Source organism: Lepidochelys kempii, chromosome 14 (genome assembly GCF_965140285.1).
Source record: "Lepidochelys kempii isolate rLepKem1 chromosome 14, rLepKem1.hap1, whole genome shotgun sequence".
NCBI classification, from domain to species: Eukaryota; Metazoa; Chordata; order Testudines; family Cheloniidae; genus Lepidochelys; species Lepidochelys kempii.
In genome coordinates, this window is record NC_136393.1 from 46,971,438 (window position 1) to 47,098,024 (window position 126,587).

Genomic DNA, 126,587 nt, shown 5'->3' on the forward strand with positions numbered 1-126,587 from the left:
CGTCTTGGCCTACGTGCTGAGCAGGTGCAAAGGCAGCGCCCCCGAGGGCTGGCAGCGCTCCTGCCAACGCAGCGTGAAGGTGGCGAAGGAATATCAGCAGCAGGCAAACGTCTCTCTGCAGAGCGGTTCCCTGGTGATCCAGCATGTGCAGCCCATGGACACCGGGACGTACCGGATAACAGTGCAAGGCCTGGATGTGTTTGTCAAGGCAGAGGTGAACCTGACAGTGACTGAAGGTAACAGACATGTAGAGGAACATGGGCAGCAGGGGAACCCCCCCCTTAGTGGAGACTAGCCCCCACCCCCACGGCCAGAGGAGCCCCAGCCCTCCTGTCCCAATCCACCAGCCAGCCCTTCCCAGCTGGCCCAAGCCCCAAACTCCAGGCTGCTGGCTGGAGCAGAGCCCCAGCCGGCTTCAGCGGAGAGGGGTGCAAGGGCGGGGCCTTGGGGTGGAGCACAGGCGGGCCTATGATAGGCCTCCCCTGGCCTATGATACCCACTGCCCCTGGAAAGGAGTCTCCATGTGGTGTGAGCACATCTAGATTGGGGGAGGGGGCATGGGGCGGGGGAAAGGCACAGATGGAAGAGATCAGCCAAAGGAGAGAAGAATGGTTTGTTCCAGGGATTTCTCCTGATCCAGAGCATCCACCCGGCTCCTTTGCACTTTCCATGGAATCTAGGACACGCAAACCGTGGTCGGGAGCCGGGGAGCCTGGATTTCAAAGATTCCGGTTCAGAATCCTAGACACAGCTCCCGGCGCTCGCTCTCTCTAGCCCAGGGGTGGGCAAACTTTTTGGCCTGAGGGCCACATCTGGGTATGGAAATTGTATGGCGGGCCATGATTGCTCATGAAATTGGGGGTGGGGTTGGGGTGCAGAAGGGTGCTCCGGGCTGGAACCAAGGGGTTCGGAGGGAGGGAGGGAGGGGGATCAGGGCTGGGACAGGGGGTTGGGGCACTGGAGGGGGTCAGGGGTGCAGGCTCCAGGTGGCGCTTACCTCAAATGGCTCCCAGAAGCAGCGGCATGTCCCCCCTCCGGCTCCTACACGGAGGCACAGCTAGGCAGCTCCGTGCGCTGCCCTGTCTGCCCGCGCCACCCCTGTAGCTCCCATTGGCTGTGGTTCCCAGCCAATGGGAGCTGCAGGGGCGGCGCTTGAGGTAGGGGCAGCGTGCAGAGTCCCCTGGCTTCCCCTATGCCTAGCAGCCAGAGGGGGGAATGCTACTGTCTCCAGGAGCTGTGTGGAGCGGGGCAAGTCCCCAACCCCACTCCCCACCTGGAACACCAGCCTGGACCCCGTTTCCTGGCAGGAGCTCGAGCGCTGGATTAAAACGTCTGGAGGGCCGGATGCAGCCCCTGGGCCGTAGTTTGCCCACCCCTGCTCTAGCCTATAGGTATTTCAGGGAATATGTCAGATTCCTAGATTCCATGGCCAGAAGGGACCATTGTGATCATCCAGTCTGACCTCCCATATCACACCCGCCAGAGAACATCCCTGAATTAATCACTGCTTCAAGCCCACTAGCTGCGGTTGAGCAAGAGCAGATCTTTTAGCAAAACATCCAATCATCATTCAAAAAGATCCAGTGATGGAGAATCCACCATGACCCTTGGTCAGTTGTTCCAATCGTTAATTACCTTCAGTATTAAAAATGTTTACTTTGTTTGCCAGAAGCTGGGAATGGGCAACAGGGGATGGATCACTTGATGTTTCCCTGTTCTGTTTATTCCCTCTGGGGCACCTGGCACTGGCCACTGTCAGAAAATAAGATACCAGGCTAGATGGACCTTTGGTGTGACCCAGTATGGCCATTTTTATGTTCTTATTTCTAGTCTGCATTTGTCTAGCTTCACTTTCCAGCCATTGGATCATGTTGTACCTTTGTCTGCTAGATTGAAGAGCCGTCTGTTGTCAGATCTTAGTTCCCAATGTAGTTACTCATCGTAGACGGTGATCAAATCACCCTTAACCTTCTCCTCAATAAACTAAAGAGACTGAGCATCTTGAGTTTCTCACTATAAGACGTTTTCTAATCCTTGAATCATTTCATTTCCCGGGCGCTACATGAGCTGTTTTAGTATGCTGAGACCAAGCTGCACACTACAGCCGGTCAAAAAATAAAAAACACAACAAATTCCAAAATGTCAGAGTTGTTTTTATTTTGACATGTTTGAAACTGACCATTTTTAAAAGTCATAATTTTTTTCAGTCTATTTATTTTTATTTTTTTCTTGCAAACATCGACCTGGCTAGAGACATTTTTCACTTCCCCAAAACACAGTTGGTTTGTTTGTTTAATGAGAAAGTTGAGAAGCTAGAGCACAGGAAGGCAGCAGAAGAAGGGTGCGTGTTTGCTATCCCACCACATCCCCTCTAGCTTGAGCCCTGGTTTATCACAATACAAGCCCTGATCTAAAACCCAGTGAAAGTGTTTCCACTGACATTAAGGCATGTGAGGATCCCCGATATTACAGCAATGGGGACCACGTGAGTATGACGGAGGCAGCCAGACATCAGTGGGCTTTGGATCAGGCCTACAGAGAAGTCAGTCTCTCAGATGCCCCTCTGTCTCTCTCAGCAGCTGCACCAACAAACTCGGGAAGAGTGAATGGAGCCAGAGGCAGCCTGGTGCCCAACGCCGTCCACCTTGGCTTAGCCGGCCTGGTTCTTTGTGTCTTGGGGATGATCGTGGGAGAGGTGAGTGATTCCCACAGTCGTGGCTGCCTCTGGAGGGCATGGGGAAAGGATTCCCCATCTACAAGCCACGCCAGCTCTGTGTATTGCCCGTTAGGGGGCTTGGACCAGATCCTCCAGTGGAGTAAACTGGTGTCGGGTTAAATCCGGCTTTGCAAGGCCTGGAATGCAAATAGTTAGTGAAACTCCATTTTTGCTCAAACTCTGCAACCTGATCTAGGACCTAGGGGTTACAGTGAATGAGAAGCTGAATATGAGTCAACAGTGTGCCCTTGTTGCCAAGAAGGCCAATGGCATTTTGGGATGTATGAGTAGGGGCATTGCCAGCAGATCCAGGGACGTGATCGTTCCCCCTCTATTCGACATTGATGAGGCCTCATCTGGAGTACTGTGTCCAGTTTTGGGTCCCACACTATAAGAAGGATGCGGAAAAATTGGAAAGAGTCCAGCGGAGGGCAACAAAAATTATTAGGGGACTGGAACACATGACTTATGAGGAGAGGCTGAGGGAACTGGGATTGTTTAGTCTGCGGAAGAGAAGAATGAGGGGGGATTTGATAGCTGCTTTCAACTACCTGAAAGGGGGTTCCAAAGAGGATGGATCTAGACTGTTCTCAGTGGCAGCAGGTGACAAAACAAGGAGCAATGGTCTCAAGTTGCAGTGGGGGAGGTTTAGGTTGGATATTAGGAAAAACTTTTTCACTAGGAGAGTGGTGAAGCACTGGAATGCGTTACCGAGGGAGGGGGTGGAATCTCCTTCCCTAGAAGTTTTTAAGGTCAGGGTCGACAAAGCCCTGGCTGGGATGATTTAGTTGGGGATCGGTCCTGCTTTGAGCAGGGGGTTGGACTAGATGACCTCCTGAGGTCCCTTCCAACCCTGAGATTCTGTGATTCTATGATCAGTGCATCCTTGGTCTTGGCTTTCTCCATAACTGCTGTTTGGTGATTGCCGATAGATCCTGAGGGGATATGCACTTTGGAAATTAGATAGACAGGAGGGTGAGTGTGTGAAGGAAGAGAGAGCTAGATGTGAGGCTCTGCCCTGGCTGTGACGGGGGGCGGGGGGACGGGACAGTGTTTATTTTTTAAACACAAACATTTTTCACAATTTCCTACAAAAAATAAGTGTCATTTTTCACCCAGCTCCCCCCATGACTCCCTCGGCTGGTGTGGGATGAAGCGGATCCGCCCGCCCCGTGCAGCACACACAGGGGAGTCACCTGTACCTAATCACTTTCTCCTCCCCCCCCCCCAGGCAGTTTACAAGCCAGCCAGCTGCTCCCCGCACCGCCTGGAGGGAAGCCAAGCGCCAAGCTGGAGCCGCTGGACTGAGCTTCCACATACCTGGATCTGCAGCGCTGAAAATCCCCCAGCCGTCTAGTCCTGTATCCCAACGCAGGATGCTTCTGAAGAAAGCAAAAGACCCCCACCCTGCCACACCCTGGGCACTGGTACTTGGTAGGGGCTGCACTAGAGCGCGGTCTTTCACCCCCCACACGGCAGAACGACCACTGGGCCCCGTTAAGAGTTTTCTTTCAGCAGCAATGTGGCCCAGTGGCTAGAGCACTAGACGGGCCCTGCCCTGAGGTGAGCTAGGTTCCGTTCTGCTGCCAGCCTGCTGGTGACTGTAGCCAAGTCCCGTCACCACCCAGTGCCTCAGTTTCCCCATTGGTTACAATGATGCCAACCTGCTTTGTGAAGCGCTTTGAGATGTGCTGATGAAGAGAACCAGATTATTATTATTATTTTAGCTATTTCCCACTCGGTCAGATATGACCCCAGCTCTGGAGGGGCTCCCCCTATTGACAGAAGAACTCCAGGCCAGGTTTACAAGGGCCCAGCACTCAACATTAGGGCTGGAGTTTTCAGTTCCCAATTAGGCACTTACATAAGTGGGCCAAGTTTTTCAAAAGGTCTCAGTGCCCATCATGGCACTCAAGGTCCTGAGCTCTTTAGATGCTCTTGCCCCGACGGTGGGAGCCGAGCCCTTCTGACAATTCCAGTCCCCTATGTACAGGTGACAACTGCTTAAATGGGTCAGGTTCTACCTACTGGTGAAAGAGAACTCTTTACCTCTGCCCACTGCACAAATATTGTCAACGGTCCTAAAGATCCAGCTTAGGGTCGCCAATTTTGTATAGATATGTTCCTGGAGATTTCATCACCTGACGTAATCTTTAATTAAAGATGGATCTTTAATTTCCTGGAGACTCAAGGACAATCCTGCAGGGTGGGCAACCCTAATCCACCTGCTCTGACTCCTGCAGCGGGGAGTTTCACAGGTTGTCCATACATTGCCCAAAGTAGTTCCTTGTGTAGGTTCCAAATTAATGGCCCATTCTTTTCATCTGCTTATCATCACTGGAGGCAAGAGTCTTTCCAGGCGGTAATCCAGTAGTTCTCAACCTTTCCAGACCACTGTACCCCTTTCAGGAGGCTGATTTGTCTTGTGTACCCCAAGTTTAATCTCACTTAAAAATGACTTGCTTACAAAATCAGACATAAAAATACAAAAGTGTCACAGCCACTATTACTGAAAAAATGCTGACTTTCTCATTTACCACCTAATTATAAAATAAATCAATGGGAATATAAATACTGTACTTACATTTCAATGTAGAGTATATAGAGCAATATAAACAAGTCATTGTCTGTATGAAATTTTAGTTTGTACTGACTTCACTAGTGCTTTTTATGTAGCTTGTTGTAATATCTAGATGAGTCGATGTACCCCCTGGAAGAGCTCTGCGTACCCCAGGGGGACGCATACCCCCAGTTGAGAATCACTGCTGTAATCATACCAAGATTCTACCATCTGCCCCACCACTAAGGGGCAGTGTCTCTCCATTCTGTACACCTTAACTGGCACCCAACATAAGAACAACAGACATGGTTCTCCATAGCCCGGCTGCTGGTGCAGTCATTTACACCGAGGTGCGCGTGTAACTGAGCTAGCTGGGCCTTTAAGAGCAAGGTGCCACCAGCCTGTCCACTATGGGTCCTGGCCCCTTTAAGGCCGGGGACTCTGGAGTTGTGGTCCCTGAGCGCAAGACCTCACAGAGCATGTGATTAACAGAAGGGGTATAAAAAGAGGCAGCCCTGAGCTTGGGTGTCTCCTCATAGTGGCCTAAGGAAGAGGTGCTTTGGCAGGAAGTTAGCCCTCTGGTGAGAAACAAGAGTCTATGCCACCCCAAAGCATCTAAATCTACTTGACCAGTGGGGGGAAACTGAGTCACACTGCACCTGGCTCTCCTCCAGTGGGTGAAATGCTACTGCTGATGTAGCTGAGTGGAGCGTTCACTGTTCACTCCCGGTACAGATGCAAATGACTACACCAGGCATAAGGCAGTGGAGAATCCCACCCCGGAATCGGTACTGTACGCGTCAGTAACATGCAGGATGGATTGTCCAGGACTCCTAAGGGAGTTAAAGCCTAGAAGCCAGTGGGTGCTGCCTTAAGCTCCCCTTGACAATTCCACCCATAACGATCGGCCTTAAATGTGCAGCGGCAGCCAGAAAAGCGAACAGAATGTTGGGAATCTCTAGGGGGAGGAAATGAGGGGAGAGGGGGGTCTGTGCTCAGCAGGGCGTGGGAGGCTGGGGGCTGTGCTTGGCCAGAGCTGGGGAGGGTGGGAGGCCCCAATCTGGGGCACGGGCTGTGCCCAGGTTGGGGAGGGTGGGAGGCCCTGCTCGGCGGGATGGGTTGGAAAGCTGATGGCCACCCTTGTGGCGGCTGGGGGCTCCAAGGGGAGTGGGGGGCCTCGGCCAAGAAGCGTCCTCCCTCGTCAGTGCAGCTTCACTCGCACCCAGTGCCTGGCCGGGCAACGCAGGGGCGTGAGGGGCGCGGGAGGCCCCGGATGCCGGCGGCGGTCCTGGGGCGGGCCGGGGAGGCCACTCAGCAGCGCGCACCCGCGGGTGCGGCAGCAGCTTGGAGCGGAGCGGCGGGGGTCGCCGCGCCCGCACTGCCCGCAGCGGAGGGGGTGCTCCCCGGCGCGGGAGCGCTGGTGCGGAGCAGGGCCGAGCGGCGGCGGAAGCGGCGCCCGCAGCGGGGGGCAGGCGTGAGGTTTCCCGCCTGTGTGCCGCCGGCGGTGCTCCGCCAGGCTGGCCCGCTGGGCAAAGCGCCGCCCGCCCTCGCCGCGTTGAAAGGGCCACCGGAGGGTGGGGGGTCTCCGTGCCGCGCCGGCGCCGCCGCCTCCTGGCCCCGCTTCCTCTGCCCCCGCGGCAGGGTCTTTGTGGCAGGCTCCGCATCAGCGCGGGTGCCGCCCCTTCCCGGTGCAGCCTCCTCTGCCCCGGCCACGCCCGCCGGCCGCTCCCCTGCAGGAGCGACCGGGCATGAGCCGTCCCCACAGGACGACAGGGCCCCAACTACGGCCCGAGGCACTGCCCACGTGGCCCTGCCCTGCCCTGGAGCCGGTTTTGAAGGGGGCGCTCACACCTCTTGCAGCGCCGACTCAGCACCGCCCAGCTCAGGTTCACAGGCCTCTCTTTGCCTCCGTGTGGGCTGGAAATATTGTTTGCTGTTTCAGTGAGAGCCAAGACACGGCTCTCGTATGGTTCTGGGGGCCCCGGGCACAGGTGGTGGGATGGGTGCCCTGGTGCACACAGATCAGGGAGAGGGTGGTGACAACCTCGGAGAGGAGCTGGGCTTGCAGGGGTGGCTGTGGGGGGGGGGGTCCCAGCTGCCCCCACCCCTCTCAGCTGGGCTTATTTATCCCTCACCTGTTTGGGGGCCCGGCCAGCTCTCACTGTCCTGGCGTTTGCTGAGAACTGGGACTTGCAGCTCCTCCCCTCGCTCCATCCAGTATCGGGACTGGGGCCCTGCTGGGAGAGAACAGAGCAGGTGGGATCCAGGTAAATACCCGCCCAGCTCGGCGTTCATCCACCGCTCTGGGCTGGCACGGACGGGACAGCCAGGAAACGCCCGTGGAAACACAGGAGGGCCACATCGGACACAAACAATCAGAGTGGAGGGGAGACGACCCCCCCCCGGGCTCCCCCAGCCATGGTGCCAGTGTGGCCCCGCAGCCGCTCGCTAACACAGGGGTATAAAAGCCTCTTGAACCGAACTGGCTCCGTGCAGCGCCAGGACTGAGCCTCTGAACGGGGCGGGTGGGAAACAGCTGGCCTGGCTAGTGCCACCCTGTGTGGTGAACACCAGCTCCGTGCAAAGGAGCAAGCCAGGGAAGCGCCAGTGACCTCGCCCCACATCCCGCGAGCCAGCAGCCGCACCGGGGACCCCACGGCATGGGGCAGAACCCCTGATCCCCTCGGTCACAAGGGGGTGGCAGAGACTCCTGCGCTTTCCAGAGCAGACCGCGTACTCAGGCCCCACAGGGGCCTTCCCGAAAGAGCCCCCCACCAGCCTGGCCCCCTCAGCGCACACGGCCTGGCCACCAGAGCTCTACAGGGAACAGCTCTGTGGTCTTCTGAGCCACAGAGACCTGAGCATGCTCCTGCTGGAGACATTTGACAGCATCACCCCACTGGACTTGACCTAGGGAGGACACGCCTCCCACTAATGAGGAACCCCCCCTCACTCCACAGCACACCCAGGGACCCCTGCACTGCCAGCCTTGCCCCTGGGACAGCGCCCCAACTCCTTGGCCCAAGGAGCATTTTCGTTCTGTCCTTGTGCAGGGCCCGGCGCCATAAGGCCTGATCTCCAAACGGCTCTTAGTGCTACCGCTGGCCAAAGAGCAATCGCCCGCTGGTGCTGCCATCGCAAATCAGCACCTCTCCCAATTCCCCCTCATCATAGGATTGGAAGGGACCTTGAGAGGCCATCTAGCCCAGTCCCCTGCACTCATGGCAGGACTAAGCATTATCTCTGACAGGTGTTTGTCTAACCTGCTCCTAGAAATCTCCAGTGATGGAGATTCCCCAGCCTCCCTAGGCAATTTATTCCAGTGCTTAACCACCCTGACAGGAAGCTTTTCCTAATGTCCAACCTAAACTGCGCTTGCTGCAATTTAAGCCCATGGCTTCTTTATCCTCAGAGGTTAAAGAGAACAATTTACCTCCCTCCTCCTGCTAACAATCTTTTATGTACTCGAAAACTGTTAGCATGTCCCCCCCGGTCTTCTCTTCTCCAGAGTAAACAAACCCAGTTTTTTCAATCTTCCCTCGTAGGTCATGTTTTTTAGACCTTTAATCATTTTTGCTGCTCTTCTCTGGATTTTCTCCAATTTGTCCACATCTCTCCTGAAATGCGGTGCCCAGAACTGGACACAATACTCCAGCTGAGGCCTAATCAGCGCGGAGTAGAGCAGAAGGATTACTTCTCGTGTCTTGCTTATAACACTCCTGCTAATAAATCGCAGCATGAGGTTCGCTTTTTTTGAAGCAGTGTTACACTGTTGACTCATAGTTAGTTTGTGCTCTACTCTGATCCCCAGATCCCTTTCCGCAGTACTCCTTCCTAGGTAGTCATTTCCCATTGCGTATGTGTGCAACTGATTGTTCCTTCCTAAGTGGAGTACTTTGCATTTGTCCCTATTGAATTTCATCCTGATTACTTTAGACCATTTCTCCAGTTTGTCCAGATCATTTTGAATTTTAATCCTATCCTCCAAAGCATTTACAACCCCTCCCAGCTTGGTATCATCCGCAAACTTTATAAGTGTACTCTCTATGCCATTATCTGACTCATTGAAGATATTCAACAGAACCCTAACCCAGAAATGATCCCTGTGGGACCCCACTCATTATGCCCTTCCAGCATGACTGTGAACCACTGATAACTACTCTCTGGGAACGGTTTTCCAACCAGTTCCGCACCCACCTTATAGTAGCTCAGGGTAGATAAAAATCAATGAATTTTTTAAAAAAATTTGGATTTTTTTGATAAAATGCTTTTTGAGGAAAAAACCTATCTAAAAATAGTTTTAATTAAGATACATTATAGCTCAAAAATCTCTCATCATGGAATAGGGATTATAAATTCTATAGTATGAGACAATATATTCATGTAACGTGTAAGAAAAGTTTTGTAAATGAGTTCCAATAATTCATGGATTAGGGACCCAATCTTATGGGGTTCCACAGACTTCCGTATAGATTATTTAGGTGAATCTTTCTAGCTACCCAATGGGACTCAGTGGTCAGTCTAGAAGATACCATCAGAGACGGTTAGTGCTGCACTTCTCAAACTGTGGATTTGTGTCTTCAGAGGTAACATGCTTGTTAACAGCAAAAATATTTTAAAATAAATAATATACAGAGGTGAGAAATAACAGACCTCAACTCTATTGTCCCTCTGCAAATTTGTGTACACAGAGTCAATCCCTTACCTCTCTCTAAAAGTGCAAAGTTTTAAAAAGTTCAATGAATAGAAGATTGTTGAGGGCGGAATAGATCTGGACAAGGAGAAAACATCTGGAGATAAATGTGAGAAGGGAGAGACAGGCAGTAGAAACAAAAGTGAAATTGTTTGAGCAGCATATTCCAGAAGTCTTGAGGTCTTTCCGAGTGTAGCCTTCATTGATTTGAGATCTACCATACCATTCTCTCACTAGAAGGGAAAACCTATAATGGCAGCAGGCCATAGAAGAGACCCAGTTTGGGAATATTTTAATGAAGTTACTCTACCTGTGAGTAAGACAGACATGCGTGCAAAATGCAAAAGAAATGCAAGGCCTGGTCGCCTGAATGAAACAACATCATGAGAAGCATTCCTTCTCAAGAGGAAGCTGCCTTGAAGATGATGAAAGGAACACGTCTGAACATGCAAGACCTTCAGGTTGGTAAACTTCATACTTCTTTCTTAAGGACTGCCTGTCTTTCCTCTGAACTATTATTGAATTCTCATGTTTGAGCAAAAAATACAGTTGTTACTCTGTGGTACTATCATTTTAGATGCAGTTGTGATAAAAAAGAAAGAGCTGAAATAAGCAGATCTTCCTTTTACAATTTCACCTTTAAAGTGGTACTGAGTGTCAGTGAATGCAATGAGCAATACTAAATGATGAGCAATACGGTAATAATAGTTAAATAACTGCATTGACTTATTTTGTTCAGGAGAATCCATCCTCAACAAACAAAGGGTTCTGAAGACTGTCCACCTTCAAGATCACCATCATTTTCTATAGTTTCAGAGTTATCTGCCAAGGACAGTGTTTCAGTCACATCATATATGTCACATACCCACAGTGTATCTGTCACCTGTAGCAAAAAGAAAAAAAAATTCTCCATCATCTAGAAACAACCATAGATAACAGGTTTCAGAGTAACAGCCGTGTTAGTCTGTATTCGCAAAAAGAAAAGGAGTACTTGTGGCACCTTAGAGACTAACCAATTTATTTGAGCATGAGCTTTCGTGAGCTACAGCTCACTTCATCGGATGCATACTGTGGAAACTGCAGAAGACATTATATGCACAGAGACCATAAAACAATACCTCCTCCCACCCCACTCTCCTGCTGGTAATAGCTTATCTAAAGTGATCATCAAGGTGGGCCATTTCCAGCATAAATCCAGGTTTTCTCACCTCCCACCCCCCTCCAAAAACCACACACACAAACTCGCACTCCTGCTGGTAATAGCTTATCCAAAGTGACCACTCTCCTCACAATGTGTATGAAAATCAAGGTGGGCCATTTCCAGCACAAATACAGGTTTTCTCACCCCCCCCCCCCCGACCCCCATACACACACAAACTCACTCTGCTGCTGGCAATAGCTCATCCAAACTGACCCCTCTCCTTACAATGTGCATGATAATCAAGGTGGGCCATTTCCAGCAGAAATCCAAGATTAACCAGAACGTCGGGGGCGGGGGGGGGGGTAGAAAAAAACAAGGGGAAATAGGCTACCTTGCATAGAGACTGGGAGTGGCTATGTCATTGTGCAAGGTAGCCTATTTCCCCTTGTTTTTTTCTACCCCCCCCCCCGACCTTCTGGTTAAACTTGGATTTATGCTGGAAATGGCCCGCCTTGATTATCATGCACATTGTAAGGAGAGTGGACAGTTTGGATGAGCTATTGCCAGCAGGAGAGTGAGTTTGGGGGGGGGGGGGGAGTGAGAAAACCTGGATTTGAGCTGGAAATGGCCCACCTTGATTATCATGCACATTGTAGGGAGAGTGGTCACTTTGGATGAGCTATTACCAGCAGGAGAGTGAGTTTGTATGTGTATGGGGGTGGGGGGGGGGGTGAGAAAACCTGTATTTGTGCTGGAAATGGCCCACCTTGATTTTCATACACATTGTGAGGAGAGTGGTCACTTTGGATAAGCTATTACCAGCAGGAGAGCGAGTTTGTGTGTGTGGTTTTTGGAGGGGGGGGGTGAGAAAACCTGGATTTGTGCTGGAAATGGCCCACCTTGATTATCATACACATTTTAAAGAGAGTGGTCACTTTGGATGGGCTATTACCAGCAGGAGAGTGAATTTGTGGGGGTGGGGGGGCGGAGGGTGAGAAAACCTGGATTTGTGCTGGAAATGGCCCAACTTGATGATCACTTTAGATAAGCTATTACTAGCAGGAGAGTGGGGTGGGAGGAGGTATTGTTTTATGGTCTCTGTGCATATAATGTCTTCTGCAGTTTCCACAGTCTGCATCCGATGAAGTGAGCTGTAGCTCACGAAAGCTCATGCTCAAATAAATTGGTTAGTCTCTAAGGTGCCACAAGTCCTCCTTTTCTTTTAACCATAGATAAGTTTGTGATAAGAAACTAGCAGATTGCAAAGAGAGGTAATTGATGAAAATATTTTCTGGTTTGTTTCTGCAACAAACTCTCCTTTCCGTATGACTGAGAACCCGCACTTCATTAACATGGTTCAGTCATTGAGACCAGGATACTGTCCACCCAACAGAGCAGATGTCGCAGGCGAATTGCTGGATAAAGTGTATGAAAGAGAAATTGAGCAGTGTGCAAAAGGTCGAGAGGGTAAAATTGTTAACCTGAGTCTTGATGGGTGGAGCAATGTCCACAATGATCCTGTTGTATGTGCTTGTGTGACAAAAGAAGAAGGGAACGTCTTCCTTACAGAAACAATTGATACATCAGGAAATGCCCACACAGCAGAATACTTACAAGAAGTAACAGTAAAAGCTATAACAAACTGTGGGGAAAAAATTCAAATATCTAGTACGCAGCTTGGTCATAGACAATGCTGCAAATGTATCCAAGGTGAGAAGAAATTATTTAGAAGAGAGTCCCAAGCTAACAACATACGGTTGCAGTGCTCATTTGATGCACCTCCTAGCCAAAGACTTCAGTTTTCCAAAAATAAAGGCTAATGTTGATGAAATTGCAAAATACTTCCCTAACAAGCACTTGGAAGCAGCTGCTCTGAAAAAAGTGGGAGGAACCAAGCTAACTCTCCCACAAGATGTGCGATGGAACTCAGTCGTGGACTGTTTTGAGCATTAGATCAAGAACTGGCCTAATCTGACGACAGTTTGTGAACAAATAGATGGCACTGTCACAGCCAAAGTTTAGAAGGAACTGAGGGAGATCTTAAAAAGAGAAATATGCAATGACAGAGTTAAATTACAAGCATTAAAAAAACGAATGGGACAAGCACTATCTCCGGCTCATTTTCTTGCAAATATTCTCAATACTCGGTAGCAGGGTCAAACCTTAATTGCTGAAGAAGAGGAGTTGGCGAGGACATGGACATCCAGCAATCATCCCTCCATAATGCCAACTATAATAAACTTCAGAGCTATGGGTGAACTATTCAAGAAATATACGTTTGCTGATGATGTTTTAAAGAAAGTCACACCAGTGAACTGGTAGAAGTCACTTAAGCACTTGGATTCAGAGACTGTTGAAGGGATAATCTCATTTTTAACAGCAGTAGCTTCTTCTGTCGGTGTAGAAAGAATATTTTCTTCCTTTGGACTAATTCATTCCAAATTGAGAAATTGTTTGGGACCTGACAAAGCAGGAAAGCTTGTTTTTCTTTTCCAGATTATGAACCAACAGGAAAAAGAAGGTGAAGACGACTGAGTTAGCTGCAGAAGGCAATATTTTAAGTTTCTCATGTTGATCTGGCTGACAGAGTCGATTTAACTTTTGGTTTTTTTAAAAAATATTTCATTTCACTATTTTAGTTAAAAACAATTTTAACAAAAACAAACCTGATTTTAAAAAAAGTGACTGTTTAACTAAACTCAAAAAATCGTGCTTGTTTTGTTAAATATTATGTTTGCTGTTGAAGAAAAAAATCCAGAATACATAATGTTGTTTTAGTTAAATAAAACAATTTAAATGTCTGTCTGGTGATGTTCTCCTCCTAATTCAGCCTGGCAAGAAAAAACGCCAAATATTAATGATTAACCTAAAAAGAAAAGGAGGACTTGTGGCAGCTTAGAGGCTAACAAATTCATTTGAACATAAGCTTTCATGAGCTACAGCTCACTTCATCGAATGCATCCGATGAAGTGAGCTGTAGCTCACGAAAGCTCATGCTCAAATAAATTGGTTAGTCTCTAAGGTGCCACAAGTCCTCCTTTTCTTTTTGCGAATACAGACTGACACGGCTGCTACTCTGAAACCAATGATTAATTAACCTGTTGAACTGGCGATAGTTCACCTCCCAATGACTTCATAACTATCGGCTTCAGTTACCTTTGGTAAATGAAATAACCAAACAATCATTCACTGCCTGATAGTAAAACTAATCTGAAAAGTTTCCAAAATAAATCACTTTAAAAATGTACAGTGTGTACCTTCTAAAAATGAAACCTACATCGATCTCTGAGTTATGAAGAATATGTATTAAGGTTATAAAAAACCAACAAGAATGCACTTTTAGGCATGGGGTTGGGGGTTGGACTAGATGACCTTCTGGGGTCCCTTCCAACCCTGATATTCTATGATTCTATGATTCATGCATCCGATGAAGTGAGCTGTAGCTGACGAAAGCTCATGCTCAAATAAATTGGTTAGTCTCTAAGGCGCCACAAGTACACTTTTAGGTAGAAATCCATGATTAAATCGAGCCTTCCTGACTAGTGATTTAAATCATGAATTAGAACAGGATATAAATCAAATCCACCCTGTCACACACCCAGAGCCCTGCACAGGAAGCAGCTAATCCCCCCCCCCATATACTCCCCCGCACAGATACGGATCACCCCTCCCCCACCAGCTCCCCATACCCCTCTCCCGGAGCTGGCTGGGGGCCGGGCAGATCCCGCGGGCTGCAGCTATGCACCCCCGCTGCAGTGGCCCGGCTGATGGGGGGGCAGCTGCTGCCCGCACCCGCCCCGCTGAGCCCGCTGGAGGGGGGCCGACCGGGCCGGCTGCAGCGAGCCCAGAGCCGCGCACCCCGCCTCGCCCCCGGACCCGCTGCGGCGCCCGGCCCTCGACCCGGCTTTACCGAGCTCCGTCTGCAGCCCGCGCTCTCCACCCGGCTCGGCTGCAGCCCGGCCCCGGCTGTTGACCAGGGGCCTCGCCCGCCCCGGGCGCTGTGCAGCGCGGGGACGCCAGGCGGCCGCACGAGTCACGGCAGGGCAGGGCTCCTGCCTCTCACCGCGGGGCTGGCCGCGCTCACGCAGACCCTGCCCTGCTCCTGACAACCCCCCCCCGGCCGTCCAGCCTGGCACCCGCAGGAGCCAGGCCAGCTGTAGCTCACGAAAGCTCATGCTCAAATAAATTGGTTAGTCTCTAAGGTGCCATAAGTACTCCTTTTCTTTTTACGAAGACAGACTAACACGGCTATTACTCTGAAACCTCCTATGGACCATCACCGCCAGTTCCAGATCGCTCAGGGCAAGAGCCCATGTTCAGACAGGTCACCAGTGTCCTTGGGCCAGCCCGGGGTGCAAAGCCAAGGGCTTCATGAATGGCCTGTTATTGCCAATACTCCCCTACAGAGCAGCGTGTGCCCGATGGGACGTGACAAGCGGCCACCCCATGTAGAATCATAGACAATTAGGGTTGGACAAGACCTCAGGAGGTCATCATCCAGCCCTTGGTCTCACCGCCCTCCTGCCTTTTGTATTTGGGATACCAGGTGAGCCCGAGCCCTTTGCAGAGGCACCCAAGGGAATTAAATTATTTGGGCAAGATCACTGGCTCAGGGACCTTTGAAAAGCCCGGCTTCGAAGACTTCCGGGATTGTGAAAACCCCCTGTATAGTTAGGTTGTCAATCAGGGACCCCATGTTCAAATCACTCCACGTTTCCCAGGAAAATTCCAGTCCAGATTCAGCCTTAAGCTGATCTGACCATTTTTGTTTCCATGATTCTCAGTAGCTTCATATTGTTTTTCCAGTAATATGATGATAAAACAGCTGTATGGTGTGCTAGCATGAGATGCCTGTCTGTGGGCTGTTGAACTAATGGCTTCATACCATATAAAGTCCTTTTTCCTAGGAGCAGGAATGTTAGCCTTGTTCTCCTGGCTAGCTCCAAGATCCAGCTCCAAGGTCCTGTCTCACTCATTCAACATTGAGTGAAAGTATCTGCGGGACACAGGCCTTTCTGGCTTTTCCAAAGCTGCTGACTCATGTTGCTGGCATAGCTGCTGTTACGTTCCACTCCGCTTGAGTGGTCTGTGACTACATCTCTGCACAACACAGTGAGCTAGGTCTTTCGTTTGTTTCTAAGGTGCTTGGGATCTTTAGGGAGAGTAAGGGTGCTAATTAAATGCAAAAAGAAAAGGAGTTCTTTTTGCGAATACAGACTAACACGGCTGCTACTCTGAAACCTGTAATTAAATGCAAGATCATTAATTTTACTGATAGCCAGTCTGGATGTGTGCATTGGTAAGGAGAGCAATGAATGAAAAGAGGAATCCCCAGGTTTAGCACAGCCTCAATACACTGAGATGAGCTGCACAGCCTTCACCCCACCCCAGCTCTGACCCAAGGAAGACAGAGACTGTGGTGGAGGGAAGAATGCAAGGGAAAAAAAAAAAGAAAGAAAGAAACCCAGAAACTAGAGGAGAGAGAAAACCAGACAAAACCAAACAGATGAGAGCATAATGGTTTTTTAAAAAATGTTTTTTTAAAAATACATCTGATGAAGTGGGTTCCAGCCCACAAAAGCTTCTGCCCAAATAAATGTGTTAGTCTCTAAGGTGCCACAAGGACGCCTCGTTGTTTTTGCTGATGCAGACGAACACGGCCACCCCTCCAAAACCTGTCAACATTTTTCTGTAAGAGGAAAAATATGCATCAAAATTATACAGAAATAAAAGCCAATTTCAAAGAACCTTGCAGATGGACTTTGGATCCACACACACTGGTTTCATTGGAACTTACGACCTGTGCCTAACCATCATCATGCTCGCTTTGTATCTCGTCCCTACCTGTTTCATCGGCTTGGGTTGTAAGTTCCTCAGGCCAAGGACAGCGCCTGCCATAGGTAGGGCCCTACCAAAGTCACGGCCATGAAAAATGTGTCACGGACCATGAAATCTGGTCTCCCCCTGTAAAATATGCTCTTTTGTGTGCTTTTACCCTATATTATACAGATTTCACAGGGGAGACCAGCGCTTCTCAAATTGGGGTTTGCAGGGGGGTTGCAAGGTTATTTGGGGGGGGGGGGTCGCGGTATTGCCACCCTTACTTCTGCGCTGCTGCCTTCAGAGCTGGGTGGTCGGAGAGCGGCGGCTGCTGACTGAGGACCCAGCTCTGCGGGCAGCAGCATAGAAGTAAGGGTAGCGGTACTGCAACCCCCCCTACAATAACCTTGCAACCCCTCCCCCCCCCACACAGCTCCTTTAAATAGCTGAAATCATAACATTTAAAATTTTTAAAATCCTATGCTGTGAAATTGACCAAAATGGACCGTGAATTTGGTAGGGCCCTACTCATAGTGTGGCACTGTCAAATATAATGATTGTACCCTCTGAAGGACAAACAGCAGCGACTTCTCTTTCGTCACATTGATGGATTTTAAGTGCAGAGTGCCAGCAGCTGGATCACAGGCACCGACTTTTGTTTTTTTTCCAGTGGGGGCTTCGCCCCTGCTCCACCTTTGCTCCACCTCTTCCCACCCCCTGCCCTGAGGTCCCACCTGCCACTCGCTCCTCTCCGCCCCTCCCCTGAGTGCCTCCCGCTCGCTGATCCACAGCCAGCCCCACGGGTTCCAGAACAGCTGATCCGCAGCCAGCCAGGGAGCCGGCCAGCCACTGTGGGTGGCGGGTGCTGAGTGTCCCCTGTTTTTTTCCCCCGTGGATGCTTCAGCCCCAGAGCACCCACGGAGTTGGTGCCTATGAGCTGGACCTAGGTACAGAGAATCCCCAATACAACTGTTTTCCCTCTGACAGACGGCAAGGATATGGAGTTGAGCGTCTCCCTGGTGCTTCAGAATTTGCCAAAATCTTGGTATCACTGAGGAACAAGCAGATGCCGAGAGGATCTGGCCCACCTTCACTTGCATAGAAACAAGATACAGCAGGTCGCTAGCGCCCCCACCCCTCTGCTGCCTTAAAAACATAAGGTGCATTTTAAAAAAATGTATCGAGTTCGATCTAAATTGATACAATTAGGTTGAGTAGAAAAGTCGGGGCGGGTGTGCGGGCGTCCCTGTGCATACAGTAGCACTTCAGCTGAGCTCTGACGTCTCCAATTGCCCTTGCGCTCCATTCTGCCCTCTCGGCATAAGTCCCACAGGCTTGCTGCAGATCCAGTATCGCACCGTGTCGCACCAGGAAGAGGTGACGGCTTCATCATTCAGATACGCACACTCGCCGTGCGCTCTGACTGCGAACCTGCATTGCAAGCAGCACAGAATTAAAGTCAAGGCTTTGTATTCTGTGCAGCGCAGCAGACAGAAAGCAAGCGGCAAGGGCCTCTAAATTATGTAGCACTGTCCCCTTTCACTTTTGTACAGTCCAGTTCGTCTAATAGCCCTTGTTATGGTTCACATTAAACGCTGCTCTCCGATTTTTAATTTCACTGTGATGCAAAATTTTGGTGCAAAGTTCCAAACACAATTGCATCACAGAAGTTGTCAAGGAGAACTGGGAAGTTTAAGCAGCTAGGTTAGGAAGAGCTGGGGCTTTTCTTATCTAGGAAAATACTGAGTTTGGGGACCCAAGCAGTTGAAATGTTGGTCACTGGGAAGGGGATGCATCACTTTTGTCTCTCCCCATTTTGGGGACATGAAGGAGAAGACTAAATTTGAGGGAGGGGGTTGAATTTTTCTTTCACAACGCCAGCAATCCGTGATAGCAACTATCTGCCCCAGGATCTGGGACTTCATCCAGTGGCGATGCGGAAAGTATGCTGGCTTGATGCTTCTGTTAAAATGGTCAGCAACAAAACAGTTGTGTGTGGACGTTGAAAACAGCCTTAGTAGGGTTGGGTTAAGTCCAGCTGTAATCAGCTGAGCTATTAAGACTTGTCTCAGAAGTATCCTTTCAAGTTACAACAGCAGTTCTGTCCATTTCCTCAGGGATATGTTTTACTACTCAAAACAGTTCAACATAAAGCAAAGAACTAAACCGGGCTCTGCTTCCAGCAAGCACCTACCTGCTCCCTGCAGCTCTCAGCGGAGCAGCTTGCTGACCTTTGATCTAAGCTTGCAAGTCACCTGATCCTCTCTTGGGATCCCTGGCCTCAGCCCTATCAGCTGGGAGGCAGCTAACTCGTCACATCTGTAGCTAAGCCAACTTCCCTGATAGGGCCCCCCATTGACAAGAAAGACAACTCACCAGTGATTGAATTCGGTGCCATTGGTCCATTTCCAGGGCTGACCCGGTTCCCTCCGGAGGCCGATCCAGTGCTCAGAGAGGTCTTTATGGCGCTTAATGAAAGCCTTTCCAAAAGAGGAAGATATTCATCATAAAATATCAGAGTCGGAAGGGCCTCAGGAGGTCATCTAGTCCAACCCCCTGCTCAAAGCAGGACCAATCCCCCAATTTTTGCCCCAGATCCCTAAATGGTCCCCGCAAGGATTGAACTCACAACCCTGGGTTTAGCAGGCCGATGCTCAAACCACTGAACTATCCCTCCCATCCTGTCACAATCTGCATTTGAGTCTCTCTGTGCTGCCGATGGGGCCTAGTGCAGTCTGCAGAGCTGTTCTAGCTGCCAGCGACAGCAAAGTCGCCCTTGTTAAGGTTACGGCTAGGGCCTTACCAAATTCACGGCCGTGAAAAACGCGTCATGGACCATGAAATCAGACCTCCTCCTTGAAATCTACCTATGCGGGGGGTGTGGGGGGGTGAAGTGCAGGGCTGGGGGCATCCTAGCTAGGGGCTCCTACTGTGCCCCCGACTCCAGTTGCTAGTCCCTGGGATGGGGTGGGACAGGACTTACACTTCCCTTGCACAGCTGCTCTCAGGGGAGATCAGACCCACCTCCGGGTACCTCCCCCAGCTGCAGGAAGCTCCAGGGCTGGGCAGCAGCTCCGGAGGTACCCAGAGGTCGGTCAGATCTCCCCCAAACTCCCGCCCGCAAGCAGCTGTGCCGGGGAAGAGCAAGTCCTGTCCCTCCCGAGCCCAGCCCGGACTAGCAGCTTGGAGCCTCGGGCTGGGGGGCTCCCAGCAGCATGGGGGCGATTAGATCCACCTCCAGGAACCTCCACCTCTGGGGGAGGAATGATGGGGGGGCACAACCCTCAAAAGCTTGGGGACCACTGCTCTAAAGTCTGAAAGGGTCTCTCTCTCACCATTTCCTGCTGGGTGTCAATCGCAGCCAAGGAGGCACTGGAGGAGGAGCAGTTCCTCTGGCTGTTGTTCCAGTTCCCTTCGGCCTCAGAGAAATAATAGCATTTCCCTCCGAACCCGACCCAGCCGTCCAGGCAGCAGCGAGCAGCAGCCGGAGGATCAGGACCAGCGGACGGTGGGTTAGATACTACCACTGAAAATGAGAAAGTCAAACAGGGTCAGAGATTCTCTCCCTCTCTGTATAGGAGGGGGGTAAGGGGCAATAAATGTTCTCAGAACTAGAGCCCTTCATTAAACCAACCGGAGGATCTGAGGGACAAAAAGGGGCATGAGAAATGACCCCAAATCACAGTCAAACTCTCAGCATGGAATAGGAAATCTTGGGCCTCAGGAGGAGAGGGGATACGTAGTCTGGGAGACACCATCATCCCCCTAGTCTCCAGGCAGGGGTCACGGTCCCCTAGCTGTAGATGCAGAGGAGCTGCTCTGGGAGTGCTGTGGGAGTCAGGGCTGGTACCTCTGCCCTAGCCCCAGGCACCCCACACCAGCAAAGCCCCAGGGAATGGCCCAGCCTCTGCCAGGGGAGGCTGGTGACATGGGCAGTGGGGAGGTGCCACTCAGAGCCAGTTCCCAGCCGGGACGGACGTCCCTCTTCTGTCACAGACTCCGAGGCAATGCTGAGAGGGCAACTTTGGCCCTCCCCCTCCCTTGATTCTCCCATGATCCCCCCCCCGCGCTGTGGAGTCGGCTGGGAACAGACACGAATGTGCAGAGGGGGCGATGAGCCCATCCCCAGGGCTGCAGATCACAGGAGCGATTTAGGCAGTAGGGGGCTGGGGACTCATATTTTGAGGAGTCTGTTTCGGTTCTTTGCATTACTTCCTAGGAGGGCAGGTGAATGAGTTACACTCGCATTTCCCTGAAAGGACGGAACATCTCCAATTCCTGCATCCTACTGCACAGGTGACACGCTCCCCCAAGACGCGGGCCATCAAGGCAATATCGCTCTCGGTTTAAAACGCAGCAAGAACAGCAGAAAAGCTTCCAGCCCCAGGTTTGAACCCAGCTCAGTGCACCACAGGTGCTGGAACTAGGGGGGCTGCTGCACCCCCTGGCTTGAAGTGGTTTCCATCATCATATCCAGGGTCTACAGATTGGTTCAATGGCTCTCAGCGCCCCCAGTAGAAAAGTTGTTCCAGCACATTCTACCTCCACATGAGACAGAGGCCTTGTCTACACTAGAAAGTTGGATTGCTTTAGTGATCCTGATAGAAATTAAGCCATCTCACCCCCTAGTGTGGATGTGGTTATGCCAGTATAAAAGTGCCCACAGCAGCATAGCTATTCCTGTATGGGAAAGGGGAATACGCTATATTGGTGTAAGGCACCTTTCTCACACTATAACTGTGTCCACACGAGAGGTAATACCGACGTAATCGTGTCAGGAATAAATCACACCCCTGACACTGTTATACTGGTACTATTTCCAAGTATAAATCAGGCCTGAGAGTCACATGTTACAGAGTGAAAAAGGAAGAGTTTGAAAAAGGCTGTGATGATCAGTCATGCTTTGATACAGTGGCACGGCATTAAAACCTACTGTCCCTGGTGTGTGGCTGACGCATAATGCCCCCTCTTGTCCAAGGATAGTGCAGCTGCCGCTCCGGGCCTCAGTTTCCCTCTCCAAGGTTGGTCTCCTCAGCTTCCCAGCCACTGCTTTGTGCTGCAGATGTGGCTTCATCCTCCATTCAAGTCCACAACAAACATATCCCCTTCCAGGTTACCAAGGGTCCAAATTAAGAAGTCCCAAACAAACAAAGATGTCCCCCTGAACTTCCCATCAGCTCACCCTCTACACCCAGTTCCTAGCCCTTTTCCTTACAGACCCTTGCTCAAGACCTTCCAAGGGAGCCTGCCTGTTCCCTGTGGGTCTAGCTCTCAGTCCCTTTATAAGACCCAGGTGATTAAGCTCTCACTTGACCCTCCTTAGTCCCCCTCCCTCAGGCTAGGAAGCAACTAATTAACTAGCGCAGGGGTGGGGCTGGCCCCATCTCCCCTTAAAGGGACCAGTTCCCCTGTGACACCTAGATGCCATTTCATGTTACTGATTGTCACAGCGATTCCAGACACTGTCTATGGCAAATCTCTGGCCCCCTCTACCATAGGTGCTGACTTCCTGCATTCCCGGGGGTGCTCGAAATGCAATCCTTTCATTGCAGTAGAGGCACAGGGATGGTCACCCCTGGGTGACAGGAGAGAGCTGATTTAAAGGGCCAGTGATGAAGTAGTCAGAGGGCCAAGGAGTGGAAGTTGGAGGCTGAGGAGGTGTGAATGTGTGACTGTGATCCCTCCAAGGCGAAACAGGAAGTGCAGAGACTGAGGGCTAGGAACTCACCAGCCAGAACAATGATGATAACGATCAAAACTAAGAGGACTCCAGCTACGAGAGCACGTTTCTTGAACTTGCGGTTACATGAATATCCTAAAATAGGGAGAGAAAAACAATTAGTGCACTTTGGGGAAGCAGTGTTATCTAAATAATAACAGAAATTATTTGATTTCCAGTGAGACAAGATGTGTGAGGTAATAGCTTTTATTGGACCCATTTCTGTTGGTGAAAGAGACAGCATTCAAGCTACACAGATCTCTTCTTTAATTCTGTGTAAACTCAAAAGCGTGTCTCTCTCAGCAACAGAAGGTGGTCCAATAAAATACATCACCTCCCCTGCCTTGTCTCTGTAATGTCCTGGGACCCACACGGCTGCAAGTACACTGCAGTGGTTGATTTCCAGTAACATCTACAGACTCCAGCTGAGATCAGGGCCCCATTGAGCCAAGCCCTGCACAGACACACAGGGAGAGACAGTCCCTGCCCTAAAGGGCTTACAATCTAAATAGACAAGACACATAAAGGAAGGTTTACTTTCCCCATTCTACAGTTGAGGAACTGAGTCATAGAAAGATTAAGTGACTTGCCCAAGGTCACAAAGGAAGTCAGAGCGAGGAATTGAACCCAATTCTCCTTAGTTTTAATCCAGTGCCTTAACCACAAGTCCCCACAGTTTCTCTAGGGAAGCACATTCCCTACTCTCAACCCACAGCACCGGAGCAAGGCCCTAGATTTCTGAAGAGTTGACTCCCAGGTCTCTGTGTCTAAACCACAGAAAATACTTCAGGTCCATGCTGGGCAATGGCCAATACCAGAACAAGGCACAGCCTTCCAGCAGGGGTCCTGATCTCAGCAGGACCTCTAGGTGCTGTGGTAATATAAACAATAATGTAGGGATCCGTTCTATTATCAGAGATCCAGGATAAGGTACAGAACACTGATTCTCTTGGGAACTAAGGCATTAACTGCACAAAAATTTGTATTCCTTTAATGACGCCAGTACAGCCCCCCCCTAGTGTGAACACATTTATATAGGTATCAAGGTACCATAAGCTTTTTCTACAGGTGATAACCCCATCTTTGCCAACCACACCAGGAATCGAACACACACTGACCAGACAAGTGGTTCTTGAGCTGTGGCCCAGCCAGCACAGAGCTGCGGCCCACGTGACATCCTCAGGGCCACACAGGTCGTATGGGATGCGGCCCACAATGGTAATAGGTTGAGAACCACTGGACTAGAGAATTGCACATGCACAGACCAGAATAAGAGAGTCCACATGGGGGTTGTACTGGGGTAGGTATATCCGTTTAAAGTCACATCTTAGCTTATATGGGGATAATTTTCCCATGTGGCCAAGCCCTTAGTCTCTGTCTCTCCCGCTAAGCATTTCCTAGAGAGTGAGGGTTAAGGGCGCTTGTCTCCATGGGAGAATTTACTGGTACAGGCCATGCCAATAATATTAAACCACTACGGTTATACCGGGGTAGCTCCCCATGGAGATACATTTATTCCAGAATAGGAGTGTCCACACAGGGAGTTATACTGGTATAACTACAATGGTATAATTATACTGGTAAATTTCTCTGTGCAGACAAGCCCTAAGTTACCTGGTTTGTCTCCTCCGTCCAGGTGTCCATGACAATTAAGAGGCTCCATCAGCTGCTGGTGCTGCTGAATAGAATTCTCTCCTCCTCCCTCTGCATTTTCATTGCCATTAAGACGCTCTTCCATTTGGAGTTTCCCCGCAGAACGATCTCCGTGTCCGTCCTCTCTCTGCAAGGCACACGAGCTATGGACACTGCTGCATGTGCCGGGCTCTCTCTCTCTCGCTATAACCGTGTCTGAGCTGGAGGTAGCAGAGTCCAGAGAGCTGTAGAGATTCCAGCCTCCGATCTCCTCACCTCCAAAGCTTGCTCATGGTTCTGAAATCACAGATAGAGGACACTGGAAGGATTAGTGACATTTGTCATTCGGTGCTTTGCTGATCAAAACAAACACCCAAAACTTTTAGCAGTAGAATAAATCTTACACTTAAATAGCATCCTTAATCCAAGGGTACTTTAGGACAGAAGTGTCAAACATCCGGCCTCTCTGATGTATTTATGTGCCTTGCAGTATTCAGATAGCCCAGGTAAAGGAGTCTTTGTGGCACCTCAGAGACTAACAAATTTATTTGGGCATAAGCTTTCATGGGCTATAACCCACTTCATCAGGTGCATGGAGTGAAAAATACAGTAGGCAGGTGTAAATGTACAGCACATGAAAAGATGGGAATTGCCTTACCAAGCAGGGGGTGAGTGCTAACGAGGCTAATTCAATCAGGGTGGATGTGGCCCATTCCCAACAGTTGACAAGAAGGGGTGAATAGCCCAGAACCTCATCTTTCATTAAGAAAAAAGTAAAATGTCTAGGCCTTATGGTTGGGACGAAAACCTTCCAACGGTGACACAAGGGTAAATCAGTTCACTGTTATCTGCCTGAACGTCAGCAAAGAGCCTCAAACTATGACTTGAGGAGGACTTGTGAGCTCCCCATATCCCATTTAATCTCATTGGCGTGTCAGCTCTAAAGCCCAATACTGACATTGAAGTGTCAACATTAACTATGTAATCACTGATCATTTTAGCAGAGGACGGTGGGGAAGAGGGTGGAAATTGTTGCAGGGAAGGAAACACAGAGAGAAGAAGGGAGGAGAGACAGAGGGAAGAGAGAGAGAAAGGGCTTTTCTATAGGTGCAAGTTGCATCAGTACAACCAGAGGGGCGAATTTAAACCCATTTAGTTAACCTGTGCAAACTCCTGAGTGGATGCTCTTAGGTTTAGACTTTAAAAAGGGCAGAAGTAGCAGTGGGCCTAAAGGTGAGGATATTTTCTCACTGAAGGATACTGAATGAGGCAATGAGTAGGGTGACCATACGTCCTGTTGTGGCCAGGATAGTCCTCGTTTGAAGCCCTGTCCTGGCCAACCCGACTTTTTTGACAAAAACGGGCATTTGTGCTGTTTGCTGTTCCCAACTGATCAGTTGGCAAGCGCAAACGAACAAATGCCCAGTTTACCAGAAAAGATGGGTGTGCCCCCCTAGGGGGGGCATGGAGAAACGGGGGGAGGCGAGGTGCTGGGCAGTGGGAGGTCAGCCACAGCCACGGTTGGCATGGAGCTCGGGGGGGTCAGTCACAGGTGGCACGGGGCACGAAGCTCAGGGGTGGGATCAGCCCCAGCCCTGAGCAATGCAGATCTCACGGGGGAGGGGTCAGCCCCAGCCGTGGACAGCATGGGACGTGGGTGCTCAGTCCCAGCTGCAGGCGGCACGGGGCTTGGGCGGCATGGGGATCGGGCAGCATGGGGCACAGAGCTCGGGGGACAGGGAGGAGTAGCCTCAGCCCTGGGCAGCACAGAATTCTGGCGGGGGGGGGGAGGTGTCAGACCCAGCCGTGGGCAGCATGGGGCACGGAGCTTGGGGTGGGATAGGGAGTCAGCCCCAGCCCCAGGTGGCGGGGGTGGCTCTGGCTAGCCTTGTGGGGGGCGGAGGGGGTTTGCGGGGCAGCTCAGGCGAGCCCCAGGCCGTTCCATTTTTACTTCAGGAAATATGGTCACTCTAACAGTAAAGCATGCAACAAATACTAAAAGTTCAGTCCCCATCATTTACCGTTTGTATTACAGTGGCACACAGAGGTAGGGCCCCTTGTGCCAGGTACAATACAAACCTATAACACAGAGACAGTCCCTGCCTGAAGGAGGGCACAATCGAAGGGTCTGCCCATGCTGCAATCAGGAGTTGAGATTGTAGATGTATCTGAATCATCTTTGATGCAGCTAGATCAAAGCGAGCTGGAGTAACAACAGCTGCACGTCACCACGGGAGCACGGACAGAGGCACGAGTTAGCAACATGAGTTAGCAACATACGCAGGAGACCGACAGCTTGTTCAGCCCACGCCGCCATGGCTGTGTCCGTGGCTATTGTTACTGGAGCGAGCTCTGGTATTCTAGCTCGGTACGTCTACCCACTCTGCAATCACACCTCCCAGCTGCAGTGTAGACGTACCCTAAATCCAGGGCAAGGGGCAACAGGGGAAGCACAAGGTACCAATGAGATAGTTATGAACAGTGGGCTAGGCAGCGGTCACAGCTTTCCCGCTGCCTGACCATGGCCATGTGTTCTGTCAGCAGCAGGGCAGGAATCTGGGTGTTTTCCTTCGTGCCCCAGCTACTGGCATGTGGGGGTTATCTCAGCTTTCATGAAAAAACAAACAAACCGAAAAACACCCTCAGAGCGTCTAGCCCTCGCCCTCGGTGAGAAAAACTCGAGGCCGTGATGCGAGTGCAGCTACCAGCTAGAAAAAGGACCCGCATGGATTACTTTTCAAAAAGTCATTCATTATTTTTATGCCAGTCTCATGATGACGCGGGATTTTTGGACGCTTGAGGTTGGTGAGACTGTCTCTCCCCAGGGTTGTGAGTTCAATCCTTGAGGGGGGCATTTAGGGATCTGGGGCAAAAATTGGGGATTGGTCCTGCTTTGAGCAGGGGGTTGGACTAGATGATCTCCTGAGGTCCCTTCCATCTCTGATATTCTATGATTCCTCCATGTCACCCAGCCACCCCATGCAGCCCAGCCCCCCTATGCCACCCAGCCCCTCTCCATGCTCCCAGCCCCCCTCCATGCAGCCGAGCCCCGCCCTTCTGCCCGGCCTGCTCCCGCCACTCCCATCTCCCCCCTCCACACGGCCCCGCCCCCCCTCATTGAACTCAGTGCGCAGCCGCAGGGCCGGGCGGCGCGCTCAGGCGCCGCTTCGGCTTCTGTATTCTGTCCCCTTCGCCTCCCCGTAGGACGTTCGCCGCAGCCGCCGCCATTTTGGTATTGGCGTCGGCCGGGCCTGGGAATCTTCCTTCGGGTCTGTGATGGTTCACGCAGAACACCCCCCCCCGCGGCCAAGGTGGAGCCGCCCCCAGGGCAGGAGCGGGGGGAACCCAGGCGTCCTGCCCGGAACACGAGCGCCTCATAGCCCCCTCCCCTCCCCCCCTTTTCATCTGCGGGGCCCTCGCCCCCCCCCGGCCTTCGCTCCGAGAGCGGGGCTGAAACCCCCAGGCCGCCCCTCATCAGTGTGGGGGGGATCGAGGGTTCCCCCCCTAGCCCCCCCCGAAATAGAGGTGCGCCCTCCCCAGACCCCCCCCCAGGATTAGTGCAGGAAGAGGGGAGGATTAGGGCTGTCCCAGCACAGCTGCCCCTATAAAAGGGGGGAGGTGCACCCCCCAGGATTAGTGCAGGAAGAGGGGAGGATTAGGGGTGCCCCAGCACAGCTGCCCCTATAAAAGGGGGGAGGTGCACCCCCCCCAGAACCGCCCCAGGATTAGTGCAGGAAGAGGGGAGGATTAGGGGTGCCCCAGCACAGCTGCCCCTATAAAAGGGGGGAGGTGCACCCCCCCAGAACCCCCCCAGGATTAGTGCAGGAGGAGGAAGGGGGGTCTCTAAGCCCCCCCAATTCCTCTTCTCCCACGACCAGACACGGGCAGCTCCACTTCCAGGTAGTGAGGCAGTTACCACCTTTGTATCCGCTCCTGCTGCGGCGCCCCTGGCCCAGCAAATCTCATCTGGATCCCGCCTGCAACTCCCCGGCTCGGTAATACTCTGCTTCCTAAACCTCGGTTCTTCTCTTATCTAAACTCTGCAGGTGCATCCTTGCCCCGGTCTTTGTAATACACCCCCATAAAGGGATTAACCTTAAAAACCATCAGAGAAAGTACTGAGTGAGAGTCACAGTGAGCTGTCGTAACTCACTTCAGGCGAGAAGCCAAAATGAGTCAGTTCATTTCATAACCAGTTGTGATACAGTCTCAGTTTGAAAAAGTGCAAAGCAATGTGGGACAGTGCAAAATATGGGCTGTGAAAGGGTCTCAACCAAGTGTGTGGGGGCTGCCCCTCAGGACACAGGTGTATAAGAGGTTGGGATGGATTTGCTATCCCCCACCAGTGTGAAATGGGGGCTCTGAGGGTAGGGCCAGATTAACTCTCCTGTGGGCCTGGGGCTAATAGATTTTGTGGGGCTGCAGGAGATTTCGAGTGGGCTCAGAACAGGGGCAGGGGATTGGGGTGCAGGAAGGGATGCTGCTCCAGCTGTGGGGTGGGGCCAGGGATGGGACGGGGTTGCGGTGCAGCAGGAGATGGGCTCTGGGAGGGAGCTTGGGTGCGGGAGGGGGCTGTGGGGTAGGGGGTTGGGGTGCGGGAGAGGGTGCGGGGTGTAGGCTCCGGCCAGGAGGCGCTTACCTTGGGCGGCTCCTGGTCAGCGGTGCAGCAGGGCTAAGGCAGGTTTCCTGCCTGCCCTGGCTCCGCACTGCTCTGCTCCCCGAGGTGGCCAGCATGTCCGGCCACTAGGCAGAGGGGCCAGGCTGCTCTGTGCGGTGCACACTGCCCGAGCCCGCAGGTGCCGCCTCCGCAGCTCCCTCTGGCTGTGGTACCCAACCAAGGGGAGCTGCGGAGCCAGCGCTGGGGACAGGGACAGTGTGCAGAGATTCCCCGAATGCCCCTTGCCTGGGGCACATTGGCGAGCCGGCGCTTGCGGCTCCACCCCAGGGTGAGGGGTGGCTCGGGGACTGGTGTCCGGCCTGTGGCACAGAGACTTGCTGTGGGCCGGATGAAAAGACGCAGCAGGCTGCATGTGGCCTGCGGGGCCCCCCTTAGCCCGAGGCTGCAGCCCCTAAAGCCCCTGCATTAATCCGGCCTTGTCTGAGGGGGTCCCAATGGATTTGAGTTTGAAGTGATTTTTACTCCTTGAGGGCATTTGGGGGTGTAAGCAAATGTAGGCAGGGAGTGAGGTCCTTCGTCCTTCTCTGTCAGAGGTAGATTCATCAGGCATCCTCCCCAGATGTAGTGTGTGTTTGGAGTTTGGTTCCCCACTACATCAAGCGTCATCTGAACAAATGTGGGAAAGCATGGAAATGCAGAGTTAAGTTCATCTAAATACCCTGAAATCTGTCCAGTGTCCCCATCACCCAGTCTGTCCTATCCATGACATGGGCCCTTTCCCTTGGAATTTCTGTCCCCCCGGCTTGAATTTTTTGACTTTCCTGGCACACTGCAAAGCTCATATGCACCGAGGATGGGATTTGTGGCTAATGGGAAAGTGCACTGGGGAATTTTAAGGTGCCTTGATCACATCTGATGTTTCAGTGGTGTGTGGGGGAGGAAGTAATGCTGCTTTGGTCACATTTTACTTCATATCTCCTATATCCATGTGTTTTGTACATGTGTGTTCAGCCCAGGTCCTCTTTGGTGTGAAACTTGTTTAAATCTGAAATCTAAATAAAGAAATAGATACATGCTGGTGACAACTGTCAGAACTAGTTGGCATCTTAATCCCTGTTTGCCTTGGCAGTTTGTCATGGTCCCTGGGAACACAAAAAGAAAAGGAGTACTTGTGGCACCTTAGAGACTAACCAATTTATTTGAGCATAAGCTTTCGTGAGCTTCCGATGAAGTGAGCTGTAGCTCACGAAAGCTTATGCGCAAATAAATTGGTTAGTCTCTAAGGTGCCACAAGTACTCCTTTTCTTTTTGCGAATACAGACTAACACGGCTGTTACTCTGAAACCTGGGAACACAAGCACTGTATACTTCAGTGGCTGGCTGTGGACTCTGAAGAAGTCTCCAGTTTTCAGGTGTTGGTCTTATTAGCTATATCCCCCAGAGTTTATGGAGCAGGATATGTGTAATTGAATCACAAGTGTATACAGGATTCAAGGCTTCCAGGATAAAATAAAGTCTAACCTCTTGTATATAATAAAAGGTTAAAATGGCTGTGAAACTCCCCATGGCTGGTGTGAGGGAATTATAAGGGAGAGATGGGGAAGAGGCTGGATACTTTTTGCTGTGTAACTGAAGTGTAAGAGGAGAGAGAGTGGCTTGGTAGATTGGGCCTTCTCTTCAGGAGGAACAAAAAGTGTGTTTAACATGTGTTAGGTGTTAGAACCTTAGTGCAGACAGAGCAATTTGTATTTTAACATGTGTTAGCTGGTCAAGGTAAAACCTATGCTCCCTCCAGTGGTTGACCCCCACCAGCTAACACATTAAAATATAAATCACCCTCTCTATATTAGGGTTGTAACACGTCTGCAACACACCTTTTTTCCTAGTGAAGACCAGGCCTTAGAGGACAGTCTGATCATGTAGGGGGCAGATACAGAAACAAAGTTAAGGCCATTTGTGGGAACCTGAACGCTTCAGTTCAATGCTGTCCAGTTTTTTAAAGTTTCCCCTTAACTGAAAAACTTCCTGTTTCGGTTTTTAGAAATGTCATACATTTTATATTCATAAAAACCGTGCTGTTGACGAAAGCTCAGGGCATGAGTACATAATTTCATAACGCACTGCAGCTGACTCCTACAGGGAGCTCTCTAGCACACCATGCTCTTTAGATGGCTGGTTACGTGCTTTGTGCACAACAAACTCAGGGGCTGGTCCCGTAAGCACTGCAAACACTAGGCTGTACAGGCTCTAACTCTGTGTGGGTTCTCTTTAAATACACCCAGTAAGCAAGGGGAGGAATCTTTAGTACGTCTGGCAGGAAAGAAAAGGTGAAAATACCCTTAGTCATTGTCCCCAGATGCTACAAACATTTAAACACCTGCTTAACTTTATGCACATGAGTAGTCCCACTCAATGGGACTATTCAGACATTAAGTCAAGCACATGTAATGCATAAGTATATGTATAGCTCCACCCTAGACTGTCTCAGGTATGCTTTGGGTGTTCAGTTTATTAATCTCCTGCTTCTGGCATTTCAGGAAATTCCCCAGGCACATAGAGGCAGACTCACTGAGCAATTTTTGATCACATATCTGTCATATCTTAATTCTCCTCACTCAGATTGAAACCTCAATTCAGGCCCTAGTTCTCTATTCAACTGATGTGGATATTTCTCTCTCCGCTGGCTCAACGTCAGCGATGTCTACGCTACCATGGTAAGTCGACCGACGCTCCCTGGAAGGTGGTACCTGTAACTGAGGCTGCAGAAGAGTTTTCTTTATAAATCCAGGTTTTCAGATACTTCACTTCTTGACCTTTTGCAGGTCTCCCAACGTGGAGAAGGGACAAACTAAGGTGTGGTTTAGTTCCAAATATCTGTTGTTGTTTATTATTTATATTGTGGCAGCACCAGGACCTCATGGTGCTGTTTTTAGCATTAATTTAAAAGGGGGTTGCTTAATAGGTGGAGATATAGGTTTGCTATATCCTATCCATAAGTAGGTAGGACCATAATGGGAAACTAGGACTGGTTGAAGCCATGAATACTTCCCTCTAATGAGCGGAGATCAGCAATGAGTCTGTCTGTGGTTGGGTTTGATTTTCTAGAATGCTGTGTTAGTGTGAGATTGATGGAAGGTTTATGCTATCTTAGGCTTTTCTATGGTGCCCATCACCATACTGTCTAAGTTTGTGGTTACTGCTTTGAAGGGTGAGTTTTCTCTTCTTTGTGAAAGCAAAGCATCCTCTGTCATACTGAGATCCCTATTTGTTTTGATTGTTACTGTTTTGAAGTTCTTTTTTCTTCGTGGAAACATTGTCATACTGAGATTCCTATTTGTACTGATGGGTTATTTATATATTGGTGTCTTACAAATCGTTGTTATTATTTGAGGATGCCTCTTCATATTCCCACCAATGGGTAAGAAGTCCTCGGGTGATTGAACCCTTTCAGAATTATGCTCATTTGGAACCTCATGACCCTTATGGCACTGTGGTATGAGATTATATCAGGGATGTGGTCCTTATCACTGCATTTCCTTTCTGTGGGTGTCTCTTTATTCCTGTAGTCTAGTTTGACCAGACTTCAAGCCCCTTTGTACCTTTAATTTTATAATAAGGTATGTCTTCACTGCAGAGTTAACCCAGGTGAGTGGCACTGGAGTCTGACGCACCTGGTTTAGCCTAGACTGGCTGAGATCAGCCACACTGGAAAGCTATACTCAAATCACTGTGTCCTGGTGTGGCACTCACTTGTGTGACTCACTAGGACTTCTGGGGCCATACCCCAGGTTTCTTTGTGCTGCAGGAAGGTGAGCTGCTCTACGATTCTTTGCCAGTGAGTTGTCCCCCCTGCAGGGCATACAGCAGGAATTGTGTGAAGCCATTGGAGGACTATCAGCATTGGAGTGGCTTAGCCTGTATCCTCACTACAAAGTAGGCGGGTTACCAGACTCAGTGAAGTGAACACCTAGGCTTTTGCCTGTAGTCCGAGGGTTTAAAGCACCACCAAACTCAGGTTAGAGTTTTGGGTATGCGTACGGGACAGGGGTTGGGGCAACATGTGAGTAAAAGCCCGAGTTAGCTGTGCAGTGAAAACACACCCTGAATGATAAGATGGCTGAAGTGTGCGGCAGCATCAATCTGACTTGATGGCACTCTAACAGACTATGGTGGGTGCTTTTAAAAAGACAAAAAAAGCTTGTTTAAAGGAGAGTTGTTCTCCAGAGCAATGTGAGGATTGTCAAGGTTTTATCTCCCGCTTTCTCAGGCCCAAAGGCCAGGGATCTCCTTATCTCAAGTGGCTCTTCAGAGCTGGACATTGGAGCACAGCAAATTCTGGCTGTGGTTCCATGAAGGACCACGATAGGCCATCTTTAGCTGCCAAAACCCCATCCTCAGGTAAAGGGAAGCCTCTGGATTCCTTAGTCAAAGCTTTCAATGCTAAAGTTTGGAACCGGTTCTGATCCAGGCTCTACACTAAAGAACATAAGTCATCTGTAAGTGATGGTGCAAAATTACCACCCACACTTTCTCCAGTACCACAAATGAACCGGGAGCTGTTGTGCTGGCAACCCCCTCAGGGCTGAACATTAAGGACTCCAGGAAGCAGTGGGGCCCCAGGACAGGCTCCCCCTCCAGTGCTGAGCAGAGGGCCTGCCAAGATCCCAACTCTAGTTCTTGGCTAAGACAGTGCCAGGCATTGATGAGCCCACCTCTGGTGGGAAGGAGTCGGGAGGATGTTGCATATTTGGTGGCTCTGTTGGGGATGCAAACGTGCAGCCTTGAGCCTCCAAATCCAACAGTTTAGTTGGAATATGTCAAAAGCTCTTGGTTTGCTTTTCTCTGCCCTTAAACTTGAGTGGCAGGGGAAGCATTCTGAGGAGAAAGGCAGGCCCTGGGAAGAAGAGGAACCATTATGCCAGCGGAGGTCATGGATCAGATGTGGATGGATCAGATCATTCACTTCTACAGACCTCAGTTCTGGAGGCCTCAGATACCATCCCGACACCTCAAATCCATTTGAGGTCTAGATTCCATCAGTATTCTGATGCCACTGACTCTCTTTCTCCTTCACTTGGCACTTTCCCATCAGGTAGCTCTGGTGCTGTATAGTGCAGGACTCTTCAGTGCTCAGATGTCAGTTCTAGGGGTTGTCGGGGTTAGCACAGCTGCCTGCTAGCTAGGGTTGCAAACCTTCCAGGATTGGCGTGGAGTCTCCAGGAATTAAAGACTCATCTTTAATTAAAGATTAATGTCATGTGATGAAACCTCCAGGAATACATGCAACCACAATTGGCAACCCTACTGCTAGCTAGAAACTTTTTTTAAATGAAAGTTTAGATCCTGCACAATCTGAGTATGTTAAAAGTCACATAAATACCGCATGTGAGCCAAATCCATTTTACATGCCATATATTCGATGTACACCCTGCTCTAGATTCTCAAATCCACGTTGCGTTAAGATCTTTCTGCTTCTTCCTGCACTGTAAATCTAACATGTGACCTTTCCTTTCCATCCACAGTAGTAAACCTCGTCACCTTACATCTTGACCACTGCAGATCCTCCTTTGTGGCCTTGGAAATTCCCCTCTTGCCTCATTTATTCAAACCAAAACTGCATTTTTCTGGCTCATCACTTCAACCACATCACCCCTCTTTTTGCACCCCTTCCCTTTCTCCACTGCATCAAACAGAGAATTTGTCTTCCCTTTTAAGGCTCTCTACAGCCTGTTCTCATGCTACCTAACACCTCTCATTTGCTGTCAAAATGTTGACTCCCCCCATCTGTTCTGCCACTGATGCCAGCCTTCACTGCCCATTGGTCAAGTTTTCCAGTAAGCACCTTCAGGCATTCTCCCATGCTGCCCCTTATGCTTGGAAGGAGTTTCCCATAAAAATCCACACAGCCACCATGTAGTCCCCTTTCAAATTCTTCTTTGCTGTGCTGCCAAGGTAGCTTGAATCTCTATGGATAGAAATTCCATGCTTGAATAATAAGAGTATAGAAATAGGAATATACTACCAACCACCTGACCAGGATGGTGACTGTGAAATGCTCAGGAAGATTAGAGAAGCTACAAAAATCAGAAAACCCAATAATAATGGGGGATTTCACTTATCTCTGTACTGACTGGGTACATGTCACCTCAAGATGGGATGCAGAGATAAAATTTCTAGACACCATTGATGACTGCTTCTTGAAGCAGCTAGTTTTGTAACCAACATGAGGAGAGGCAATTCTTGATTTCATCCTAAAACAGGATCTGGTCCAAGAGATGAATATAGTGGAACTACTTGGTAATAGCAACCATAATATAATTAAATTTAACATCCGGGGGAGCGGGAAGGGGGAAATACCAAAGAAGCCCATCACAGTAGCATTTAACTTCAAAAAGGGGAACTACACAAAAATGAAGAAGCTAGTTAAATAGAAATTAAAAGGAATAGTCAGAAGGGTGAAATGCCTGCAAGCTGCATGGAAGCTATTTAAAAACACCATAATAGAGGGATTAACTAACATGTATACCCCCATAACATGTATACCCCCAATAAAACCAACAACAGTAAAAGGACCAAAAATTGCCACCATGGCTAAACAGAGTAAAAGAGGTGGTTAGAAACAAAAAGATATCCTTTAAAAATTGGAAGTCAAATCCTACTGAGAAAAATAGAAAGCAGCATAAACTCTGGCAAGTCAAGTGTAAAAGTATAATTACACAGGCCAAAAAAGAAGTTGACGAGTAATTAGCAAAAAACACAAAAACTAACAGTGAATTTTTTTTTAAGTATATCAGAAGCAGGAAGCCTGCCAAACAATTAGTGGGGACCACTGGACAATCGAAGTGCCAAAGGAGCACTCAAGGAAGATAAGGCCGTTACAGAGAAGTTAAATTCTTTGCATCTGTCTTCACTGCAGAGGATGTGAAACCTAAACCTTTGACAGCCAGAAGCTGTGGATGACCTGGATGGATCACTTGATAAATTGCCTTGTTCTGTTCATTCCCTCTGATGCATCTGGCACTGACCACTGTCGGAAGACAGGATACTGGGCTGGATGGACCTTTGGTCTGACCCAGTATGGCTGTTCTTATGTTCTGCTATGGTGCCTAGGCAGCTGGCGTGCTGAGACCACTACTTATTATGCTGATAATTGTCACGTTATTTCCTTTTGCTCCCGTCGTTGCATTTATTTGTTGTATCACCTTATACTTAGCTTGTAAGCTCCTTTGAGCAGGGACTGTCTCTTTGTTATATCTGTACATTGCCCAGCACAGTGGGGCCCTGGCTTCTGGGCAGAATCTCAATACAAATAATAATAATTGGGTCTCATGCTTGTTGGAGATGTCATGTATCTCCTGATCTACTGACATAGTGAATGGAGTGGTGCTTCATCTGGTAGCTTGGGTTATGGAGCTTTAACTGTCACTGGACTCTCTCTTTTGGGGTACAGGACACCCTTTTGCTTTCTAGAAAGCCCTCTACCATGAAGTGTTATGCACAAACCTAAAGGAGATTTTTTGCACGAGCATCTTACGATAACCTGCCTCCTGAATCTGCACCAGTCCCTCTTGTCTTGAACTATTTGCTGCATCTTAAAACATTTGGACTGTCAGTCTCTTTTATAAAGTTCTATTTTTCTGCCATCTCAGTTTATGATTCTGTGGATTGGGGTGAAGCCGTTTAGTCATCTGACCATATCAAGGTTTATTAAAGGGCTGATTAATGCGTAACCGCTGCTCAGAGACCCTATTCTGATGTTGAATTTGAATGTGGTACCAACAAGACTGAGGGAGGCACTTTTTGGTCAGCTTAGGAGAATTCCACCTGTCCCTAAAGTCAGTTTTGTTGATGAACATAACATCTGCAGGACAAATGAGCATGCTGCAGTTCTTAATGGCTGATCCACCCTTGACAGCCTTCCACAAAGTCCAGGTGGTTCTGCAGTCTCAGCCTAAGCTTCTCTCTAAAGGCATCTCTGAAATCCACCTAAATCAGTCTATTATATGGCAAGTGTTTTCCCCTCAGGCCACATAAACAACCTGAAGTGATTAAACTGCACACTTCAGATGTCAAGGGGGTCCTTAATTTCAATTTAAGCAGGGCGAAGCCTTTCAGAAAGTCTCAGACTTCCTGTGGAATAAGATTAATGCCGTCTTCTTTCATATTTGCTAAATACACACGCACTGGTGAAGGTCCTGCTGCCTGTAAATCTTAGAGCTCATTCTGCCAGGGCCAAGGCTGCATCTGTGGATTACCTCCAGGAATGTTTGAGCTTTGCAAAGCAGCTGCAGGGAGTTCTGCATATACATTCGCGCAGTGCTACTTTAGATTTAGCATCCCGCTCTGATGCTAGGCTAGGGAGAATGGGCTTACACAACCCTTATTTAGTTGTCTTTAGTCCACCTTCCACCTGGGTTATACTCTTTTCTGACTCCCATCTCAAAAAAAAAGATAATTTATTTACTAGTTCTTCCAAAGTGTTGTCTCTGCATAATCATACCACCCCTGTCCTTTTCCCTTTCCTTCAGAGTTCGCTGTCCGTGTGAGTTTCAGGTGTAAGGAACTGAGGCAGTTACTTCCAGAAATGTTTATTCCTTTGTTGAATTTGACCCTTTATATAACCTCTGACCTCCTCAGCTGGTCCTCATAGAGCTTAAAATGGACATGGCTTTTAATGAGCTCTGAAGCTCGCAGAGCCATAGGATGCCACGCAGAGTCAGCCCTTCAGCAACAGTTACTGGTGACTAACATCTTTTGATAGAGACCAAATCTGCGGAAGCTGGATGTGGACAATTCTCAGGATGGAAATGGCTTGGATCTAATAATTCTTCTGTGCCAAAGTGTTAATATTTAAATTCTCTCCCTTTGGGTTTTCCCCAGAAATGTTGTTCTTATTAAATGACTTGTATAGTTGCATCACCCTATGAAATGAATGTGCTGGAATCTTTCCTCACCTGGATATTTCTAAAAATATTTTGTGTCTGTGCTATTTCTTGTCGGACTTCACTGAGGAAACATGTTTTTAATTTTGGATAGTAGTATATAAATGTTTCTACCACTTTCTGGTCTGCACTTAAACTTACCAGCCTAGCTATATTGGTCAGGGGTCTGATTCTCTCTCCTCCCACCACCGAACGACCTGTCGACAGAGCTCCCCAGTAGATTGCAGCTAAGCCAGCAGAAAAGCACTTCTGTCGGCTTAGCTTATTTCATTTGGGGAGGTGTTGTTATTACATCAGCTTCTGCTGGTGGGCATGTGTCTACACCAGAGGGCTATGCTGGCACTGTTGTGGCAAGAGAGCTGTGCCAACAAAGCTCCATAAGCCTAGACCTGGTCCCAGTTTGCTATGTCCGTTGATGCTTAAAAATTGTAAAATATTGAGATTTTCTTATGAGAGTCTGCCTGTTTCTCTGGTATAGAATTTTGTTGTATGGGTCTAGTTGTGAATTGGGAGAAACATTGCATTGTAGCTGCCTCCCCGAAATTTGTAATGCCTTGTGTGTCTCAGTCTGACAGGACATTTGCGATCTAAGCCCTGATTCTGCAAGCTTTTAAACTTTATTTGTTAGTTGAGCACATGATTAGCTCTACTGAAATCAATGGGATTACTTATGTCCGTAGTTCTCAAACTTTTGCATTGGTGACCCCTTTCACACAGCAAACCTCTGAGTGCGACTCCCCTTACAAATTAAAAACACATTTTTTATATTTAACGCTATTATAAATGCTAGAGGCAAAGCGGGGTTTGGGGGTGGAGGCTGACAGCTCGTAACCCCCACTTAATAACCTTGCAACCCCCCAAGGGGTCATAACCCACAGTTTGAGAACCCCTGATTTATGTGCTTAAAGTTAATCGTGTAAGAGTTTGCAGGAATGGGGTTCTAATTTGCAAGGTTGGTGATAGTGAGTCTGCTCCTTGGTGTAAGACCTCATTGGTTTAGGGCAGTGGCTGTGTAAAATACATTGTCTTGGGGAGGGGGGGAAATAGCCTCTGAGAATGTGTACTTTGAAGCCATACATTTTACTGCTGGTTTTTGGCTGTTGCTAAAAGTTGTCACTTTTTCATTGGAGGTTTAAGAAATATTTGTTTAGAAGACATGGCTATGGTGAGATATTAAGAACGTTCGTGACTTTTGAAGCTACCTATTCAGATTTAATGTGTTTAATAATCTTCTCTGTAATTAATTCCAATTGTAATCTCTCTCCAACAATTTTGAAAGGGAGAAAACACTTTTTAAAAACGTTACAAGATTTCTTTTCACTCATATATTTTCGTGATGGTTTTGTATCTATTAGGTGTTGCTGCTTATGATTTTCAGTTAGTTGTTGTGCTTTAGCAGTAATATTAAGCAATCTTGGTGAAACCGTGGGCCCACTGAAGTGAATGTGAGTTTTGCCACTGACTTCAATAGTCAGGATTTTATTTTGAGTCTACCTTGCCATGATTTCAGTTCTCTTTTCTGAGAGGGAATCATGAGTGTTGCATAGCAGCTTCTGTGAGCAGGTTATGTTGCAATCTGATTTTTTTCTTTTTATGCTTTGTTTCGAGTACAGATTTTGCAATTCTTTATCTGCATGATCTGTGTCAGATTTTCATTCTGATATGAATGTGTTTAACAGTGCAGAGTATGTATGTCTAAGAATTCTGTGACGCTACCCTTTTTAAGAAAATCTTTTGGAACCCATCGCAGATTATTAGAATAAATTTCTTTGGGTTTGGGGATGATTTTTTGCCTAATATTATTCACTTACGGTAGCCTCTGGGATTTGCTTCCAAACGAATTTTAAACGGGATCTAGAAATGCTGAGTGGGAATGTCATGGAGAGTTTTATAGCTGTGGTTCTTAACAAAAAATTGAAGCATAAAAGTGGATGTTGCCCGGTTGATTTTTGTGGTGTGCTTTGAGCTGGGCTGGAGACCGTGGGTTGTGTCCGCTGCCTGCTCAGGGCAGGGAGGTTGCTGCGGTGTGTTTAATTGGTGGGAGTGTGTTAATTGATTTCCGGAATTAAGGGAGTGGATATGAGGACCAGAGGCAGCTCGAGATCAGCAGATAAAGTAGCAAGGGCGGCCGGCGTTAAAAAAGCAACTCGGGAGGCATCAGAAAAATACCCTCCCCCTCTCCCAAAGGGCTCCCCCGCCCCCGGCTAATGGATTTGGCTCTTCCCAGAAGAGGCAGCTGGAGAGTTTGGCTGCGTTGAACAAGCTGGCCCTGACCTCAGCACGCAGATCTGCAGCAGGGTGTGATCCCGCGGCCGGGGGCGGCATCCAGCCAGCCAAGCTCGGTCTGGCGCCAGTTCCCCCATCTGCCCCCGGACACACGCCCCCCCCCCCCGCGGCCGGCCCCTCTCCAGGCCTCCCCGGGCAGGGGAGCGGCGCAGAGACGCGGGCAGCCCTGGCCGCTCTTCGCTCCTAACGCGCCGGCTCAGCTGTCCCGGGCGCAGCTGGTTAAAGGGCTGCCCCAGCCCGGCGCTCCCGCGCAGCCCCCCACCTACCTTCTCGCCGCTGGGGCTGGAAGATCCCCGGGCACAGCGCTGCTGCCGGGGCCGCTCCACGCGATCGCTTCTGGGGCGAGAGCCAGAGGGGCGGGCCCGCCTGCCGCTGGATGCCGTCGGTGTTTCCTCCCCCCTTGAGGTTTCCACTCTCCTGATCCCAGGCGGGGACTTCACCGCTCCCCCCTTCTCCCTCCCAATTCGCGGTGCGGCCCCCTCTTCCCAGTGGGCTGTTATGGGAGGCGGAGGGGAGTTCCCATTGGAGCGACGGAAGCACTCACCTCACACCCAAAGGGCGCCCCTCCCTTCAGTCCTACATATACTGTGTAACTGCACCCACATACGTAGGACCGAGGAGTTCAAGGGCACTGCTTACGGTCCCGACCCTACTTCTTGTATATGGGTTTGTACAGGTTCCAGGGCCCATAGCAAGGCCCGTGATAAATGATTTCTCCTAAGGGAAAGTCCCCCACCTCACTGGGTAAACAGCAGAGGGGAAGTCCAGAAGTTCTCTGCCTCTGTTGCTAGGGGGACTTCCCCCCCCCTAGCTAACAGCTGTAACAAGAAAACCTGGTTGTAGTTTGAAGATGCCACAATTGGAGAAAAAAATGATCCTTCACTGCCTAGGGGATATGTATCTTGTTACTCACACCACTGTGCATACCTAAGACCATACAGGTGTAAGTCCTTGTAACTTCACTGACATTCACTGGTATTTAAACAAATAAATAAAAACAAAAAGACCTCAAACAAATGCATAATGCAACCATTGAACTGAACGGAAAAAGAACCTTGCCCTATGTGGAGTTTCTGTACCCCAGAAAGGGAAAAGACTCCATTAAGCCCACTAGGGAGTTTTATTCCCATCACTGTTTCCCTGCTGAAGGCGTTGTGATATTACAGGGATAGGCAGCAGTAAAAACCCCGAGATAGAGCAATTCCTTAGGAAAGGTTCAAGGAAATCTTTAGCTGTTACCCCTCAAGAAAGAGATCTTGGAGTCATTGTGGACAGTTCTCTGAAAACATCCACTCAATGTGCAGGGGCAGTCAAAAAAGCAAACAGAATGCTGGGAATAATTAAGAAAGGGATAGATAATAGGACAGAAAATACCATGTTGCCTCTATATAAATCCATGGTACGCCCAGGTCTTGAATACTGCGTGCAGATGTGGTCGCCCCATCTCAAAAAAGATATGTTGGATTTGGAAAAGGTTCAGAAAAGGGCAACAGAAATTATTAGGGGTACAGAACAGCTTCCCTATGAGGAGAGATTAATAAGACTGGGACTTTTCAGCTTGGAAAAGAGACGACTAAGGGGAGATGTGATTGAGGTCTATAAAATCATGACTGGTGTAGAGAAAGTAAATAAGGAAGTGTTGTTTACTACTTCTCATAACACAAGAACTAGGGGGTCACCAAATGAAATGAATAGGCAGCAGGTTTAAGACAAATAAAAGGAAGTATTTCTTCACACAATGCATAATCAACCTGTGGAACTCCTTGCCAGAAGATGTTGTGAAGGCTAAGACCATAACAGGGATCAAAAGAGAACTAGATAAATTCATGGAGGATAGGTCCATCAGTGGCTATTAGCCAGGATGGGCAGGAATGTTGTTCCTAGCTCTGTTTGCCAGAAGCTGGGAATGAGCGACAGGGGATGGATCACTTGATGATTCCCTGTTCTGTTCATTCCCTCTGGGGCACCTGGCACTGGCCACTGTCAGAAGAGAGGATACTGGGCTAGATGGACCTTTGGTCTGACCCGGTAGGGCCATTCTTATGTTCTTTGTTCTTATGAAACCAGACGCAGAAAGGGTCTAAAACTGTGGAACTAGGTAAATAGCCTGTCCTAATGCATTTAACAAGTGTATAACAGAACCACAGGGAACAAATAAAGAGGCCGCTTAGAAGGTTTTCAGAGTTGTGAGTCTGGGAATGTGTATCTTTTTTAGAGGAACTGGGCATGCCCAAATTTTAGTGCAGGCGCTGCCTTCTACTCCCAGTGTGGCCTGACACAACATAAACTTGCCTTACCTCAGTTTTCCAATCTGTAAAATGGGGATGGTGGTAATGACCTAGCCCACTGCTATGTTGTGTCGACTTCTCCATTAGTGTGCCAGATTCGTGAGAGGTATGTGCTAAGTCTGATTATTGCTGAGTTTGTTTAACCCACCACCACATAAAATAGCACTGTCTGGGCCTGTCAGTATTGCCAACTTTCATGATAACATCATAAGTCTTATCATATTTAGTGTTTTTTCTTACAGCTACAGCTCCTGGTGTCAAGTGAAGACAGAATCTCAGCTTTCATTTTAAAAGAAAAAGTAAATATCTAGCCCTCTGTGACTGCATGTGACTGCTAACGGCTCAAAAACCAGACGGCAAAGAAAGAACCCACCATGTATTATTATTAAACTCACGATTTTTGGAGGCCTGCCTCAGCATTTTTAAATCCTTGGGGCTGGCAATGCTGAATAAAAGTGGTATGTTTAAAACTTGACAACTAACACGTCTCAAAATGCCAGTGCAGACAGGGCAAGTTGCATTGTCACATGTGCTAGCTGTGGGTAGCCTGTCGTTTACCTTGACCAGCTAACACATGTTGAAATACAATGCGACCTATCTACACTAGAGTTTTAAGCACGTTAGCTCTCACACTTTTGAACCACCCCTTTTATCCTAGCGTGTGGACAGGCCCTCTGAAATACTGGTTAAAAACCCCCAGTACAGCTGTGTGGCAGGTGGGCTGCTTATTTCCTGAATTGACTGACTTCTTATGAAAAACCTATTGCTGAGTGTGAAGTGAAGAGAGTGTCAGCCGTGGTAACCACAACAGTGGCATAAAAGATTGTTAAAGGAAATAAGGAAAGTCGTGAACTCCTTGCCCTTCCTGCTCTTTCAAGCAAGGACAAAAATAGAGAAGATCTTTGCAGAGTAAGATCACGCTCAGTCATGGATGCCGTTTCAGATTTTGGTAAGGGGGGACAACTTTAACTGTGATAGCAGGGGCTACTTAGGCAACTGAAAACTCTACGTTTTTTTGCAGACAATAACTTAGAAAATTACCTGTCCCTCTCCCTCTCTCTCATATCTCTAATACTCAGCACTAATGCTAACACGTTCTAATATCTTGTGTCATGTCACTTAAAGGACACTGGTTAGGTTTAAAATTTTAAAGTATATTCTTACTCTTGAATACAACAATTGTAGAAAAATCTAGATTGCTTTCTACCATTTAAGCCACTTACTTCTTGAAGTTCACCAAGCTTGGAATAGATCATTTACCTTTTGAAAACATCCTACTAGGGCAAAGCCCCCATGAGTTTATACCTGCACCTGCCTGGGGTGTTACCGTACTAAATAGAATAGACCAGAAATTGACTTTAAACAGGAATGAAACCGACACTTTCAAGTTACTTTCACAGTATTGCCAACCCCAAATGTTTAAAAATCATGAGTCAGGCTCACCAAAAATCGTGAGATTGGCTTAAAAATCATATTTTGTAAAAATAATAGATGTAGTATTCTTTTTATTTGCCTTCTGCTTTTTGAGCCTTTAGGGTGCACTGGGGTCACGTTGTGAAGCTTTCTGCACAGCTACAAGGGCCAGAAACTTACTTGTTCTTTAAGAATGAAGGCTGAAATCCTCACATCTCCACTTGACTCCAGGAGCCGGGGCTTTAAGGAAAACAATAATTATTGTGAGACTCGTGACAAAATCACGAGAGTTGAAAACACTGCTTTCACTTCTGTTTGAGACTAGTTACTTTCCTGAAGGCTCTTAAGAAAAACACTACGGTGATTGAGTTGCAGTTCTCACAGGAGAGTACTTAAAACCAAACACCAGGAAAATCCCACATTTTAAAGCTGAGAGAAAAAAACGGAGTCTTCTGAGATATATCAGGGCCACTGCAGGGAGGAAAGGAAAATAAACAGGCACATGAGCTCAAGAGGAAGAGCTGTCCAGAAAGGAAGTTGGAGGGTCAAATCTTCCAGTGCTTAATCAGGTAAAATTTCTGTTGCCATCAGCGCCTCCACTCATAGATATTAACATGTTCAATAATTATACACTTCAGACTTAAATATCTTGAGCCACCTTATCCAGGGCTACACATTTTATATGCATTGGCTCAGGGACTATATTTTCTGGCATATTCTGAACAGTGCTGAGCATACAGATGGTGTCAGTGAATAAGAACGGCCGTACTGGGTCTGCTAGGCATCTAGTGGGGTTTACAAAGCACCTAGCCTTGTGGGCGCTTTTGAAAATCCCACTAGGCACCCCTGCACTTAGCTAGTTCCTGAAGCCCTTACTCAGTTTTCATCTAGTCTGCTCAGGTCAAACTCCCAACAGGGCCTTGTCTACAACTAGCTTCTCTCGATTAAGCTAAATTCAGCAACAGAATTAAATTAAATTGATATAAGGCAGTTGTAAACCGCTTTAAGAATGACCACCCAGGAGTTTGCATCAGTTTAACTACATTTATTTAAAAAACAATTTTGGTTAAACCAGTGTGTGTAGCCTATGTTTGATTCTGATTGTCTCTTGACTTCAGTGGAGTTTACTCCTTATATATGCCCAGGGTGAGCAAGAGGAGAATCAGGCCCAGGGGCTCCAGTGGGGTTGCTCCCGATTCACACTGAGAGCGAATGAGAAAAGAATTCAGTCCAGTGACTCTGATGAGAGGATAGCCCTGAGGGAGGACTTAGTAAAAAGAGTACTGGGGACTCGAGATTGAGCTCACAGCCTTCAATGATCTCGCTGGGGTGGGACTCTCTGCAGAACTGAGGGGCTGGGAGGGAAAACTTCTGAGCCTGCTGAGGGATGGGGCAGGCACCAGAATTATTCTCTGATCCTTCATTTAAAAAAAAGGAAGAAAGACTGTGCTGTTTTACAGCATGGTCCAGCACTGCCAAAGCCTTTAGAATAAGCTTCAGTGTTTGGGACTAGAACTGTAAAATATAGTAGTGAGATGTTTTCTCACTGAGAGAAGGATGCATCAGGGGGTATGGGAAAAATCTCATCCCTCACAATGGAGTCTCCTGATTTTGTGTCCTTTTCCTTCCTAGTATTATTCCAGATTGTAACTTCTGGTGCCCGTAGTGCATGGGGGTGACTCCTTTGGTGCTCTTTCTCACAGCTTGTCTGAACCATTTTTTATTCCCCACTGTAGCTGGTCTGCCTTTTTTTCTGAAGTCTGATTGCATCCCAAAGAGGAATCACTGAAATATTGGAGCATGAACATCAGGCACCTCAATTCAGGGAGAGTACAAATGGGTTCTGCCCTTACGTTAAAAAAACAAACAAACAAAAAACACAACAAAACTGATCAATAAGACCTCAAAATAATGACTGTAAACACAGAAGTCCTGGTGGTATGTTATGTACTATTAATATTGAGTATTGTTGTACTTCCTTATAAGCATGTTTCCACCAGGACATGTAGAAGTCTGTATTAAATATCAGTTATATTTCATGCCCAGCCTGATAAATTTCCATTGTTGCATTTTGGTGATTTGTGATGGACTGACTGTGGGGCTCTTGTGTTGGACACGTAGAATATCCTGAATTCATATCTAGCCAACCTATGTCACTGGGCACGGAGCTGATTTCTACCCCCACTTTCCCTTCCTTCAAGACATGGAGAAGGAGCCATGCTACTGAAATAGTGCAGCTTTTGTAGACTAAACTGAAAGAATTTCCCTCTGTGCTAACTTTAACCCCATTCTTCACTATTTGGAAATTGGCCCAATAATTGAAATGTAAAAACTTAGCAGAGAATCTGACAAATTACTCCCACAGGTGGGAGTGACCAAATCTATTAGGATGTAAAATCTTTACATGGGAGAGGGGAGAAATGGTCACATAGATAATTTAGGGTTCCGTTGAAATCGATGGGAGAGTTGTCATTGACCTCAGCAGCAGGCCCCCAATGGATTACACATTTAGGATCTGATCCAAACTCCACTGAAATCAGCAGCAGTATTTCCGTTGGCTTCAATGGGCTTTGGATGAGACCCTTCAATGGGCTTTGGATGAGACCAGATTTTAGCGCTTTGGCAACCCTAAAAGAAGAAGGGTTTCCAAAGCGCTAAAACCTGGGCAAGGTTTTCAAAAGTGACTGGTGTCCTTGGGTGTGAGAACTTAAAGAAGCCTGACTTTCAGAGGGTGGGTACTCAGCAGTTTTTGAAAACAAAGCCCCTTTCAGGTGTCTCAAACTGGGACCCCAAAATCACTTGCCAAGATTTTTTTTTTAAAGTGATCACCTCTCATAAACTAGATGCCTGTTCCTGGTCCCATTGGAAGGCCAGTTGACTGAAAGGGAAGCGGGATTGGGCCGTGTAGGTAATAAAGGAAGTATTTCAAGCACCACTGAGATGCAGCCAGCTTTGCAGCTGTATGTGGTGGTGTTTAACAGTGCTTTGCAATGGAGTGCTTTTTGTACTAGCAAAAGAGGCATAAAAAGGAAATGAATTGACCACAAGAATGCACCCAAAGGGAATAACAAATACTCAAATAAGACTTGTTTAGAACAAAGCCCATTTGGGACTCTGAGTAAAGAGGAAGCCTCCTCTCTTGGTGATATTTTGGTAAGATTGTGCATGAATAGAGCAACAGAAAAAAACATTCTGGTGCTAAAAGCTCACTCTGCCTCACCTCATGCAAAATAAAATCTCTAGGGAAACTGAGTCACTGGGGTTTAAAAGCAGGCGGAGTGGCATCTGGGCTAGAAAGCAGAAAATCCAAATAGTGCTAGCAAGGGCTTTTTCTCTAGCTGTGCACACTTTTCTGTCTGTAGCATTTGGTATTTATTTCCCCCCTTTTCATGATGGCGCCCTCACAAAACACAGACTGTGTCATCGTTCTTGACAAACTGATTTGCTCAGAGTTATAGAGCTAGAGAAGGTAGAAGCGAACGTAAAGCTCTTTACTATCTCAAAAGAAGTTCTGTGTTTCATACTGTGGATCCTAAAGTGATGAGACTAGATCAGAAGAGCTTTGGGTTAGAGCTAAGGGTTTAAGGGCTATAGTCCTAAGGAGGGTTTATTTTTTAACATCTGTGGCTAATATTGAGATCCTGGATCTCTAGATCAAGGCCCTAGGGAATTCCCAGTCTCTCCCCAATGCCTCTGAGGCAGGGTGTAGTTGTTAGGTGTGATCCCTTTAGCACAAATACAAGAGCGGATGGTAGGGGGCATACATTAATTTATAACCCTGAGCAAGTGTATTAGCCCAGCATCAGCAGCTGACAAACTAGTTCTTCTGCATTGCGAAGCAGGAAGCCTGGCCTCAGGCAGTGAGCAGGAGTGCCACCCCTCCCCAGCCCCCCAAGCCTCTCTCCACCAGTTAGCATCTGCAGAAGCTGTGCACTTATTCCCAAAACCAGGGACACGGGGTGTAATTACAGGGGCATCCCAACACTGTGAACTTTCACCGTAGGTTTCATAGGCTGGTGTGGGATTCACGCTGAACAAAGCAAAATTGTATCTCAGCCCTGCAGGCTACAGTGTTTCTTACGAATCCAGCTGTACCCTGGCGGTGATCAAGAAACCGGTATCGAGGGTGGGGCAGTGAGGGAAGGGCAGCTCTCACTGCTCCCTGGAGGCTGAGAGCCAGATTCTCATCCTGGTTATCAAGGTAACTCTGAGGTAACTTCAGTGCCCCAGAACTGGTGTAAATGAGAGCGGGATCTGGCTCTATGGGTCTAACTCTGCTACTCTGGGCCTTTGGCACTCAGGAGATTCACCCCTTCTTCATCAGCACTGAGCATACTTCAGGCACCTGAATTATCCTCCACTCCTGAACCCCAGTGGGATTCTTTCCTGTCACCTGCAAAGACCTAAAAAATAGCCCAGTCATTCATCCTAACCCCAGCTGTCTCTGCCTTCACCAGCTCCCTGAAAACACCCCAAGCGGCAAGCTGGAAGCAGGGTTGATATAACCCTATCCACCTGACCTCTTTCTGTCTCAAACAAGCCTCCTCTACAAATACTGAGAAGCCACGTGATCCAGATTCCTTAGCTTTCTGGAGTGCTATTTATGCACCAGTTTCCTTAGTTTTCTTTGGTGCTATTTTTCCCATCTTGTGACTAGTCAAACCTCAGTCACGGAGCCTCACCAGAGCACAGTCCTACAGCGCTCAGAGCGACAGCTCACCCTAGATGTTGTGACATCACACACGGTTCCCTGCCAGTTGTGTGGGGCAGCAGTTGCTGCTGACTTCAAAGTCCTGGGGATGAACCCCTCAGCGTTCCTGAACAGGATTTTGGAACAACCAAAGAGGAGCTGGTCTGGGACAATGCACTGGGCCCAGTGCACTGTGGGACAGGACCTCGGGAATAGCCAGTGCTGAGCGGATAACCGTGCAGACAGGTTTAGTGACACTGCTAGCTAGGTACCTCCTAGCTCTATATCTCCGTACCGAGGGCTTCGATTCAAGGCGACCCCAGTAATCAGGGACAGAAGAACAGCTGAGAACAGGGAGAAGAAGGTATTCGTATTTGTAGTATTTTATGTGTAGAGGCTTGTAGGAGCTTTGTGCTGGGAGAGAAGCTGAGCCCTGATTAGGGGGCAGGGCTTCTCTGACTAGGGGTCCTATAAAGGCAGCAGCACAGAAGCCAGCAAACAGAGCTGTAAACAGGGGAGTTTGAGGGGGAGTTTGTATTGTGGTGCTTTTTTGGGGTTTGTTTTTGCTGTGGGTGGTGGTGTTTTGATGTGGTTTGTGTTTCCCAGATTAACAGGATGTAGGTGGGAAGGCGATGATAGCTACAGAGGCAGCAGTGGGAGTGACCCATGTCATGGAAGACGCAATGAGGATGACTGGATGTGGAAGCTGCGGTACGTACATGATCCTGGAGGGGATACCTGGTAAGAGTTTTATCTGCATGAAATGCCATCTGATAGAGCTGATGGAGGAAAAGATCCGCGGTTTGGAGATGAAGGTGGAAAGTCTGGTTGAGTTTAGGAAGGGGTTTGAGCAGATTATGGAGCAAAGACATGAGGCATCTGAAGGGAAAAGCTCAGACTTGCAGATGGAAGCAGGACTGAGGAATTCTGAGGGGAGACTGGGTAAGGAAAGGTTTCAGAGTAACAGCCGTGTTAGTCTGTATTCGCAAAAAGAAAAGGAGTGCTTGTGGCACCTTAAAGACTAACCAATTTATTTGAGCATAAGCTTTCGTGAGCTACAGCTCACTTCATCGGATGCATACTGTGGGATTATTTTAAATCAAAGCTGCAGAAGCTATCGGAAGCCTGCATCCCAAGAAAGGGGAAAAATGTCATAGGCAGGAGTTGTAGACCAAGCTGGATGAGCAAGCATCTCAGAGAGCTGATTAAGAAAAAGCAGAAAGCATACAGGGAGTGGAAGATGAGAGGGATCAGCAAGGAAAGCTACCTTATTGAGGACAGAACATGTAGGGATAAAGTGAGACAGGCTAAAAGTCAAGTAGAGTTGGACCTTGCAAAGGGAATTAAAACCAATAGTAAAAGGGTCTATAGCCATATAAATAAGAAGAAAACAAAGAAAGAAGAAGTGGGACCGCTAAGCACTGAGGATGGAGTGGAGGTCAAGGATAATCTAGGCATGACCCAATATCTAAACAGATACTTTGCCTCAGTCTTTAATAAGACTAAAGAGGATCTTAGGGGTAATGGTAGCATGACAAATGGGAATGAGGATATGGAGGTAGACATTACCATATTTGAGGTAGAAGCGAAACTCAGACAGCTTAATGGGACTAAATCGGGGGTCCCAGATAATCTTCATCCAAGAATATTAAAGGAATTGGCACCCGAAATTGCAAGCCCATTAGCAAGAATTTTTAATGAATCTGTAAACTCAGGGGTTGTATCATATGATTGAAGAATTGCTAACATAGTTCCTATTTTTAAGAAAGGGAAAAAAATGATCCGGGTAACTACAGGCCTGTTAGTTTGACATCTGTAGTATGCAAGGTCTTGGAAAAAATTTTGAAGGAGAAAGTAGTTAAGGACATTGAAGTCAATGGTAAATGGGACAAAATACAACGTGGTTTTACAAAAGGTAGATCGTGCCAAACCAACCTGATCTCCTTCTTTGAGAAGGTAACAGATTTTTTTAGACAAAGGAAACACAGTGGATCTAATTTACTTAGATTTCAGTAAGGCATTTGATACCGTGCCACATGGGATCAGGGCTGCAGCACGTGAGACACTAAACACACATGAAAAGCTAACTCTAAATAGACCCGACAAAAAGTGTCAGGAAGGGAAACTGAGGCACAGTCCAGTGATGTGCCTAAGGTCACCCAGCAGGTCAGTGGCAGAGCTGGGAATAGCACTCAGGTCTCCTGATGCCCAGCCCTCTATCCACTGGACAGCACTACCTCTGATCTGGTTGCACTTCACACTCACTTTGCACTGGTGTAAATGACTACACAAAGGACAGGCCAAAGGTGAACGTGGCCCAGAGATGCTAGCAATAGGGCAGTTTCTTATCTCAGCAAAGGGTCCCTCTGCCCCCAAAGCCAAAGGGGAGGGGAATCTGATTTAACTGCCAGCGTAGATGGGATAAACCCCCTTTCAGCTCAGTTATAAAGAGCGTTTCATGGGTCCATTTCCTGGTGGCTGATTTAGTCAGGCTCAGGGGCCCTGCAAGGAGGGACGCCAAACGCCTTTTTAAATGTGACCTGGAAAGCTTGTGTGCTTTTTGTTTTGTTATATCTCTTTGGGTTTGTTTTTTTTGCCTTGGGTACTATGAATGATCGTCCTTGATTTTGCTGGGGGGATTGTTAGGGGTCATTGAGGATGTACTCTGAGCTCTCTTGTGTACATATTGTTACTTGACAAACACCCCAAAACATTTATTTAAATTAAAAGTTTATTGATTAAAGAGAAGAAAGATCAAGACATTAAAACAGGCATTTATACTGAAATTGGGTGAGTGATTATGCAAAACAAGCAGTCAAAACTTTTAAAACTTTTTTCTGGAGGCAAAATATTAGTCTCTAATTGCAGAATAGCCTTTCTTTGAAAAGGAAAAGGTTAATTTTACTTTCATCTCTGGTGTATGAAGGGTATTTACGGATCTTGTTTGTAACAACCAGACACACAATTTGGAGAAGAGGAGATAGAAAAGATGGGTGAAATACGGCTTTTGTTCATGTTTTTGGCACGCTGGATCACTGGTTAGTTAGGAGTAGATGGCTTTTGGCTGACAAGTCAACGACAACACCTGCTCTTTGGATTGTGGCTTACCGATTTGGTCAGGAATGCTATTTGCTTGGGGTTTTTTTGTTTGTTTTCTTAGATCAGGAAGGCGTGGATGAACCCAGCATGGTTGACTTCAGGATTCAGTGAAAAGTCTAGAAAATGCGAGAGAGGGTAGAAGGAAAGAAAAGAAGGGGGGCATAAGATAACACAACATGGGAAGGGAAAATGATGCAGGATCTTACATACCTCTGCAGTGTGGGAAGTTGAATACGCCCACTGGTGGGCTGAGGGCTGCGTGGCATGATAATGTGATGACTTTCAGCACTCACAGATGAAAACAAAATTCCTTGAACAAGATTATGGCCAGCCAGCCAGCCTTCCTCTCAGGAAGAAAGTCCTTAGGTGAGTCAAGATGAATGGCGATGCTGCTGGCAGTTCGGGGGATGAGCTGTGTTGCAAGGCAGGATGGGCAGATGAGAGGGAGAATAGAAGTGAACTATCTGAACTGATCATGTCCCGTCCCCCTCCCGCTTCCCCAAGGAAACCCAAGGAGCAGGAAAGTGGGCATCGTAGTTCATCCCTGTCCTTATTTTGTCTGCAATTAGGCTTAATATCGGTCACACTAATTGTGGTTTATTCGCTTCTGGTTCCACATCGGTTTTACCCAGCGTAATTTTAACAGCCCTTGGATTTTATTAATGTGGCCTTTTCGGTTTAGACTAATCCAGCTTTTTTTTTCTGGTTCTCCTATTTTTCATGGTTATTGGAACCTCTCAGGAACGTTCACATCTTTTTTCACAGTGAAGCTCACAATAGGGGTACACTGGGTAGGCCCAGTTGTCACAACAGCTCTCACACCTTAACTGAAGTGTTGCATCTCCTACAGCTACTGCCTTTTCCCAAATGTTCATTCGGCTTTGAAGTAAATAAAAAATTTTTCTTTTACATTTCTGTTCAGTTTGTTATTAACAGCCCCACCATAATCCTTCCCCTCCCCAGTTTTAAGCAGTCTGATATGCCCCTCTTATCGCCCAACTTCCACTCTCTTGGGCTCTAAACTTGCAAATTATTACATGTGAGTAGAGCCCTGTTGATTCCCCACTATGGCCAGTTTTACCCACCAGGGATATTAATTGGCAGCTCCTCCATGGAACTGTGAGCACGAGCATGGACCAGGCGTGGTTCATGAACTCCCCTGAGGCCTGTCCCTTCTGCAGCGAGAGGGAGACCCTGGTGCACATCTATGTAGGGTGCGTCAGGTTGCAGCCCCTCTTCCGGCTCCTCCAGAACCTCTTACTGAGGATCTGGCTGCACTTCTCTGCGTATCTCCTGATCTGTGCAGACCCCATCTGTAGCCCCACAAAGCTGTGAGTCCTCCTCCTCAACCAAGGTGGCCATCCATCACTCTAGGAGGAGGAGGAAGCTGGACAGGGTTTGCTTTGTGATTGTGGGGCCTGTTTCTGGTCCGTTGCACAGCCATGACTCTGGGCAGAGTTCCTCTGGGCAGTGCCCGCTGACTCCTTAGACATCTTTGAGGAGCGGTGGGGGCTGTCGGGGGTTCTCTGCTTGGTGTCCCCCTCCGAATCTCTAATTTTCAACCTTTGATAGCGCTCCCATCCCTGTTTTTTCCTTTGTTGTCCCCAGCATTCAGTTGTGGTCAGGGTCCAGCTGGCTCCTCCCCCTTGGGTGAGGGGGCAGGCCTAGGCCCACCCGCCTGTCACAGTAGCTGCATATAGTGCTATGGGTGGTTCTGCTTAAGCTAGGGGTGGGCAAACTACGGCCCAGGGGCCACATCCGGCCCTTCAGACATTTTAATCTGGCCCTCGAGCTCCCACCAAGGAGCAGGGTTGCATGTGCACATCTTGCAGCCTTCTGTGTGGCTTAAGTTTTCACACTGTAACAGGAAGATGGGAGTGGGTAAAGTGGAGCAGGTCCTCACAGTGTGAGGTGCTAAGAATTCATTTGGAAAACAGGTTTCAGAGTAACAGCCGTGTTAGTCTGTATTCGCAAAAAGAAAAGGAGTACTTGTGGCACCTTAGAGACTAACCAATTTATTTGAGCATGAGCTTTCGTGAGCTACAGCTCACTTCATCGGATGCATACCGTGGAAACTGCAGCAGACTTTATATATACACAGAGAATATGAAACAATACCTCCTCCCACCCCACTGTCCTGCTGGTAATAGCTTATCTAAAGTGATCATCAGGTTAGGCCATTTCCAGCACAAATCCAGGTTTTCTCACCCTCCACCCCCCACACACAAATTCACTCTCCTGCTGGTGATAGCCCATCCAAAGTGACAACTCTTTACACAATAACTTGATTATCATGCACAATCAAGGGGGAGCTGTGTTAGTCTGTTTCAGCAAAACCAGCTAGGAGTCTTGTAGCACCTTAAAGACTAACAAATCGCTTAGAGCAGCGGCCTCCAATAGAAATGTGATGCTAGCCACGCTTGTGGTTTTGAATTTTTCTTATTAGCCACATTATATAAAATAGTCACATGCATAAGCCCCAATTCAATAGCCTATGAGCCACGTGTGGCTAGCGGCGAATGTATTGGACACCGCTGGCTTAGAGCATAAGCTTTCGTGGGCTCCAGCCCACTTCTTCGGATGCAGAGGGGCAAGCTGCAGTTTGGCAGATGAATAAACGTATACCTGCAAAGAGGGGGGTGATGCAATACTATGTGGAGGACCAGTGCTAAGGAGGTAAATTCAGTCAGGGGGGATGTGGCCCATTCCTACAAGTTGATGAGAAGCTGTGAATGCCAAAATAGAGAGAGAACCTTTTGTCGTGAGCCAGTCTTTTCTCAGGCCGAGTGTGCTACAATCCAACTGGCAAATGAATTCCAGCTCAGCAGTTTCGCGCAGAAGTCTGTTTTTGAGGGGTTTTTTGAAGTATGGCAACTTTCAAGTCTGTGACTTTGTGTCCAGGGAGATTAAAATGTTCTCCCACTGGTTTTTGCTGTGTGAGGGTGAATTAGAGCAGCCCCACAGCGGGAGGACACCACATGCCTGCTGTAGGGCCGGCAGACCAGCACCCTCACCCCCTTCCCGGCAGGATCACACAGGCACGTCAGCTGGGACTGGCAGAGAGCCCTGTCTAGCCCCCACAGCCACTGCTCCTTCGCATTAGCGCCAATCCTGCTTGTTCCTAGGGCGCTTGGCAAGGTGAGCAGCCAGCCCCCCGAGGTAGAGAAAGGGCCGCGCATCACACTCACCCTCACAGGAGGAGACGATGCAGGTGTTGCTGTGGGAGGGGAGCGGCTCTGTGCAGGACACCCGGGTGTAGTTTCTGGCGTGCACGCTCGCTCGCTCTCTCTGTACGCCTCGCCTCCTGTCCAGCCCGTGTGGCAGCCCTGATATTAACTTACTCGCTGGGAGAGTAATCTTAAATATTTCCCCTGACACACTGTTTAAATATGACTAAAAGAAAAGGACGACTTGTGGCACCTTAGAGACGAACCAATTTATTTGAGCATAAGCTTTCGTGCTCAAATAAATAATATTTGCTCAAATAAATTGGTTCGTCTCTAAGGTGCCACAAGTCCTCCTTTTCTTTTTGCGAATACAGAGGAACAGGGCTGTTACTCTGAAAAAAGTAATTTTGCCTCTTGCCTGCCACTGTGTCCAGAAAAGATGGGCAGCTGGCCCGCTGATGGGGGGATTTTTTGGACAGTGCCTCGCTGCTCTGTGTGTGTGTTGGGGGGTTTGCAAACCGCTGCCGCAGTGGCGGCGGGGGGGGAGGTTTGGGACATCAGATTCGGGGGCGGGCCCGGAAGTGGCTCTTTAATTAGCTGCCGGCTGCCGGCCTGCGCTCAGATTGGGTTGCAGGCGCCGGGTTGATGTGGCCGGGGTGAGTAGCGGATCTCGTCTTTTCCATGGGGGGTCGCCGCTGAGCCCCGTGTCCTCTTGCGGGGGGCCAGGGCGCCTTGCCCCTGCGGCGGGGCGGGGCTATTGTGCGCTTTGGGTGTGATGCGGGGGGCGCCCCTGGAGTGCAGCGGGACCAGGGCCGCCTCTTATGCTGCCTTGTACAGCGCCCTGCACCGGGGCGGCGGCAGCGCGGGGCCAGGTGATCCGGTCACCTCCAGTGGGACTTGCCTCTCCTGTGTGCCCCCGCAGGCGCGGTCCCGGCTGAGCGCAGAGCCGCGGGGCTGAACCCTGCCGGCCCTTGGAGGGTCCCGCCCAGGTGGTGTCCCGAGGCGGCCCGGGGCAGCAGGAGGTGGGGGTGCAGCAGCGGCTCCGCACGCCTCTTCCACGGGATTGCCCTAGGGCTGAACGGCGCAATTCAGTGATTCTCTGGACAGCCTCCAAGCGGCTCCTGGCAGCACGTGATACTAAAACGGGTGATTTAATGTAACCCATCAGCAGGCTTTGAATCTGGTGGGAACTAATGAAGTCATCTTGCACGGAGCTGTGAACCAAGGCTCCCAGGGGAGCAGCCTTTTCCCCGGGTGCTTCTGGATGTGTGGAGCGAGCAGGGATCTTACTCCCGGGGGAAGCTCGTTGTAAGAGTGTTTGGGGGGGAAAGGGGGTTAAGCCCGTCTACAAGAGGGGGACTCAGGAACGCTGGCGCTAGCCTCACTTCCTCTCCACAGCGTACATGTTGCATCATATGTCGGGGGGAGCTGTGTTAGTCTGTTTCAGCAAAACCAGCTAGGAGTCTTGTGGCACCTTAAAGACTAACAAATCGCTTAGAGCAGCGGCCTCCAATAGAAATGTGATGCTAGCCACGCTTGTGGTTTTGAATTTTTCTTATTAGCCACATTATATAAAATAGTCACATGCATAAGCCCCAATTCAATAGCCTATGAGCCACGTGTGGCTAGCGGCGAATGTATTGGACACCGCTGGCTTAGAGCATAAGCTTTCGTGGGCTCCAGCCCACTTCTTCGGATGCAGAGGGGCAAGCTGCAGTTTGGCAGATGAATAAACGTATACCTGCAAAGATGGGGGTGATGCAATACTATGTGGAGGACCAGTGCTAAGGAGGTAAATTCAGTCAGGGGGGATGTGGCCCATTCCTACGAGTTGATGAGAAGCTGTGAATGCCAAAATAGAGAGAGAACCTTTTGTCGTGAGCCAGTCTTTTCTCAGGCCGAGTGTGCTACAATCCAACTGGCAAATGAATTCCAGCTCAGCAGTTTCGCGCAGAAGTCTGTTTTTGAGGGGTTTTTTGAAGTATGGCAACTTTCAAGTCTGTGACTTTGTGTCCAGGGAGATTAAAATGTTCTCCCACTGGTTTTTGCTGTGTGAGGGTGAATTAAAGCAGCCCCACAGCGGGAGGACACCACATGCCTGCTGTAGGGCCGGCAGACCAGCACCCTCACCCCCTTCCCGGCAGGATCACACAGGCACATCAGCTGGGACTGGCAGAGAGCCCTGTCTAGCCCCCACAGCCACTGCTCCTTCGCATTAGCGCCAATCCTGCTTGTTCCTAGGGCGCTTGGCAAGGTGAGCAGCCAGCCCCCCGAGGTAGAGAAAGGGCCGCGCATCACACTCACCCTCACAGGAGGAGACGATGCAGGTGTTGCTGTGGGAGGGGAGCGGCTCTGTGCAGGACACCCGGGTGTAGTTTCTGGCGTGCACGCTCGCTCGCTCTCTCTGTACGCCTCGCCTCCTGTCCAGCCCGTGTGGCAGCCCTGATATTAACTTACTCGCTGGGAGAGTAATCTTAAATATTTCCCCTGACACACTGTTTAAATATGACTAAAAGAAAAGGACGACTTGTGGCACCTTAGAGACGAACCAATTTATTTGAGCATAAGCTTTCGTGAGCTACGGCTCACTTCATAGATGATCTCCCAGCAGAGGACTGGGGTGGTTGTCTGGATAGAAGAGGACTGACGGAGTCCAGGTGTGGCAGACATGTAATATGTAGGGCGTCAAGGGATGAGATGTCCTGGGATTTTAATGACTGCTTGCACTGCAGTGATCAGTGGATTGAGTGTTGGGATTTAGGTTTTCCCAGGGAAGGGGTACTGTTGGGGCAAGAGGTCCTGTCCAAGAGTCCTTAGGTTATCTGAAAGGAGGAAATGAGGTAGGCCCCCTGATTGTGCCATGGCTTGCCACCAAAGTACACTCTGACAAGCCCCAGAGTGCTAGATGCTGTACAAAGAGCTGCCAGTTAATCACGTAACTAAAATGTTGCCCTGGTACACAGCAGGGAAAGAAACCCGAATGAAAAATCAACTAGTGTAGGTGGGAAACTGGTCTCAACTTCCTCCTTTGCAAGGAAGTTGGACACGCGGGGAAGAACCTCATGTGTGGATTCTTCGTCAAAAACTGCATTAAAATGGCATTCCAGTTGAGAGCACACATCAGTAATTGAAGATAAACAACATTGCTGGGATGTTGTCATTATCTCAAAAGGAATGTATAAATCTAAGGAATTTACCATTATGGTTACACTTGAAAGCAATCTAAATGTGTTAAGGTTTGGGTGTCCAAACTCTGCCTTGTCAGATTCTTTGAACTTCCTGTGTTATTAGATCACTGCCGTCTTGTGTACAGGCTACCTTTGAATATACATGTATTTTTAGGATTAATGCTCATTACCCCCCTCAGTATTTTAATAATAGAAAGATTCTCCTTTCTGAGAGAACTTAACTCTGCTCTTTAGTGCTATAATGAGGATAGAAGAAGTGAAAACATTTTAATGTCTCTAAAAAGGGATGGATAGAAATCAGTTTTTAAAAACAAAATCAAATGTTATTTAAAGTAAATACCGGTTTTCTTTTAAAAAATATAGCTATTTAAAGTTAAATTTGAAATTGACAACCTGAGTTAGAATTAGAACCTAAACATACTATAATTTCTTAATTAAAAAGAATTAAGCAGAGCTTGTCTTCTGCAAGGTCTTAAATAAAGGCAAACCACTGAACTGGTGGAAGGCACTGGCTAAGCACCTGGAACCAGAGGTTGCTGAAATGATAAACCAGCTTTTGACAGCAGTAGCCTCTGGTTCAGAGAGACTATTTTCTTCATTTCAGTTTATTTAAATAGTTTGTTGCCTAGTTCGTTCCTAGTTGGAAAAACAAGCTTTTCTATGTTTTCTTTCTTCCAATCCATGAATAATAACTAGATGTAACAGGATGAGATCTCCTAGTTCTAAAAAACTTGAAGGAAACAGTGACCAGAAACAATCAGCTTAATTCATTAACTCTAGATACCAGCAACGGGTTTAAATGAGGGCGCCGCTACTGGGGGGAGGGGCCAGCAGGGGCTGCCGCCGTGGAGGCAATGGCCCCTGTTGGGGGGGGCCCCCCACATGTCACCCCTGACTTTTGAGAGTACTTTGTTTAATAAATCAGTTTTAAATGCAAAACATTTTGATAACATGTTTCTTACCTACCCAGCACATTTAAGGTAGTTGTATTTAACTAATAAATTAAAAATGTTAGTGAATTTATAATTGAATTTGATTTTCCATCTAAACAGAGCTTGCAACAAATCATTATTGTTGTCTAGTAAGTAAGAAAAACATCACTCATCACTTTCTAACATAGATATCTACACACATTTATCTAAGCAATTATATCGCAACTTGATGGCAACTTCCACCTTCTGTGTGTGTGTGTGTACTATATATATCTTTGTATCTGATGAAGTGGGCTGTAGCCCACGAAAGCTTATGCTGTAATGAATTTGTTAGTCTCTAAGTCCACAAGTACTCCTGTTCTTTTTGCAGATACAGACTAACAGGGCTGCTACTCTGAAACTTTAGCAATGTTACTACAGTAAGGCAGACAGCTAGTGCCTCAGAGAATGAATCCATTAACTCAGGCAGGGCTGCTCTTTGTGCCTCTAGCCTGCCTCTTGCGTAAAGAAGATGCTTCGCTCCCTCCAAGAGTACTCACTCAGGCACACGCATACACCCGGTTCCATGCCCCTGTTTCTGGGGCTGATCCTCCAGACATGCTGGGCTCCCAGGGAAGAGGCTGATTTTTAAAATTAATTTATTTATTTGCATTTTTCTGCGTGGGGGGCACAGAAAAATGCAGGCCAAATGAATTGTGTTACCCCACAGGGACGCAGAATCCCCCCCCAGGAGTAACAGTGGCATGGTGTCACTGAAAACATCGCTTGATTTGCAGTGGCAGTCAAAAAAAGCCAACAGACTGTTAGGAGCCATTAGGAAACGGATGGAGAACAAGACAGAAAATATCCTATTGCCTTTATATAAATTTGTGGTATGCCCAGATCTTGAATACTGTGTGCACGTCTGGTCGCCCCAGCTCAAAAAAGCTATATATTGGAAAAGGTACAGAGAAGGGCAATGGAAATGATATGGGGCATTGAACAGCTTCCATATGAGGCGAGATTAAAAACACTGGGACTTTTCAGCTTGGAAAAGAGACGAGTAAAATGAAGTCTGTAAAATCATGACTGGTGAGCAGGAAGTAAATAAAGTGTTGTTTAGTCCTCATAACACAAGAATTAGGGGTCACCCAATGAAATTAATAGACAGCAGGTTCAAAACAAAAGGAAGTGTGTTTTCACACAATGCCCAGTCGACCTGTGGAACTCCTTGCTAGAGGATGTTGTGAAGGCCAAGACGCTAGCAGGATTCAAAAAAGAACTAGATAAGATCATGGAGGATAGGTCCATCGATGGCTGTTAGCCGGGATGAGCAGGGATGCAACACCGTGCTCTTGAGTATCCGTGGTCTCTGTTTTCCAGAAGCTGGGAATGCCCAGCCGCCCCCTTCTTCACAGCTGTGAAAATTTAAATTGATAAATATAAAACAAATTACAAGTAAACCAGTGTTATCCATTGAAATTATAAAAATTTAATTCTGCTTAGCCTAACAAGCAAAATCTTCCTGTTGACCCTTTACTGGAACAGTGCCAGGCCGATACTTTCAACACAGGAAAACGATGACTACAATAGTAGATTTGTAGAAGGGGATGAGAGTGCTGCTTATCTTCACCAAGAAAAGAGAATGGGTGGGTTGCTTTTTGTTGTTTTTCCAGATCTAGCCCCAATCTCCCAACTATGAATACAAACTTGTATGAAGGAGAATCTGTTTAACTGCTGGATCAAAAATGCCTTATGATGATGAGGTTCAACTGAGTGCACTGAGGTCTCAAAAACGGTGTATATTTTAGTGAGTTTCATGTACAAGATTCTCAGGCAGACACTCACTAACTTCTTGCTCTTTGGTTGCTAGATCTGATAGGAGGCACTGCATGACTGCCCATGCTTGGGGGAATAGCAGTAACCAAGGGTAAATGACTTTCTGTGAATGGAGACTTCCAGGTCTGTTACCTGCTACTGATGTGATTTAGAGGTTCTGGGCCAAAAACAGGAGCCAGTTGAGTCTAGATGCTGGATACAGGGTTTGAAATGTTCTTGCCGAGCAATGTCAGATTAAAAACTCTTGTTATCCTGGTAAGAACTTCACTTGTTAGGAGTAGCAGGGTGAGGGGCTGAATGTTGGTGGATTCCAGGGCATGGGGAGAGACTGCATCAATAAACTGTCATTTTCCTTTAGGCAAAGTCTTGAATTTGGGACCAAAAGCTGGCCTGATCCATGTGCCAAATGTGTGAATGTTTGTGGTGCCATTGAGCTGTTCTGGCAGGGTCTGGGTCCTGCTGGTGGATTAGGATCAGTTCTGCGGGCTCTCAACTTGTGCAGTAGAATTCAGAAGCCAAAAACTAACTGGGTGTTGTGATGCTTATGTTCTTGGACCAAACAGGGAATGACAAGAACTGACCTTGCTGTGCCCTGAACTATTCTGAGTGTTACACCTTCGCTTCTGCGCAGAACTGAAAGCTGCAGGGGGAGAGGAATCGGAGTGACTCTCGCTACAGCCGGGGAGGCGCGGATCAGAGGTGATCAGAGCAACCTGTGTGTGTCAGTGGAGAGATGGGGGAAACAGCAGATTCTACTGAGCAGAGTCCGCAAGGAGAGGTGCACCCCACTTGTAATGGAGACCCTGAGACAGGAGGGGAGATGGAAACTCGAAATAATCCTCAACAAGAACAATTATTAAAGGAGTTGCCAAGTAGGAATGGAGATGTAAGGAGAGAACAAAACCCAGGTAATCACAGCTTCATGATCAGGGAACAGGCTGGGGGACACACATGCAAATTCTCCTTCCACTGAGGGTTCGTCTCCTTGCATTTGTCCAGGTAGCAAGGCCCTGATTGCCCCAGTGGGCTCCTGGAGGCAGTTACCCAGCCTGTACCTGTAACCACCTTTTTCTATGTGCGGTGGGGGGTTGTGGATGAACAGTTCTGGGTGGGCACGTGTCGCTCCTGTTTAGAGAGTGAAAGATACCAAAATGCTTTGAACCAACCCCAGGACGCCGTGGGGTGCCCAATATCCACGTGTACTAACTACACATGGACACACCGGGCCCAGCTACATGCACACTGCTGCACGGGCCGGCTTCTCAAACCTAAAACACAGTGAGCACCACTGGAGGGCTCACCAGCTATTTAAAGGGGCGCTAGCCCTATTCCTACGCATTACAGGGTCTGCATCTAAAACACTTGGCCCCTGTCCTGTGTTCATTCCATCCCTTCTTCCCTCTGCTTACCATAAGAGCCAGACTTTCAAACGGGAGAGCATAGGTCTCCTCGCAGATTCTTGTATTTCTGTTCCAGCACCTAGAGACCAGGCAGCCTAGGGCCTGTTGTGCTGGGTTGGGTTCTGGACGGACGTACACACAATGGCAGTCCCAGAGACCTTACAGTCTGGCCACATCTGTGGCACATCCAGGGCCCCCCACTTGCGCACGGCGAGGAGCCAGGGTATGGGGACAGTGTGAAATTTCTCCCTTCCGTTGAGGAGGCCTGTGGCCACAGCCCATGTTCGAGCATGGTTTCCCCTGGGCCTTCTGAAAACGTGGCTCTAGGCATTTGGGGAAGGCTGGGTGGGGTCATAGAGCTGTTCTTCTTTCACACAGGGGCGGCTGGGGTTTGTTCCCCGTTCCTTCATTTTTCAGAGGGTCTGAAGTCTCGATGCCAAGGCGCTTTCTCCGCTCTCTGGAGGAATCAGAATGAAATGTTCTATGAACAGATAGTAGATTTTCCCCCCACACTCACCGAGGGAGGGGCAGGGGGTCATGTGTTCAATTGCTCTGGGCTCAGAGCTGCCTGGCATAAGGCAGAGGAGCTGAGTGCAGCTGGGCCTGGGGGCTCAGTGCCTGAGAGTCTAAGCCCCCAGGCAGGGGCCTGAACACAGCTTGGGGCCCAGACTGCAGGGAAGGGGAGGGTGAGACCCGTTCCCATCCCTGACAGCAGGGAGCCGTTCACCCTTCCGATGCTCCAGGAGAGTCTGGCCTGGAAGAGGGGGATTAACTAGCCCCATTTATCGTCTAACAGGAGCCGAGATCCCTGTAACTCGGTGGGATCTGGGGAGGCTGGTGTTAGGATTCTGCATGGTTTTAACTAATGTCCATGCGCCCACACATACCAGTGATACAAATAAATTCCTGGTCTATGGCAGCTCCGATGCTGGTGGTTACTAACGCTGGCTCCCCGACCCTCTGCTGTGGAGCAGCTGTGGGAACCTGCCTGGCTTCTCTTTCAGGTTCTCAATCTCCCTTCAGGGACCCATTCGTGTGTAAAGTCCTGATCTGTGTCTCCAGTATGGCAGTGCTTCTGTTCTTTGCCGTCATTGTTTTGGCTGCAACTCTGCCAGGTGAGTTCCCAGCCTGCCTGCCTTCCTCTGCGCTTCCCATTCATCCTGGAGCTGTCCCAGGTGCATGTTCTCCCCTCCCAGCCTGTCTGGCTTCAGCGTTGGGTTCAGGAAGGGTTCCCATGAGACATCTCTGATTCTCTGTCCCAGAGCCCATCGCTCCCTCTGTACAGCTCAGACACACATGGCCCATCTTACACCTGGAGCAATGTACCCATCTTACACCTGGAGCCCAGAGGGAACGAAACTTGAAGCGATTCAGTTATGAAATAATAACACTTTCCAACCGCTCCTAGAATGGCAAGTGTAATGTGTTCGATAATGATTAGAAACATCAAGAGGGTGAGGAAGTCTTTGGGAGCGTTTTCTGACGAGACCAAAGGTTAGGTGGCGAATTTTCAAGCCAGTAAAAATTAATTGTCAGGGAAATCGCTGGTGGGGTTAACGAACAATGAGTCTTCGCATGTCTCCAAACAAGCCAACACTGCGCAGAGACGGAGAACCTGAGAGTCTCAGAAAGAGAGGGGCAGTTTCATTTTCTGCCCCACACGTTCACACTACTGAACTTAAGTCCCACCACAAGATCTCTAGCTCACCTGTCCCGTGTTGCTCTGCGCATGCCGGCCTCCCTGCTTGTTGGCTACTCCCAGGACAGGGCTTGCAGGTACTACAGTGTCTTTGAGACAGGCTTGATTAGTCAGTGGGGTTGTCGGGGAGAAGGGGGCGCTCTTACAGCACAGCTGGGAATTAAACCTGCCCGGTCAAGTTGGAACGAAGATGGGAGGTTTCCCTCTCAGCTATTAACCGCTCTAGTTGGCACACGCTGTTGACACTATTCATGCTGCTAAATGTGAACCTTATTATAGATTCACCACACACAGACCTTCATTTCTGCCGGGGTTAAGGCTGCTGCTACGTTCCCCTGGCTCCTCCTGCTGGGGCCTGGCAAGAACAGCAGTTCAAATAACCCCCTCAACATTAAAACCCAGGCTGCCCTTAGCACTCTGGGCATTCAGGCCACCTTCGCTCTGCCCCCATAGACACTCCTAGAAAATCTAGCTGCCCTCTCCATTCGTGCCAAGCCCAGCCCAGGAAACACGCTGCCACCCTCTCTCTAGCCTGATGTGATGGGGTTCCCGATGGAGCCCTTCAGCTCATGCATGTTTATTATTCAGTATCGTTACCGCCTAGATTGGACACGGTGCTGTGCAAGGGCGATCAGAGCCCTGCTCCTCATGAAGGACCTGTTCTGTTCTGGCACGGAGGGCTTGGCATAGCAGCGGCCCAGCCCCTCACAAATTGAAGCCCTCGGGATCCCTGAGGCAGGTGACTCCCCGTGTCACTAGAGCAGGGGTCTCAAACTGCAATCACCAGGAGGGCCACATGAGGACTCGTACGTTGGCCTGAGGGCCGCATCGCCCCCCGCCCCTGCCTGTGGGGTGCAGCAGGGGGCTCAGGGCAAGGGGTTGGGGTGCAGGAGGGAGTGCAGGGTGCAGCAGGGGCTCAGGGCAGGGAGTTGGGGCGCAGGAGGGAGTGCGGGGTGTGGCAGGGGTTGGGGTGCAGGCAGAGGGCTCAGGGCAGGAGGGGTTCGGGTTCTGGCCTGGCGCCGCTTACCTTGAGCGCCTCCGGGGTGGCAGGGGCATGCTTCCCGGAGCGGCGTGGGTCCCTCAGCACCACAGGGTTGGCAAATCCGTGGGCCGGATCCAAAGCCCTGAGGGGCTGGATCTGGTCCGGGGCTGTAGTTTGCCCACCCCTGCCCTGGAAGCAGGCTGGGGACGCAACGCACTGGGGAGGGGACGGGGTGGGCTGCGGGAAGCTTGGCGGGCCGCAGGGAAGAACCCCGCGGGCCGCGTGTTTGAGACCCCTGTACTAGAGCCAGTTGCAGGTAGTCTAAATATCCAACCTCCCCCTGCCCAGGACGTCCCCCTGGAAAGCAGCACTGTCCCTGAGACCCCTGCTCCTCTGCTTGGCCTCAGAGACAAACATAGGCTTTGCATGTTATGCAGAGTGGGGTTCAGTTCCCTATTCAGCGTGTGACCGGAGCAGGCCAGTGTCACTGCAAGGGGGCAGAGTTAAGGTGATCGCGGGGGAGGTAACCTGAACTCTGCCGTGCTTGGTTCTTAATGTCTCTAATAACCCTGCCATCTTGTTAGGCCCTTGTTGGGCAGGCAGGGAATTAAATAACATGATCGATGTCCTTGGGCTGAGTGCCGTGGCCCTATCCCAGCTCCCACTGAAGTCAATGCAGAGCATCTAGGCATTTCAATAGGGACAGTATAACAGTGCTCTCTTGTGGCCAGACAAGTCCCAGCAGATGTGCGGCTTCCAGCTCCCTCTTGTGTGTCTTGTAAGGAGCTCATTCCCAGGCCAGAGCATCTTAAACTAAGATTCTTACACGTTTGTGCTGCCTCGTTGGGTCTGTTATAGCAAATCAAAGCGCTCTTTCGCCCATCAAGCCTAAGCCTTGTTCCCCTGGATTCAGGGTTCCCCCTGGCCTTCCTGGGCCTGTGCGATACTTTGGGTAGATTCCCCCTCCTCAGGCCAGGAATCGTGCTGCTGCCCTCCCTTGGCTTCTCCGAGCTGGCCCCTTCCAACTCTCCTTGCCCGCAGGCAATCAGCCCTCCTCTCCCTCGGAGGCTCCCTGCTGCCTCTCCGGGAGCTTCTCACTGACTTTGAACCCCATGCCCTGTCATGGGGCCCCTTTACCTTCCCCGCCCGGGGAGGAGGGTGGAGTGAGGGACAGGTAGGGCTGGGCCCGTTATTGTTTGAGGCCAGTCACACAGTGACAGGCAGGAACGTCCCCAATGTAACTTCTGCTACTCAACCCATTCAAAGTACTGCCCAGACCCCTTCCAAGCCCTCCCTGGTGCTGTTCATGGGGATTAAGGAGGCAGAGTCCTCATTCTGTGCGACAGCCAGGTGTGGGTCAGGCCTGTGGTTAAAACGTTGGCACGGAAGTTGGGACTTCTGGGTGCTGTTGCTATTGGGTGACTGGACAGAATGCTCCCCCGCTCCGTGCCTCAGTTTCCCCCTTAGTGAAAAGGGTATAATGTCACTTCCCTGCCTCACCGGGCGGGGGGGAAACGTGAGGCTAAAATCGATCTGTGCTTGTGGGAAACTCAGGTGCGGCTATGGTGGGTGGGTGGGTGTGCGCATGCTGAAAGGCCTATAAATAGGAAGGGTGGGCCAGGTGATCGTGCCTCTGTCTAGGTATCTATGCTACACCCACCACGGGGGTGCCTGAGCTTGGCCTATACAAGTGAATGGCAGCACCTGTGTGTGTCCGGTCCCAGCCATCTGGGGCAAATCACTGCAGAGCCAGAGCCAGACCCAGCATAACTGCTGGATTTGTGTGCCAGCCATCCCTGGAGATAGTGCCCCAGCCCCATCACTGCCCTGGCCCGATACGTTTTTCCAGTGGGTCTAACAACTCGCAGCACAGAAGCAGCTTCCCATGGCTGACGTGCTCAAGTTCCCACCTCTCAGAACCCAGTTAGTGCCACGGGCTGAGCGCGCCCCTGAAATTCGTCTTACAAAAGCGCTGTAACTGACACTTGTGTGAGCCCCACCCTGAACTCAGGAGGGGTGTGGTGTGAGCGAAGGACTGGCTGCCAGGGCTCCTGGGTCTGAATCGCAGCTCGGCCACTGACTCCCTGTGACCTGGAGCCGGCCCCTCCCCTTCTGTATCGCCAGCCCCCCACCCCCCGGGATAAAGTGAGAGGGTGATACTGACCCAAGTGAATTTCCCTTTGCTCAGTGAAACTTGCCATTGAACTCTCCGAGCGCTGTCCAGCCATCACCCCTCTCAGCCCCGGGGGCAGCAGGGCGACTGTCCCCTTCTACAGAGGGGCCACATGGGGATGGTACTGCAGGGTGGAGGGATCAGAACCCAGAAGTCCTGCCTCGCAGTCCGTACGGAGGGTCAGCACGTGTCCCCGCTAATCAGGAAGAGGGGCGGGATCTGTCTCGGGCCCAGAGTCACTTGCTCTGATATGGGGTCCCTGCTCTCTACTCAGACGGGGGTGGGGTGTCTGTGCCTGAGGGGCTGCTCCCCTGGGGTGCAGGGCGGGGAAGGGGACAGGGACAGACTCACCCTGTTCTCTCTCCTTTCCAGGGGTACCATCAAGGGCACCTGTGGCCTGCCCCAATGGCTCGGTCACGTTCCAAGGGAAATGCTACTATTTCTCAGAGACCAAAGGGAACTGGACCTACAGCCGGAGCCGCTGCTCTGCACTGGGTGCCTCCCTGGCTGGGATCGACACCCAGCAGGACATGGTGAGTCCCTTGGGCAGCAAGAGGCCAGGCGTGGGCTGGTGCTGGAATGGTGCCAGGGCTCGGACCCTGCTGGGGTGGGATTGGGAGCCGGCGGGATGAGAGGTCAGGCTCCCCATCCACTGAGATCTCTTCTCCATCCATCCCTTTGGCCTGAGGAGTCGCAGCTCCCTGCCCTCCTGATTCCCTGAGCCCCAGCCCTGCTGCTTTCCCCTGGGCCTCAGTTTGTCCCTGGAGCGGCCGGCGTCCTGTGGCTCTTAGGCTACATCCAGGTGTTTCTGACGTGACTAGGGATGTGGGAGCCCAAGTGAGACACCCCCCAAGTAGGGCTGATTATCGCAAAGGACTGAGCCCCTGCCCTCTGACAGCTGGGGCTCTGGGAAGGGTCAGGGGTCCCCAGATCATGTCACTTTAGAATAATCTCTTCCAAGCCATGTGTTGGCTGCAGCCGGGGGCAGATGCTGCACAGGACATGTTTGCTGGATGGGGCGCGGGGCTGCCCCGTCTGTCGTCCCGTAGACTCAAACCCAGCTCGCTGGGAGCTCCGTCAGGCGTGTCATGTCGGTTTTCTTCTGCTCCGGTTGAAGGACTTCATGCTCCACTACAGAGGCCTCAGGGACCACTGGCTTGGCCTCCGGAAGGAGACGGACCAGCTCTGGACATGGATGAACGGCACCAAATTCAACAGCTGGTGAGTTCTCCCCGAGTGTTGGGTCACGGACATCTGGCGTGCCAGACTCGGACCGAGCTGGGACTCGTCGCTGACCAGGGAGACCTGAGTCTTGTATGACCTCAACGTGCTCCCCATGTCTGCGACCTGCCCCACTCCGCACTACTCTCTGTGGGAAGCAATGGGGGATCCGAGCTCTCAGATCCCAGTCCTGTGCGGTGCCGATTCCTCTCTGCCTTCAGAGATCTCAACCCCCTGCCCCTGGGGGCTTCATGGGGCTGGGAGGGGTTGGTTCCCTATGCACCAGTCTTCTGCCATGGGTCTTAGCTGCTTTTGCAGGGGGGCGGACCCCTCCTCCCCAGCCTGAGGGGGGCAAATTTCCAGCTGCTCTGCATCTGTGCTGAGATCTAACCTAGCTGCTCTCACTGTCTGTCTCCTCCTTCCCTGCCCCCGTCCCAAACAACACCATAGTCAGCAGCTCCCCATGTGCTGGGGTGACCTCTCTGCCCTAGGCTCTGCTTTTCCTGTCACCTGCTGCTTTCTTCTCTCTCTGGTCCCCCCCATGACAGTGGCGGCCAGCTCTGAGCTACGCTCTTTGGTGCTGGGGGAGCTGGTGCTGACTTGACTCTGCCAGGGGTGGGAGGAAAGCTAGCGGCTGTGTCTGGCTGATCCCTACTGGAGGAACTGCTGCTGGCTCTGTCCGACCACTTCCATCTGCACGTCCATCTGTTGCAACAGGGAGACTCTGGAGCTGCACCAAACACTCACGTAGGTGTTGGTGGTGGGGTGGCTAAACCTGAGTTACGGGTGTCCTGATTCCACCCGCCGGGGAGCACGAAGGGGTTAAACGTGTCGCTCCCCAGCAACCACCAGGTCCGGGGCGGGAGGGAGAGGGCTGCTCTGATTTTGCCCCCAACCAAAGTACAGATGAATATTCACCCTGCAGTTGAAGGAGCCTCCCCTTAAGAGCCAGCGTGGGCCAGCGGCTAGAGCAAGGGATGGGGAATCGGGAGACCTGGGTTCTGATCCCAGCTTTGTCACGAGCTGCTGTGAAGGGACCCGCCCCAGGCAGCACCTCTGCGCCTCCACTTCCCCATTTATGCTACGGGGGTAATCCCGGTTACCTCCCTTGGCACGCGGTGCAACTGTCTGTCTGTGTGTGTTTGTGCTGTGACCCTGCTGTGTGACTGGGAACCCTCTGCCCAGCAGCCCCTGCTCCCCGTTGCTGACGGTCCCTTTGCTCCTTCCCGGCAGGTTTAAAATCGGAGGGGGAGGGGAGTGCGCGTATCTGAAGGAAGCAAAAGCCATCAGCTCCTCGCGATGCTCTATGGAGAGACACTGGATCTGCAGCAAACCCCACATGTGTGTAAAGGTTTAGCACAGCACTGGGCAGGGGGCTGAAGGCTCAACCCTGAAGAGATGGGCCATCATTGATGCTGACGGGCTCGGATGTTTCTCTGGCTAATGAGAGCGTTTGCAGTCATGCTAGTGAGGACTAAACCAAAAAGCATCTGAGATGGGCCAGACACTTCTGCTTCAGAGCATAAGATCCCTATCCTTGGGAGTAAACTTTCCGTAATGGATGAGTGATCTCTTAACAGTCCATTAGCTGACCTGCCCTTTCCTCTGGATCAGCTGGTACTGGCCACTCAGACAGGAGACTGGACTGGATGAACTGGGGATTCCTGAACCAGCCGGTTCTCACCTGAGGCCCCTTCCTCTGGTATGTCTGGGCACCAAGACAGGCAAATAAGGACCAAATTCTGAGCCACCTTTCAGGGAGCAGTTTTGATCTCATCTTCCCATTGAGCCGCCTCAATGCCGCGGAATCGCTTCCACAACCAGCCCTTCCAGCTGTAATGAGCCTCCTGCTTACCTGAGCTTCCAGTCGTAGGCCTGGTCCACGCTACAGAGAGAGGGCGACGTAAGGCAGCTTATGTCGACCTAATTATGTCAGTGTCCACACTACAGCCTTGCTCCCACCAGTGTAAGTGCCCTACTGCACTGACATCATAACTCCACTGGCACGGCAGGCGTAAGGCTTCTGTCTGTGTAGTTAGAGCGGCACAGTGTCCCTGTAGACACCGAGTTATGTCATTCTTGTCAATTTCACAGCTGCCTGCTGGAGCCAAGAAATTGACAAGATAGGCTGGTAGGCCCCCTGCTGTGAACCTCATACCTGGCCCTTAGCTAGGGCTGTCACAACCAGGTGGGTGGGGGGCTCCCCACTCCTAAGCAGGCTGTTGCCTGGTCTACCCTCTCCTAGCCGGGCTGCTTAGAACCCGGTAGGAACCCCTGCGGGGAGCCAGGCTCTCAGCAAATCCGCAAATCCAATGCTCTGGCTCGCGCTGTGTGCTCTGATTGACAGGGGATGTACCCTGTTCCTCCTCCGGTGGGTAATAGGTCGACTTAAGTTTGTAGCTTCGACATGACCTTAGTCTCTCTGATCTGGGGACCTAGGAATGTTTTGGAGGGCAGCAATCTCTGATCAAGAATGACCCAAGACGATACCATGCCTCATAGTAGCTTCTCCACTGTTGTGAGGGGCAGGGGCGGGGATCAATTGGAATTCAGCTTATCATAAGTTACTGGGCTCAATGCAGGAATCGCTGGGTGAGCTTCTCTGCTTTGTTAGGCAGAAGGTCAGGCTAGATGGTCATAATGGTCTTTTGTGACCTTGAAACCTGAGCTGTTTGGTTTTGGGAAGAATGGGAAGCTGAGAGGTGGCTCTGGATAACCATGCAACTGTTCTGATTTCCTACCTCTGCGCTTTACTAGCTGCTGCAGAAAGCAGGTCTTGTCTCGTGCAGCTGATAATCTGAGATCAACCCGAAGTGCACTGCATCTTAACGCTGAGCCATGGACTCCTCTTATGTTTATTTTTAAGTCTTTGTAAACTGTGATTTACTTAATTATGCTATTTATCACTAAGCTATATATTTTTTGACAGCCCTTTTTTGCACAGTATTTATAATAGGCTGTCATGCTGTAAATGAAGCATTATCGTTAGATGTGGTTTTGTATTGCAAGGTAACTTAATTGCAGTGTTAAGATTAATGATGCCTGACTAGTATTGTGCTGATGGCTGTACAAACCTCACTGAGACTAATGGGTGTGAATGGACCTTTCGATTAACATAACTGTCAGTATAAGGTCATTGCAAGCCCTTTCCCCAGACACACAGTGTATGTGACCCTGTCTGAGACTTCTGTACTAAATGGGTGGCAGGGTTTTGCCAGTTTCTGGAGGGGTGGGTGCAGAACACGGGGAACTACAGAGCTACACAGACAGCTGGAAGGAACAGCTGAAAGCAAGGCGTCTGAGCCTGGAGTGAGGTTTTGGGGTCAGAGGTGCAGGCTGAAAAATGTGTTCCTGGTGCTGTGAGCAAAATAAGCTGTTTCCTGCTACCTGTTTTCTCCGGTGTCCAGGGAAACGGGTCCTTTGTACTGGTTTTGTAAATAAACAAACCTTCATTAAATAAATAATGGCTTCTCACCAATGTCTCCTAACTGAGACAACCTACTAGACTCTAAACTTTTGGTGAGCTGCTCAGATCACAATGGAGAACAGTATTTATTCAAGACCACGCACACATCTGCACGCATGCCAGCCTGTAGTCTTGTTGAGGTCAGTGAAGATAGAGTTTGGGATTAGGTTACCAGCTTCTTAATTTTAGGAGTAGAGTGGGTTAAGCCGACCAGTCGAAAAACCACTATGCTGGTTTCCTAGTGTTGCTAGGATGTTGGGGGGGCATAAGAACAGCCATACTGCATCAGACCAAAGATCCGTCTAGCCCAGTGTCCTGTCTTCCGACAGTGGCCAGTGCCAGGTGCCCCAGAAGGAATGAACAGAACAGGGAATCATCAAGTGATCCATCCCATTGCCTATTCCCAGCTTCTGGCAAACAGAGGCTAGGGACACCATCCCTGCCCATCCTGGCTAATAGCCATTGAGGGACCTATCCTCCATGAACTTATCTAGTTCTTTTTTTAATTAGCTGCCACACCGCCTGGCTTGACGTGGTTTCCATCATATGCAGGGCTTACGGTTTGGTTCAGTGGCTCTTGTCCCCCCCCTGTACAGGTTGTTCCAGCTGTTCTGGCCTGATTGGGGGGCAGTTGCTTCCTTTTTCACACACTCAGCTCAGTAACCTGGAGTTCGCCCTCTTTCCTTCTCATCTAAACCCAGCAGTGGCCCCCTGCTCTTCCACCTATGACTGGGCCAACTGGAGGTGAATTAGGTGCCCTAGTCTTCCTGCCTTTCAACAGGGATTTGTGCTTCTCAAAATCCCACCCCAACCCCAGCTTTAGTAGTCACCAAAGCAAGGATCTATGTTCCATGGAATCAACCAGTACTGAGGTTCTCTAGCCGCCCCTGAGTGGCCTACGGACCTGAGCCAAACTCAGCCGGGCGGCGCTCTCCCCACGGCTGATGGAAATATGGTAAATATGTTATGGAAGCTTACAAGTACCAAACCAAAATGTGTTTGGATTTTCTCCTTTGTTCTCCACCCTGCCCTTTTTCAGTGGCAAAAGCAAGGGAAGGGCAAGAAAGTTGGGGTGGGAGGGAGACTGCAAACCATTCAGTGTCCAAAACTGGAAAACTTTCGTTTTTTGTCAAAAAAAAAATAAAGAAATTTTTTTTCATTTACAAAAATATTCCTGCGGAGTTTTGGCCAAGGCTATGGGCTCTGCTCCAATGGGAGGATTTCTCTGGTGAAGGCACCATGACTTGGAGTCATCACAGCCACATGGTCTAATATCTGGTGCTTTCAGTGTTAAGTCCCGCAGATTCAAAGACAGTAAGAAGGAGAGGTCTAGCCAATCAGAGCCCTGCTTTGCACACCTCTGCAAAGGCAGGAGTATGACACTGACCCACAGGAAGTGGTCTCTGGCCAGCAAGCCCCACGGTGCCTGAGCACTGGTGTTTCACATGGCTTCTGCGAGCCTCTCAGATCAGCCCTTTCTCGCCCACGGCACTTTCCATTCGCTTAGGGGTCAGTGTTTGAGGTGGGAGCCAGGCTGCCTGGGCCACCACGTTTCAGCCTGGTTCAAGGCAGGACGTGAGGAAATGGGGCCCCCTTTGGTGCTGCAGAGATTACAGTGACTGATTAGCTCCAGGCTCTCAGCTTCCTGTCCTGGTGGGGTGGGGTAAAAGGCTCAATCTTTGATTCCTCTCCATCAGCGCGACCATGCTGAGGGGGCCCAGTGTTGTCTTTTCCAGCTTCATTTGGCACCTGTGACCTAATAGTCACCATGGGCTCATCCCCAGCTCCTTGATGGGCACTCGGAGGGACGGCTGTGCCCTTGTCTGGCAGTTGCTGGCAGTCGCTCCTCTCGCTGGGTTTAGCCCGCCAGGCAAGGCATGGGGCTGCAGTGAACACAAGCAGTTACTTGGAGCCACGAGTGAGAATCGAGGGAGTTGCTGAGACCAATAGCAAGCAAACCCCCCCTTAGGGGTGCAGCTGTCTAGCCTGCAGGGGGACGACCTTTGGGACTCCCCCCGGAGCTGGAGATGAAGAGAACTTCTCCTCCAGTGGCTGTCGCACCCACTTCACGTTGGGGTGAATTGGGGCTTGGCTCCCTGACGGCAGGAGAGCAGAGCTGAAGTGTAGATCCCCCTCCTGCTCATTTGGGGCTGCACAAGCTTTCGCTAGGCCGTCAGCCTTGAATGGGGAGGTCACGAGCCAGGCTCTCCAGAGAGCGCCCAAGTCCTCCCACCTGCCAAGCATCCAGGGGACTGGCTTCTGGGTTTAGGGTCTGGTGCTTCGTCCTCACACCAGCCCTGTCCCACTGCGGCGAGGGGCTGGCTATGGGAACGAGCTGGGAATACCCGGTGCCTTTAGGCAAGTGGAAGAGCTTTGAGGCTGCTTTTTGCATAGGACACAAGGCCCATGTTTTGTCCCTCTTGCTGGTGCCCTCGCTAGCTTGCTGCGCAAGCTGTTACGTTTCCTGTGTGGTTTCGAAGCATGCTGGCCAGGGGAGGCAGCCATTTCCTCTCCACGCTGGAGCCTCACAAACTGAACAGTCCGAGTTTCACCCCAGTCCCTTGGGGTCTCTCTCTGATTTTCCCTTTCCTTCCCATTTTCTGGGAGACTAAAGCAGCGACTCTGGAAGATGCAGGATGAAGAGGGTTACACGGTATTGAATCTCCGGCCCAAGACGGGAACCGCCAGCCGCCTGTCGGCGGACGGGATCCAAGGTATTGCTCCAAAGTCTCCGCAAGGCTGTCTCAGTAATTCCGGCTTGTGCTTTCAAAGGGGTCTGAGAGAGGATGGATGGGAAGCAGGCAGGGGGCAGCTTCATGTTGCGTTTCAGGCTGTGGCCTGGGATGTGGGAGACCTGGGTTTGAATCTTAGCTCTGCCAAGAACTTCTTGTGTGACCCTGGCGACAAATCCCTTCATTGCTCCGGGCCTCAGTTTCCTCATCTGTGGCCTGGGAATAAAAGCACTGCCCTGCCTCATGGGAGTGGGAGGGTCGGGAGGACAAATACACTAAAGACGGTGAGATGCTTCGATAGTGTGGGAGGTAGTTAAAAAGTGTGTTTTAGCTACTGGGATGTTCATATGGGGTGATGGAGAACAGCAAAGGGGTGTGCAGGGTGTGTGGGATGAGCGTATCAGAGCAGTGCACCCAGAGCCACAGTGCTGGAGCAGGTCCGTGCTAACTCCGGACCGCCATGTGCACGCATGGCGGTTATTGGGCAGCACCTTACTTCTGCACCGTTCCCGCTCTGCTGGTCTCTGCGAGTCACAGCCCCTGCACCCCCATCAGAGTCAGGACCCAGAGAGCTTGGCTGTATTTCCTGCGTAGTTTGTATGCAATTAGAACTCTAGGTGAGCCGATGAGCTGTGTGGGTAGGCTGACCAGACAGCAAGTGTGAAAAATTGGGACGGGGGTGGGGGGGTAATAGGAGCCTATATAAGAAAAAGACCCAAAAATCGGGACTGTCCCTATAAAATCAGGACATCTGGTCACCCTATGTGCGGGGCAGGGATCGCCAACGCCTTTGTGCAGCACCCAGCGCAGCGGGGCCCATCTGGTTCACCTGTAGGTCCTGCCGAAATAACAGTATTTAATAATGTGAATAACCCAGCAGCTGGGGTGGGGGTGTTATTGCTGTCCATGGTTTGGACCCTGAACACGCTGCTGCAATGCAAGCAGGGCTGGGGCAGGCACTGGCTGTATCGATGGTGTATCCGAATGTCCCCAGGCAGAGTCAGCCTTTATAGAAGGGCAACTCTGGATAAAGGCCTGGGGCTATTTCTGGTTTCACCCTGTCCAGGCCCTGGATCATACGGTGACTAAGTGGAGTGAGGTTCTTGCTGGTGGGTCATAGCAAAAGGACGTTGGCGGTGTTTTGAATGCAATTTGGGCCAAGTCTGACATTCTACTGTCATGACCTAGCAGCAGGGCTAAGTGACGAAGGGCAGGATATGCTCATGGTTAATGCACTGGGCTGGGACCCAGGAGATCTGGGTCCAGTTCCCAGTTCTGCACCAGACTCTGTGTGACCGTGACCAAGTCAGTGCATCTCTTCGGGCCTTGGTTCCTTCTGTCAGTAACAGGGAGATTATCATCTGCCCTTTTTCTGTGAACAGTGAGGTCTCAGCTGGAATCTCCAGCCGTTACTGTAATATGGATAACCCCTGCAACGCCACATCCTGTGTCTCTGTCCTGCCAATGACTCTGTAGTGACCTACCTTGGATGCTTAGTGTCCTGTTAGATATCCTCTCGTAAACGTTTCTCACCTCCATTTCCTGTGTTGCTTTGTTCTCTCTCTACCAGCTTTGGCGAGACTTTCAAAGTCAACCAGAGCAGTCAGGCTCCTAATGCCCATGGAAACCCCTGGAGAGTTGGATGCCTGCCTACCTCCCATTTGTGTCTCCAACTCTCCCTTCCCTCGCCCCCCCACAGCCTGATGATCAAAAGCTGTAACTAACTCCCCTTCCAGCTGTGCGTCGGAGAAAGCCAGACTGAAACACCCCATTCCCTGCAGCGTGAGTTCTGTGAACTGGGCTGGCGGTTAGAGTTTGCATGGCGGGCAAAGAGGTAGCTGCTTTGGGGAACCAACTTGGGACACCACAAGGGTTCTAGAGGGCAGGTGCTCAGTGATTTCCGCAAATCTAGAGGACTCCTTTAAGTCTCAGATTGGGCAGGGAGGGGAGGGGAAATCGCCAGTTACTTTGAGAAATCTTAGCCAAAATGCCGAGCAAAATTATTCCTGCAGTAGGAGAGCTCCCAAGGAGACAGAAAGAGAAGTAAAAAGCAAGATGTTGTAACTGCACCTTATCATGTTGATCAGCAGAATCTAACTGGTTCCTTCTGCTCCCCTGTTTGTATCCACGTGCTGTGTCTCATCTGAGACTGTAATCGCTTCAGGGCAGGAGCTGTCTGTTTCTAGAACATAAGAGCGGCCACACTGGGTAAGACCAAAAGTTCATCTAGCCCAGTATCCTCTCTTCTGACAGTGGCCAGTGCCAGGTGTCCCAGAGGGAATGAACAGAACAGGTAATCCAAGTGATCCATCCCGTTGCCCATTCCTAGCATCCCTGCCCATCCTGGCTAATAGCCATTGATGGACCTATCCTCCATGAACTTATCTAGTTCTTTTTTGAACCCTGTTACAGTATTGGCCTTCACAACATCCTCTGGCAAGGAGTTCCGCAGGTTGACTGCGTTGTGTGAAAAAAATATGTACAGCGCCTAGCCTGGGGGCGCTGGGACATCTAGAGGCTATGGCCATGCAGACTAAGCTGCAGTGCAAATTAGAAGTGTGGGACCTTCTGGCCCATCTGCTCTTCGGTTCTGCTACGAAGAGAAATGAAGGCCCAACTCACTGTGGAAGCAACCATGTCTCACTCAGCAGATCTGTGTCACCGTGTGTGTCAGTCACATCTACTGAGTGCTGTGCCTAATACTTGGGTTGTGAGCTCCTTGGGCAGGGACCCTCTTTTTGTTCTGTCTGTAGAGCTCCAGGCACAATGGAGACCTGGGGCAGGCTTGAGGCTCCTGGGCATTACAGTGATATACCTAATAAATAATATACAGCTCCTAGCACCGTGGGGCCCTGGAGCATGACTGAGACTCCGAGGTGCTACAGCAGTGTAAATCATTTCCCACTTGGGGAATAGCTAAACAAAATATTAATCTCCGTTCACCCATGCTGCTGCAGTGCCTCATGGGAGATGTAGTTTGGATGCCTCACACCCTCATTTGCTCCTGTGAGCTGGGCTCTCCAGCCGGATTACCCCTCCCATCATGCACCTTGGTCCCTGCTGAGCCAGTCTGGTGCATTGTGGGAGATGTAATCCAGCTGGGGAGCCCAACTCGTACTGGAGAACAGAGGCATGAAGCACCACTGCACATGGGTTGATGTCGAAATAACCAGAAATGAAACGCTCAGTTATAATAATTTGTTTAAACTTTCTGTTCTGTTCAAAACAATTGATATTTTGATTTATTTTGTCCTGTTTCAAGACAGAACCAAAAGTCAGCATGTCAGAATTTCCTGTGGGATGGAAATCCTGATTTTGGATCTGCTGTAGTGACAGGTGAATGTGTCCCCTTCGTTTTTTGGAGGCTTTACTTGAGAGTATTTTTAAAGGCCCTAATTACCAGGTAGTGCTGAGAGCTTGCACCCCAGCAACCAGCCCCCTGTAAGGTATCACCAACTGGGACCTAAAATCCCTAATTAATTTAGGGTATTAACATGTGAAGGCCAAAACTATAACAGGGTTCAAAAAAGAACTAGGTAAGTTCATGGAGAATAGGTCCATCAATGGCAATTAGCCAGGATGGGCAGGGATGGTGTCCCTAGCCTCTGTTTGCCAGAAGCTGGGAATGGGTGATGGGATGGATCACTTGGTTCCCTGTTCTGTTCATTTCCCTCTGGGGCACCTGGAATTGGCCACTGTCGGAAGACAGGATACTGGGCTAGATGGACCTTTGGTCTGACCCAGTAGGGCCGTTCTTATGTTAAGATCTTGGCCCTTGGCTCTGACAGCTGTGACCCACCTCTGCTGAGGAGCCTTTGAGACACGGAGCAGATGCAGATCACTTCATGGCCTCTGTTTCTTTCACCCGTCATGATGGGTCTACGAAGGGTTATGGCCGATGCTTGTCACACAGCCCAGGAGACACTGAAACTGACTTACAAATCTGAATTCACAGATTCTCCTGCGAACCTGCATGGGTATAAAATCACCATCGGCATTTTGGGGGTCTGGAGCGTTGTGGCGACGCTGGCTGTGATCGCGCTGAGCATTCTGGGTGAGCGTCTAGATCCTGTTTGTTTTGAGGACGCCCTGCAAACTTCCCCATGTCTCAGCAGCTCATCCCAGAGGCTTTTCATAGATTCCAAGGCCAAAAGGGACCATTATCACAATCTAGTCTGAGCTCCTGGATAACACAGGCCAGAGACCTGTCCCCATCATAATTCCTAGTGCAGGTCTCTTAGAAAAAAAATCCAGTCTTGATTTTTAAAATTGTCCGTGATGGAGAATCCACCACGCCCCTGGGCAAATTGTTCCAGTGGTTATTACCCTCGTTTGCATGCTGGCTGTACGGGGTACTGTCGTAATTCCTGTGCTACAGAAGGGCTAAGCTAAGGCCCATAGAGGGGAGGTGATATGCCCATGGCCAAAGCATGAGTCAGCTACAACACCAGAGCACAAGAGTCCTGACACCCAACTTTCCCTGCTCTAACCACCCAACCCCAGAGCCAGGGATAGATTCCACCAGTCCCTGTCCTGGCCCCTCCCAATGAATTACTTTTCTCTCTCTTCTCCCCTTGATTTTTCCCATGATCCACATTCTTTGATGCTCATTTTCCACTCTGTTGTTGCCAGGCAAGAACCCTAACCCCAGGTCTCATGGCTTTTTTCAAGGGTCATCTCATGAAGGACTGACCGGAGCAGCGCCGAATGCCACCGTGAGCCGTAGTGCCCAGCGGAGAGAGAGAAACGGGGCAGAATGCAGCGCCCGTCTGAACCACCTCATGTCACGCCTGAGCCAGGCTCTGTGTGCTCCCATCAACAGCCGCCCCCAGGGTAACCCCAGCACCTTCTCTCTGGGCTCTGGGATTGACAGCTCCGTTTAAAGGCCCCGGAGAGATGCTCCCAGAGCAGTGATTGAGTGACACCTAATGGCTGCCCTGTAGCTGAGTGCAGTGTTATAGCATTAGTGAAAGGGCAGGTGCCAATGGTGTATTATCCTGATCACGTGGAACAGGGTGTGCAAATGCTAATAGCTTCATTGCAGGCAATGAAAAGGTACTGGTCATCCCTGGCGTCATCTCACTGCCTTCAGTGGAGTTCTGCTAACACCCCAAGTTCCCGGCTGAGATCGGGGCCCTGTCATGCCGGGCGCTGCCCAGACGCACAGCGAGAGACAGGCCCTGCCCCAGCTGAGATCAGGGCCCCGTTGGGCCGGGCGCTGCCCAGACACACAGTAAGAGACAGGCCCTTCCCCAGCTGAGATCAAGGCCCCGTTGTGCCAGGCACTGCCCAGACACACAGGGAGAGACAGTCCCTGTCCCAGTTGAGATCAGGGCCCTCTTGTGCCAGGTGCTGCCCAGACACTTAGGGAGAGACAGTCCCTGCCCCAAAGAGCTGGCAATCTACACAGATCAGGCACCCAGTGAAAGGGGGAACTGAGGCCCAGGGACGGGACATGACTTTCCTAAGGTCACCCAGGAACAGAACAAAGGTTTCCTGAGAGCCAGTCTGTCGTCCAAGCTGCTGCACCAGGCAGCCTCTTAATGGAAGCACCTAATTCAGCCATTAATGGTGTCTCCTGTTTGTTTCCTCTAGAGGGCACTGGCTGCAAAATCTGTCCCCCGGACTGGCTGCCACATGGTGCCAAATGCTACTGGTTTTCTACCCAGAGTAAAATCTGGGCCAGGAGCCTTGAGGACTGCTCAGCGAGGAGCGCTCACATGGTGGTGATCCAGGAGCAGGATGAGATGGTAAAGTGAGAAACAGGCAGAGGGGTGGGGGTGTTAATCTTCACCTGGAAAGATGGGGGTGTCAAGGAATATCCATTTTAAGCTGATTTTAAAAATGATAAAATTACCCCAAGGCCACTTTTCACAGTTCCACTTTTCTTTTAAACAAAGACCATACTGTAACCAGCTTTGCCCTATTTGGGAATGTCCTCGCTCACTTGTCTGTCTTGCAGCTGTTCTGTTGGATCATGTCCCTAATTTGTTGCGGAGAAGCCAAATCGATGACTCTGCAAACACTTGTGCATACACTTAGTTTTATCATAGGACTAGTCCCCCCGAAATTCCTGTGCCAGTTTCTGTGGGTTTCCAATCACATTTTCCTATATATTTATTTAAAGTTTCTCTCTCCTGTTGCTGGGGAGAAAAAGCTCTAAACAGCCACAGGAAACGGAATAACTGAGATCTACAGGTTGATACAGTGAACCTGACTATACACCAAGTGCTGTCAAACATAGGCCCCAACTCTGCTGGAGCACCCTCGGGGAAAAATTGGTGGGTGCTCTGCGCCCACTGGCAGCTCCCAGCTCACCTCAGCCTCTGCCCCTGAGTGAGCCGCCATGTCCTGCTTCTCCCCCTCCCTCCCAGCACTTGCGCCGTGAAACACCTGTTTCGCGTGGCAAGTCTGGAAGGGAGGGGGGAGGAAGGGGAATGCAGCACGCTCGGGGGAGGAGGCGGGGCCGGGAGGGGCAGAGTTAGGGCAGGGTTGGAGTAGGGGCAGGGCTGGGGCGCGAACACCCACTGGCGCAGAAGAAAGTTGGTGTCCGTGCTGTCAAATGCCCAAAGGAGACGCACTGAAAAACCCCAAGCTTTGAGTTTGTCAGCTTAGGTGTGACTGAGCCCTGGAAAGAAGAGCAGATGAGCTGGGAATGGCACATTCAGGCTGCACCCAAATGAGACGCCACTTGTGACAGATTGTGCCAGGTGTGGCTTGCGAGGGCTCTGGACTCAGCTCCCCTGCAGCGGGTTGGATGTGCCCAGGGGCTGCATGGATTGGCCCTTTCTTGACTGGAAAGGGAGGAAACCCTCCAAGTGATCGTTTCCCACCCCTAGGGGCCACTGACATGAGCTGACTCAGAGTGGACTGTGTAGATCTTCATACTATGCTTGTCCCGTCTCCCTTCTTCGCTGCTTTGAGCAACGAAATAGTGACCAACTGCTGTCATGGAAAGTATTGTCCTTGGTATCTGTCAGTACCCACTGAGATGAATGGGGAAGGTCACATCCTCTCAGAGCCGTTTCAGACTCTCTGCAAACTCAGGCAGATATTGCTCTCTGGGTTCCGGCAGCTTTACGTTTTCAAGCCTTGGTCTGAAGTCATTACAACTAGAGATGTACTCCACTTTTTTAAGTGAAAGCTGAGACACTGGAGAACTAGAGGGCACTGCAGGAGAGGTGCCAGTGTGCCCATTTTAAGCTTTGAATAGTTGAAATGTTCAGACAGTACATGGGGGGGACCCCCCTCTGGAAAATACTATCTGAGAATTTAACCTGGTGCTCGGATAGCAATCTAACATCAGGTGCTAGCGTAACCCGCTGGCATTACGTGTCCTGCTCCGTGCTTCATCCACGGAGAATGTGAATCTGTTACAAATCCGCTTGCAAAGCAGCTTGGAGTCACAGCGGGTTCTCATCCCCCAAGTGCCTGTCTCCTACTTACAGAAGTTCCTAGGGGACAGCATTCAAGAGAAGTACCTCGTGTGGACTGGCCTCAGTGCAAACGCACCTGAGAGGAATTGGACCTGGGTGGATGGATCCTTGTTAAATCAGACGCTGTGAGTTGCTTTTCTGGATGGTTGCTGAGTTATGTAAGGGAGGGGGCGGGTGTCCCTTATTATCTGAGGCCAAGACTTTCAGAAGTGACGAGTGATTTTGGGTGCCCAGCTGAGGCAGCTTAAAAGGGCCCAGTTGCCGGTAGGTGCTGAGCACCCTCCCTCTGATAAATAGGGGTCTGATGTTGGGGCCCCAAAATCACACAACCCGTTTTTGAAACTCTAGGGCACAATTTTCCAAAGCATTCAAGTGACTTGGGCACTTAGTGTCATTGACCATGAATGAGATGTAGGCTCCTAAATCACTTGGAAACCATTTGAAGAATCTACACTTTGGCCCTAACTCTTAGGAAGGTTGAGACGCAGCATCCCAAGGAAGAGCTTTGAGTGACCTCTCCCACCCAGCCCCCATTCTCAGTCAGAAGAGATGCTGGAATGGGGAGATCCACCCCGTGAGGACGTCCCAGTGCTCCAGGAGGTTTGTCTTTGTGATTTCCAGATCCTTTGTGCTCCAGTTACAAGTAGCAACAAGGTTTCCCCAACACCAGTCTGGGTCTAGACACACAGAACAGCCCTGCTGTCGGTGACCTGCATTAACAAGATGCCATGAGGGCGACCAATTACTCTTCCGTTGGTCCGACAGGTTCCCCGTGAAAGGATCTGCCGAAGAGAACAGCTGTGGGGTGATCAAAGGGACTCAGATCCAGTCGGAAACCTGCAGCGGGGAATACAGATGGATTTGCCAGAAGGACGCCATCCCGATAGACAGTGGACCAAGCAATCTGTAGCGCCCTGCCAATTTGCAGATACCCATCCGCTTTATATCTATGGACCATTTTTGCAGCTCAGATGGGGCTACAAAATTTGTATCTGCGCAGGGCTGTGGTGGAGCCAGGAAGTAACCACCCCTGATTCTAATGCTCAGCGCTGAGATTTTTAAAGGAACCTTTGTTTTATTTTCTATGAAGTGCTCGGCTGGAACATAGGATCCCAAACCTGCAAAGACTGACATGTGTGCTTCACTTTAATAACCTACATAGCCCTCTTTGCAGGATCCAGCAATGACTCGGGCCCAGACCCTCAAAGCTAGTTAGGTGCCTAGCTCCCAGTAGGAGGTAAGCACTTAAGCACCTCCTTGAAGATCTCTGTTTTTTGCCCCTGCTTCCAAGAGTTTAGAGTGTTTCAAGAACATCACACCTATTGCAAAGAGGCAGTGTGGCCTAGTGGCTAGAGTACTGGAGACCTGGGTTCTCTTCCTGGCTCAGCTAGTGTGACCATCTCTGTTTTGTCTCCCGGCCAGCAGCACAGCAGGGTTGAGGCTGGCTGCTGGCATGTCTCTGCGGAACCCTGGCTGTGGGAGGCTGGGGGAGGGAGGGAGGCGGCTCTGCGTGCTGCCCCCACCCCCAGCACCGTCCCCGCAGCTCATTGGCCAATGGGAGCTGTGTGGGGTGGTGCTTGCGGGCAAGGGCAGTGGACAGAGACACGCTGTCCCCCTCCTCCCAGGGGTGCGCAGAGACGTGCCAGCAGCCGGACGCTTCTGGGAGCAGCATGGGGCCACGGCATGCAGGCAGCCTGCCTCAACCCTGCTGTGCCGCCGGCTGGAAGCCGCCTGCGGTAAGCACCTCCTGGCCAGAGCCTGCACCTCGCACCCCTTCCTCCACCCTAACCCCCCTCCCCCAGCTCAGAATCCTCTCCTGCACCCCAAACTCCCTCCCAGATCCCGCATCCCTCCCCTGCTCCTACACCCCTAGCCCCAGTGAGAATCCCCTCCTGCACCCCAAACTCCCTCCCAGATCCCGCATCCCTCCCCTGCTCCTACACCCCAAACTCCCTCCCAGATCCCACATCCCTCCCCTGCTCCTCCACCCCTACCCCAGGTCAGAATCCCCTCCTGCACCCCAAACTCCCTCCCAGATCCCGCATCCCTCCCCTGCTCCTACACCCCTAGCCCAGGTGGGAATCCCCCCCTGCACCCCAAACTCCCTCCCAGATCCCGCATCCCTCCCCTGCTCCTGCACCCCAAACTCCCTCCCAGATCCCGCATCCCTCCCCTGCTCCTGCACCCCAAACTCCCTCTCAGATCCCGCATCCCTCCCCTGCTCCTCCACCCCTACCCCAGGTCAGAATCCCCTCCTGCACCCCAAACTCCCTCCCAGATCCCGCATCCCTCCCCTGCTCCTGCACCCCAAACTCCCTCCCAGATCCCGCATCCCTCCCCTGCTCCTGCACCCCTAGCCCTGGTCAGAATCCCCTCCTGCACCCCAAACTCCCTCCCAGATCCCGCATCCCTCCCCTGCTCCTGCACCCCAAACTCCCTCCCAGATCCCGCATCCCTCCCCTGCTCCTCCACCCCTACCCCAGGTCAGAATCCCCTCCTGCACCCCAAACTCCCTCCCAGATCCCCCATCCCTCCCCTGCTCCTACACCCCAAACTCCCTCCCAGATCCCGCATCCCTCCCCTGCTCCTACACCCCAAACTCCCTCCCAGATCCCGCATCCCTCCCCTGCTCTTCCACCCCTACCCCAGGTCAGAATCCCCTCCTGCACCCCAAACTCCCTCCCAGATCCCGCATCCCTCCCCTGCTCCTACACCCCAAACTCCCTCTCAGATCCCGCATCCCTCCCCTGCTCCTCCACCCCTACCCCAGGTCAGAATCCCCTCCTGCACCCCAAACTCCCTCCCAGATCCCGCATCCCTCCCCTGCTCCTGCACCCCAAACTCCCTCCCAGATCCCGCATCCCTCCCCTGCTCCTGCACCCCTAGCCCTGGTCAGAATCCCCTCCTGCACCCCAAACTCCCTCCCGGATCCCGCATCCCTCCCCTGCTCCTGCACCCCAAACTCCCTCCCGGATCCCGCATCCCTCCCCTGCTCCTGCACCCCAAACTCCCTCCCAGATCCCGCATCCCTCCCCTGCTCCTGCACCCCAAACTCCCTCCCAGATCCCGCATCCCTCCCCTGCTCCTGCACCCCAAACTCCCTCCCAGATCCCGCATCCCTCCCCTGCTCCTCCACCCCAAACTCCCTCCCAGATCCCGCATCCCTCCCCTGCTCCTGCACCCCAAACTCCCTCCCAGATCCCGCATCCCTCCCCTGCTCCTGCACCCCAAACTCCCTCCCAGATCCCGCATCCCTCCCCTGCTCCTGCACCCCAAACTCCCTCCCAGATCCCGCATCCCTCCCCTGCTCCTGCACCCCAAACTCCCCCCCAGAAGGAGCCTAATGTAACAGCTGTTCTAAGGCAAGAAGTAGGCTATTTTGAATTAAGACTGAAATATAACCCCCGAACTGCTTTATGTTAACTAACGCTCTGCTCAACTTGCCCTTGAATAGCCTTGAGGCCACAATTGTGATCATTTTGTTTTAAACTGGGAAGAAGACTTGCCTGGGGGCCCCTACAAAATCTAATAGCCCCGGGCCCCCAGGCAAGTTAATCCCGGGGGACGCCAGGGGCCAGTCGGACCCGGGCTGGGGGGGGTGGTCCTGGGGCAGCAGCCGGGCCAGAGACACGAGAGTTCGCCTGAGAAGCCGCCGCCGCTCCCGGGAGGGGAGGGGCCGGAGGGAATCAGGCTGATCCCGGCACCTGCCCGGACCGAAGCTGGAGAAGGCGGAATCGCCCCCAGGGCAGGCTGGGAGATGTAGTTCCTGTCTCTTCCGCGAGCGGAAGTGACGTCGGACCGGGGAGGACGAGCCGGGCTCGTGCGGGGCCGTTGGTGCTTCTCCCAAGGCGGAGAAGCGTTTGGTGCCGCTCGAGCTCTGGGCATGCGCAGATGGAGGCGGGCGGGAGTCGCGCGTGCGCACAGGCAGAGCTCACCGGCTGCTGCGGGAGCGGGCTGAGCGGCAGGGTCTGTGCCGGGGCGACCTTCATTAACCCCCCCGCGCCCGGCCCGCGCCCTGCTCCCGCTGGGGCCGCCCCGGGCCCTGCCCGCCCCGCTGCCGAGCTGCCGCCTCCAGGTACCGGAGCGAGCCCCGGGGGCGGGGCGGTGACGCTGCCCCAGTGTCCGCGGGGACCCGGCCTCGGGCGGCGCCGGGACCTGCTCCCGGGGGGGGCCGCGCCCGGGGGGGCTCGGAGCTGCTGTCCCAGCGGGAGCCCAGCGCCCCCCGGCGGGGTCTGGACGGGGCAGCGGGTTAAGGGGCGAGGCTGGGAGACCCCGACCCCGCGGGGCCGGGCTGGGGGGCCGCTCTCTGCCGGCAACAGGGCCCGGGCAGCCCCGGGAGGGGACGGGGGCAGCGAGCGGCCCCCCCCGGAGGCGGCCCGGCCCCAGGCTGCGGCCAGGAGCTCGTTCCTCCGCGGGGCCGCGTCCTGCCGCACCTGGGAGACGCCTCGGGGCTGCCCAGCCCCAGGGGAGCCGCAGCCAGGCCCTGCCCCGCGCCGCCGGGACCGGGGGGGGTCCGGGGGGGGCCTTGAACGGTCCCTGTGCAGCCTCAGGAAACCCCCGGGGGAGAAGGGGGGGGCGGGAGGTGAGTGAATTGGATCCTTTCCCCGCTGGTGCCGCTCACACCCTGATACAAATTCTCTCCAGTTCTTCCCCTTTTCTCAAATGTCAATTTAACATCTCCGGTGTGGGGGATTTTCCCACCCATTTTATCTGCAGCGATTTGTCCGTGTCTAGGTGAGACATTGTTCCCTGAGTCGATTCCCAAAACATGGCTGCCCCTGGAGTGGGGATGGGATGAGACGCCTCTTCTCCGCCAGGGTGGGGGAAGCGAGGAGCAAGTGTCCCCCGTGGAGACTGCCCAGACCCCGGTTTCCCAATCCCACTTGCTGGCCCCAAACTGCCAACACAGTTGCCCCCAGCTATCCATTGACCCTCACCTGCCCATCCCCCACTGCTGCCCCCTTCCCTCACCCAGGAAGCCTTCCAGCTCCTCCTCCTCCTATGCCCTCTTATATCGCCTCCTCAAAGGGCCATCACTTTCTGTTTATGTATTGCACAGTATATAAAATCCAGTCAAACAGGCCCCCTTTTCCAACTAGTTATTTCATAGCAATATAAAATTCCCTCTGATCTTGGTGTTTTTCTCTCATGTTATCAATTACTTAGTTTGTGACACGTATTCTCTGCATATCTCAAAGATTGTTATGAAATAACCTAAACATTTGCCCCACTTGTTCTCTAGTTGTCTATTTCTAATTGAATATGCCCTGAGATTTTCCCTGTCTCTCTAATTATAAAATACTAAGAAAATCTCAGATTTACACTTTTTCCTCAGATTCTTCAACATGGAAATAAAATGTTTGCAAATGTTCCCCATTTTCTCTCTTCATTTTTCAAATATTGATGTGAAATACACTCAGATTTTACCTCCTATCAACAACTGATATAAAATCCCTCTGCTTTTCCACTTTCCTCTCTCTAATTTGCAAAATGGCAAAACGGGAGGAGGGGAGTCCTAGGCAAAGGGCATGGCAGAGGCTCTGGGGGCTGCTATTAAATTTGTGCCCTGAGTCCTTCTCCTAGATGTGGGGGTGAGGGAGTTGGGAAGGGGGTTAGCACTGCTACACAATGACCTCTTCCACATCACTCTGGACTCATCCTTTCTGAAATCTGGTTTCATTGAGACCATTGTTAATCCAGAGTCACTGTATGGAAAGACAAGGAGTGACTCCAGATGAACAGTGGGGCAAATGAGATTAGCAATTCTCCCTGTGAGGAGGTGCTCTCATTAGCTGCTCTCCTCAGAGAGCTAAAGGAGGGAAGGCTGCTCAAAGTCTCTGTCCCTCTCTCCTAAGGATATTGGGGTTCAGCTTCCTGGGTCAGATGCTGCAGCCTAAATGGTGATCCGGGAGACCAGCTTGCTGCTACCCTAGCGGGGCTTCTGTCCTGGGAAGTGACCTTAATTAAAGCTTTTTCTCTGCCAGGCTCAGGTGCTGACTTTCTCCAGCTGGTACTAGCCCCTTGGGGCAGACCTGGGCTCTGTTAATACAAATTCTGAGCCACAAACTTCAGGTAACTGAAAGACCTCAGGGAAAGTGCTGGGGACTGGCAAGAAAGTGACTCTGCACAAACAGCCCCTCCTCATTTCTCCTCCCATTAGCAATTGTCAGGAGAAAATCCAGCGGTGGGATTGCAAAGAACCCAGGAATGGGACTTTCCCAGACAGAGAGGCAGGCAGACAGGACAGGGGAAGGAGAGACTGAAAGGGGCAGTGGTAGAAATGAGTGGGAAGAGAGATTTCCAGCTCTAGTTCACCCAGACACATGTGAGAAAACCTGGATTTGTGCAGGAAATGGCCCACCTTGATTATCATGCACATTGTAGGGAGAGTGGTCACTTTGGATGAGCTATTACCAGCAGGATAGTGAGTTTGTGTGTGTGTTTTTTGGAGGGGGGTGAGGGGGTGAGAGAACCTGGATTTGTGCAGGAAATGGCCCAACTTGATTATCATGCACATTGTGTAGAGAGTTGTCACTTTGGATGAGCTATTACCAGCAGGATAGTGAGTTTGTGTGTGTGTTTTTTGGAGGAGGGTGAGGGGGTGAGAGAACCTGGATTTGTGCAGGAAATGGCCCAACTTGATTATCATGCACATTGTGTAGAGAGTTGTCACTTTGGATGGGCTATTACCAGCAGGAGAGTGAGTTTGTGTGTGGGGGGGTGGAGAGTGAGAAAACCTGGATTTGTGCTGGAAATGGCCCAACTTGATGATCACTTTAGATAAGCTATTACCAGCAGGACAGTGGGGTGGGAGGAGGTATTGTTTCATGTTCTCTGTGTGTATATAAAGTCTGCTGCAGTTTCCACAGTATGCATCCGATGAAGTGAGCTGTAGCTCACGAAAGCTCATGCTCAAATAAATTGATTAGTCTCTAAGGTGCCACAAGTACTCCTTTTCTTTTTGCGAATACAGACTAACACGGCTGTTACTCTGAAACCAGACACATGTTTTGCAGCATCCCTGGGCAGTATCACTTTCCAGTGAACAAGAAAAGGATCAGACAGAGGAAAAGTCAGTTTCTGACTCCATATTCCCCCTGCTCGTTGTGGCTGCCATGGGGTCCATGTCCAAGGGAATCCCCCAGAGTGACTCCTTTCGTTTTGTTCTTTTCTAGCATTGTGTTGAGAGACTTTGTTACGGGGTGGGGGGAGGGAGAAGGGAGGTTAAAAATGTCTCTGTGGGCTTAGCCTGGCAGGAGGGGCCAGGTCTACACTGAAATAAAGAGATCAAGCATTTTTCCAGCATGGCAGAATCTAGGATATCTGTCTGCAGGGAAAGGGCCCTGGGGGAATTCTGATGTGAAATTAACAAAAGCCTGTTCTGAAACCCCCACAATTACGCTTCTCACCCTCCCAGGCTGCAGAACGACGTCCATGTTTCACTCCAGCTCCTCCCATCCTCCCATGGGACCGGGAAGAGAAATGGCTGCAGTGGAGCCAGCTCAGGTAGGGATTATTGGGGAGTTTTGGGTGTGTTCCTTCTGGAGGGAGGGGGACAGCAAATACACCAGAGACAGGAAGGTTTGCGCAGTCTGGTTTGGAGGTTGGTGCAGGACAGGAAATCCACAAGGTGGAGAAAGGGAGGAGGACGGGGGGTGGCAAACCTGCTGGGAGTTATTGAATAAGTGGCCTAGATTCTGGGAACAGACCCATGAGGTTGGGAGGTGGAAATGCTCTCATTTGTTGATCAGAAAATAACCCACCTACATGCGGCTAGGAAAACTAACCAGACTCAAAGTGCGGGAGCCTGACCCGACTAACCAGCGGGTGCCGTGAGATATGAAGGGGGCACCCACCAGTCAGGCTTAGGGGAGATTCCCCTCCCTTCATATCCAGCTCCTCGCATTGAGGAGCATGTTGGACTTCCTACCAGGGAGCTGTCCCTGGACCCTGCTAGGGGCTCCATCTCCTGTATCAGTCTGTGGCTAGTAGGTGTGTGATGGATCTGGTGGGAGAGAAGAGAGGCTCTCTCTTCGTCCTCTCACCCTGGTGGTTCCTGGATGCTCTGAGCGAGGTGCGGGTGGGACTCTGACCGTGATCCACCCAGAGCTTCCATTTGATTGGCTCCTCTCCCACACAAAGAGAGGGGCAGCAGCTACTGAGTGTTGGACTTTTGCTCTCTCAGGGGCCGGTGACCTTCGCGGAGGTGGCTGTGTATTTCACCAGGGAAGAGTGGGCTCTGCTGCACCCTGCTCAGAGAGCTCTCTACAGAGATGTCATGCAGGAGAACTATAAGAATGTGACCTCGCTGGGTAAGGATTCCCGTCCCCTCAGTTCTTGGAAGGGGAAATGAAGAGGTACGGTTCACGCCACCCCCTAATGGCATCTCTGCTCTGTCCTGTTTCAGCATCACCCCAATATGCCAGTAACACACACACACACACGACCAGAGACCTTCCCCTGCTGAAGAACACTTTGGGAACAGAGCACAGGAGCAGTATCGCACAGTGTCAGATATCTCTTTTTGCTCAAGTAAAACTGGGGCCTAGGTCCCGCATAACCAACAGAAGCTTCCTACCCCCGGCCTTCTCGGAAACCCTGAGCCACCTCCACCCGAACCAGAATGTGCTTGGGGTGTAACAAGCAGGCTGCTGGAGTCAGAACTGCTGGTCCAGGGCTACTTATTGCACAGACACTCAGTGCGTCCTTGAATGCTGGCTGGGGGTATCCAGACAGGGGAGCTCCAACAGCAGAACATTGAATCTCACCCAGGATTACAGATGACACAAGTCCTCACTGGTCTGGATTGCACTACAGCATGTGAAAATGGCTTATGTTGGTAGTGAAACTTCCTGACACATGAAGAGTCTTGCTTCTCCATCCGCACGTGTAATAGCCACAACCCCTCTTCTCTGCAGGCTCTTTGGATTTTTGATTACCTCATTGTCACATGACCCCGATTCTTATTTTTCACATTCTGCTTTTCTAGACTAATTACCATCTGTTGCTCCTGAATTATAGCTTCTAATTTCCCAGTGTTCTCCACACCCAGGGATTTTCCTACTCCCTCCCGTTACACTGGGCTCACTAGATTCCCTAGTACATAAGAGTGGCCACGCTGGGTCAAACCAAAGGTCCATGTAGCCCAGTGTCCTGTCTTTCGAGAGTGGCCATGATTTTATCAACCTCTCTCATATCCCCCTTTCGTCTCTTTTCTAAGCTGAAAAGTCCCCGTCTTTTTCATCTCTCCTCATACGGAAGCTCTTCCATACCCCTAATCATATTTTTGCCTTTTTCTGAACCTCTTCCAATTCCAGTCTATCTTTTTTGAGATGTGGCAACCACATTTGCATGCAGTATTCAAGATGTGGGCGTACTATGGACTTATAGAGAAGCAATATGATATTTTCTGTCTTCTTATCTATCCCTGTCTTAGTGATTCCCAACGTTCTGTTTGCTTTTTGACTGCCTGTGCACCTTGAGTGAACGTTTTCAGAGAACTCTCCACAAGGACTCCAAGATCCCGCTCTTGAGTGGAAACAGCTAATTTAGACCCTATCATTTTCTATGTATCGTTGGGATTATGTTTTCCAATGGGCTGCAATACGTGCTATCCTGACATCTAGTACTGGTGAGCTCCTGCATTCAGTAATATCCCTGCCCTTCCTGTTTCCTTTCTCCACTGAACCCCATCAGCCCATGCTTACTGTTCCCGGCTTCCCCAGGACTGACTCATTGTCTCTGGACTTCTCTGTCAGCAAGAAGCAATGCCAGGGAGACTTGCCCTCTGTCTGGAGTCTTTGATTTCTGGGACAAGGATTTACTTTCTCTGTGTTTTTAGGAGACTCTTTGAAATTGAGTTTCTGTGACATTAACCACAGTACAATCTGGACTGTTGAACAGCTGTTTCCCCTCAGTTCCCCAACCTGCAGTGCCTTTTACACTGCTTTACTGTGAGAACAGTCACTCCTGGGTGGTTAACACACAGTCTCCAGCATGTAACTCGCTTCCAGCTTCACAGTATTGACTGCTGTTAGTCAGTGACTCTCAAATTCCAGTACACCACAGGAGAACCTCAGAAAATTCTCTGGTCCCAGACTTTCCCCCAGAAATGTGCATCTTGCATTGTCCAGCACGCTGCTGAACAATGCAAACTCATACGAAGTCTGTCATTTCATCAGTGGAAAATGACATGCACCAGCCTTGTTATTCCAAATGGAGTTTCCAACACACTTTAATCCAAACACACTGGTTACATAAAACAATAAAACGAAATTGTTCACTACCGAAAAAAAGATTTTAAGTGACTAGAGGTAATGAGGCATAAAAGTCAGAATTGTTTACAAAAGAAATGCAAGATAAAACACAAACTAACATCTAACTTAACAAGCTAAAACGGATTCAAAGCAAATGTTTCTCGCACCATATGCCAAGACAGGCTGGTGGCTGTCCTTTCAGCCAGGACTCCCCTAACCCGCCTCTGCCGCCCAAGTTCAGTTCTTCAGGAGTTGTCATGAACAGAGGGAAAGGGGGGGGGGAGAGAGAGAGTCTCAAGCATTTTCCTCACCTCTTTTTATAGTTCAGTCCTTTGTACTAAAAACAACTTCAGTTCTCAGCTGAGTGATGGTGACCGGCTGATGTAGGGTATATTTGTATTTCCAGACTTGTGTAGTGTTTCTGGGTGACACCCCCCAGATACATTGGCGTCAGCACTGCCTAGCCTGTTCGATGGCCCATCCAGGGTCATCAGCTGTACAATGAGCCCATGGAAAGGACCAAGGGGATACACCTATTGAGTCAGCAACTCATGCAGGGGTGCGCCTGTGTACTAAGAACTCCAAGGCTTTTCCATGCCATGTGCTGTGAAACTTGTGTTTGGGGCACAGGAAGTATAAGCCACATGGCAAAAGGCATATAAAGGGTAGCTGCATCATCTCCATTTTGTCTTCAATCCCTCTTCCCACCTCTGGAGCAACTTCTCTACAAACTGAAGCCTTGAACAAAGAACTGAATGACCCATCCAAGCTGTGGATGTGTTCCAGATGGACTTTCAAGCCACTAACTCACCAGTACTGCTAAGAACCTGATATACAGATTTCAGAATGTACCTGACTGCTTTCCCATTTCATTTCTTTCTGTCTTTCTTTTGTTTAAATCTTTAGTTTAGATGCTAAAGGATTGGCTGGCAGCATGGTATTTTGGGTAAGATCCAAACCTATCGTGACCTGGTACTGGTGCTAACCCTTTGGGATCAGAAGAACATTTTGTTTGTGAGCAGAGTTTTTAAATAACCTCTCACTGTAGTGGACCTAGGTGCTGACTGGGAGTCAGAGAACTGGAATGCAATAAAGGGGGCTGTGTGATTTCTTTTTTCAGCTTCTCGGTATCCAGTGTGGGTGAGGAGAAGCAGTTTGTGACTGGTCGGTGAGTTTAACTTCAGTGTTAACCATCAGTTTGGGGAGCATATGGTATCCCTTTTTCAGCCTGCCCTGACCTTTGCATTTTCAGTGAGGGACTGCCCCAGGCACACCGGGTCACACTAAGCACTGAAGTTAAATTAATAGAATGTTTGGTTTTTTTATGATAAAGTCTTATGACATCAACTGAAGTCCTTTGTTTTCTTTCATCTGAGCAGGGTTTCCAGTTTCCAAACCTGATGTGATCTCCCAGCTGGAACAAGGGGAAGAGCCATGGGTCCCAGAAGGAAGAGAGATCCTGAGAGCTCCCTGCACAGGTGAGGAAACATTAAATCAGCTCAGAATCTATAAGTGCCTGAAGGAACCATCTGGGATGCCCTACAAAGTCTTGGGAGGTCTCTCAATTCATTATTGTCTTTAGCAGGGGTCGTATCCTCAGGATAAATATAGCTCATGGCTTCCTATAGATCCTAGCAGACACAAGGCAGAAGTTTCCTCCCTTCCCCCTGTGAATTTGGATGGGATGTGAGGGCTGAATTGATCCCCCTCCTCTCTCCTATTTGGTGGAAGAGTTTGGGGGAGTTCAGGACCTGATTTTTATTTGATCCCTCTCCAGCACTTGTTTTCTTTTGGTGTTCCCCTTTCCATCTCTGTTTGCAGTTTCTGTCTCTATCACAGCAGGTGATGCAATGCTCTGTGAGAAGGAGGAGCAGAATTCTCAGCAGGAAAATGTTGAGCAAGTGGATAAACACAGAGAATTATCGCAAAGATGGAAAACGAATGTGTCCAGGAGTCATGAGCAGGGAAAATCCTTTGCGATTCAACACATACCAGAAAGAGAGCAGGGAAACCAGCCATTGGAGAAAATGGGTAAATTTATTTCCTGTCGAGGAACTCAGCAGGGCCTCAAGAAAACCACATCCCAGCAGGAAATCCTCAGCAGAAAGAGGAAAAATACATGCAGTGAGTGTGGAAAAAGCTTCACCAACAGATCATCCCTTTCTAATCATCAGAGAATCCACACAGGGGAGAGGCCCTACGAATGCTGCGAGTGTGGAAAAAGCTTCATTCAAAGATCAGGCCTTTTTCAGCATCATAGAGTCCACACAGGGGAGAGGCCGTATGAATGCTGTGAGTGTGGGAAAAGCTTCACTTGCAGCTCAGCCCTTTGTAATCATCAGAGAATCCACACAGGGGAGAGGCCTTATGAATGCCATGTGTGTGGAAAATGCTTTAACAGGAGCTCAGACCTTTCTATACATCAGAGAATCCACACAGGGGAGAGGCCCTACGAATGCAGTGAGTGTGGGAAAAGCTTCAGTAAAAGATCAGCCCTTTTTCAGCATCAGAGAATCCACACAGGGGAGAAGCCCTATGAATGCAGTGAGTGTGGGAAAAGCTTCATTCAAAGATCAGGACTTTTTCAGCATCATAGAATCCACACAGGGGAGAGGCCCTATGAATGCTGTGAGTGTGGGAAAAGCTTCCTTTGGAACTCAGCCCTTTCTAATCATCAGAGAATCCACACAGGGGAGAGGCCCTATGAATGCCATGTGTGTGGAAAATGCTTTAACAGGAGCTCAGACCTTTCTATACATCATAGAATCCACACAGGGGAGAGGCCCTATGAATGCTGTGAGTGTGGGAAAACCTTCCTTTGGAACTCAGCCCTTTCTAATCATCAGAGAATCCACACAGGGGAGAGGCCCTATGAATGCAGTGAGTGTGGGAAAAGCTTCATTCAAAGATCACACCTTTTTCACCATCAGAGAATCCACACAGGGGAGAGGCCCTATGAATGCAGTGAGTGTGGGAAAAGCTTCACTGAAAGATCAGCCCTTTTTGAGCACCAGAGAATCCACACAGGGGAGAGGCCCTACAAATGCAGTGAGTGTGGGAAAAGCTTCAGTCAAAGATTAGGCCTTTTTCAGCATCAAAGAATCCACACAGGGGAGAGGCCCTATGAATGCAGTGAGTGTGGGAAAACCTTCATTAGGAGCTCAGCCCTTTCTAATCATCAGAGAATCCACACAGGGGAGAGGCCCTACGAATGCAGTGAATGTGGGAAAAGCTTCATTCGAACAACAGACCTTTTTCACCATCAGAGAATCCACACTGGGGAGAGGCCCTATGAATGCAGTGAGTGTGGGAAAAGCTTCATTAGGAGCTCAGCCCTTTCTAATCATCAGAGAATCCACACAGGGGAGAGGCCCTATGAATGCAGTGAATGTGGGAAAAGCTTCATTCGAACAGCAGACCTTTTTCAGCATCAGAGAATCCACACTGGGGAGAGGCCCTACAAATGCAGTGAGTGTAGGAAAACCTTCACTAGGAGCTCATCCCTTTATAAACATCAGAGAATCCACACAGGGGAAAATCCCTGTCATAAATATAAAGGGAAGGGTAAACACCTTTAAAATCCCTCCTGGTCAGAGGAAAAACCCTTTCACCTGTAAAGGGTTAAGAAGCTAGGATAACCTCGCTGGCACCTGACCAAAATGACCAATGAGGAGACAAGATACTTTCAAAGCTGCAGGGGGGAGAAACAAAGGCTCTCTCTGTCTGTGTGATGCTTTTGCCGGGAACAGAAAAGGAATGGAGTCTTTGAACTTAGTAAGTAAGCTAACTAGATATGCGTTAGATTCTGTTTTGTTGAAATGGCTGATAAAATAAGCTGTGCTGAATGGAATGTAGATTCCTGTTTTTGTGTCTTTTTGTAACTTAAGGTTTTGCCTAGAGGGATTCTCTATGTTTTGAATCTGATTACCCTGTAAGGTATTTACCATCCTTATTTTACAGAGGTGATTCTTTTACTTTTTTCCTTCAATTAAAATTCTTCTTTTAAGAACCTGGTTGCTTTTTCATTGTTCTTAAGATCCAAGGGTTTGGGTCTGTGTTCACCTATGCAAATTGGTGAGGATTTTTATCAAGCCTTCCCCAAGAAAGGGGGGGTAGGGTTTGGGGAGGATTTTGGGGGGAAAGATGTTTCCAAGCAGGCTCTTTCCCTGTATATATTTGTTAGACGCTTGGTGGTGGCAGCAATAAAGTCCAAGGGCAAAAGGTAAACTAGTTTGTACCTTGGGGAAGTTTTAACCTAAGCTGGTAAAAATAAGTTTTGGGTGTTTTCATGCAGGTCCCCACATCTGTACCCTAGAGTTCAGAGTGGGGAAGGAACCTTCACAGGCACTAGGAATGCCGTGAGTGTGGGAAAAGCTTGACTCAAAGATCAGAACTTTCTAATCATCAGAGAATCCACACAGGGGAAAGGCCCTACGAATGCAGTGAGTGTGGGAATACCTTCTCTTGGCACTCAGCCCATGTTAGCCATCAGAGAATCTGCAAGGGAGATCAACACCATAAAAACCTGTAGGGCTATCAATACTTTACTTTTCCTGATTCCTACACAGTAACTTTGAATGCTGTTTGAACTGTTTGCAGCACCGTTATCCATTAGCTTGTCCAGATGAGTGCCCCATTTTTGCCTTTTGCAGTTCGCCCTCTTGAGGTGGACCTATTTGTCCTTTTTATTGTCCCATGAGTAATTTGAGTGTGTGCTTCCTATCAGGAACCAGGGAGCATCACATTTATACCATTCCTCCTATTGCAAAGTTATTGTTAGTCACCAATGATACAGATTGTATCATTGCCAGTTGTTCTCATGTTGCTCTGGGTTTTGCTGAAGAGCAGTTATATTGGCAACTTTTCAAATGATATGTAAATGAAGAGAAGCAGGGGCTTGAAAAAAAAAAGTGTAATTTCAGCCTCTGTGACACTGGAAGGAGACGGGGTGACACTGAGATTTCCTCCTTCCCCATCACTGCAGAACTGTTAGCTTTTGTCTGAGCCATGTAGAGTTTATCTCTGTAACATTCTATCCATCTACCTGGCAAAGTGTCATGTGACGAAGCATTCTCCGTTGTGTGTGCTTGGAGATCATGCTTTGACTTCTTTAATCCTATATCAGAGTCGCTATGATTGGAGATGAAAGTGTCAAAGACCTGGGAGGGAAATTCAAATAGATCCCAAATACAGTGTAATCATTTGGAGTTTAAATCCAAGGTTCCATCTATTGGCAAATCCACTTCTGGCAAAGTGGCTGTGTCTCCCCTCCCTCCCTCCCTCCCCCCATTATTTAGATCCTAGTATACTGAAAATGTTAAAAATAACATAACTGACTCTTGGGACAGCGCTGAGTGAAGTATGTTTGAATGGATCAGAGTAGAATGTGATGGGAGAATCTCTTGTCCTGATTCTGAATAATCAGATGTCAGCTCTCTGGAATTTCACTTGACACTTTCACTGTCATGTATTCTCTCTCTGTGATGTGGGTTTCTGTCTGTCCTGAGGGCTGTTTGCTCACCCAATTGGATATTAGTTCAGTTTGATATGATGGAGCTCAGATCTATTGGAGAATTTCAGACAAATGACCATTTGCTAAAGTGGTCATTCCTCACTTCGGCTTTGCTTTTTCCCCATCCCTCCATGATGACATGGAGAAAGTTCAAGTGCAGTTCTGTCAACATGAGAGAACTCTCCAATTTACTGGACATGCTAACAGAAACAGCAGTGATTTTAAAATCTCCACTCGGAAATAGCGAACAACAGCAGAACCTCATCTAACTGAAGGAAGTACATATGATCACAGTGTAGTTCAATTGTTGAAGTCAATATTGTCTCAGATGATCTGGGGAGAGAATTCCACCATAAGTGATTTTGAACGAGGCAAAATGCCCATGTATTTGGTTCCCAAATCATGTGTAACCCAGGCCCTACAAAAGATCTCTCCTAGTTAGTCCTATGTGATGAGGAATCCTGCCCTTCGTGACACAGATGGTGAGGAAATAGAAGTGGGTTTTTTGTTGAATTTATCCTTTGTATGTGCTAAAATGTGTATAAAATCAGTGTTGGCAATCTAATAGCAGCAGAAAAATAGCTATTTTTGAATAGAATCTCCATGTCTGGTAACTAACGGAGATTCTGATCCAGCCCTGTATCCGGTCCCTTGCCTGAAACTGTGCCACCAAATTTAAGAAAAGCTGGGCATGTTTTGGGGAGCCATTCCTCACTAACACTGTTGATATTTTGAGTGGTTTTGTAAAGGATTCTACCTCAGAGAAGTGTAAATTTACCCTAACCAAGGCCAAGGATTTGGAAAGAACTGGTGTGAAAGGAGTACACACTCAGTTCTTGGTTTCTACTCCAGTAAAGGAAGCTATGGTGGCCAGGAAAATTGTTTGTACAAGCCCACTTACTCGTTTAGTGTCACTGATTACCATTCCAAAGGATACCAGGGTTAGATTGAGAACGATCATCCTTCACCATTTTGATCCAATGCTTCATGGGAATCTCTTCTCTGTGGATCCCACCCTGGCTACCTGATTGGGTACCAAGGACTTTGAGGCGGTGGAAATGATGACAAGCAGCGAGGCAATGAATGTGTCGGGCTCCAGTTTCAGACATCAGGATCCACCCGTGTTGAGTCCTGAGTCGGTGGTTTTGTGCCTGACGCTGTGAGCTGATGCTGGCGCAGCTGCCCAGTGTAGCTGCACTCCTGTAGCACTGCGTTTACAGATGCTCTAAGCCAAGGGGAGAGATCTCTGCTCTGGACTGTATTAGTCCAGCCCCACAAGCGGCGGCGACTGTCTTGGTAGGAGAAACTCTCCTCTTGATGTCGCGCTATCTGCACGGCGGGCTGGGGCTCTGTAAGTACGTTGCTCAGTGGTGTGGACTTTTCACACCCCTGAGCAATATAGTTCGACTCATAGACTTTAAGGTCAGCAGGGACCATTATGATCATGTAGTCTGACCTCCTGCACAACGCAAGCCACAGAATCTCACCCACCCATTCCTGTAATAAACCTCTTACCTATTTCTGAGCTGTTGAAGTCCTCAAATCGTGGTTTAAAGACTTCAAGGTACGGAGAATTCTCCAGCAAGTTATACCGATAAATATCTTTAGTGTAGATCAGACAGTTTTCTCTTGTGTTTTATGCATTTGCATCACTTCTCCTCTACCTCCTCCTACTTTGAAAGATTAAAAAGTGAGAAAAGAGGTATTTTTCCTCATGATGCAAACCTTCCCACAAAGGAGACCTCTTCCACCAACACACATGGCAGAAGATCCTGAGATATATGAACTCCCAGAAGTGGTTGGGACCTACATTGGGACAAACCACAACTTGAGCCAAGGTTCAGTTGTTGGCAATGAGTTTTCTTTTAATCCAAACATATGACAAGAATTTGTAATCTTTGAATATGTTATTGTTACCAATGAAAATGAAATGATAGGTGACGTTATTGGTTAAAGAGTAAGAGACTAATTGTGTGATAATCTGAATGATTTTGGAATACTGAAAGCGGTCTTGTTTTTTTTAGTTGTACAGGAAGTGATAGCCAATCTTGAAAAGTTAATTTGATTTAATTTACCCCCTGTAGTGTAAGAAGTTCTGGTAGAAAACCTTGCTCCAAAGGTTGGGGTGGGAGAATGTGTGTGAGAGAGAATGTATAAGAGAATATTGGCCCAGTATAGATTTTAATTTTTTGTATTTCAAATAGAACTTATTTTGCTTAGCCTCAAAGTCAATTTCTATTAAAAGGAAAACTACTCGAGACAAGTTGTGAAACTTTTTGCCCACTTACACTGTAAGGGTCACTGACTTCCCCACTTCTCTAATTTGCAACAGAGAAGCATCACATCTGTCATAGGACGTGTCCAGCAGGTAGGAAAACCCCCATCGTCAACCATCAATACGAAGGAAAAGACTGAACTCCATTGCCTTTCATATCAAAAAACCATCTAAAGCTGGTCTACGCTGAAAAGCTATGTTGACATAGCCCCATCTCTCAAGGGTGTGAAAAATCCACTCCACTGACCTGAGCCCCAGTGTAGACATTGTTAGGTTGTCAGAAGAATACTTCCAGTGTTTGAAGTGTCTAGTTGGCAGCCGGTATCAAGTGGAGTGCTCCAAGGGTTGGTCCTGGGGCCGGTTTTGTTCAATATCTTCATAAATGATCTGGAGGATGGTGTGGATTGCACTCTCAGCAAATTTGCGGATGATACTAAACTGGGAGGAGTGGTAGATACGCTGGAGGGGAGGGATAGGATACAGAAGGACCTAGACAAATTGGAGGATTGGGCCAAAAGAAATCTGATGAGGTTCAATAAGGATAAGTGCAGGGTCCTGCACTTAGGACGGAAGAACCCAATGCACAGCTACAGACTAGGGACCGAATGGCTAGGTAGCAGTTCTGCAGAAAAGGACCTAGGGGTGACAGTGGACGAGAAGCTGGATATGAGTCAGCAGTGTGCCCTTGTTGCCAAGAAGGCCAATGGCATTTGGGGATGTATAAGTAGGGGCATAGCGAGCAGATCGAGGGACGTGATCGTTCCCCTCTATTCGACATTGGTGAGGCCTCATCTGGAGTACTGTGTCCAGTTTTGGGCCCCACACTACAAGAAGGATGTGGATAAATTGGAGAGAGTCCAGCGAAGGGCAACAAAAATGATTAGGGGTCTGGAACACATGACTTATGAGGAGAGGCTGAGGGAGCTGGGATTGTTTAGCCTGCAGAAGAGAAGAATGAGGGGGGATTTGATAGCTGCTTTCAACTACCTGAAAGGGGGTTCCAAAGAGGATGGCTCTAGCCTGTTCTCAATGGTAGCAGATGACAGAACGAGGAGTAATGGTCTCAAGTTGCAGTGGGGGAGGTTTAGATTGGATATTAGGAAAAACTTTTTCACTAAGAGGGTGGTGAAACACTGGAATGCGTTACCTAGGGAGGTGGTAGAATCTCCTTCCTTAGAGGTTTTTAAGGTCAGGCTTGACAAAGCCCTGGCTGGGATGATTTAACTGGGAATTGGTCCTGCTTCGAGCAGGGGGTTGGACTAAATGACCTTCTGGGGTCCCTTCCAACCCTGATATTCTATGATTCTAAGTGTAGAGATAGCGTTAGACAGATTGATCTCCTGTGGGAAGCAAGTCATGACATCAATTCCAATTTTGACCCATCTCCCTGTATGTGAGAAAGCTACTAGTATGGAGGGCTGAGCCAGCTGTCTGATCGCCTGTGTCATAAATATAAAGGGAAGGGTAAACCCCTTTGAAATCCCTCCTGGCCAGGGGAAAGCTCCTCTCACCTGTAAAGGGTTAAGAAGCTAAAGGTAACCTCGCTGGCACCTGACCAAAATGACCAATGAGGAGACAAGATACTTTCAAAAGCTGGGAGGAGGGAGAGAAACAAAGGGTCTGTGTCTGTCTGTAGTCGTCTTGGCCAGGGACAGAACAGGAATGGAGTCTTAGAACTTTTAGTAAGTAATCTAGCTAGGTATGTGTTAGATTATGATTTCTTTAAATGGCTGAGAAAAGAATTGTGCTGAATAGAATAACTATTTCTGTCTGTGTATCTTTTTTGTAACTTAAGGTTTTGCCTAGAGGGGTTCTCTATGTTTTTGAATCTAATTACCCTGTAAGATATCTACCATCCTGATTTTACAGGGGGGATTTCTTTATTTCTATTTACTTCTATTTTTTATTAAAAGTCTTCTTGTAAAACACTGAATGCTTTTTCATTGTTCTCAGATCCAAGGGTTTGGGTCTGTGGTCACCTATGCAAATTGGTGAGGCTTTTTATCCAACATTTCCCAGGAAAGGGGGGGTGCAAGTGTTGGGAGGATTGTTCAGTGTTCTTAAGATCCAAGGGTCTGGGTCTGTAGTCACCTAGGCAAATTGGTGAGGCTTTTTACCAAACCTTGTCCAGGAAGTGGGGTGCAAGGTTTTGGGAAGTATTTTGGGGGGAAGGACGCGTCCAAACAGCTCTTCCCCAGTAACCAGTATTAGTTTGGTGGTGGTAGCGGCCAGTCCAAGGTGTAATATTTTGTACCTTGGGGAAGTTTTGACCTAAGCTGGTAAAGATAAGCTTAGGAGGTTTTTCATGCAGGTCCCCACATCTGTACCCTAGAGTTCAGAGTGGGGGAGGAACCGTGACAGCCTGGTTCCTCAACTGTAGCTACAGCTCTTAGTACCCATCAATCCAAAGACTGAGAGAAATGAAGAGTTCCAACCATTGTCATTTTAGTATCTTATTAGTCCTTTCTCTATTTTTTGTGCTGGCCTTTCTGTTCTATCAGAGTGGGACGGTATAGCTCAGTGCATGCGTGACAAAAGCTCATTGGTGCCAATTGGCAAAGGAGTCACTGTTATTTACAAGCAACTCCTGTCTCAGACCTGACAAACTCACCACACTGAATACACTGATTTTATGATATTTATCCAGGAAGCACAGCAGTGAGATCTCTACTGAAAGCTTGTAAATCATTGTCAGGGGATCTTCTGCTGTGGGTCGTTCTCCATCTCTCCTGTTGAAGGTGCTCCAGTTTGGTTAAATCATTGGAACTGGGAATTTGCACCCTGATCTCCCAGGTGGGTGCCCTGACCACCAGCCTGCAGCATCACTCTCCCGGATGCAATTAATGTTTAATGATTTATGCAAAGTGGAACAGTGCCAGCAGGGGCAATTGAGACTGCCCCACCCAGGGCACCCAGCTGGGATGTAGGAGACCTGGGTGCCCATCGCTGCTCCTATCAGATAGAGATGGGTTTTGAAGTAGGGTCTCCCACTTGCTGACTCAGTGCTCAAACCACTGAACTCGGGCATAGAACAAGGGTTCCACCTCCGGTGGAGTTAGGTGAGCAGGGCTGACCAGGCTTAGGAGCCCAACTGACGGCAACCAACAGGAGGCACCTAAGTCCCTTTGTGGCAGAAGGCTTGGGCCACCCCTGTCCTTAGCTGTTCTGACTGGCTGGATTCGGCAGCTCTCCATCCAGCACACTGGCTTTTGTGGATCCAGCCCCTCATAAGAAGGGCACCCAGGGCTCCCGCAGAAAAGCCGTAAGGGTGACAGTCTCTGAGTTCTCTTCACCCACTTCTGCACCCCAATTCCTCACTGAGACACTAACAGGCACAAAGTGATGGTCAGTAGCAGCCTTGGTGCCCAGGGATGTGGTCTCAGAGCTGGGATGTCCAAAGCCCAGCACAGGGTGTGACCAGTGTGAAATGAGCTATTTCAGGACACAGAGAAAACACGCCCCTGTAGCAGTCAGCAAATCATGTCGTAGGTTCCAGAAGCCAAACAAGAGGTGGGGGGTGGGGGTGAGAATCGGATATGGGGCCTTTCCCGTCTTGGGAGTGTTGACTCCAGTTCACTCTCAGGGTTGGGGGACTGGCTGGCCCAGAGGGGCAGGGAATGGATATGGGGCCTTTCTATAGAGAGCGTGCCGGCTCTGATCCGACTCCAGGGAAGGGGGCTGGCTGGCTGGCTGAGGGGTTCAGGAGTGGGATAAGGGGCTTTACCCTACTGGGGCACTGGCTCCAATCTAGCACCAGGATTGCAGGCTAGCTGGCTCATGAAGGTGGGGAACAAGAAAAGTAAAAGTTTAGAATATTACTGGTATCCAGTGTGTTAGTTCTTTTACCCTCATGACCTGGGAAGTAATAGGGAAAGGTGGGAGTTTTTAACATAGTTATATTACACATACATTGCTCTCCTGGTGGTTCTTGCCAGAAAATCTCCTCTAATCCAATGGCACTGCAGCGAGGGGGAGACTCACCAGCACAGTGCCTCCTAGGGAATTAGCTCTCCAGTGTACAGAGCACCTCCTACTGGCCAGTGTCTAGCCTGCCGCTGGCACCTGTGTCCCTGCCGGACCCCGGTGCCCTTTACCATGGGGTGCTGCCCCTGCAGTAGCCCCTTATTCTGAGTTTCCCCGCCCAGGGGTACCCCCAACCCTCTAAACCGACTTTGCCTCAGTGGCTGCTGCCAGTCATCATCTCGCCCCCAGTCACTGGGGCAGACTGCAGTGTAATGGCCACTCATCATCGGCAAGGGGTTAGGACCTGCTGCCTTTGCCTATGCCTGGGCTGCCCCTCTGCAGCCCCAGTACCTTTTCATAGGCCTTCACCAAGGCCTGCAGCCTGGGGGTTTAAAAGGCTGGAGCTCCCCAGCTCCCCTTGCCCTTCCCCAGCACTGCTCCACTTCAGGTACCCTACTCCCCTTCCCACTCACTCCAGGGCTAGAGTGAGACTTCTCCAGCTTCTGGCTCACAGGCCCCTTATCAGGGCCAACTGGGCCCTAATTGAGCTGGCCACAGCTGTGTACCATCCGGAAACATACCTAAGGGAAAGGTTATTTTCATGTTTTGTCAGCAGAGGAGTTAAGACCCTCATATCTGTAGCTCATACCCAACCCATCTCACTTCTTTCTCTTAGCATAATAGCTAATAACTGGTGCTCAGAACGCCACAGGGCCAGCAGCCGGGGCCCCTCGCAGCTCTGGGGAACTGCTCGGGGTAAGAAGTCGCTGCCCGCCCGCAGCCAGAGCTCCCACCTTGCTTCTAAAAAGGCCGCCTGATGAGGCTGATGCCTACAGCTCGCAGTCTCACAAACCCACGGTGCAGCAGCGACAGGCCCAACTTTGCTGAAAAAGGGGGCATTTCCCGCAGCCTCCTCACATGTCCACCCGACCGGATCGCTTTCTGGAACAGCGGGGCAGGCCCACAGGCGGCGGACGGGGCCTGCCTTGCCCCGCGGACGGCTTTTGAGGCGGCCTCCCGTGGCCTTCTCCCAAAGGATGGACAGAAACCCCGGTGGCCAGAAGGACACAGCAGATGGGCGTCCGGAGAGGGGCTCAGCAGGGACCGGTGGCGGAGAGGTTTCTCCCCACGATCTTAAGGACGGCGAGACACCGGCCCGGAGAGCGCCCTGGGAGAGTGTGTGAAAATGGAAGGTCTGGAAAACAGGGAGCGAGGCGGGAAGGGGCGCCTCACGCCCTGCCCGCGTCGGTCCCGGCCGCAGCGAGCCCGTCCCGGGGCGGGGCCCTGCCGCAGGCGCCCCGGGGCGGGGCGGGTTCACCGAGCCGACACCGGTCGGGACGTGCGGCCCTCGGGAGCCCAGCAACAAGCCGCGCGCGCGGAGGGGCGGGGCGGGGCGGGGGGGGGGAGTCGGGCCCGGGAGCTGAGGCTCCGCCCCCCCCCCCAGCGAGCAGCCCGGGGACACGAGAGTTCGCCTGAGCAGGCGCCGCTGCTGCCGAGGTGGGGGCGGGTCTGAGAGGCGCCGGCTCAGTGTGGGGCTGGGCGGGGTCTCTGTGGCGGAAGGGGTTGAGGCGCCGGCGGGAGGAGGGAATCAGGCTGATCCCGGCACCTGCCCTTACCTGGGCTGGAGAGGGCGGAACCGGCCCCGGGGCAGGCTGGGAGAGGTAGTTCCTGACTCTCCCGCGAGCGGAAGTGACGTCGGACCGGGGAGGACGAGCCGGGCTCGTGCGGGGCCCTTGGCGCCTCTCCCAAGGCGGAGAAGCGTCTGGTGCCGCTCGAGCTCTGGGCATGCGCAGAGGGAGGGGGGCGGGGCGGGGCAGGGCGGGAGTCCCGCATTCGCAGAGCTCACCGGCTGCTGCGGGAGCGGGCTGAGCGGCAGGGTCTGTGCCGGGGCGACCTTCATTAACCCCCCCGCGCCCGGCCCGCGCCCTGCTCCCGCTGGGGCCGCCCCGGGCCCTGCCCGCCCCGCTGCCGAGCTGCCGCCTCCAGGTACCGGAGCGAGCCCCGGGGGCGGGGCGGTGACGCTGCCCCAGTGTCCGCGGGGACCCGGCCTCGGGCGGCGCCGGGACCTGCTCCCGGGGGGGGCCGCGCCCGGGGGGGCTCGGAGCTGCTGTCCCAGCGGGAGCCCAGCGCCCCCCGGCGGGGTCTGGACGGGGCAGCGGGTTAAGGGGCGAGGCTGGGAGACCCCGACCCCGCGGGGCCGGGCTGGGGGGCCGCTCTCTGCCGGCAACAGGGCCCGGGCAGGCCCGGGAGGGGACGGGGGCAGCGAGCGGCCCCCCCCGGAGGCGGCCCGGCCCCAGGCTGCGGCCAGGAGCTCGTTCCTCCGCGGGGCCGCGTCCTGCCGCACCTGGGAGACGCCTCGGGGCTGCCCAGCCCCAGGGGAGCCGCAGCCAGGCCCTGCCCCGCGCCGCCGGGACCGGGGGGGCTCCTGGGGAGGGTCCGGGGGGGGCCTTGAACGGTCCCTGTGCAGCCTCAGGAAACCCCCGGGGGAGAAGGGGGGGCGGGAGGTGAGTGAATTGGATCCTTTCCCCGCTGGTGCCGCTCACACCCTGATACAAATTCTCTCCAGTTCTTCCCCTTTTCTCTCTCATTATCTCACACGTGGCTATAAAATCCGGGGTGATTCCCCCCCCACACACACTTTCCCCTCAAATGATCAGCTCTCTCCCGATTTCCCCCTGTTCTCGCCATAATTCTCAAATGTCAATTTCAAATCTCTGGTGTGGGGGATTTTCTCACCCATTTTACCTGCAGCGCTTTGTCCGTGTCTAGGTGAGACATTGTTCCCTGAGTCGTGCCCAAAACATGGCTGCCCCTGGAGTGGGGATGGGATGAGACGCCTCTTCTCCGCCAGGGTGGGGGAAGCGAGGAGCAAGTGTCCCCTGTGGAGACTGCCCAGACCCCGGTTTCCCAATCCCACTTGCTGGCCCCAAACTGCCAACACAGTTCTCCCCAGCTGTCCATTGACCCTCACCCAGGAAGCCTTCCAGCTCCTCCTCCTCCTTTGCCCTCTTAAATCGCCGCCTCAAAGGGCTCCTTGCTACCCCTGTGAATGGAGGCAGACGGGGAACCATCACTTTCTGTTTATGTATTGCACAGTATATAAAATCCAGTCAAACAGGTCCCCTTTTCCAACTAGTTATTTCATAGCAATATAAAATTCCCTCTGATCTTGGTGTTTTTCTCTCATGTTATCAATTACTTAGTTTGTGACATGTATTCTTTGCAAATCTCAAAGATTGTTATGAAATAACCTAAACATTTGCCCCACTTGTTCTCTAGTTGTCTATTTCTAATTGAATATGCCCTGAGATTTTCCCTGTCTCTCTAATTATAAAATACTAAGAAAATCTCAGATTTACACTTTTTCCTCAGATTCTTCAACGTGGAAATAAAATGTTTGGAAATTTTCCCCATTTCCACTGTATTCATTTTTCAAATATTGATGTGAAATACACTCAGATTTTACCTCCTATCAACAACTGATATAAAAACCCTCTGCTTTTCCACTTTCCTCTCTCTAATTTGCAAAATGGCAAAACGGGAGGAGGGGCGTCCTAGGCAAAGGGCATGGCAGAGGCTCTGGGGGCTGCTCTTAAATTTGTGCCCCGAGTCCTTCTCCTAGATGTGGGGGTGAGGGAGGTGGGAAGGGGGTTAGCACTGCTACACAATGACCTCTTCCACATCACTCTGGACTCATCCTTTCTGAAATCTGGTTTCATTGAGACCATTGTTAATCCAGAGTCACTGTATGGAAAGACAAGGAGTGACTCCAGATGAACAGTGGGGCAAATGAGATTAGCAATTCTCCCTGTGAGAAGGTGCTCTCATTAGCTGCTCTCCCCAGAGAGCTGAAGGAGGGAAGGCTGCTCAAAGGCTCTGTTCCTCTTGCCTAAGGATATTGGGGTTCAGCTTCCTGGGTCAGATGCTGCAGCCTCCATGGTGATCCGGGAGACCAGCTTGCTGCTACCCTTGCGGGGCTTCTGTGCTGGGAAGTGACCTTAATTAAAGCTTTTTCTCTGCCAGGCCCAGGTGCTGACTTTCTCTATCTGGTACTAGCCCCTTGGGGCAGATCTGGGCTCTGTTAATACAAATTCTGAGCCACAAACTTCAGGTAACTGAAAGACCTCAGGGAAAGTGCTGGGGACTGGCAAGAAAGTGACTCTGCACAAACAGCCCCTCCTCATTTCTCCTCCCATTAGCAATTGTCAGGAGAAAATCCAGCGGTGGGATTGCAAAGAACCCAGGAATGGGACTTTCCCAGCCAGAGAGGCAGGGAGAGAGGACAGGGGAAGGAGAGACTGAAAGGGGCAGTGGTAGAAATGAGTGGGAAGAGAGATTTCCAGCTCTAGTTCACCCGGACACACGTGTTGCAGCATCCCTGGGCAGAATCACTTTCCAGTGAACAAGAAAAGGATCAGACAGAGGAAAAGCCAGTTCCTGACTCCATATTCCCCCTGCTCGGTTGTGGCTGCCGTGGGGTCCATGTCCGAGGAATCCCCTGGAGTGACTCCTTTGCTTCTGCTCTTTTCTAGCATTGTGTTGAGGGACTTTGTTACGGGGTGGGGGGAGGGAGAAGGGAGGTTAAAAATGTCTCTGTGGGCTTAGCCTGGCAGGAGGGGCCAGGTCTACACTGAAATAAAGAGATCAAGCATTTTTCCAGCAGGGCAGAATCTAGGATATCTGTCTGCAGGGAAAGGGCCCTGGGGGAATTCTGATGTGAAATTAACTAAAGCCTGTTCTGAAACCCCCACAATTACGCTTCTCGCCCTCCCAGGCTACAGAACGAAGTCCATGTTTCACTCCAGCTCCTCCCATCCTCCCATGGGACCGGGAAGAGAAATGGCTGCAGTGGAGTCAGCTCAGGTAGGGATTACTGGGGAGTTTTGGGTGGGTTCCTTCTGGAGGGAGGGGGACAGCAAATACACCAGAGACGGGAAGGTTTGCGCAGTCTGGTTTGGAGGTTGGTGCGGGGCAGGAAATCCACAAGGTGGAGAAAGGGAGGAGGACGGGGGGTGGCAAACCTGCTGGGAGTTATTGAATAAGTGGCCTAGATTCTGGGAACAGACCCATGAGGTTGGGAGGTGGAAATGCTCTAATTTGTTGATCAGAAAATAACCCACCTACATGGGGCTAGGAAAACTAACCAGACTCATAGTGCGGGAGCCTGACCCGACTAAGCAGCGGGTGCCATGAGATATGAGTAGGGCACCCACCAGTCAGGCTGAGGGGAGATTCCCCTCCCTTCATATCCAGCTCCTCGCACTGAGGAGCGTGATGGACTTCCTACCAGGGAGCTCTCCCTGGAGCCTGCTGGGGGCTCCATCTCCTGTATCAGTCTGTGGCTAGTAGGTGTGTGATGGATCTGGTGGGAGAGAGGTGGGGCTCTCTCTTCGTCCCCTAACCCTGGTGGTTCCAGGATGCTCTGAGCGAGGTGGGGGCGGGAGTCTGACCGTGATCCACCCAGAGCTTCCATTTGATTGGCTCCTCTCCCACACAAAGAGAGGGGCAGCAGCTACTGAATGTTGGACTTTTGCTCTTTCAGGGGCCGGTGACCTTTGCGGAGGTGGCTGTGTATTTCACCAGGGAAGAGTGGGCTCTGCTGCACCCTGCTCAGAGAGCTCTCTACAGAGATGTCATGCAGGAGAACTATAAGAATGTGACCTCGCTGGGTAAGGATTCCCGTCCCCTCAGTTCTTGGAAGGGGAAATGAAGAGATACGGTTCACGCCACCCCCCAATGGCATCTCTGCTCTGTCCTGTTTCAGCATCACCCCAATATGCCAGTAACACACACGACCAGAGACCTTCCCCTGCTGAAGAACACTTTGGGAACAGAGCACAGGAGCAGTATCGCACAGTGTCAGATATCTCTTTTTGCTCAAGTAAAACTGGGGCTTAGGTCCAGCATAACCAACAGAAGCTTCCTACCCCCGGCCTTCTCGGAAACCCTGAGCCTACTCCACCCGGACCAGAATGTGCTTGGGGTGTAACAAGCAGGCTGCTGGAGTCAGAGCTGCTGGTCCAGGGCTACTTATCACACAGACACTCAGTGCGTCCTTGAATGCTGGCTGGGGTATCCAGACAGGGGAGCTCCAACAGCAGAACATTGAATCTCACCCAGGATTACAGATGACACAAGTCCTCATTGGTCTGGATTGCACTGCAGCGTGTGAAAATGGCTTATGTTGGTAGTGAAACTTCCTAAGACATGGAGAGTCTTGCTTCTCCATCCGCACGTGTAATAGCCACCACCTCTCTTCTCTGCAGGCTCCTTGGCTTTTTGATTACCTCATTGTCACATGACCCCGATTCTTATTTTTCACATTCTGCTTTTCTAGACTAATTAGCATCTGTTGCTCCTGAATTATAGCTTCTAATTTCCCAGTGTTCTCCACACCCAGGGATTTTCCTACTCCCTCCCGTTACACTGGGCTCACTAGATTCCCTAGTACATAAGAGCGGCCACGCTGGGTCAGACCAAAGTTCCATGTAGCCCAGTGTCCTGTCCTTCGACAGTGGCCATGATTTTATAGACCTCTCTCATATCCCCCTTTCGTCTCTTTTCTAAACTGAAAAGGCCCAGTCTTTTTCATCTCTCCTGTCATAAATATAAAGGGAAGGGTAAACCCCTTTGAAATCCTTCCTGGCCAAGGGAAAGCTCTTCTCACCTGTAAAGGGTTAAGAAGCTAAAGGTAACCTCGCTGGCACCTGACCAAAATGACCAATGAGGAGACAAGATACTTTCAAAAGCTGGGAGGAGGGAGAGAAACAAAGGGTCTGTGCGTCTGTCTATATGCTGGTCTTTACCGGGGATAGACCAGGAATGGAGTCTTAGAACTTTTAGTAAGTAATCTAGCTAGGTATGTGTTAGATTATGATTTCTTTAAATGGCTGAGAAAAGAATTGTGCTGAATAGAATAACTATTTCTGTCTGTGTATCTTTTTTGTAACTTAAGGTTTTGCCTAGAGGGGTTCTCTATGTTTTTGAATCTAAATTACAAGCTGGTAAAGATAAGCTTAGGAGGTTTTTCATGGGTACAGATGTGGGGACCTGCATGAAAAACCTCCTAAGCTTATCTTTACCAGCTTAGGTCAAAACTTCCCCAAGGTACAAAATATTCCACCCGTTGTCCTTGGACTGGCCGCTACCACCACCAAACTAATACTGGTTACTGGGGAAGAGCTGTTTGGACGCGTCCTTCCCCCCCAAAATACTTCCCAAAACCTTGCACCCCACTTCCTGGACAAGGTATGGTAAAAAGCCTCACCAATTTGCCTAGGTGACTACAGACCCAGACCCTTGGATCTTAAGAACAATGAACAATCCTCCCAACACTTGCACCCCCTTTTTCCTGGGAAATGTTGGATAAAAAGCCTCACCAATTTGCATAGGTGACCACAGACCCAAATCCTTGGATCTGAGAACAATGAAAAAGCATTCAGTTTTCTTACAAGAAGACTTTTAATAAAAATAGAAGTAAATAGAAATAAAGAAATCCCCCCTGTAAAATCAGGATGGTTGATATCTTGCAGGGTAATTTAGATTCAAAAACATAGAGAACCCCTCTAGGCAAAACCTTAAGTTACAAAAAAGATACACAGACAGAAATAGTTATTCTATTCAGCACAATTCTTTTCTCAGCCATTTAAAGAAATCATAATCTAACACATACCTAGCTAGATTACTTACTAAAAGTTCTAAGACTCCATTCCTGTTCTGTCCCCGGTAAAGACCAGCATATAGACAGACGCACAGACCCTTTGTTTCTCTCCCTCCTCCCAGCTTTTGAAAGTATCTTGTCTCCTCATTGGTCATTTTGGTCAGGTGCCAGCGAGGTTACCTTTAGCTTCTTAACCCTTTACAGGTGAGAGGAGCTTTCCCCTGGCCAGGAAGGATTTCAAAGGGGTTTACCCTTCCCTTAATATTTATGACATCTCCTCATATGGAAGCTCTTCCATACCACTAATCATATTTTTTTCCCTTTTCTGAACCTCTTCCAGTTCCAGTATATCTTTTTTGAGATGTGGCAGCCACATCTGCATGCAGTATTCAAGATGTGGGCGTACCATGGATTTATAGAGAAGCAATATGATATTTTCTGTCGTCTTCCCTATCCCTTTCTGTTTGCTTTTTGACTGCCTTTGCACCTTGAGTGAATGTTTTCAGAGAACTCTCCACAAGGACTCCAAGATCCTGCTCTTGAGTGGAAACAGCTAATTTACACCCTATCATTTTATATGTATAGTTGGGATTATGTTTTCCAATGGGCTGCAATACGTGCTATCCTGACATCTAGTACTGCTGAGCTCCTGCATTCAGTAATATCCCTGCCCTTCCTGTTTCCTTTCTCCACTGAACCCCACCAGCCCATGCTTACTGTTCCCGGCTTCCCCAGGACTGACTCATTGTCTCTGGACTTCTCTGTCAGCAAGAAGCAATGCCAGGGAGACTTGCCCTCTGTCTGGAATCTTCGATTTTTGGGACAAGGATTTACTTTCTCTGTGTTTTTAGGAGACTCTTTGAAACTGAGCGTCTGTGACATTAACCACAGTACAATCTGAACTATTGAACAGCTGTTTCCGCTCATTTCCTCAAGCTGCAGTGCCTTTTACACGGCTTTACTGTGAGAAGAGCCACACCTGGGCGGTTAACACACAGTCTCCAGCATGTAACTCGCTCCCAGCTTCACAGTATTGACTGCTGCTAGTCAGTGACTCTCAAGTTACAGTACACCACAGGAGAACCTCAGAAAATTCTCTGGTCCCAGACTTTCCCCCAGAAATGTGCATCTTGCATTGTCCAGCACGCTGCTGAACAATGCAAACTCATACAAAGTCTGTCATTTCATCAGTGGAAAATGACATACACCAGCCTCGTTATTCCAAATGGAGTTTCCAACACACTTTAATCCAAACACACTGGTTACATAAAACAATAAAACAAAATTAACTACCTAAAAAAAAGGATTTTAAGTGACTACAGGTAATGAGGCCTAAAAGTCAGAATTGTTTACAAAAAAAATACAAGATAAAACAGAAACTAACATCTAACTTAACAAGCTAAAACGGATTCAAAGCAAATGTTTCTCTCTCCATATGCCAAAACAGGCTGGTGGCTGTCCTTTCAGCCAGGACTCCCCTAACCCACCCCTGCGCCCTAGTTGAGTTCTTCAGGAGTTGTCATGAACAGAGGAAAAGGGGGGAGAGAGAGAGAGTCTCAAGCATTTTCCTCACCTCTTTTTATAGTTCAGTCCTTTGTACTAGAAAGAAATTACGTTCTCAGCTGAGTGATGGTGATAGGCTGTCTGTTGTCGATATGAGTTTCAAGTGGTCCCTTTGAAGGAATGTAAACATCTCCTTTACACCTTCCCACTTCCCGAGAATGGCTATTTGACCAGCTGTTTGCCTTGCAGCCTCTGAGGGAACTGGTCTGTGGGTGTTCCCCAAAATTATAACTTTTCAGTAATATCATACAGTAAAATCTCATAATTTTACTTACAGTGTTGCTCCGCATTTTAACAGGAGGATAATATCACGTAGATTGTGTGATTTCAAATGATATCTCACAAGCCATACTATGTCCCAAATTGATCATAATTTTCCAGAAGAGTGAACAAACAGGTACAGACTGACACAATGTCTGTCTGGATGTGTTCCCAGCCGATATGTGGGTATTTGGCATCTTAAAGGACCTGGGGAGCTGGTCCTGGGAATTCATTGGTTTACTCAGTGTGACACTAAGTGGAATTGTGAGATTCTTTATATTATTATTATTTTATTATACCAATATGAATTTTGGTATTAATAAAATAATTAAAATTGCAATGAATCCTGCTAGATGTGCCATGTAAGCCTTTTAACAGGAGGATAATATCCAGTAGATTATGTGATTTCAAATGATATCTCACAAGCCATACTATGTCCCAAATTGATCATAATTTTCTGGAAGAGTGAACATAGGGGTACAGAATGACACAATGTCTCTCTGTGTGTGTTCCCAGCAGATATGTGAGTATTTGGCATCTTAAAGGACCGGGGGAGCTGGTCCTGGGGAATTCACTGGTTTACTAAGTGTGACACTATGTGGAATTGTGAGACTCTTTATATTATTAGTATTTTATTAATACCAATATGATAAAATTGCAATGAATCATGCTAGATGTGCCATGTAAGCCGTCAGTGAAAATATTATGATTTTCCAAGTATGATCGTTTTCTTTCTGTTTGTATCACCTTTCTTTTGTGAGATATAGAGATGTAGGGTATATTTGTAGTTCCAGACTTGTGTAGTGTTTCTGGGTGACACCCCCAGACATATTGGCGTCAGCACTGCCTAGCCTGTTCGATGGCCCATCCAGGGTCATCAGCTGTACAATGAGCCCATGGAAAGGACCAAGGGGATACACCTATTGAGTCAGCGAGACATGCAGGGGTGCGCCTGTGTACTGAGAACTCCAAGGCTTTTCCATGCCATCTGCTGTGAAATTTGTGTTTGGGACACACGAAGTACAAACCACATGGCAAAAGCAATATACAGAGGGTAGCTGCATCGTCTCCATTTTCTCTTCAATCCCTCTTCCTACCTCTGGAGCAACTTCTCTACAAACTGAAGCCTTGAACAAAGGACTGAATGACCCATCCAAGCTGTGGATGTGTTCCAGATGGATTTTCAAACCACTAACTCACCAGTACTGCTAAGAACCTGATGTACAGATTTCGGAATGTACCTGACTGCTTTCCCATTTCACTTCTTTCTGTCTTTCTTTTGTTTAAACCTTTAGTTTAGATACTAAAAGATTGGCTGGCAGCATGGTATTTTGGGTAAGATCCAAACCTATCGTAATCTGTACTGATGCTAACCCCTTGGGATCAGAAGAACATTTTGTTTTTGAGCAAAGTTTTTAAATCACCTCTCACTGTAGTGGACCTAGGTGCTGACTGGGACTCAGAGAACTGGAATGCAATAAAGGGGGCTGTGTGATTTCTTTTTTCAGCTTCTCGGTAACCAGTGTGGGTGATGAGAAGCAGTTTGTGACTGGTCGGTGAGTTTAACTTCAGTGTTAACCACCAGTTGGGGGAGCATATGGTATCCCTTTTTCAGCCTGCCCTAACCTTGGCCTTTTCAGTGAGGGACTGCTCCAGGCACACCAGCTCACACTAAGCACTGAAGTTAAATTAATAGAATGTTTGTTTTTTTCATGACAGAGTCTTATGAAATCAACTAAAGTCCTTTGTTTTGTTTCATCTGAGCAGGGTTTCCAGTTTCCAAACCTGATGTGATCTCCCAGCTGGAACAAGGGGAAGAGCCATGGGTCCCAGAGGAAAGAGAGATCCTGAGAGCTCCCTGTATAGGTGAGGAAACATTAAACCAACTCAGAATCTATAAGGGCCTGAAAGAAACATCTGGGATGCCCTACAAAGTGTTGGGAGGTCTCTCAGTTCATTATTGTCTCTAGCAGGGGACGTATCCTCAGGGTAAATATAGCTCATGCCTTCCTATAGATCCTAGCAGACACCAGGCAGAAGTTTCCTCCCTTCCCCCTGTGAATTTGGATGGGATGTGAAGGCTGAATTGATCCCCCTCCTCTCTCCTATTTGGTGGAAGAGTCTGGGGATGTTCAGTACCTGATTTTTATTTGACCCCTCTCCAGCACTTGTTTTCGTTTGGTTTTCCCCTTTCCATCCCTGTTTGCAGTTTCTATCTCTATCACAGCAGGTGATGCAATGCTCTGTGAGAAGGAGGAGCAGAATTCTCAGCAGGAAAATGTTGAGCAAGTGGATAAACACAGAGAATTATCGCAAAGATGGAAAAGGAATGTGTCCAGGAGTCATGAGCAGGGAAAATCCTTTGCGATTCATCACAGACCAGAAAGAGAACAGGGAAACCACCCATTGGAGAAAATGGGTAAATATATTTCCTGTTGGGGAACTCAGCAGGGCCTCAAGCGAACCAGAACCCAACAGGAAATCCTCAGGAGAAAGATGAAAAATACATGCAGTGAGTGTGGGAAAAGCTTCACTCAAAGATCAGGCCTTTCTGCTCATCAGAGAACCCACACAGGGGAAAGGCCCTACAAATGCAGTGAGTGTGGGAAAAGCTTCATTTTAAAATCAGGCCTTTTTCGGCATTATAGAATCCACAGAGGGGAGAGGCCCTACGAATGCAGTGTGTGTGGGAAAAGCTTCATTCAAAGCTCAGCCCTCTTTCAGCATCAGAGAATCCACACAGGGGAGAGGCCCTACAAATGCAGTGAGTGTGGGAAAAGCTTCATTGAAAAAGCATCCCTTTTTCAGCATCAGAGAATCCACACAGGGGAGAGGCCCTACGAATGCAGTGAGTGTGGGAAAAGCTTCATTCAAAGATCACACCTTTTTGACCATCAGAGAATCCACACCGGGGAGCGGCCCTATCAATGCAGTGAGTGTGGGAAAAGATTTATTCGAAGATCAAGACTTTTTAAGCATCAGAAAATCCACACAAGGGAGAGGCCCTACAAATGGATTGAGTCTGGGAAAAGCTTCACGAACAGCTCAGCCCTTTCTGCTCCTCAGAGAATCCACAAAGGGGAGAGGCCCTACAAATGCGGTGAGTGTTGGAAAAGCTTCAATAGCAGCTCAGCGCTTTCTAATCATCAGAGAATCCACACAGGGGAGAGGCCCTTCGAATGCCGTGAGTGTGGGAAAAGCTTCTTTCAAAGATCCCACCTTTTTCACCATAAGAGAATCCACACCGGGGAGACGCCGTATGAAAGCAGTGAGTCTGGGAAAAGCTTCACGAGCAGCTCAGCCCTTTCTTATCGTCAGAGAATCCACACAGGGGAGAGGCCCTACGAATGCCGTGAGTGTGGGAAAACCTTCACTAGCAGCTCAGCCCTTTCTTCTCATCAGAGAATCCACACCGGGGAGAAGCCCTACGAATGCTGTGTGTGTGGGAAATGCTTCACTAGGAGCTCAGACCGTTCTAAACATCAGAGAATCCACACAGGGGAGAGGCCGTATGAATGCAGTGAGTGTGGGAAAAGCTTCACTCAAAGATCAGACCTTTGTTATCATCAGAGAAGCCACACAGGTGAGAGGCCCTACGAATGCAGTGAGTGTGGGAAAACCTTCACTAGGAGCTCATCCCTTTATAAACATCAGAGAATCAACACAGGGGAGAGGCTCTGTCATAAATATAAAGGGAAGGGTAAACACCTTTAAAATCCCTCCTGGCCAGAGGAAAAACCCTTTCACCTGTAAAGGGTTAAGAAGCTAGGATAACCTCGCTGGCACGTGATCAAAATGACCAGTGAGGAAACTGTCTGTGTGATGCTTTTGCCGGGAAGAGAAAAAGAATGAAGTCTTAGAACTTAGTAAGTAATCTAGCTAGATATGCGTTAGATTCTGTTTTGTTGAAATGGCTGATAAAAGAAGTTGTGCTGAATGGAATGTAGATTCCTGTTTTTGTGTCTTTTTGTAACTTAAGGTTTTGCCTAGAGGGATTCTCTATGTTTTGAATCTGATTACCCTGTAAGGTATTTACCATCCTGATTTTACAGATGTGATTCTTCTACTTTTTTTCTTCAATTAAAATTCTTCTTTTAAGAACCTGCTTGCTTTTTCATTGTTCTTAAGTTCCAAGGGTTTGGGTCTGTGTTCACCTATGCAAATTGGTGAGGATTTTTATCAAGCCTTCCCCAGGAAAGGGGGTGTAGGGTTTGGGGAGGATTTTTTGGGGAAAGACGTTTCCAAGCGGGCTCCTTCCCTGTTATATATTTGTTAGACGCTTGGTGGTGGCAGCAATAAAGTCCAAGGGCAAAAGGTAAACTAGTTTGTACCTTGGGGAAGTTTTAACCTAAGCTGCTAAAAACATCTGTACCCTAAAGCTCAAAGTGGGGAAGGAACCTTGACAGGCCCTATGAATGCTGTGAGTGTGGGAAAAGCTTGACTCAAAGATCAGAACTTTATAATCATCAGAGAATCCACACAGGGGAAAGGCCCTACAAATGCAGTGAGTGTGGGAAAACCTTTTCTAGCAGCTCAGTCCTTTCTAGTCATCAGAAAATCCACACAAAGGAGAGGCCCTATGAATGCAGTGAGTGTGGGAATACCTTCTCTTGGCACTCAGCCCATGTTAGCCATCAGAGAATCTGCAAGGGAGATCAACACCATAAAAACCTCTAGGGCTATCAGTACTTCTTTTCTTTAATACTTTCCCTGATTCCTGCATAGTAACTTGGAATGCTGTTTGAACTGTTTGCTGCACCGTCATCCCTCAGCTTATCCAGATGAGTGCCCCATTTTTGCCTTTTGCAGTTTGCCCTCTTGAGGTGGACCTATTTGTCCTTTTTATTGTCCCATGAGTAATTTGAGTGTGCGCTTCCTATCAGGAACCAGGGAGCATCACATTTATACCATTCCTCCTATTGCAAAGTTATTGTTAGTCACCAATGATACAGATTGTATCATTGCCAGTTGTTCTCATGTTGCTCTGGGTTTTGCTGAAGAGCAGTTATATTGGGAACTTTTCAAATTATATGTAAATGAAGAGAAACGGGGGCCAGAAAAAAAAAGGATAATTTCAGCCTCTGTGACACTGGAAGGAGATGGGGTGACTCAGAGATTTCCTCCTTCCCCATCATTGCAGAACTGTTAGCTTTTGTCTGAGCCATGTCGAGTTTACCTCTAAAAAGAAAAGGAGTACTTGTGGCACCTTAGAGACTAACCAATTTATTTGAGCATGAGCTTTTGTGAGCTACAGCTCACTTCATCGAATGCATACCGTGGAAACTGCAGCAGACATTATATACACACAGAGATCATGAAACAATACCTCCTCCCACGCCACTGTCCTGCTGGTAATAGCTTATCTAAAGCGATCATCAAGTTGGGCCATTTCCAGCACAAATCCATGTTTTCTCACCCTCCACCCCCCCCCCCCCCACACAAACTCACTCTCCTGCTGGTAATAGCCCATCCAAAGTGACAACTCTCTTCACAATGTGCATGATAATCAAGGTGGGCCATTTCCTGCACAAATCCAGGTTCTCTCACCCCCCTCCAAAAACCACACACGCAAACTCACTCTCCTGCTGGTAATAGCTTATCCAAAGTGACCGCTCTCCCTACAATGTGCATGATAATCAAGGTGGGCCATTTCCAGCACAAATCCAGGTTTTCTCACCCCCCGACCCCCATACACACACAAACTCACTCTCCTGCTGGTAATAGCTCATCCAAGGTGTGGGCCTTTTCTCTCTGGGCCAGGAAGGAAAGGAGTGTGTAAATGAATTTACCTCTCCCCCCTGCATCCCAGCCAAGGAGCATTCTAGCGTGTCTTTGCTTTACACTGGGTGTCTGTGAAGCTCCTCGAAGTATTTAGGGCTGAATTCTGCGCTCCCCCCAGTTTACAGATTCCCTTGGCTTCTATGGAGTCACTCCTGACTCTCACCAGTGCAAGAGGAGATTCATACCGGTAGCATAGAGCAGGGGTTCTCAAACTTTTCTTTCCGCGGATCACTTGAAAATTGCTGAGGGTCTCAGCGGACCACTTAATGATCTTTCCAAAAGTCATTTGTACCATTAGCTAACTATTGCAAAGCTAACCCTCTTGCATACATATTATCTGCACACATCGCGCAGTCTTAAGATGCTAAACAGATCTGTGAGTCAACTAGAAATAGTCCTGCTCTCCTTGTAAATATTAATACTGTCCTTTCCAGTATCTGAAAAGATTGTAAGAGGCATTCACTCAGGCTTATACAATTTCTCTGCCATGTCCACTCCAAATTTGATTTATATTTTATACACATAGAAGAGTAACAATAAGTAATAAAGCGACACAAACAGCAAAACAAACCCACATACAAACAAGTGAAAACACTGAGAATACGAAGGGAAGCGAAACATCCAGTGGTTGGTTTGGGGGATTTTAAATGAGTGTTGAGGACCCACGTAGTGGAAGTGCAACAGAGCCCTGGAGAAACAGGCAAAGTTCAAGGTCTCCTGGTTTCACATTGTGCGCGTGTGTCACCAACTCAAAAACCATTTTTACAAGCCCTGGGGCCCATTAACACATGGCTTGGAGTTTGCAGACAGATCCCTGCTTCAAAGAGCTTGCAAATAAGGTCTTTATCCTACAAAACACCTGGCAGGACCCCAACCAAATCGAGTGCTGATGGCTACTCAAGAGTCAGTGGAACTACTTTCAGAGTAGCAGCCGTGTTAGTCTGTATTCGCAAAAAGAAAAGGAGGACTTGTGGCACCTTAGAGACTAACCGATTAAAGATTAAAGATCAAAGAGACTACTTTGAGGCTTAAAGCAGGGGTGGGCAAACTTTTTGGGCCGAGGGCCACATCTGGGTGGGGAAATTGTATGCATGGCTGGGGCAGGGGGTTGGGGTGCGGGAGGAAGTGTGGGGTGTGGGAGAGGATTAGGGATGCAGGAACAGACTCGGGGCAAGGGACTGGGGCAGAGGAGGTGTGTGGGGTGTATGAGGGTGCTCAGGGAAGGGGGTTGGGGTGCAGGAGGGATGTGGGTACAGAAGGGGGCTCATAGCAGGGGACTGAGGTGCAGGAGGGAGCTGCAGAATTGCAGGTTGCGGAATGCAGGAGGAGGTTCAGGGCAGGGGTGCAGGAGGTGTGCGGACTGCGGGAGGCAACTCAGGGTAGGGAGTTGGGGTGCAGGACGGGTGCAGCAGGGGGCTCATGGCAGGGGGTTAGGGTGCAGGGTGCAGGAGGGGTTTGGGAAGTGGCCGGAACCGCGTCGCTGAGTGGCCCCTTCTGGGGGGTTGGAGGGGAGGGCACAGGCCTCCACATGCTGCCCTTGCCACAACTCCAGATACCTCGCCTGAAGCTCCCATTGGCCACGATTCCCCGTTCCCGACCAATGGGAGCTGTGGGAGGCGGTGCCTGGAGGCAAGAGCAACCCATGGAGCTCCCTCCCCCCCCCCGCCCCGCCTATCAGCTATTCCCCTGCAGCTGCTGAAGCTCCCAGCAGGCTCCCACCTCGCACTGCAGGCAGGTGTGAGGCCTTTTAATTTTCAGGGGAGAGGAAGCTGGGCCAGGGGGGACATGCAGCCTGGTCAAATCAGCTTCTGGGCTGGCTGCGGAGGGGTGGGGCAGATGGGGTGGGCTGCCTTTCGGCAGGGAACTGGGGGAGATAGGCAGGCAGTTTCTGGGCTGGCCCCAGGGGGCTGCTGGGGGGAGTATGGGCCGGGGGGTTTCTCAAGGACCGAGCCAGCCATCCTCAGCCCACCCTGGTGTCTCCCCCAGGACCTGTGCTCCCCCTCCAGCCAGGAGAAACCAGCTGCAGACCCCTTTAGTGCTGGGCAGAGGGACAAACAAAAGGACGTGGCTCCTTTAAGAAAAGTTTGCCCTTGTGTCTGATGAGTGAACTTAGGCTGGGGCCAGCAGCTCGCCCCCTTCCCGGGCTCTGTCCAGCCAGTCGGGTGCGCCAGGTGTAGTGTAGTAAATTGCTCTGCATAGAAATGTGCTACTTACCGGGTACCGAGCCGTACATCTGCTGAAGCCGCTGCCCTTCACCCTGCCCTTCTTAGCCGTAAGATTCTGCGGACGGCTTTTGACAGGGGTTAAAAAGTTGCCAAGGGGGTGAATCGGAACAGGGGGGTGGCCAGGGTCTGAGCAGGGGGCGGAAATTGACTGGTCAGAGGGGTCAAGCAGCTGGAGGCAGCATTAGGAGAGGGGCTAAAGGGAAAATCAGGGATGGGGGGAAGGAGCCAGAGTTAAGCCCAGGAGCGAGGCGCTGGCAGAGGGTGTCAGAGGGCAAAACCCGGCCCAGGCAGGGGCACAGGGGGCAGCAGTTACCCCAGTGGGACTGAGACACCAGGGCTTGCAAAATAGTTTCTTCGGGGGGGCGAGAGGCTTTTTTATTTCCCCTCTCCCAGGCAGAACCTCTCAGCATCGGCTTCCCCGGACTGGGTTCTCAAAGGCACAGGCATCCCCCCATGCCTAGTCAATACATCTCCTCTTTGTCTGATCTAACCTACTGAGGCTCTGTCTACACTGCAAATTTCAAAGGGCTGTCGCAGGTGCCAGTGCTCCTGGTAATCCACCTCGACGAGGGGATTAGGTCCGAGCACTGGGAGCCGAGCCTGTCCACACTCGCGCTTTAAAGCACTCAAACATGCTGCTCTCGGCAAGGGGGAGGGGGTGATTTTTCACGCCCCTGAGCCAGCAACTTAGAGCTCTTTAACTTGCCAGTGTAGATAATCCCTGAGACTGAATTCAGGGAAACATGGTACAGATATCCCCTCAGACACAAAGAATCCCTTATCACTGTGTCTGAATGCATCGAGTCTCATAGCAGTGTCCCAAGTTGTCTTATCTGCTGCTGGGATTCCCTGAATTTTTCATTCTAATTTTTTCTTCTCATTTTTAGAGCAGATGTTTATTCTGTTCAATCATCTGACTTCCACTCTGACTGAATTTCTGGCCTAGTGTGAAAACTTTGTTTTGAGTCAATCCATCAGTGCTGTAAATATTGGTGGTCAGACCAATAGTCCACCTAATCTAGTATCCTGCCTTGTGACAGTGGCCAATGCCAGGTGCTTCTAAGGGAATGCTCAGATCAGTCAAGCACTCATTGAACCATCCCATTGTCCACTCCCAGCATCTGGCAGTCAAAGGACAGTTTAGGGACATGCAGAGAATGGGCCTGCATCCCTGATTATCTTGGCTAATAGCCAATCGACTTATCCTGAGGGACTGATCGAACTCTGTTCAACCCATTCATAGCTTTTCCTTTCAAAATATAATGAACACACATCTACAACCCCAACATACCTTTACAACCACAAGAATTCTAAAATCATGAGTTAGTCACCCTCGCGTCAAGAAATTTTAAGGAATAAATTATCTTTTTTTGTGCCTCTTTGTTCCTGAGCCTGTAGGGTGCAGTAAGGCAATTCCAATGCCTTGAGCCTGAACACCTGAATGAATCTTAGTCTACCCTCATACTGCCAAACATTTCATACACCTAAGGCCATATCTACAGTTTCAGTGTGGGTTAACTCAAGTTGTCACCATAGAGTCACTACGGTTACTATGTCACTTGTGTGCCGGCCTCCTGGACTCCCTGCCTCAGCAGTCAGGGTACTCACCAGAAGCACTTGTGTAGCTTCAGAGTGAGGTGCACCATGAATAGATATCCCACTGTCCACCCATTGTATTTTGGGAAGCTTTGGTTTGGCAGCGTATGCTGGGTACCAAACAGGTCAGACAGGGGTGGTTGTGGCCATGGGTTCAAACTTCTTATAATGCATTGTTAACCATCCACTAATTTTATATGTATCCCATACATAAACGTATACATAATGTTTACACCTTTTTTTCTAAACCCACTAACCTGCCTGGCCCTCCTCACTGTCTGCCATCTCACACAGAATCATGGAACTTGCATGGCTCTGCACTATCGTCATGAGTGTTTTCACCCAAAGGTGTGTGCTCCTTTAGTATTTGCAGATCAGCCATCATACATGTGGGGTATGACATTATACTCTACATTCTTTATGAAAATAAGCTTATGATATGGATATAACAGAGCTAATATATACCTTATGCAAGATTGATGTGGGGTATTATCGCAAAACTTAAGACCTATTGACTGTGTTTAGCCAACCTGTATGCATGTAATGTTTGTATCTGAGGCTAGAAATATTGAGCATGTCTCTGTATTTAAAATGTGCTCTGTTGGATGAGGCCAGACAACGTTAGCAGCTTATTGAAGGAATGCACAAACACATAAAGATTATCCCAGGAACTGTGCCTCTGAACAATGGGGACTACTTGACCAAGATCAGATACCTCTATACAGTGGGTGCTGTTTGATCCAGGTCACAGCAAAAGAGCCTTACAGAAAGTGGGGGGAAGAAAGAAAAGGTGGACAATGAGAGCCTACAAGAAGAACCGGAAACACCTCAGGTACAAAGACTGAACAGTGAGAAATGATTGACCCAGCAATCTGGATGATGGGAAGACAGACACCTCAGCTCAGCTCAGCATACTGAGAATGAGAAGGATCTGACATTATCAACCAATGAAGAATAATCCAGGTGTGTCTAATATATCTTGTATCCCCATTATGCAGACATAGGCCTTTTTCTCACTGCTAATAAAACTAAGGAAAACAACACAAGTCCTGAAAATATAGGAAATATAGGAATGTTGGCTTGGTTCTTTCTACTCCAAAAAATGTGTTCGGTATCAAGGGTTTGTCTCATGTGTATTTTGAGAATGGCGACTAAGCATCTTGTCATGCAGAGAAAGTGTCAATTCAGATTTTGTGGGTAATAAACGTGTAAATAAGGCTGCGATACTGGCCATACAGCATGGTGGATTTGATTTCAATCAAATTCATTTAAATCACTAGTCATGAAGACTCGATGTAATCATGGTTTTCTAGATAAAAGTGCATTCCTGTTGGTTGTTGTAGCCTTCGTACATATTCTTCACAACTCAGAGTTCGATCCAGTGGTGTGCTATAATTTGTTCTGCTTGTGCAGATACTCTTTCTATTTCGGATCCCTGATGTAAACTAGCCAAACTGCCTGTCTGAACCTGGGCCTGGGTGATTTCAGGCAGTTGGCGAATTGGGTTATTTTTCTTCATGACAGGTTTCAGAGTAACAGCCGTGTTAGTCTGTATTCGCAAAAAGAAAAGGAGTACTTGTGGCACCTTAGAGACTAACCAATTTATTAGAGCATAAGCTTTCGTGAGCTACAGCTCACTTCATCAGATGCATATCGTGGAAACTGCAGCAGACTTTATATATACAGAGAGAATATGAACCAATACCTCCTCCCACCCCACTGTCCTGCTGGTAATAGCTTATCTAAAGTGATCATCAAGTTGGGCCATTTCCAGCACAAATCCAGGTTTTCTCACCCTCCACCCCCCACACAAATTCACTCTCCTGCTGGTGATAGCCCATCCAAAGTGACAACTCTTTACACAATGAAGAGCCAGAAGAGTTCCCAGAAGTTACCTACTACAGGACAGGCCTAACAAAGAAAATAACAGAATGCCACTAGCCGTCACCTTCAGCCCCCAACTAAAACCCCTCCAACGCATTATTAAGGATCTACAACCTATCCTAAAGGATGACCCAACACTCTCACAAATCTTGGGAGACAGGCCAGTCCTTGCCTACAGACAGCCCCGCAACCTGAAGCAAATACTCACCAACAACCACATACCACACAACAGAACCACTAACCCAGGAACTTATCCTTGCAACAAAGCCCGTTGCCAACTGTGCCCACATATCTATTCAGGGGACACCATCACAGGGCCTAATAACATCAGCCACACTATCAGAGGCTCGTTCACCTGCACATCCACCAATGTGATATATGCCATCATGTGCCAGCAATGCCCCTCTGCCATGTACATTGGTCAAACTGGACAGTCTCTACGTAAAAGAATAAATGGACACAAATCAGATGTCAAGAATTATAACATTCATAAACCAGTCGGAGAACAATCTCTCTGGTCACGCAATCACAGACATGAAGGTCGCTATCTTAAAACAAAAAAACTTCAAATCCAGACTCCAGCGAGAAACTGCTGAATTGGAATTCATTTGCAAATTGGATACTATTAATTTAGGCTTAAATAGAGACTTGGAGTGGCTAAGTCATTATGCAGGGTAGCCTGTTTCCTCTTGTTTTTTCCTACCCCCCCCCCCAGATGTTCTGGTTTAACTTGGATTTAAACTTGAAGAGTGGTCAGTTTGGATGAGCTATTATCAGCAGGAGAGTGAGTTTGTGTGTGTATGGGGGTGGGAGGGATGTGAGAAAACCTGGATTTGTGCAGGAAATGGCCCAACTTGATTATCATGCACATTGTGTAAAGAGTTGTCACTTTGGATGGGCTATCACCAGCAGGAGAGTGAATTTGTGTGTGGGGGTGGAGGGTGAGAAAACCTGGATTTGTGCTGGAAATGGCCCACCTGATGATCACTTTAGATAAGCTATTACCAGCAGGACAGTGGGCTGGGAGGAGGTATTGGTTCATATTCTCTCTGTATATATAAAGTCTGCTGCAGTTTCCACGATATGCATCCGATGAAGCGAGCTGTAGCTCAGTGAAAGCTCATGCTCAAATAAATTGGTTAGTCTCTAAGGGGCCACAAGTCCTCCTTTTCTTTTTTCTTCATGAGTTTGCACAGATGTGCCCGACTGACCCATAAAGAAAAGTAAAAGTTTAGAATATTACCGGTATCCAGCGTGTTAGTTCTTTTACCCTCGTGGCCTGGGGGGCAAGAGGGAAAGGTGGGGGGTTTTCACATAGTTATATTACACATACATTGCTCTCCTGCTGCTTCTGGCCAGAAAATCTCCCCCAAGCCAGAGGCCCTGGAGCGAGGGGGAGACTCACCGGCGCAGCGGCTCCAGGGAAGGAGCTCGCCAGGGCACAGAGCACCTCCTCCTGGCCAGGGTCCCTCCTGCCGCAGGCGCCGCGGGCCGAGACCGGGCTCCCCGCCGGCAGCGGCCGCCCCGGGGCGCGATCTCACAGAGCCCGCCCGGCTCGACACCTGCCCCCGGGGCACGTCCCGACGCGGGGCAGAAGCCGCCCCTCGGCCTGCGGCGCCCCCGGGAGCCCCAGCAACGGGCCGCGGGGGGGCGGGGGCGGGTGTGAGAGGCGCCGGGTGGGGGAGGGGCCGGAGGGAATCAGGCTGGTCCCGGCACCTGCCCAAACCGAAGCTGAAGAAGGCGGAAGCGCCCCCGGGGCACGCTGGGAGATGTAGTTCCT

The 126,587-nt window shown here is 49.7% G+C and overlaps 4 protein-coding genes across 21 annotated transcripts; 3 read left to right on the forward strand and 1 right to left on the reverse strand.

The window, feature by feature from the left end:
- Positions 1-2,171: 2,171 nt before the first annotated feature.
- LOC140897920 (C-type lectin domain family 2 member B) lies at positions 2,172-40,766 on the reverse strand. 5 transcript variants are annotated; one of them, XM_073311214.2, is made up of 7 exons: positions 28,201-28,705; positions 24,264-24,578; positions 22,659-22,745; positions 20,266-20,456; positions 19,307-19,410; positions 7,412-7,513; positions 2,172-3,104 (listed from the first exon to the last, which is right to left on the reverse strand). In XM_073311214.2, exons 2-6 carry the CDS (start codon positions 24,385-24,387, stop codon positions 7,435-7,437), a joined length of 585 nt encoding a protein of 194 aa, XP_073167315.1. In that variant the 5' UTR covers positions 24,388-24,578; positions 28,201-28,705; the 3' UTR covers positions 2,172-3,104; positions 7,412-7,434. The 5 variants fall into 5 exon arrangements, with proteins under 5 accessions (XP_073167315.1, XP_073167314.1, XP_073167311.1 ...); XM_073311213.2 differs by lacking the exons at positions 2,172-3,104; positions 7,412-7,513; positions 28,201-28,705 and adding exons at positions 17,363-18,361; positions 40,672-40,766; XM_073311210.2 differs by lacking the exons at positions 2,172-3,104; positions 7,412-7,513; positions 28,201-28,705 and adding exons at positions 17,363-18,361; positions 40,394-40,647.
- On the forward strand, positions 27,463-71,671 carry LOC140897918 (C-type lectin domain family 2 member A). 10 transcript variants are annotated; one of them, XR_012154868.2, is made up of 9 exons: positions 27,463-28,276; positions 47,885-48,040; positions 49,125-49,229; positions 61,286-61,630; positions 63,127-63,237; positions 67,349-67,509; positions 68,094-68,197; positions 68,648-68,944; positions 69,431-69,520. XR_012154868.2 is itself a non-coding variant. In XM_073311204.2 (7 exons), exons 3-7 carry the CDS (start codon positions 61,456-61,458, stop codon positions 69,552-69,554), a joined length of 675 nt encoding a protein of 224 aa, XP_073167305.1. In that variant the 5' UTR covers positions 27,465-28,276; positions 49,125-49,229; positions 61,286-61,455; the 3' UTR covers positions 69,555-71,671. The 10 variants fall into 10 exon arrangements, 1 of the variants encoding a protein (XP_073167305.1); XR_012154867.2 differs by having other exon boundaries at positions 47,885-48,029; XR_012154865.2 differs by lacking the exon at positions 47,885-48,040 and adding an exon at positions 48,286-48,882.
- Positions 71,672-78,268: 6,597 nt separating this feature from the next.
- Positions 78,269-82,840, forward strand: LOC140897538 (killer cell lectin-like receptor subfamily F member 1). Its single transcript, XM_073310253.1, has 5 exons — positions 78,269-78,449; positions 79,028-79,228; positions 79,991-80,145; positions 81,844-81,956; positions 82,597-82,840. Exons 1-5 carry the CDS (start codon positions 78,269-78,271, stop codon positions 82,739-82,741), a joined length of 795 nt encoding a protein of 264 aa, XP_073166354.1. The 3' UTR covers positions 82,742-82,840.
- Positions 82,841-85,661: 2,821 nt separating this feature from the next.
- Positions 85,662-117,379, forward strand: LOC144929068 (uncharacterized). Of its 5 annotated transcripts, XM_078848575.1 has the most exons (6): positions 85,685-85,906; positions 89,249-89,337; positions 90,017-90,143; positions 93,467-93,565; positions 93,909-95,637; positions 115,829-117,379. In XM_078848575.1, exons 1-6 carry the CDS (start codon positions 85,723-85,725, stop codon positions 117,033-117,035), a joined length of 3,435 nt encoding a protein of 1,144 aa, XP_078704701.1. In that variant the 5' UTR covers positions 85,685-85,722; the 3' UTR covers positions 117,036-117,379. The 5 variants fall into 5 exon arrangements, with proteins under 5 accessions (XP_073167235.1, XP_073167236.1, XP_078704701.1 ...); XM_073311134.2 differs by lacking the exon at positions 115,829-117,379 and having other exon boundaries at positions 85,662-85,906; positions 93,927-96,096; XM_073311135.2 differs by lacking the exon at positions 115,829-117,379 and having other exon boundaries at positions 85,664-85,906; positions 93,930-96,096.
- The last annotated feature ends 9,208 nt before the right edge of the window (positions 117,380-126,587 follow it).

Excerpts from the sequence above, each read along its gene's own strand:
- LOC140897920 (XM_073311213.2), bottom strand. The coding sequence starts at position 24,387 with ATGGAAGAGCGTCTTAATGGCAATGAAAATGCAGAGGGAGGAGGAGAG. Across the intron at positions 19,411-20,265 it reads TTGACACCCAGCAGGAAATG|GCTTTCATTAAGCGCCATAA; the intron begins GTGAGAGAGAGA and ends TCTTTTGGAAAG. Across the intron at positions 18,362-19,306 it reads GGCACCGAATTCAATCACTG|GTTCGCAGTCAGAGCGCACG; the intron begins GTGAGTTGTCTT and ends CTTGCAATGCAG.
- LOC140897918 (XM_073311204.2), top strand. The coding sequence starts at position 61,456 with ATGGGGGAAACAGCAGATTCTACTGAGCAGAGTCCGCAAGGAGAGGTG. Across the intron at positions 63,238-67,348 it reads TTTGGCTGCAACTCTGCCAG|GGGTACCATCAAGGGCACCT; the intron begins GTGAGTTCCCAG and ends TCTCCTTTCCAG. Across the intron at positions 68,198-69,430 it reads GGCACCAAATTCAACAGCTG|GTTTAAAATCGGAGGGGGAG; the intron begins GTGAGTTCTCCC and ends CCTTCCCGGCAG.
- LOC140897538 (XM_073310253.1), top strand. The coding sequence starts at position 78,269 with ATGGGTCTACGAAGGGTTATGGCCGATGCTTGTCACACAGCCCAGGAG. Across the intron at positions 79,229-79,990 it reads CATCAACAGCCGCCCCCAGG|AGGGCACTGGCTGCAAAATC; the intron begins GTAACCCCAGCA and ends TGTTTCCTCTAG. Across the intron at positions 81,957-82,596 it reads TCCTTGTTAAATCAGACGCT|GTTCCCCGTGAAAGGATCTG; the intron begins GTGAGTTGCTTT and ends TTGGTCCGACAG.
- LOC144929068 (XM_078848575.1), top strand. The coding sequence starts at position 85,723 with ATGGAGGCGGGCGGGAGTCGCGCGTGCGCACAGGCAGAGCTCACCGGC. Across the intron at positions 85,907-89,248 it reads TGCCGAGCTGCCGCCTCCAG|GCTGCAGAACGACGTCCATG; the intron begins GTACCGGAGCGA and ends TCACCCTCCCAG. Across the intron at positions 89,338-90,016 it reads CTGCAGTGGAGCCAGCTCAG|GGGCCGGTGACCTTCGCGGA; the intron begins GTAGGGATTATT and ends TTGCTCTCTCAG.